Source organism: Oryzias latipes, chromosome 15 (genome assembly GCF_053564925.1).
Source record: "Oryzias latipes strain Hd-rR chromosome 15, Olatipes_Hd-rR_3.1".
NCBI lineage: Eukaryota > Metazoa > Chordata > Actinopteri > Beloniformes > Adrianichthyidae > Oryzias > Oryzias latipes.
Genome location: NC_136251.1, coordinates 25,521,095 through 25,640,179, shown reverse-complemented (window position 1 = coordinate 25,640,179; position 119,085 = coordinate 25,521,095). Strand labels below are relative to the sequence as shown.

The window sequence follows — 119,085 nt, the reverse complement described above, 5'->3', positions numbered from 1 at the left end:
CAGTGAGGTTCACAAATCATTGAAGAAAAAAAGTTCAGAGCACTGTCTAGTGGGTCTAGATGACCCAACTCCCAATGTTAAAGTGCCTAGGATAGCACAAGGGTTACAGAGGACACTTTGATGCTAATTGCTGAGACAAATTGAAAAAGCAGATTGTTCTTTTGGATAGAAGTTAATATTAGGTTATGAGGGGTCACATTAACAATTTCAGTCAGACAAACAGAGGATGAATTAATCAAGTGGACAATTAACAAAAGAAAATTATGAATTTCACGAGAAGTGCTTCCTCGGCTGAATAATGAAACCGGTCTTTTGACTCAGACGGCATACAGAAGCACTTCTGAAAGAATCCTGCTATGGTTTCAGTTTTCCATTTCCCCAAACTGTGATTACGCTATTCTTTTGAATTTCACCCCATCAAAACTGCACTCAGACCTCCAGGCACCACAGCAATCCTTTGGGTTTATGATTAGCATTTCAGGATTTATGTGAAGTGACCCAGATCAAACAAAATCTTAAAATGCAGTGAAACTGCTCTGGCTCCTCAATGGAAAAAAAATCAAATTAAATTTAGAGATATTAATGAAATTAAGAGACGGTGCGAGAGTCGAATGTTGGACTCTTCTTCTGGTGTTTGAAGCGACAGGCAGATCAAATGCAGAACACAAATAGTAGTTTTGTTTTTACATTTTTACCCTCGTCTACGCCTTTAACCCCAGCTTCCTCAGAGTCATTTTCCGTGTTTTCCTATCCAGGTTTCTACTAGCAATGTGGAGAATGAATAGAAACTCAATCGGTCCCAGATTGCTCCAGCGTGTCCCTCTTTCATTCATCAGATCAAGGCCTTTCTGCAAACAGAGCTTCAACAAGCAGTTCATGGTGTTAAGCTGTGCAGATGGATGCTGCCCAGCATAGCAACTGCCCTGAGGGGCAACACAAAGAGGTCACTTCCTTTACCTTCACTTCACCCTTATGGAGAAGAATCCCAGGCATCAAAATAGTGTCAACTTAAAATACATTTTTTACTCAGTGGAAGAATAAATGCCTTTTCTCCTTAAACGTTTGTGAAATCTCCAAATGAGGCAACGACAAAAAAGCTAAAAGGATTGCTTAAGAGTGTCGGGAATCATAGTGACTTTTTTCTTTAAAATTGTAGTTTTGAGAGGGAATTTTACAAAATTATGTTCCCTAAATGATGGAGCAAAAAATGTCATCCTTTGGGTTTTTAATGAGAGGACGAAAGACGTAGAAGTCAGAGGCAGGTAAAAATGTGAAAAGTAAAAGACGGTCATGTTCCTGGGAATCCCAGTGGCATCATGTCATGCTCTCAAAAGCATTAGAGACTCACTCCTATGAAAATCATGTTTTTTTGGTCATGGAGGATATATATGGAGAAAATTATGCTTAAAAATGCATTTCAGAGTATTTCTTTATTCAAATTGTTGTAAATTAGGAGCATGAAAAATGCTGTCCAAAGATAATACGTAATACTATCAGTGGACCACTAGAGGCACATTTTTCTAATGAACTACAGCCGCTCTGCAGAAACTATTTACAACTACTTTTTGATTTTGCCTAAAAATGATATAACCATAATTATTGGACCACTGGGAGAGCAAAAGATGTTCGGAGTGGGACATAAAGCAAAAGTTTGAATGAGTGTTTATCAGGCAGGTTAAAACTCCAAAAACCATGAAAAGGTCTTCTCTATCATCATAAAAAGCTTAACAATGGTAAACAGAACTGTGAAGGTCAACCAGTCATCTCTTCCGTTCATGGTTCCAGAACTCCAGTATGGCGTGGCTCCTGGCCAATGAGCTTTAAAGAGAGATGCAAAAATCTGGCACCGGTGGAGGTCCGGTGTGAAGAGAGTATTGTCTCTGATTAAACTATGTCTATAGTGATGATGCCCGATCCTTGATCCCTGGCCCAGCTCCAGACTGAGCATACTGCTCCTGTCTCCCCACTAACCATCTTCTTTCTACCTCCTCCCAACTGTGACAGGAGGGGTTTCCAGGAGCAGCTTTGATCAGTGTCTGCCTGTCATTCAGCATTAGTCACCCCTGCGTAGGAGAGTCCTCTTTGGGTCAGGGATGGACCGGAGAAATGCTGAATGGAAGAGCCCATGGCTGCGGAACAATCAGCTCTGTGAGGTGCAGCAGGCGCCTGAGTGTCAGCGGACATACCGCCGCATGTCTCACCCCTGCCACTGTCATGAACCAATCTGCACTCCCCTTACAGCTTCATCTCCCTAATATGGCCCCACACCTCTGCAGATGAGATCATAGCTACTGCTGACACTTACACACACAGTCATATAGGTATGATTTAAGGAATTTTTCATGAGTTTTCCAGGACAAACTCTCACAGGAATAATGACGGAGTGCAATTATACTAACTACATTCAAAGGGGAAAACATTTCCAAAAATATAGCTTATTTCCTTTTTCCCCTTATTTCCCTGCACTCAGAATGTTGTTCTTGCTCAGGACTCAGGAAGGTGATGTCATCCACCGTTCAGGCATATCATATGTCGATAACTCCTTTCAGAGGCAGGCTCTAGACAGAGGGAATGTAGACAAACTGCGCCATGACACAAACAAATGAAATCACTCTAAACTGTGTCTGCATGTTTTTGTTCTTTTGGATGATGAGATTTTACAAGACTGTACTCGTTCATGAAATTGTTGGTAAGAAAAAGACAAATGTTTGATCACTATAATGTGTTGTACTACTTTCTCTTTGAGTTTGAAATCTTTTAGGCAATGAGGGGGAAATACCAAAACTAGAACATTAATTCAGCCTGTTGCATATCTGAAAATGTAAATTTAGGAAATCCTACAGTATACTATGCATCCCGAATTTTAAGATAAAACCTGGATTTAAGTCAATGCATGTGAACTTTTCTTAAATAGAAAATGAAAAAAAAAATAGATAAGGATTTGTCATAACAAATTGGCATAAATACTGGCTTGTTAAGCCTTAATGCACCTGTGTAGGAGTTGATCTGTACGGGTGCTACAGGTTTTGGGTTGTCTGGTCCCATGGAGGGTCGTATACAGGAGGAGGTGCAACTTAAGAGGAGCTCAGGTGTGTCTTGCAGTTATCTTGAGGTTTGTGACGTCATTGAAAATGGAACACATGATTGTCATATCATACTTGTAGGCTTCACGCTACAAATGTGCCACAAATGTGCCACAAATGACAGCTAATCAGAGACATGGACATGAAGGTTGATGCTGATTGGTCAGAAATTGTTCCAATTGCGCTCAAACCTGATCCAGTCTACAAGCTGAAAGGAAGAATTTCTGACCAATCAGCAGAAGCTTAACGCTCAAAAAAGTGAGTGTTGTGCTTGGAATAATCCTTCCTTACAACAGGAGCAGATGAATGGAATTGGAATTTGATAATCCACCTCAAAGAAAGAAATAACAAGAAATCTGGACGAAAACATGAATTAATTTTGACTGAAATGTGATACCTAAATTTTGAACCCAAACATTTTGGAGGTTTTATTTCTTTTTTTCTTTTCTTTTTTTATTTTTTTTACATTCTAGTGCCAATTGCACCATTGGATTGATGTCCTTCAAGGAAAATGCAAACTTAGAGAAATGCTGGGTGGTGGATTGATCGGAAAAAAATGGTTGTCCAACTTGGCAAAACACATAAACATCAGAACCACGATATGAATGCAAAATAATTTTCTGCATCTAAGTAAAGGTCAATTTATTAGTATTGCACCATCTATGGGGAAACGCCAGACTTATAGGGAACATTTTAAAGGACTATCAATTTAATTTATTCTCCTTTGGCGAGCCAGATTTAATAGGTCGTAACTGTAGTCATGGCAAGGTGCATGCACTGGTTCCTTACTGACTGCACACAAATGCGCACGCATGGGGGTGTGTGCGGGTGATACTTAATTGCCCACAGGACAAACTACCCTTTAGTTGTCTAATTTTCTAAATTCTAAAAGTCAGGTTCTGTGCAAGGAGTGAGCACAAGGGGTACACACTTATCACCAGAACAGCACTAACAGGCCTCTTATGCTGTGTTGGGAAGGGTTGAAAAAATGAAAACTCTATATGACATGCGTGCGTCTTACCTATCTCACCTTTACTTACCCCATAAGTTGTTCAAGTGTTCGCTACAGCCTGTCGGCCGTAGCCTGCCCGTAGGAAAAGATCTGCACGAACATTTTCACTGGCTCACCTAGCGGTCTACAACCATAATATTTTGTCCTCTGCGTGCCTCGCATGTTTGCCCACAAAAAGTTCACATCCACCCATAAGAGCAGTTGTGACTAAGGCCTTAATGACGCTGATCTCCTAAAACTCTCCTTTTATTAATGACAAAAACAACAGGTGTTTAAGAGATTAATAAATAAAAGACGGTAATCTAATCAGCATTTTTTTATTGACATTTTGTTTAAGTTATTACCACAACTTTTTCAGTTCCAGGTTGATTTGGTTCCATGGCAGTTTACTAAATATCATTCTTAAGATTTTACTTAAAACGTGTTAAAAAAATACCAAAGAGTTGCTTAATGGCAGCAAAATAAGAATATTGTTTATATTTCTAATTCATTCAGGTTTAATTTAGCTACAATGATTGTCTACAACAGTTTGCTGTGGCTGAAGCTGATGCAGCTTGTAGGACTAAATGCAGTCTAACTTAGATATTGCTACTTTTAGATTACCAAAAAAAAAAAAAATTTGCAATGGTAAAAAGTACTTTTTTTAATAGGAGGTTTTCTCAAAGCTAATTTTTACCCAAATTTGACTGAAGAAAGACATTTCAATTGACAACCTTTCTGTGGATTGGAAAATGTTTCAGTTTCTCAGTTTTATGTTGCAACTTAATAATGAAGGACATGAAATGGTTAAACAAACACATTTGAACTTCAAACTGTAAAGAAGAAAACCAGATAAACAAACACAATTTTATAAAGAGCTTCACCTCAGCTTTTCACCCAGATTGTAATTGATCTTTCCATAACACACAGAAGTGTAATTTTTTTTAAACTCCTAATGTGTTCAGCAAAATAAACGATAATTGAGTGAAGCCTGAAGGTTGATTTTGTTTATAAGACAAATGCTTCGAAAAAGATTTTTCTCTTGTACTCACTCAATATGGGTTCTTGTTAGATTACAGATTACTGCTCTGGTTATAACCTTACAGCAAGACTGACACACTGTATGTTTAGTCTGCGGGCTGCCCTTCCTCTAACACCAGCAGAGACAATATTTCCCACAGAATAAAATGTTTTTTCTTCTGTCAGCGGTTGCCAGAATCATGAAATTCCAACCTGATTCAACACGACTTGGATATAGAAAAACATATTTCTTTTTTTTTTTACCTCATTCTCATCTTTCAATAACTAGTCAGTAGCACTGCTGGCTTTTTTCCCTTCCTGAAAGCTGTTAACATGACATCACCAAAGTAATAATCGCTCTCAGCGTGAGCTCAAAGCACAGGAGGAGGCTTGAACCTCCTCAACTGGGAAGTACACATCACAGCTTCTGCTTTTCAAGGAAGCTAAAACTATTAGGAAATATCATCCTCCACTTTTAGAAATGAAGAAGGGAGAAACAAATTACACGGATTGTCGAAGGACCAATCTGTCAATCCTATCGGAAAAAAAACTTAAACAAATATTAGAAATGTCTGCTTATTTTGGAGAGTTTGAATCTCTACCCTTTTTCTTTGAAGAACATTTAAGTCATCCTGAATTAAAGTCAGTTCAACAAAAAAACATGACCCTTAGCAGGATGTTTTACAAATAAAAAAGGTATATCCCACTGTCGAAATAAAGCTCTCAAAGGGTATTGCATCTACCAAAAAATTTACTTTTTAAATTTCCACATCTTCTGATCTATTGTAAAAATTTTCCCAGTAGCGCTTTAATCATGTGTATGCCGTATTTAGCCAAAATAAAACAACCTGTGGCATTTAAGACATGGTTTTCTACAGTAGTTCATTACAAATTCCCCTCTGAGTTGTGGGCAAGACCATTGCCGTGGAGTAAGCCTTTCCCCACTTCCCGACATCCATCTGTTTACACTCTCTCCCGCTAGTTTACAGCCCCTCACACCTCAAACCTAACATTAATGGTGCAACAAAATTGGCAAGCAATGTTGGAGCTATCCAGATGTACAATTTTGCTCAGATGAGGAGAATGAAGGCATACATTGATCTTTTGGTCTTCAAATGGATGCATTATATAGAGGTGGAGCAGGGGACTTGTAGCTTGCAGTAGCAGCTTCTACGTGGCTGCTTAATTTTTTCAAATGACATTTTTGTCTGCTCCTGATTTCAAACGATTTGAATAGAAACTTTTAAGCTTAATGTTCTTCAAATATGAAAAAAATACTATAGAATACAAAATACTACTTGTTAAAAACACAAAAAACATGGTTTTCATCTGAGTGGGTCTTTGAGGTGTGATCAAGCAACTATAATTCTATTTGCTTTGGCATCAGAATCCACATGGACCCTGTGATTTTTTTAAATATCATAAAACGGGCCGTATCCCGCATAAGCTTTAAACGTCACATAAATATTAGAATAAACTTTGTAGTCAGGCTGCGCATTCCTGTCTTTGTTGGTCGCCTACCAAAGGCACTGAAACCTGGGCCTCATCATGAAATCCTAATAATTAAAGGATTTAGTCAATCAATCTCCTGGAGTAATTTAGTCCATCCTGGCTGTAGCCCAATGGGGTTTCAGGGAAGCCTGTAGAGGTGAAGGTCAGGGCGCCATGAGATGCCTTCAGGAAGTGGCAGCACACAGCACTGCCTATGTAATGGGTTGTTACAACCCCCCCCCCCCAGATCACACTAAGAATGATCCACATTTCACATTTACACTAACAGATTTTCTGTTTCACTCAATCTGCAAACAAAGTCTGATTAAGGATAAGTCATAGTAAAAATGTATAACAGAAACACCCTATATGTGTCACTCCAAGGCTTAGTGTGTGTGTAAACAGTAAGGACAGCATGTTAAATGGAAATTGGAGAATCAGAAGAGCAAATATTCCAACAGTCGGGCCCCAAAACAGATTATTTGTGTCGACTCGGCTCGTAAAAAAGGGAAGCAGAGAACATCTACATCAGTCAATGAAACATGAAGCAATATTTGAACACTGAATGTCTGGAATTTAGGTTCCTCCTCAATACCAAAAGACAACAGATGCATTTTGAAAGGCTTTTCCTTAAGAGAAAAAAATAATCAAACACAAAATTATTTATGTAGACAAATTCCGAGCAGAAAGAGAAATATTTACACAGCTCTGAGTCGATCGGTCAGTATAGTTTGAAGTGTCAGAATAGTTGAAGTGGGGGGGGGGGGGGGGGGGGGGGGGGACAGCCAGCTCTTTGTTTGTGGACAGAATGGTGCTCTCCGTGGGGTCACTGCAGGGGGACCAACATCACAGATACAACGACACACACAAAAACATGTGCACACACACACACACAGCAAAACTATAACATTCCTCTTCTTCTATTAATGTTTTATTAACCATGTGAATGGGTCACAGAGTTACATCCCCTTAACATAACTGCATTCTCCATAGTCACACACACCCCAGCTCTTTCTCACGCTCAAACCTAGCAGAGGGCCACATGCAGGACTGCCTGTCATTCAGAACTCTCCAACCTGAGTCAGAACCAAACCCAGGAACCCTGTAGTTTTCCGGGACAACTTCATTTCTTATCTGCAAACTAAATTGTTCAGAGGCATCTCAGTTTTAAACCAAGCTAGACTGGTTCTGGACCACAAATCTCTCCACACTTAAGCTGTGCATTGATTTGACCGTATGTCACTTATTGCATAGAACTGAAAATATATAAACCAACTATACATTCTCTTTCAATACTTTAAAAAAGAGCTAAACTAATTATTCCCAAAGTAAGTTAATTTGATCACACAAAGAGCTTATTTTTTCAGTCAAAGAACTCAAACGTTTTAATTTGGTGGAAATCTGTACAACTCAAATGATATTCATACTCAGAAAACAATGTTTTTTCACAAAATATACAAAAGTTATTCAATAAAAGAGAAGTAAGATATAGTATAAGGGAAAAAAACGTTTTTTAAATTCACATGTGGAGCACAACTGTGGAACAAAACCATTTTACACTTAAAACAATATCCAAACATAAAGGAGTTTAAGATTAAATAGATATATGATTATAGAAATCTACATGTACTAAACAAAAATAAACTGTGATATATCTGTAAGTATTTGTTAACATTAATTTGATTTATGTGGGGTTGCATCGGGTGTGTGAAGAATTAAGATTTAAATGGAAACAAATGAGTGTTTTGTGTGTATGTGTTAATGTGTATTTTTATCTGTGTATACCTTTTAAACTATCTGAAATAACAAATAATTATCGTCATCTTTTTTCAGCAATAAATGGATTTGGTAAACCCCAAAAGAGGATATTTTCCTTTTCATTGTTTTTTTGTTTCTCAAGGTTATCTCTGCATTTGAAAAAAAACTACTTGCAAAAGACCCATAATGTGAACTTTTTCTTAACTGCTGTGACCTTATGACTTTTGCTAAACTTACTATACAATCTACAAAGAGGTTGTTTGAGGCTGAAACGCTTCATGTTTTAGTGATTGTCAAAAAACAAATTGCTAATGCTCCACCACACGCAGGGATTTATCAGAGCTGCACTGTTGTGCAGCAAGGACATCTGAAACCACATGTCTTTCCTAAGTCGTCGGTGTGTTTGCTAAAACATACACTTTAATTGCTCCAACTCTTCCACACCCTCGGTGAGATTAGAAAAGAGCTCCTGTTTGGTTTGGACAGCCGACTCGAGGACCTCCATGTTAAACAAACTCAACACAGTGGCCCTGTGGCACAGTCGGATACAGCAGCTTTACAGTTCAGTGCTGCTGGAAGGATCAGTCGGTACCCACATCTGTATTGATCTCTCCGGCCTTCAATCATCAAACAATGAGTCCATTTAAAGATATGCTCCTCAGCAGCACGCACAAGTTGAATTTTTTTTTTTTTTTTGCATCTGTAAAAGGCTGTCAGTTAGGGAGGGCACTGAACTTGTGTCTGAAGCATTTTTAGTTTAAAAACCCACCCCAATGAAAATCTCGTTGCTTAGTGTTTATAACATTTTTGTAGGATTTTTCTTAGAATGGAGGTCATATATAAAGAAAATTACGATTAGAACTGCATTTCTGAGAATTTCTTCATTCCAAATTGCTGTTAATGTGAAGCAGATGAAAAATTGAGATGCATATCCAATCATGTGACAGGGGGAAAAAAATATGCAACCCTAGTAAAAATATAACTGAACAGCTATACTCTGATCTGCCTGTTTGAAAATCAAGGTAGTAGTTTGCACACGTGTGTCCTGATGCAGTTCAGCATGGGTGTGAATCCAAATAGACCATCCAGCAGGTGAAAGAATAGAAACAAGCTAGAGTCTGAGAATGTTGTGTGTTTCAGGTAGTAACAAAAAGTTCAGGTCAGAGAAAATTATGATTGTTGTGTTGTAAAAACATAAAGAGGGTATACTCAGAGGACTAACAGAACAAAGCAGTCATCGTTAACCACAAAATATTTGGAATTCCCCAAATGTTTGAATGGAGTCCACCAGACTGTTTTGATGTGAAAATAACCTAAAACATATTGCATTGACTTAAGATAGGTAACAAACTGCAGGTGTGAGCATAGTTATCTCATTTGGGTCTGTATGTTTTCCGGTGTCCTATCTAGGGTTCACACTGACATTTACCCAAAAGGATTTGTTCCACACTCCAAAAACTCTGAAAACAACGATGCAGGTATGGAATTAAACAATGAACTCATCTTTATTCTTTATTATTAATATTAAAAATGTACTTTTCCTGCTTATTTAATCAAAAAAGTAATGAAACAAGTCAAACATAGATCCAACTCAGTCAACATCAGTTAGGAAATTTATTCCAATTGTGTTTTGGATCTTTGCAATACTCAGGATTATTATTTTAATCTTCTCAAATATTTCTTGCCGAATGATGAAAAGAGTGAGTGAAAGTGGATTTTAAGGACAGAATAATCTTCAGTGCCAAAAATCAATAATATGAGTGTCTTCAAGTCCAGAATCAACAGCCTCCATAAAGTAGTTGGGATAGGGGGAATCCACGAACATTTTTGGTCTTTCTTTTATCTGCAAGCACATCAAAAAAAGAAAGTTGAACTAAAATGACACTTATTTATGACCATGTCTGCAGTTGTTAAACCAGCTTAAATCCAATGCTCCATTCCTGAAAATAAGGATGAAGAGAAAAGCATCATTTGTGATAATGCCTAACAGTAATCTCACATTAGCCTACATTTCAAGGGTTAGAGATCAATTTCAGGCTTTAACTGGTCAGATTTGTTTTAAATCTTCTCGCTCACGTAGCAACCACAATTGTTACGTCACAATTCTTGACTTTATTTTGCAGAAAAAACATTTGAATTTCCCCTACAGACCTACGTTTGTTCAGGTATTGATCTGAGATGATGATTTTTTTCAAGAACTCCTGGTTCATGTGGAACCTGGGGTTTCAAATTTGGCAACTTTTTTCCTGGTTTTGGGGGGGGCTACTGTTTACACTACTACCCACTAAAAAAGAAGAAAAATTGTCAATTCAACTTTATGAGCTAAGAAGAAATGTGGGGATTAGATATGTGCATCGCAATATGTATCGTATCAGCAGACTCTTGCTAATACACGTTTTAACTGTTACATCTTTAAGAAAAAGCATTTTATTGATCAGTTCCAGATCATTCATGTTTTTATTTATGAAGTAGTCATTCTAAAGCTTAAACTATTAATCCTCATAATTTTTCTACAGATCATTAGTCATTAATGTCAGACAAAAGTACTTTTTTTATCCAAAAGAAATTAAATCTGTGTGATGTTATTGTAGCACCAAGGTCAAGTGCGCACAAACACACCAAAAACGTACACACACAGTTTCAAATGCAACTTTAGAGTAGCCCAGATTTAAGACCTGTCGCTGGGGTGGAACATAGTGAAAGGGAGTATCCTGTGGGGCCCTTGGGGGCCAGAAAGGTACTAAGTAGCTCTCTCTGTGTGTGCAAGCATGTGTAAGTCCATTGCACATATCAGTGTATGTGTATGTGGCGGCAGAGAGTGACCTGAGAGGCCCAACCAGTTACAGCCTCTCTGCTGGAGACCACCACTTTCACAAAACAAGCATTGTTGGTACAGAACTCTGCAGACAGCTGAGACATGCATTTGGACAAACACGCACAAACACGCAAAAATGCAGGCGCGCAGCACAGACAAAACCAACACGTTCAAAACCAACAGAGGTCATGTGCTGCTCTCAATAAATAAAAGCAGGGAAAGAGTGTGCGGCACAGCCCAAAATTTTTACTGCAAAGCACACGCACAAATCAGGAAACAGATGAACACACTGCACAAAAAGTGGAGCTTTGTCCCAACAATAGCCCTTGGGTGGTTGGTCTTTCTGTTATTGTAGGTGTTCCTCTGTTAATTATGTGTGACTGAGAGCATGTCAAAAGCAGTTACTGGAAAAAGTGTGGTCAGATGAAGATTATAAGGTAGAATTACTGTCAAAAGACACACACAGGCAGTTTTTAAAGTTTCAGCAACTTTTTTGTTTGACCATTCCGAACAAAAAAGTTCCAAAATTCTGGACCAACACTGGACCAAGTTATTGCAAATCATAATCATCTCTACATCAGTTCTTTGCTGTGCAGATATCCGTTGACTGAGAGGTGCATGTCAGTGCCTCTCACTGCTCTAGTAACCCCCCCACCCACCCACCCATCCATCCAGCCAGCCAGCCTCTGGTGACTAAAAGTGTGAGAGTAACAGCTCCAACTGTTGTCTTGACCAGCCCATTTAACATCCAGGTCCGATAGAGGAGTGGAGACTGCGCACTGAGCCAAATGCGGAAAGACCGCGCACAGAGGCGCAGCAGCTCGGATTGTTTTGGATTTGGATTTAATCTAATTTTTTGGTTGCCAGTTTGAGTCTGATTCTGGATTAATTTCAGCACACCAGTGAGAAGATGATTTCCTCACACCTGTCTCTGCTGATGCTGAGCTGTCTCCTAGGCGCAGCGTTGGCTGCTGGGGACAGCAGTTTCCTCCAACTTTCCTCGGATCCGCTGTCAAGTGACCAACAAGAGGAGGACGACGTGCTGTCCCAACACATGTACACACTGTACGAAAAATACAACAAGGAGAGCCACCTTAAAGAAAGGAACACTGTTAGAGGCTTTAGAGCCAGCCGAGGTTAGTGGAAAAAATCATAATGAGCCCTGCCTTTTTTTCTTTTGAATGATTTGTAAAAGTAAGCCAGGTTTCACGCAGACGCGCGTCTGCGTAAAGACTTACGCATGACTATGTCTGACTTTTTAAAATAGATTGTTTTGCAGCAGTCTGAGAATGCATTTAAGTGGCTTTGAGCTCTCTGGGTTTAATGCAAGCAGCTGTGCGCACAGTCCGATCAATTACCCGAGGCAGACGCGCAAGAATGCGTGCGATTCGCTGCGAGCCACGCACAATAAATACAATAGCCCTACAGTAAATTCTCCGTGGCAATTCTGCGCAGCACTGCGTCCTTGTGCACGAGTGACTCCTAGACGTGGAGTTGAGAAACTTGAAGTTATCCACCTCTGGCTGATGCTGTTACAAAAACAGAGACACTTAAACCCATACAAATAACCCCGTTTTTACAGCAAAAACATGAAATCAAAGAAATGCAACATAGTTTTCAAAACAATACATGAGCTGATGGAACTGTTGATTAGCCTGGGTGTCTGAGCAGACAGTGCATGCTGTGAGCTTTGAAAGAAACTTAGGTAAGCATTTCCATATGCAGGCTAAATCCAAGGTAATGTATATCTCTTGAGTCACTCCGTTCTTCCGCTGAACCTTTGCACAATGAACAATAACTCTGCTGTTGAAGTTAGTAATGTTCATCATGAATATGCAGCTCTCTGCTAAGCCCCCTCCCTCCCTGCCAGCCAGACTCCCAGAGTCTGGTTCCTCTTAAGGGTACCTTCTGAAATCCTACCAAACCCTTCATCAGTCATACAAAACCGAGAACACTGAACTATTTAAATGTCCAAAATTCGAGAAATGTTAAACCACAGTTGAGTGCTTTTGGCTTAAACCAATTTCTTTTGGCACATTTAGACTCCTTTTGGGACTTTTAGGTAGAAATTTCCAGTTATCGGTACATTAGTGAAGACTCGAATACCAAAGTTCATACAAGGTTCAGTCCATGGCTGATGCTACCTTTACTGTTGTGTATGCGTGTGAGTTTTTTTTTTTATAACAGCACAGGAAGGCCAAATAATGGTCAGATGATAATGGGCTAATTTGGGGAAATTATACAATCCAAGCACCTAGAAAACACAAAGCTGCACAATTGTTAACATCTGGGCTTCCAAAAAACACTTTAACAAACATTTCTCTGTGGATGACATGGATGAAAGCCAAAGTGTCGCTGTTCAGCTCAGCTCTGCTTCTTTCATTATCTCTGCAGTTTCTGGTGACCACAGGATGATGTACCAACTCAACCTCTCATCCCTTCAAGACTCAGAAGTCATCCTATCTGCCACATTCCACTTCCTACTCGATAAGAGCCTGCATCCAAACCCCTGGTTCTGTAAACGACTCAAGCGCCCATCCTGTCGCTCCACAGATGCTCCGTCTATCAACTTACTGTTTTGCCTGGACTCTTTTGACTCTAAACTTGGGTCAGCGGGGTCATTTTTAAGCAATGTGACCTTTCACCCCGACAGGAGAGGGGTGTGGCAGATGAAAGATGTGACCCAGGTCATAAAAGAGGCACGAAACAGAGGTAATCTCACGCTGTTGGTTGAACTGGATTTAAGGCAGCAGCAGCATAAGAAACCAGATCACAGTGTCTTAGCTGGAAGAATGCCTTATCTGTTACTATATGCTAATGACAAAGCATTAGCAGAGCCCAACAGTGTGGCAACAAGCCTTCAAAGGTTTGATCCATTCAGTGAAGGCGGAGACCTCCTGCACAGAGCCAACTCCTCCCCTTTCTCTGCTCAAGGACGCCTCAGACGGGAGGTCAATCTGCTGTTTGAGCCCATCCAGAACAACGAGCTGCCGGAGGTCAACGACAGACCCGATGGATACAGGAAAGATGACCTGTGGAAAACCGACTGGTACCTTGCACTCAAGCCCAAGCCTAAATCCGAAAGAAAGGAAGAGAAGAGGAAGAGCAACGTTGAGGACAAAATGGTCCAAAGAGCGAGTCAGCAACAGGTTCTCACAGAAACAGAAACAAAAAGAATCAAAACCAACAATTCTGCTGTGAAAGAAGTCAAAGACAGCAGCGCAGTTTCTAATAGTAGAAGACGAAAGAATGAAGAAAGAAATGAGAAAAAGAAGACCAAAGGAAGTGCTAAAGCACACTCGCCTATCCTGAGTTTTGATGAGAAAACCATGCGGAGGGCCAGGAGGCGGCAGTGGAGCGGCAGCCAGCACAGAGGCTGCTCCAGGAGGAATCTTAGAGTCGACTTTGCAGATATTGGCTGGAGTGAGTGGGTCATAGCCCCAAAAGCCTTTGAGGCCTACTACTGCGCTGGCACCTGTGGTTTTCCGCTGCCCCAGGTAGGAGAGCTAATATTTAAAACATTCTACATTCTCATTTTGTTTTAATTATTTTTTTCCCTCTTTGACTCCCACAGGTGACAAGGCCATCCAACCACGCCACCATCCAAAGCATAGTACGAGCTGTCGGTATCATCCCGGGGGTTCCTGAGCCCTGCTGCGTCCCAGAAAACATGAGCCCTCTGGCTGTTCTCTTCCATGATGAATCCAGCAACCTAGTGCTCAAGATTTACCCTAATATGTCTGTGCAATCCTGCTCCTGCAGGTAGGAGGTCAGCCAAAGCAAAGGGGGACAGAACAAGGTGGATGCATGGAGACTAATAGAAACTGTTCAGTGGTCACATGGTTGGCAACGTCCATTCTGGACCAGAAAGTGATCCCGTTTATCGCTTCTGTTCTCTGGAGGCAAAAGGAAAAGGACAAATCTGGTGACCTTGAGAAAAGGAGAAACAGAAATCAGCACTCTATGAATCTGAGAGTCAAGTTTTATGCAGTTTTTAAGCGACTTTTACAGTCCTTTAAGGCTCACAGTGAGCTTGTATTCCTGTCCTAGGTGACTGTAGCAAGTATAAGTGAAAAAATGTGTTGCCAGACAGGAGCATCCACACAACCTGAAGAAGGGAAGAAGTTTTTTCCAGTTCTGTTTACAGCAACATTCTCCATGTCGTTCATTCAGTCTTTTGGTTTCAAGTTGGAAAGACTAAAATGTTCTTCTGATTTATCGCAACCCTCTTTTAACCTCTCAAGGACAGTTTTGAGAATGCTTTTTTTATTATGAATGTAAAAACTATTTCAAAGTATTTTCCTAGTTACTAGATGTTGCATCACCATGTAGAGGATGTCGTTTTGTACATGATTAAATTATGTTGAAAATAAAAGGTAGGGTAATTTAATCTAACATTTAGATTTTTCAAAGCTTGTGTTTTTTCTTTGAGATTCTTGTATTTGATTTGCAGGAGATTTTTTTTAAAAACGACACTATACACTGTCCAAGATTAGTAAAAACAAAAGAAGAGGAGTGATATTTTCCGAGGTAATTTTGTATTCCATATTAGTCTGTTGTTTGGTTTCAGTTGTGAGACATAAAAGAAGACGAGTTTTGATGTTTTCTACAGTCAGTCAGAATTCTTGTCTTAAAAACTCAGGAGGAGAAAAATAAAAAAAAAATCAGGAGGAGTTTGGAAAAAGATCAAAAACATATACTGTTAATTATTTTATAATTTGGCATTATAATACTTTTGGCAAGTCAGTCTCATAAGCATAAATACCATACATTTTCCCATCATTTGTGCTGAGTTTAAAAACATTTTTAAGGTAAAATTTATTCATTGTTTTTCCTTTTACTAAACACAAAATTTAGATTTTTTTTCTACAGTCTTCCTTATTTATTGTAAAAGCAAAGACTTACAAGTGTAAAATGTTTTAGAGAATTAAAAAAAAGAGTGAGCATGGTAAACACAGTAACTTAAAATTTCTGTTCTGAATATTTGTCCATTTATTATTGGTACATAACTTTTTATTATTTAAACCAAATTTTATGCACTTAAGTTTATTTTGTGTTGTTTTAATGTGAGCATAATGGTTTCTCTTTCTTTTTACCTTTTTATGTCTCTTCTGTTGAATCACTGTGCATTAATAAAAATGTATGTTTAACAAAAATGTTTTAATAACAAAAAATCTTTATTTTTTATTTTAAATGACTGAGCAGCACAAATGTTTTTTCTCTTTCTAATCTAATAAATGCTTTCATTTTTAATAGAATTGTATCTAAGAAAATGTAAAGAAACAAAAGATGAAAAATTTAAAGAACTATTATGAAATTAGTGGATCGTTGACTCTTGTTATCAGGTTAACCAAGAAAAAAACGCTTTGGCGAAGCGTTCTCAAGTTCTCAAGTTCATTATCTTTTGCCTACAAAATCAAATCACTCTTAAATTTTCTTTTTAAAAAAACATCTTTTCTGTGTATGTTACATGAAAATACCTTATAAATTTGCTGTACAAAGGACGTCTGATTATTTCTGCTCTTACTATTTTGTAAAAACAACGATTGATGAAGACTTTCAAAAAAGGAGGAATATTACGTCTTAAATGAGTAGTGTTAATATTGACATAAAAATAAGAGCAAACACATTTTCCTTTTTGGTCATTTACAGAAAGTTTTCTCTTCTATCTGACTAACTGCAAATCTTTTACAACAGCCAAACAATTTCTCAAAACGTTTGTTGTTTGTGCTGCGAGCGGGTCAAGCTAACCCCAAAGACCCACTCCGATCATCTTTTCCTCCTTTTTAAAAGCGTTCCAAGTGGTCTTTTAATTGCGGTTATACCATTTTTAGCCTAAATCAAATAACCTGTGTCGTTTTCTGGGACATAGTTTCTGCAGAGTGACAGTAGTGTTATCAGAAATTTATGGAGTAAGCCCACCCTCAATTCCCATCATCCATTTGATTATACTCTCCCCTGCCAGCTTACAGCCCCGTACAACCGAAACCTGAGAACAAGAATGACAAGTAATATTGGAGCTATCCAGCTGTACAGTTTTGAGCAAAATCCCAGCCTCGACAACTACACCAAATACATACTTGGATCTATTTTTCTGCTTGTGATGCATCAAAATGGAGCAGAGCAGGTTGCTTTGGTCAGCCAATTGTAGCACCTACATCACTGCTATAAGCTTATTCAAATGGGCAATCTTTTATCTGCTCCTGATTCATAACCCTTTGAATAAAAAATACTCAGAAATGCAATTTTGATCTTAATTTTCTTTATATTTGTCCTCCATCATGAGACAAATGCTTCAAGAACATGATAAAAACATGATTTTGCAATCAGAAGTTGAATCACATCGACCACATTCAGCAAGACTGTTTCAGAGTGAAACCAAGGATAAAGATGTATTTTTCCTATGTAATGAAGATAGCAGAGACATTATTAGATAGCACAGATTTCCTTGAAAAGATTTAAAGTGGATATTTACCCCTTAGGTTTGAAAGTTGTGCCATAAGGATACATGTTGGTGATAGAGCAAGACTGTTTCTCTTAGTTTTGTGAGTGTTATATTCCATGATTTTAGAAAAGTCTGCCTCCACCAGTTTTCAGAGAACTTTTGAGGTTTTATTCTGTGGTGGTAGGGGCGGTGTTAACACTATAGCAAATAGCCAAACACATTTGAGCTTTTTTCTCTTTTTTCTACTTTTGCCAAGTTTATTAAAACCAAAGATTTCCTTGAAAAGGTTTTTCAAACACAGGGTTTCAGTCTGAGGGCAAAAAATGGGGTAATGAGTTGTAGAATTCAGAGGGTCCAGTTCCTTTCAGTTCAGAGGCAATGAAGGTCCATAAGCTCAACTTTCCCATAAACTTCATGTCTTGTTCCTGCCTCATTTACCTGTAACAGAGAGAGGTTATTTCTGTCCATCAGTCCAAAGCCAAGTTTGAATAGTTTCTGTACTGCTGATGATAGCAAAGAGACGCGCACGTCACAAATTCAATGGGCTGGAGCTAATAGAGGCTCCAGATCAGTGATAACGAAAAAGTTTTATCCAAAAATTTCATTTGTGAACAGCCGCTTGGAAATGAGTCTTACTGTGTCGTTATTCAAGCTCATTAGTTCAAGCAGGGCATTGAAATGTTGAATACACCAGGGATGTGTAGAAAAGCCACAATTTATGGGAAGGAGATGCAATTCGGACATTTCAGATGGTGCAGAAATTATTTTCATTTCTTTAACCCATAATATCTCACAGTGACATCGGTGTAACAGAAAGCACATCAGAAAAGTGTTCTGTAGTCCAATTGGCCTGCGGTGTATCCCACATCTTTTTTAAGGAAAAGTTGGTCTGGGTTCTCATGGGTTAAGAATGCTTTTTATTTCTCATTTTATCAATAGTTGGTGATGCTGCTAAGAAGTCATTAACAAAAATGAAGGAATTCCAAGGCTCATAAAAAAAGAATACACTTTCTCAAAAAATATTTGGACTTTTTAAGTTTAAGTAATGTAGATAAAGTAATTAAGTTTTGTTAAAAATGTTCAATTCTGTAAAAATTGAGGCTACACTAAAACTGTCACAAGAACAGGCAGACAGCTGGTTCCAAGTGCAGCAGGATAAAGTAGCTCAGCTAAAGGTCCACTAAGCTTAATCAGGGCCAGCCAGGCAGGCAGGGGTCAGTAACAGGCATGAGAGCATCAGAGAAGAGACAGGAGTTGTTAGGATCCAGGTGAGAGTTGGTGCAGTCGGCAGGCAAACAGAGTTAGATCAGATCAGAATACACCGCTCCATAAAGAAGCCAGAGTGGCACAAACAATAGTTCGCACTGAGTGAGGCTCAGTGCAGTGTTGGAGTAGACTGTGATTGATTGAGTGAATGAGAGTCAGGTGTGTGGCATCCAGGAAGTGCACGCTGAGGTTGCTGGGAGATGAAATGCGTTCAGTACTCTGGAGATGGTTCCCGCTTGTGATCAGAAGGGGAGACAGAGTTCTGACTTCTGAGACAAAAAATACAACTGTTCTTAACAGTTACCTTGAAATCTCGTGACTTTTTAGATCTATTATGAACACTTATTATAAAACAAATAACACAACTAAAAACTTTAAACTAGAAAAAGTAAATGAAGGAATTCCAAGGCTCACTCCATAATAATAATGTGTCGAAATAATGATTTAGTAAGATACAGAATGAATACACTTTCACAGAAAAGGTTTATTGGTTTATTTTGACATTTTAAGTTCTAATAAATTTGTAGATTTATATTTTTAAATATTTAAAACTTTTGAAATTAATGCTTAACATTTCATGAATGAAAAAAATATTTTCTAAAATAATTGTGTTTTCTGTTTTTAATGTTAAAGCGCTTCGAGCTGCACAAAATACATGAGAAGCGCTATTTTATAAATAAAGTTTGATTTGATAAAAAAATAATAATAATCTTAATAATTCCCTTTAAAATATCATGAGTTTGTTAGAATTGTTAAGAATACTTGCTATGTTATAGCAATTAAATAAACTAAATCCAAATACTTTAAGAATGTTTTAACAGTTCTTTTTTTGACTGATGCTAATGTACTACTGAATTTTGAAAAAGAGGTTTCGGGTCCATACACCTAAAGCTGTTTTCCTCTTTCCTCATTAGCCTAAAAATAAGAAAAAAAAGGATTAACTATATAGTCAAATGCATACATTCAGAAATATTTAAATAGATTTGAAACTTGTTTTTATTGTTTTTATTTGGTGCTTCTGATGAACAACTCTCTTTTTCCATACTCATCGCTCAATTTCAGACATTCCCTTTAGAAAGGTTAGTTTTCATAGGACTTTAATGATAAAATTGAGCTTTACGTAGTATAATGAACAATAAACAGACTTGTGTAGAAACTAGACATTGAAACAAGAGAATTTCTTTGCTTTTCTTAGACTGAAAGACAACATTTTTGATAGGAAGAAGTTGGGTCCAGATGACAAAATTAAGCCAAACTTGTTTTACCAAGTCTCTTCAAAAGTTCATGAAGGGCAAAAAGACAATAAATCATATTCCTTTTGGTGTTTGGGTACAATGGTTCCTTCCTTTTTGTATGGTAAAGGACAAACTCATACATTACTGAAGGGAAAAGCTGGTGTCAGTCGCCACCTGTTGGAATAGAAAAATACTGACACATATTCACCAACACGATACATTTTTTGATTTATGAGCAAATATGCAAAGCTGATTAAATCAATGTTTCCAACAAAGCAAGTTTGATAAACAGTAGATGAAAAGGTTTATTTGTTTTCAGACAATCAAAATCTGTCCTCCATATCTTTTTCTTCATTTTTACGTCTCATAAGGCACAAAATGACCATCAGCCTAACACAAAAATGGAGCACGACAGCAGCAAACTGCAGTGAGATCCGCTCCTGCGTCCCTCTTGCATCACCTAGTGGCTGTGGGCTGTTTAATACCTACATTCACTATTACATGTCCACAAGCTTAAATATGAGCGTTCATATCAAAAATAAATAGCGTAAAGACTTGTCTCCCTTCAGTTGTGAGAAGTCATGTGTCTGGACAGGTGGTGTCGCTCTCGGAAGTACTCGTGGCAAATCGGGCAGGTGAGTTTCTCCTCCCTCCTCCTCCTGACCTGAGACTCCACGGCGAACTCCTTTTTGTGATGGGAGCGCATGTGGAAAACGAGGTCGGAGGTCATGCGGAAGGACAGGTTACATTTGGCGCACCAGTTCTGCGCCGAAACGCCGAATGAGGTAAAAGTTGGCGGAAGGATGGTGAGGGTGGAGGCTGTGTGCAGCTGAGCCCCAATGTTTCTGCACCACTGCTCCGGTGCGTAATGGAAAGCCGTGCTTATTCCAACCGGGGAGGCTGCAGTCTGCACGTCGCTGCTCAAGATGCTGGAGGCCATCAGGCTGTTGTATCCTAAAACATTTCTGGAGGGGAAACCATCAGTCATATCCCCTATGCGGCTGGGGTGAGCTGTTGGAGCGCCGCTGAGATACGCCGGCGTCTCCAGGAGAGAAGTCCTTTTACTTGGTTTACAAAATGCACTTTTCTGTTCGCCATGGTTGTTGGAGAGGACCAGAGAGAACGCGCTGGTGCTGCTGGAGCGCACACCAAAGCCTTCCCTCTTCTCCCGCTTTTCACCCACCTCTACGTCATGCGTATAAATCCCATTGGCATCCACAACTTCAGCTAAGTCTCCACTTTTACGATCCACTTTAACCATTTCACCTTTCAGTTTGTCCTCAGAGGAAGAAACAGCCCCTGTGGTTAGGTCGCAGTCCTTTACAAGTTGTAAAATGTTGTCATAATTTGCAATGTTTGTTTTTTCCGACAGAACTGTTTTGCGCCATTTGGGATGAAGAGTCACGTCACATTTCCTCTTCTTGGGGGAAATTTCCGCCTCCACAATGCCGCCTGACTGTTTGTGCTCCAAATCTCTTGCGATGTTGTGGAAGTCTGTCACTCGGTGCTGCTTCTTTGTTTCCAACTGTTTGTGCTCATAAACGAGGCGGACGCAGCTGTCATCCTTTCTCTGATTACACTGGAATCGACAGTGAGCCAAAAAAGGATACTCGTTTTTGAAAGTCTCGTTACATCTTTCACATTTGAACTCTGTTTAAAAAAAGCACACACACAAAGAATATGATCCATTTTAAATGAGACTGTCCTTGTTGTGGATCTGAAGGAATAAACTGAGAGACGTCTCACCTTCATTTAAACCTTTTGCCATGTCTGTGAAGCCCAGCAGGTGGGTCAGCTCTTGGTCGTACCACACCAGCAACTCTTCCTCCGGCCGGATTTCCCGGGTTGTCCGAACATAGAGCTGACCCGCTTTCAGAAAGGCCTCTGTGTTCTTTTCCTCTTCGTTTCGCGCAGCTTGTACGAGCCGCAGCCACGACAGTACCAGGGCTGAGTTGCACATCGCCTCTGGGTCAATCTGATGCATGAAAACAGGTCTTTTACACAAATTTGGTCTGCAGGCGGAACCTCTGTGAAGCTTATGCTTTAACCTTCAGTTTCTTGACTGACTACCCCTTAAATGTCACTGCAAACGTCTAAAGTTGTTGGCAAATAAAGCAAAACTCTTTAAAAAGTCTGTTGACTCACCCTGAAAACATATGATTTGGCTCTTCTGTCGGAGGATTTCTGCGCTATAAAGGCGATGGTGTCGTAGAAAGTGTTTTGGAGCAGGCATGGACCAAAGCACGCGCCTGCGGGGATGCTGCGCGTCACGACTACGCTGGCGTATAGATCCGATGGATGCTGGACGAATTTGCAGTCACTGGTCCAGGCGGACCGAGCCAGAAGAGCATGATCCATGGTTAGACTGCAGAACACATCCATGATCAGATCTATGTCATCAGAAGGTAAAATAACGTTTTAAAAAGCTGAATGAGACATAAATCACATTATAGTTTGGATTGTTTTAATCTCAATGTTTAGAAAAGAATAAAGTCAAGGCTTTGGCATGCCTTCACTTTGATTTTCTCCGCTGCTGCACAGACATTTTCGTGCCAAATTTAGATATTCTGCAATCAAATTTTGAGGGAATTGAAGATCCTTTAAAGAGAAGCAGGTGCAGCAGTGTGGAGGCAAAAATGATTTCTAACGCTTCTTTGTCTGATTTTTTCACTCGGTTACTCCTTTTGTCTCAACATCTGCCGCGCAGACCAACTGCCTCCATGCGCGACAGGGAAGTTCGGTGCGTTTGTTTTATTTTTATGAAAGACACAAATGTTCATTTTCCACCCTGCGGATGATCATCTGGCAGATTACAAGAGGGAATGACCGCTGCACACTGAAACAGAATGATGTCATCTGGGAAAGAGAACTTTCCAGTTAAAATGTGGATGTAAAAATGCGCAGAAACCTGGACTTACCCGCCGGACATGAAAAGGATGTGGGTGATGCGCGGCAGCAGCTCACAGCAGGTGCAAGAGTTACCTCCCCGGCTCGAATCCCTCCTCACACTGTAGTCTCTCTCCTCTTCCTCTTCCACTTATCTCCCTCCCGGAGCGCACTGAAGCGTGTTGCATCGATTTAAACAACAGCGCGCTTGTGCCCGCGCCCGCGCGCGCCCTTAGTTGAGCCTTTATATTTTTCTTTGTCTTTTTTTATCTTTTAGATTTTGTTTACAGTCTCTAAAAATGTACATTTTTGGTCTGTTTGAATGCACCCACAGCCAGATTTATGCCAAAATAGTCGGTTTTATATCATACCATTGCCTGATTTGGCAACGTGTATCCCATATGTGCATATTTACAGCATAATTAGGGATGTGACCTTTTACCAATTAAGTAAAAAATCCAAATGAAGGGACATCTGTGTCAAATTTAATGTGAAGACCACATGCAGTGATGCTGACAAGGCATCAACACCTCACCCCCCACACTGCACCGCAGCACATGTGTGATTAAGACATTCTCTATAATTGTTATACCAGAAACTGAAACATTTGAAAATGCTCTTAGAGGGTGATCACTGTCAAATTCAACATATTAGCCTATATGACATGTAGTTGCATGGGTTGGCCACTGGGAAAATCCATAATTAATGGGTGTTTTGTGAGAAATTAAGGATTCTTCTGCATCACAGCTTCAGCTTTTGATCAATTTCAGGATGGATTCTGATCCAGACTCTTCGAGAATGCCTAAAAAGCTTTGAAGGAGGGATATCTGGAAACAGTCAAAAGTGTTTTGCTATGAGTTCATCAGCCAAACATTTTAGTTATTTGGAGTTGTTGGACTATTTGTCATTATTCTGAAGTTTATTTGTGCCTTTAATCATGCATTAAATAACTTATTGTCACCAAAACTCAGTATATGAATGCTATAAAAGAAGACAACATTAAAAAATACACTTTGACCTATATCATTGAAATATTTTGACTAATATATAGGTCTTTTTTTAATTAAGCACCATGGTGTGAAGTTCAAGGAAGAAACAAAAGTTTATAGTATTCAGCAACATCATGTGACTCTAAATGCTTTTTGTCAGAGAAAGAAACTTGTTTATTTAATAAATAAATGCATTTAATGCACTTAAAGTCAGTAAAAGACTCAATTTATGAGGCAAAACAAAAAAAATAGACACGTTTTCATCCATGACACCCCAGCTGGCAATACCTTCAGTTGAACCTGCAGACAGTCCGTGTTATTTTGTTTTTGATTGTGTACTACTGCTCGGCCTCCTTTTGAGGAAAATAATTTTTAAAGTTATTTAAAGTTTGAGTTTGATTTTGAAAGTGAAAAAAGTGGAAATACTCCGGAAATTAAGACAGTTTATTTAATTTCTTTAGATGTTTTCCTCCTCAGATGGCTTCTTTCCCAGGAACAATGAAGTCCTAACTCTTCTGGGATTTGTTTGAGGATTAAGTGATGCAGAATCCAAAACCCAACGAAAACCTTAAAAATTATCATTTTGCAAAATAATTAAAGTTTACTTATAAAATCCACTTTACAAAACAAAAACTTGTTAAAATAAACTGTTATGTCCATTGTTGTCAATTTTAAGAGGCTCCTAAAGCCTGATTATAGAAATGCACTTTGTTTTTTCTCTTTTTCTAAATGAGTGCATTTATTTGGCTGCCTCTCGCTTCAGATTTCATGATCCAAATGTTTCATAAATGAGGTCAGTTTTTTTCCTTGTGTTTAACATCTCATCGGGTGTCGCTCTTCTTCATCCTTCACCCTGCTCCCAAGCTTTTTTTCCCCCTTCGCCCCGGTGGAAAGGGAAGGAAAGGAAAGGAACGGCTTTGGAGAGCCCAGCTCAGGCGGAAGACGGCTGAGCGCACTCAGTCGGAGAGGGATCCACACCTGGAAACAAACTTTCCAAACGCAGTTTGCTGAAAAGCAGACAGCCGAAGAGAAATGCAGAGATCTTCAGCTGCGCACTCGGTCTAAGAGCAGCACGGAGAAACCGGGAAAGATGGCGTGGACGCAGGCTTGCGTTCTGCTCGCTCTGGCTTCACTTGGACTTTTATTTCTCGGCGTCTCGGTGGAAGGAGAGCCGCAGGGGGATCAACAGGAGGAGGAGGAGAGGTCCTGTCAGGGTGCATTCGACCTCTATTTTGTTCTGGACAAGTGAGTCTTCGGGATTATTTATGGCTTTGTTACTTTCTGGTCGCTGCCCATTGCCATGCAACAACAGAAGCACTTTCTTTTTTGAAACGCGGAGAGAGAGTGCATCAGCTTCTTCTTTTCCTGTGGTGTCCTTGCTGTCTTCAGGAAGAAAACTACTGCTACGCTTTTTGAGTCGAAACTCTGATTTTATAGTGTATCATTACATTTTATTTGTGAAACATTTCCCATGTAAACCCGGTTAGCTTGACTTCCCACAGAATCACAATCAACAATGTTGTGATCTGAAATCCAAACTCCGTTTCAGAGAAGGGGAATATACGAACATTAGAACTTGTTTTGCCTTAAATCCTCTTTAAAATGTGGAGCCAGGGGAGCTGAGATTTACCCACGGGATGTGGGCAGGGCGAGCTGTGTGGAGGGATTGGGTTTCAGGCTGATGACGCCGGCGGACACTGCTGCACAAGCTGCCTGGTCCACTCACTGCTCCTCCCGAGTCCTTTTACGCATGACCTGATGCTGGGCTGGACTGGCAGGAACCACAGGCCACGTACATTTGACTCTGGCTAAATTTTAATCTTAAAATATGTCCACTTACAAAATAAATGTAAATAAAATAAAACCAATGTATCAAAATAGAGATCTGTTTTAACAGTTCAAACAGCAAATATTGTGATATTTTGCTCTGACACTTGATCAAATTTAAATGAAAAGTGCAAAAAACACTTTTCGTGGACCCCCTTTTTTTTTAAACCAAAACAAAAGAATCTTTTACTCTGATCCAAGAATGGTTTTACACTGGTCCATTCTGGTTTGTTTCCTTAGACTGCAAATTCCATAAACAAACTCGGGTCTACCTGGAAGCAGTGCCTTCAAGGAACCACTGGTAAAATATTGTAATGATTACCAATTTGACATTGTTTTATAAAATTCTAAACATTTTTAATACCCATACCAACTTTCTTTGATTATAAAATACTAATTTTATATAAACAACCATTTTAACTCAACAAAGGTGGAAAAAGTCGCATAGGAGCTTATGGCTCACCGTTGTAGGTTCTACATAACACCTACAAGCTTTTCCCAGCAGCAGTTCTTCATCTGTTCCTGATTCACAACCATTAGGATAAAGAAACTCGCAGAAATTCAGTCTTAAGCATCATTTTCTTAAAATATGTCCTCATTAGAACAATGCCACAAAAATATGTTAAAAACTCCATTTTTATTGGAGTAGGTCGTAAAATATTCAGGGGACAGCTTTGGTGCACATACAGAGTGGACAACCAATATTGGAATATCCCAGGTTTGATTCCCACCTCAGAAACATAAGGAGAAGAGAACCTTTTTTTTTTTTGTAAAGGACTAACAATTTGATCCAGCTATCAAAAGGGTCCTGTAATTTGTGATCATCTCTGTGCGTATCATTCAGAGAGGCTTTTTTCACCCTCATCCCCTGCATAATGTGTAACAGTTGAATGTTCCGAACTCCAAACACATCAAGTGGCATTTAACTTTGTTCCCAACATTTGTGATGATCTTTCAGATGTTCACATCAGCATCTGTCAGCCACTCTTCAGTCTTTACCCTTTGCTTCAAAAAGTGTACTCAGAGCCTGGGGATTGTGGCACGCCATGCATAGCCTCTGCTTGTCTGACTGTCTGGACCTGCAAGCTTCAGCAGGCCTTCAGGAAGCAGCTGATCTTTCTCCCTGGACTGTCTCACTGGCTGTTTTTGTAGCTCCTAAATGCCAACCAGTGACCTAATCTAATATTTCTGTGACAGAGAGCAGAGCCAAACTGTGTTTTGGGGATGTTGTTGCACGTCTTAGTTAGACTCAACCTCTCCAGTATTAAACTAATTCACATTTTTGGCTTTAGCTACATCAGAAAAACAATTATAAAGCAAACTGAGTTAAATGCTAGTGCTCTCTAGCAGAAATACAATATTAAATGTTGAAATGTTCTGGATTGCTCACCTTTTGCACTTCACACTTCATGCAAGCGTGCATTTTTTTTTCTCCAGCTTGTTGCCTACGGATTCATTTACAAAGGGTTTTTCTCTACTTTGGGGACATTTTGTCTGCATCTGTTGGTAATAAATCCTACTGATTTAGAACCATTACAGCTATTTTTATGACATCTTTGTGTCATCACACTGCAAAAGCAGGCCTCCTAGAAAAACGTTAAAATATTACTAGGTAACTATAATTGAAAAATGTACTTTGAATAAGGCAATAAATCTGCCAGTGGGGTAAGAAAAATGGTCAATTATCATTTTAAGAGAAAAATTCAAGTTACTCAGACACATTTTCATATACTAAGATTATTTTGCTTTTTAAAAAAAAATCTTGGTAAGATTTTTCCTTCCCAGCCAGAAACTAAGACATTTTGTTTTAAATTAAAAATCTGTGTCATAGGATGTACAGTAGTTTCTGCAGAGCAGCAGTAATTCATCACTAATTTGCCTCTCTGTTGTGACCCATCCCCACTTCCCAACATCCATCACACTCTCTCCCGCTAGCTTAAAGTCCCTCACACCCCCAGCCTAACATTAAAAAAAGCGAGCAATATTGGGGCTTTCCAGCCGTACAGTTCTTAGCCAGATTCCAGCTCAGACGACTAAAAACAAAGATGTACATGGATTGATTTGTCTGCAAGTGGATGCATCGGAATGGATTAGAGCAGAGAGATTATGGTCTGCCTACTGTAGCACCTACTTCACTTCTACAAGCTTTTTCCAAACAATTTTTTTTTTGGTCTGCTCCTTTGGTCTGCTCCAACATTTTGAGTAAAGAAGTTTAATTTTAACTTTCTTTATAGATGAGAAAAATGCTAAAGGAACATGGTAAAAACACCAAAAACACAATTTTCATTGGAATTGGTCATTAAGATTTTCTTTTTTTTTTAGTACAGTAATTTACCAAACATGTAATATCTTGGGAGTTTTCAAATCCTTTCCTAAATATTTACAGGAAAAGGATGATAATTGCAAAACGGATTCTTTTCTAAACGGGTGGTCCAAACTGAAACATTATTGCTTTTTTTTTTTTTAAGGAAGCTGGGTTTGATTCATCAACACAGAGGTTCAGACTTGAGATTTAAAAAAATATTGTAGTCATCATGGAACAGGACTGTTATGTCTTCAAGAGAAGAGCATAAGTGGAACAGGAAGCACCTTTGAAGAGCCATAATGAGTCTGACCGCTCCGATTTTCCATTTAGCTGTCAGCCCTGTTCTTTCAGACTTTGGTTTTGTGAGCTGATTGCATCCTTTAGACACATTTCTCCCGACTGAGCGTTAAGTTATGGGTCTCTCTGTTGTTTGTGGGTCACTCTTATGGGCACCCGACCTGTTGTCGAGTTGGCCGTGTGCGGTGGGACCATCTGTTCCCCCTCACAGTCAGCACATCTCGCATATGCATGGTCCAGCTGCTTGCTACAGTGTCGCTGCTAGAGGCAGACTGCTACATCTGTCCGTGTATAACCTCCACCCTCTGGCCCAGCAGCAATTAGCCTCCATTAACAGCCCCATGGGACTACGTTTCATTAAGGACTGTCATGTAAGCAGCAGCACGGAGCAGCTACAGCAGCTCACATCTGACAGATTACAATGGAACGTAATGGAATGTGACTTATCTATCAGAGATGTTACATTTTTCTGTTTTCCTGAAAAATATGTCATTGTTGTGAAATTAGAAGCTTATGATTAAATTCGAATGAGAAATTCTTTAAGTCTGCAAAATAATTTCAAAATGAAACATTTTCTTTCTTTTTTCAGATCTGGAAGTGTGAAATATCACTGGAAGGAGATTTACTTGTTTGTGAAGCAGTTGGCAGAAAAGTTCATCAGGTACAGGAAGATCATCTGCCGTGTTTATGTTTTGCTCGTGCCGGTGCTCATGTGAAACAAAACTTGTGTTTGCAGCCCCATGCTGAGGATGTCTTTTATAGTCTTCTCCACCCAAGGAAAGGTCATCATGCCACTGACAGAGAACAGGTAACAGCGGTGACTCCATTCAGTTCACATGTCTCGACTATGTAGAGTTACCCACATTTCTGTTTTTTTTTCTTTATATTTTAACTATAATTTGCAAATTTCACAAAATATACCGTAAGCAGCTTTTAAGCACAAAGCTCATTCCACAAATGTTGGCTTACACAAACATTAATACTGCCAAAAATGTTTCACACTAAACTCTATTTCTTTTTCTCAAAAGGACAGTCTTTCTGCTTTTTTATGTATGAGGAATTGTCTGTTTGCCTTAAAGGGAGGCCATAACTGAGGGCTTAAGGGCTTTGGACAAAGTTGTCCCAGGAGGAGACACTTACATGAACTTAGGACTTGAGATGGTAAGATTGCCTTTAAAGCACATAAATCTCTTTCATAGACTTTAAACAGTTTTTACAGAAATATGTGTTGAGGATTAATTGAGTTTGGCAGGCAAAACCAGGGCCAATTAGTTTGCTAAGTGAAGTGCCCCCGATCATGAACGGCTTGCTGCTTTTTTTTAAGTTATAGCTTAAGTGCTTCAGTAAGTTACTTGCTTGCAGAAATAACCCCACCTAAATCACTTAAAGAGTCCAGAATATGCTTATTTACAAACTCATAAATTAAGCAACACTTACAAAAATCATATTTGAAACAGGAACACTTTCTGAATCCTAAATGACGGATTTCTGCTCTGAGCGGTCAAAATTCACAGCGGATTATTCCATTTTGAAGACTCCAAGCTTAGAATTTTGCAAAATCCAAGTGTTTTACACAGTGAAGACGAGGGATGCTACAATTAAAACCAAACTGTATGTTACACCTTTAAACCCAATTGTTGCTTCCCCATTGAAGACATCTAATAAAGGAATAAAAGTGTATGTTTAACTTTGCAGATGTTTAAACCAATAGGAGTTTAACGTTGAGGCTGGTGGAAGCTACTGCAGAGATGCTCATCTATAACTTTTAAATTAGGTTTTGAAATCAAATGTAAACTTGCTGGGTATTTTTTTGTTGTTGTTGTTGTTGTTGTTAAAACTTGACTCAGGTTTACTTTTCTCCTGCAGGCCAATGCACAGATATATCGAGAGAAGCAAGGTACGCTCTGTCTAAACTTAATATGTTCTGTTTTGTGTTTAAAGAAGTGATAAATGAATTTGCCCTGTGTAGGAACTGCCAGTGTTATAATCGCGCTGACTGATGGGGAACTGAATCTGTGGCAGTTTGACACAGCGCAGCGAGAGGTAAAATGTGATGTGGGGGTCAGAGGGACCCTCATATAGCATAAATGCGTTTTATTTCAGGGATTTGTTTAAAAAAATTCAAACAAGGCATCATAATTGGAGAATAATCATTATAGATGATTTTATCGTTCTCAAGCTAAAACCTCAAATGAGGAAGTTATGAGTTTTAAGGTTTACTGAGTACACAACAGTTGTGCTTTTCTTAGCAACAAAGCTGCAACTTTCAAAATGCAAAAATTATTATCTCAAATATTTAACCTCTTCAAGTGCTTGAATTTCTTTCCAATTATATATATATATATATATATATATATATATATATATATATATATATATATATATATATATATATATATATATATATATATATATATATATATATATATATATATATATATATATATATATATATATATATATATATATATATATATATATATATATATATATTCTTCAGTGTTTTTACCATTTACGGTGATGCTGAATTAAGTGACGCCCTGGAATAAATTAAATTTTGCAAATTAGCGACACATGGTGTTTAAAATAGACAATTTCTCCTGTTTGCAAGTTATTTGAGCCCAATAATGTATTTAGTTGTTTTTATTATTATTTCAGCAATTTCTAATATACATCATAAACCAAAGGAGCTGTTGTACTGGTTTAATTGTTGCAGTTGGATTTTTTATTTTTTTAAATGCCCTGATTTCTTGAAACATTTCACTAATTTACAAATTTTAAAAGGGACAGAGAGCCAGGTCAATGGGGGCCACCGTTTATTGTGTTGGGGTCAAAGAATTCAACCAGACTCAGGTAAAATGAGATAAAATTCTGCACAGGGTCAAAATGAAATGCATACGTTTATCTCCATTCCATGTCTTTCCAGCTTGCAACTATTGCCGACAGTATGGAGCATGTGTTTCCTGTATGGGGTGGTTTCCAAGCACTCAGGGGAATCATTGACTCGGTATGGCCCACACGTACATGTATGTCATATAGAAATGCCCACACAGGGAGATCTACACAGTCATATTTAATTGGTAAATTATGTCATTGCTGTTATTTTTATTTTTTTATTTGTGGTTTTCAGATCATCAAGAAGTCTTGCATTGAGATTCTGGCAGCTGAGCCATCCAGCGTGTGTGCGGGAGGTAAGGAAGGAGTTTTGTGATGGCGTGTGATCGTGTCAGTTATCTGAAGGCTCAGCGGTGTAACACGAGGTTGAGTAATCGCATGGACGCTTGTGACCGTGGAGTGACAGAGAGCGTATTGTCACTCACGGCCGGGGGAAATTAGTTTGGCCGCTTCGGCTCAGCGTGTGTGCAAAAGAAAGGGGAGATGGGGGGGTGTTGGTCAGAGGAATTAGCCATGAATCTTTAAGCATGGCTGCTTCCCTGGCCTAGTTTGCCACATTGGGTATGCTAAATAGCTGTTTTTGATTGTTTAAAGCTCATCCTCTTCATCCATGTCCAGTTCCTTTGCTTCTTCACTGTGGTTTTAGGAAGTGTGGAGCAGAGTAATGCTGAGAAAGCCTTTATGAGTACCCACTGGATGAATGCGCTTTGACATGACCCTATTAAGGCTCACTTAAGAGAGTGCATTTGCAGGCTGGCTACCAGGACAGCTAATGGAGATTAGCATCCCTTATTGGATATGAAGGGCAAGAAAAAGGATAGTGAAGTTGGTGAGAGGAGGAAAAGGAGGCAACTTTTTGCCCTTAAAGGAAAAAAAAAAAATCAAGTAAGATAATTTGACAAATGACCACTATCCCCCAGAGATAATTACAGTTTCTGGTTTGGTGCCAGAGTCTGGGTATGTGTCACTCGACATGTGACCAAATATCCTCCAACAGCCTCATTTATTATTCGATTGATGAATTGCCTGATGGTCAGTGAACTAAGAAACCAAGGGGTCCTGCTTGTAGCAAGTCCGTATTCTGGCCTAATTAGTGAAAATTGAACTCACTTAGTCTTTTCAATGTAAGTGTTTTATGATTTTATGTGTTTGCATAGCACTGTGGAGAAATAGGTTGCATCTGTTTATTTTAAAATAAACGAAACAAGAGCAGAAAAACGTTATAAGGTCTTCTTCTACACACATCAGTTTCTGCATTTATGCACCAAACAACACTGTCATGCTGCTAATATATGTCGACACCTTCCTTTCCTTTTGCTTCTGCATGTAGTCAAAAAGCATATCGAACATGTTTTGAACCAACAAACACATTTAGATGCTCTTTAGTCTGCTAGCGTACACACGTCTTCAAGCACTTGAATCCCTCACGCTGATGTGAAGTGACCAGACCGGGCTGCCTGCAAACAGGCCATCAGACCGGACAGTAAACGTTGGGCCACACTATTGGACATGACAGCGCCGCACCCCCTGCCCAAAACGCACACGCACACACAGAGAATGCGAAGAGTTAAGGCTCAGATTTAACATGACAGGAAAGATTGCTGCTTTCATTAAAGTCTGACCCTTTTCTCCCTGTTGTCTCTTCCTCTGTTGCCCCTCCCTGCCTTTCACTGTCCTGTCGCACTAACGTGATTGAGGGACCTCCGTTTGGACAAGCCCACCACATTCTGTGCGCACGCAAACATGCCCATGCACATGTGTAGCAACACACAGACACTGATTAATACAAGCCATCCTTGTCAGATATTCAGGTGTAGATGTGTGAGAGGGCAGCAGTGTGGCAGAGTATTGCACCACCAGTCCCTGCCCACCCGTTGTTTGACAGCATTGACCTTTCAGCTGCACTTCAGTGTATCTGAACATGACTTTTGTCCAACCGTACAATCAATAAAGACTGTATACGGTAATTGCCAAATCTCAGTTCGTCAAGTTTGAGTCATGATTGCGGTACACATTTTATAATTACAGTTGTTTATTACACAAATGAGCTAAGCCAATCAACAGAACCCATCCTTCTTAGAGATCTTTTTTAAAGGTATTAATTAGGAAAGCAAGCTGTGTAGCCTCACTGCTCTCAAGCCAGCAGCTGTAATTCACAATGATGAACGCCAGAAAATAATGATTCATCTCTCTACAAAGTGGACAAAACATTAGTGTTTTCGCACCAACAAGAGCACCATTTTTTTATCCTTCATCCTTGCTAGTGTTTTTCTTCTAACACCCTGTTCTCTTTTTTTTAAGTCCCACTCTGATCATATTTGGCTCCCAGTGTTTTTTTTTAATATGGTTTTGCCATTTTTAGGACATAGTTTTTGCAGAGCAGCTGTATTTCTTTAGGAATCTGCCTTTAAGTTGTGAGACCATTGGTGCGGAGCAACCCTCTTCCCATCTGCACTGCTGAGAGCTCTCTGTTTACATTTTCTTTTGCGAGCTCACAACCCCTCACACCCCTAACCTTAGATAATCAGTGCAACAAAAATGTTGAGCAACATTTGAACCGTCCAGTTTTGAGCCAGATTCCAGCTCGGACGAGGAAAACAAAAACGTACATGGATCTACTTGTCTGCAAGTGAATGCAGAGTGGAGAAGGTTGGTTGTGGCCCACCCTGTGTATTTTACAAGTCACAAATACACAGTTTTTTAAACAGCATCAGAAAATGGCTACAAGAACATGTTATGAGCACTTGGGAAGTGGGTCTTTTAATATCTGCTTCCAAAGCAACTTGTCTGACCCTTTAATAAAAACCTCATAATTTACACGCCGTCACCCCAAAATGCTTGTATTCACTAATCTGAGCTTTAATTTGTTAAAAAATATTGGAAAAACCTTTGCCACGATGGTGCTGGAGCTCTTACACTTAAAGACACACAATCATATTTTGTGTGGGTGCTTCCACTCACACCAGTTTAGATGAAGGCACACAATTTTTAATGCCACACATCGGTGCCACAGGTAAGGTCAGACCTACTTTGACAGTGCTGTGCCGTTGACAGCCTCGCAGCCATTTTTTTTTAACCAAGTGTGGGTTTAAAAAAAAAGGCTCTTTAGCATATGCTAGGTAGCAGCCACATAGACACCCCAGCATATGCTGGCAAGCCTCTGTCAGTGCACTTTAACAGTGCCTTGGGGAGCCTAAAGGTCAAAGACACACACATGCACAATCTCCTTCTGGCTACTGTCTGAGATATTTGTGAATAGCAGCACTTTTAGTATTAGCACCATTGAAGCATAATATGGCCTTTCCACACATACGCGCACAAACACACAGATATAAACAAGCAGTAATGAGGCATGCATGAGTTTCTACTGCTCTAGTTGAGCACATCAGAGAGTAACGGAAAGGCTCCCGGCTCTTAGCACAACTTCGGGAAATCTATCTCCAAATTTAGCTGGAATAAAAAATCAATGTTCCTAATTTAAAGTCATTGGGATAAAAATGTGCGTTTTACCTTTAGTGAACTTGTTTAAATGATTTTTGATTATGATGTGTGCTGTTTTTACAGAGAGTTTCCAGGTGGTGGTTAGAGGGAATGGTTTTCTTCATGCTAGAAACATCAACAAGGTCCTCTGCAGCTTCAAACTCAATGATACACACTCTGTGGGTAAGTTGTGTGAGTCAGTCTGCACATTTGCACCAAAAATAATTATATGTGAACATAAAACTAAATGTTAGGAAACTCATGTTTGGTTGATTGTTTTCATCCCTTACCATCACACTGCCTCCACCAAAGATTTACTATGCTGGATGGAGCAATCAGGGTATAAAATTCTCTACGTCTTCTTCACACTTTTGAAATAAAACTACCATAGGCAAAATTTGGAATCATCACAAAAAAGGGAGAAGTGGACTCCACACTATGAGTGTATAACACTATAAGTGTTGGTGACACCAGCACAAATAGGCGTGACAGAGTCATGGCTGGCCTTTTTTGCAGGTCTTCGTATTTTTTGGAATGCCCACTTTGCAGCCCAACTCTTACATTGACAATTGACCCCGGCCGTCAGTTTAATGTCACACTCCAATCTTCTTTTGATCTATTTTCAAAGCCTTCCCAGTGTTTTTATAGTATATATATATTAAAAGTCATTTTAATATTTGTTTAGCTTTTTTAATTGTGATCTTTAATATGTTTTTGCGTTAATTAATTGGTTGCTATGATTTGCACTTCAGGGCCACTGTACCTTAGGGTACCAGAACCTCAGAGCTATTGGTCATTATAAGCAGATTGACAGATTGAACAAAGAACAGCAATCTACCAATCTCTAGTTCTATCACTTTTTGTGTTCATTTTTATAGAAAATTAGTTTGTTACAGAACATTTTTGACAGTAAGAAGTTTTGTGTTTTTCTGTGCAGATGAAAGACCAGCTGGGATTGAGGATACCTACCTGCTGTGTCCGGCTCCTGTCATAGAGGAAGTTGGAAGGTCAGTTCCCTCCCCTTTTGTGTCTCTCTCCAAGTTCGAATGCCAGATTGAGTCTCAGCTGCGGCTCCAGTCTCCAAAACAGTCGGTAACACAGATATTCGGCAGCTGCACTCAAGTTTTGTGGGGACACAGAAGGCGACTGTCCTTGAACAAATTAGGGCCAAAGTCATTGTGTGTCTGTGATCAATCAGTGTTTGTCACAGCTAACGAAGCCAGACACCAATCATGAAGGGACAACAGGAACATAACTCAATGAAAGTCAGCTCAGGAGGCCTGCACAACTGCACACGTGTTTGTGTGTGGGATGTTTCTGATCTCGGAGAGCGAAAGTGTGATTTCAGACAGTGGGGCAGTGTAAGGATCCCTCCAAGGGCCTCTCGCTTTGCTCCTGGTGATTCAGCACAGAGTCTTCTTGTGGGCAAGGCAAGAGTGATGCTTTTGGCTGAGCTTAAGGAGGAGTGAGGCCAGTCGCCTTCACAGCCCTCCTGCCCGCAGTTTGGTGCATAATTATACATTCAAGCCTGTGGCTTCAGACACCTCCCAGTCCTTATCTGTCTTGTTTCTGTCACTCAGATTTCTACAGTGGTTTCAGCCTGCCTTTTATGCCGGGAAAATGCCTCTCATTGATTGGAAATTACTGCTCAGAGATGGAGAGGAAGTTCATATTTTTATTCATTGTGGCTGCAGATTGTATTTAACTTAAACTGCACTAAACAAATTGTGGCTATGAGTTACAACTTAGCAGAAAGGCGGTCTTTTTTATGATTTAAGGCCTCAGAGATGTTGCTTTGTTGAGCAAAGCATAGTTAGGATCCTCCAGAGATTTGATATTACATCAACTCATCATTAACATCCCTTTATAGAAAGTGAAACCACAGACAAAAACGGACAAATGAAAATACAACACATTTTAACATTTCAGTTTTTTGCTTGAACAGTAAAAAATTTTAGCAATCAAACTAAAAAGAATGTTTTATATCTTATTCTTATCATAAGAAATGTAGGAAAACAACATCATAAACTGAAAGAACATCCTTCTAACCAGAGTTAGCGGTCACATAAACCCTGTTAAAGTCCACACAAGCATAAAACACATCTTTAATAAAATATGAAACAGAGGTATCCTTTCCTTTTCTTGTTTTGTTGCGACAGCTACACAGGCAGCATCATTACACACTGCAGTGAAGCCTGAAGGAGGCCGTTCACAGCAGTCAGGACTGCTGACTCCCCGAGAGACGCTTCAGAGGAAGTCAGCTGTGAACGGCTGAAGGGCTCAGAAAGAAGGCCAACAGCTGGCTGATGACTTTTAGATGTGAAAATACAATTCTGGGAAGTCTCGGGTTCCCTCCCACACCTTCTGAAGTACTAGTTATTATTTGATTATTTTGAATTTTCCAGCTGCTAATTAAAAGTTTCATTGCAAAAAAAAGCAAAGGGTGTTGCAGACACTGAACTGATTTTTTTTCCTTAAAATGTGTTAAACTGTTACCCATTTGATAAATAAGACACGCAGTGTAAAAAAAATCCATTTAAAATCTGGAAACTTCTAAAGTCTCACTCAAATCATTTTTGATCCATCATAAAACAGTTTCCAGCGTTTTTTGTAATCATGATTTGGTTTTCTGAAACGTTTCGTTTTTGTATTTAGGGGTTCATCAGAAATTCCCCTCTGAGTTGTGGGCAGGACCATTGATGCGGAGTAATCCCAGCCCCACTTCCCACCATCCATCTTTTCACTCTCTCCTACTAGTTTACAGCCTCTCATACTCCAACCTAACCTTACTTGTTAGGTTGGTTACTTACAAAAATTGCGAGCAATATTGGAGCTATCCAGCCGTACAGTTTGGAGGCCTCTGCACAATTCATCACAAATACGCCCTTTTTCAAACTGCATTTTTTCATCTGCTCCTGATTTACAAGGATTTAAATAAAAAACATGCAGTTTTAATCTTAATTTTCTTTATATATGTCCTTTTATATATGTTTAAAAAAAACAAAAACACGGTTTTTAACAGTGGGTTTTTAAACTTTATACAAGAAAAACGTCACTCCTCTTTCTCAAGTTTCTTTGTCAAATACAATGAAGTCACTGATGCAGCTATCAGACAAATCTGTGTTGACTGCACCTTCTGGATGCAGCTCCTCCCTCCACAGTCACAAAGGCACACATGAGGCAAGCAAGGCAATGGTGGGCACAATAGTGATTGATAGGGGGTGAGATTTCTCCGTCAGCACGGTGCTGATAGCATCGTGTCTCCTGCCTGCCTGTAAGCTGAGCCGACCATGTGATCGACAAGAAAAGGAGGAAACGGCAGCTTCCTTATTCCAGGTGGGAGAAAACGAGCCACACTTGTGATGGAGGTGCTGAAATGATAATCAGCGCTGGAGGAAATAAGGAGAGTTGGGACGCTGCAGAGGGGATGTAAAACAGGAAAAGCCCTCCTTGTGCCCATCCCCCCCATAAACTTCATTTCCTTTTTGCCCTCCCACCACCCCTGCATTGACCTCTGTCTTGCCGCCCCTCCTCAAGTCTTAACCTACAGCTCAATAACCCCCTTGTCTCTGTAGCTCTAAACCCAGAAGAACAAGAAACCTTTTTCTCCTTTCTTTCCTGAACGAAAAGCACAGCTGAGAAATATACACGCCTTGTTTATATTTCCTAAATATAAATATAATTCCTGAATAATCTCATTTCTGCATTCAGTTTTAATTCAATCAAATAAAGTTTTTCAAGTCATTTCCCCCTCACCTTCTTTTCTCAAAGTACTTAAATCAGCAATAAAATCAAGAGCATAAGAGGTCATTTAATCCCTCTGATGTTTCCATGATTGAAGTCTGGGATTAACCCAAGCCAAGATTCCTTCTTTGGGTGGAGAGCGTCTTGACCTTTTCATGCTGCTTTCTTGTCTTTGTCAGCAAATGTGCGTGCCTGTAAGGCAGCAAGTGTGGTTAAAGCGGGCAGAGGAGTGTACTGACAGCTGGATGAACTTTTCCTTTCTCTGCCGATGTGTTCACACATGCAGACTGGCTCCGGTATCACAGCTTTGCACGCCAGGTGATGAGCTGAGATTTTGTTGTTTTTTGTTTTTTTTTCAGGGTGATTTTCCTTCAGGTGAGCATGAACGAGGGCCTCACCTACATCACCAGTTCTGTCCACATCACCACTACAGAATGCGTGAGTGCTGAATTAAGACATGTTGAAATGTTTCAACAACACGTTCACGTTTACATTTTTCTTTGGTGTGCTGCCTTTTTAGATCAAATCCCCCCCCAAACACTTTTTCTGTTTTTCTTGTCTTACTTTGTTGGTTTTTCATCAGAGGAGGCCTTGAGCTCTGTTTTTCTTTCATCTGAGTGCATTTTTGATCCTTCTACTGTCTGCTTTATTGTAGTTTGACGGCACCATTGTGCTAATATCAATGCTGGTCTTGTTCCTGCTGTTGGCTCTTCTGCTGATGTGGTGGTTCTGGCCTCTCTGCTGCACCGTGGTAAGTTTCCTTCATACGCATCCATTGTCCCATTTTTAACTTTTAAAAGGAATAACTTTTATTGGAAAACAATTGAATCTTCTTCCAAGGTTTTGACTTGTTTTTATCAATTTGGACTTCAATTTCCCTGATGTGATTAATATAATCATTGTTCTGTGCAAATATCACGTTCATACTGTACATGCAAATTGGAAATAAAACACTCACTTGTTCACTCTTTATCTGACTTATTTTTCTGATTATTTTAAGTCTCCTAAGCAAATATCCAACATGAATCCTAAAACTGACGAGATCTATCAAAATACTGCAATATTTCTTTTATTTTTGTATGTCTTTTGGATTATTTTCTTTTCTTTCCTCTCACTCCACCTTTTGGTTTCTCTGACTGAGGTTTCACCATTCCTTGGTTTGTACATGAAATAATAAAGTTAATAGCAAAAACATGATTTTTTTCTTATTATGCACAGGTGATCAAGGAACCTCCACCACCACCGCCTCCAGAGCCCGTGAGTCACAAGTTACCAAAAATATACCAAATTTTCCACAAAATGAATTCTATTTAAGAACAAGATTTTGATTCTTAAATGTCTGTCAGAGAAAACAATCTGTGTCTTGATAAATTTCCCTCTGGTAGGAGTCAGATGAAGATGATGGAATGCCGAGGAAGAGGTGGCCCACCGTGGATGCCTCGTATTACGGGGGAAGAGGAGTTGGTGGCATTAAGCGCATGGAGGTAAAACTACACGTTTGAAACTTTAACATGTACAAAAGGTAAAAAATATAGCGTGAAGTGCATTTCCAATGTGAAACTCCAAGGTGCGATGGGGGGAGAAAGGCTCAACGGAAGAAGGTGCCAAACTGGACAAACCTAAAAATGCTGTGGTAAAGATGCCAGAGCAGGAGTTCGAACCCTACGAACCCAAACCTCGAAAACCGCACCGCCGCCCCCCACAGCAGAAGACGTGGTACTCGCCAATTAAAGTGAGAATATGAACATTTTCTCGAAACAAGGAAATTTAGACTTTCTTAAGATTCCATTTTTGCTGTGTGCGCATGTTTTTTACTTTTACAGTAATTTTTTTTACCTATTTGGGGTTTTTTGTGACATTCCTAGGGCAAATTAGATGCTCTGTGGGCTCTGTTCAGAAGAGGCTACAACCAGGTATCCCTGATGAGACCTCAGCCCGGAGATCAGGTGAGGCTGCAAATGCATTTCATTTAATCTGCTGAAATCTCTCATAATCCTGAAATTCTATACAATTGAAGGGATTGCTGTGTGTACAATCAACACCCAGGAGCTTTTAATTGTAAGTTAGATGACAGACAAGGATTTTCTGTCTGTATTGTGAGTTTCTGTGTCTGCCTTGGTACATAAGGATGTGTTGGAGAGCAGCGTGTAAACCCCAGCTAAGAGTTTCTGCACACACACTTACATTCATGTTGAGTCAAAGAGCTACTGATAGAACTCTCCTTGTAAAAGGAGCCAATTGTTAGCACACAAGGAGTCTCTTTTTGCTTAGTGGACCGATCCCCTCTTCCAAAAAATTACTAGTTTTACTTCAGTTTGGGTGTCTTTAAGTCCAACTTTTTAAATTTTACATTTCTTTTTCTGTAAATGTAGCAATTGTGACTTCTTTTTTTTATTTTATCCCTCCATGTGTGAGACAAAAGTGAGCACAGTCCTCTGTCTTCTAACCTTGACCCTGTGAGTCACATCCCATAACCCCAAGAGACATGTTTTTATCATCACACCGGTTGTCATGGCGAAACATCTGCACTGTTATAAATACGGTCATTGTGGCTCCACAAAGCTGATTCCACATCATCTTTTGAATGGGACGACTCATCTACAATGTATAACAGGGCTAGTATGTATATTACTTGTACATTGAGTCTAAAAGTGCTAACCAATCCATAGTTGGATCTGTTTTCTTCCTTCCATCCTGGATTTGGTTTGCAATCAGGACAAATCGGATTCTGTCAGGGGCAGAAGTTTCTGGACTCTTTGTCAGCTGTTTTCTGTGAGACTATGGTTCTCCGGGCCATTCAGTAATGACCCCTAGAACTCCCTTCACGAGCCATTAACTGAGGAAAATGAAACGCTATTTTTCACGTGAAAGAGAAAAAACGGGGCGGGAGGAGTTCACTTTTATTTCCAAGCGAGCTGCTGAGGAGAACTGGTGCTAATGACCATGTAAAACACAAAAGATGAATGTGATTTCTGTTATCGGACAAAGTCTGGCTCGGATATACGTTCTTACAGCTTCCTGTGCTGGAGTTGCGCCATATTTTTTAGTTGTTTAGAGGAGAAAATGCACAGTCGGGTCACAGAAAGGTCAGCAAGGTAGTTGCTGTCGTCACACTCCCCACTCTGGCCTGATAGGCAGGAGATAAGATGGAGATAAACCGCTTTCTTCTCTCATTACTGCTACATCACTGCCTCTGCAAACAGCCATCAACGGGCGTGCAGGTTTGCCACCTTCCCCTTTTTGTACTTCATCCCATCCCGATGTTCGTGTGCATGCACATGTGTGTCAGCTCTCCTGAGTGAGTGTCACACGAACAAACGGGGAGTTGAAAGGCCACAAGCCATATTGTGACAGACGAGATTCCTTGTCTTTGTCTGACAGCACTGATGGCACTGTCATTCAGCTGCAGGCCGGACCGCAGGCCAGACATCAACCCTCTGTCCTCACAGACAGCAAAGGGGATGCTGCCCCTTCTTCAACTCTCTCTGTTTCTTTGCTTTTAAGGGTTTAGATAGTTACTAAAATCTAAAAATAAAGTCGTCAAAATAGCTGGACAGAAAGGTGAAACTAAAATATATATAATTTAAAAAAAATTTACACCTTTATTTGCAGATAAGAGAAGACCAAAACCTCTGGAACACTTTGATATGTTAATTTCACGTCATTAAGTTAATTTTTGTATTTAAATGTGTACATTTGTGGTTCTATGCTCTTTGCTGACAAGCAAACTTTCATCAGCTTCAGAAAATTACATCAACAATCACATTGTATATCATCTAAGACCTAAATATCCACGTCGGAAGTGTTAATGTTAATTAAATATCTTAATTCTTAAAGTTTTCACAGACGACTGCGTCTTTTGCCATTTTAGTCTCATTGAAAGTCCACTATGATTATGCTGTTTTTAGCCAAAATCAACAAAAAAAACGTCGTTTTCTAGGACATAGTTTCTACAGAGCGGCAGGAGTTTATTAGAAATTTAATTCTTAGTTGTGGGCGAACCATTGTTGCAGAGTAAGCCTGGCCTCGCGTCCCTTCATCACTTTGTTTACACTCTCTCCCCTTAGCTTACAGCTCCTCACACCCCCAACCTAACGTTACCAGTTCAACAAAAGTGAAGAGCAATATTGCAGCTATCCAGCCGTACAGTTTTGAGCCAGATGAGGAAAAAACAAAACGTACATGATTCTAGTCGTCTACAGGTGAATGCATCAGAATGGAGCGGAGCAGGTGTAGCTGCAGCTTGTGAGGCACCAATTGTAGCACTGTTGTTCCCAACAGCAGTTTTTCATCAGCTCCTGATTCACAACAATTTGAATAAAGAAATACTGAGAAATGCAATTTTAAACTTTATTTTCTTTATATTTGTCCTCCATCATTTGAAAATACAAGAACATATTTAAAAAAAAACAAGATTTACAACGGAGTAGGTCTTTTTCAGACAATCTCAGTCAAATGTCAGACGCTGGACTGTAAGGGGAAATTACAGCTATGAAACACACATGTGGACGTTTGTGTGTGTGAGTAAAGTGCTGTAATGTCATGTGAGGTGACAGGCTGTGCTGTCACGTTTGATGTTGCTCCTCTCTCCATTTCTGGACATGTGTATGTGCATGTGTGTGTGTCTGTGTGATAAAACTAAACAGACTAAGGAGTGATGTGAAAAGAGATACTGGAGGCATTTGAGGATTTTTCTTTCGTTTTTTTGATGTTTTAGATCAAACAATCGCCTTGGGGGGGGGGGGGGGGGGCAGTGAAATATTTTAGCAATACAGACATGCAAGCTAGCTGACTGACTGTCTTAAGTGACACATTTTTGAACTCTTACTCATCTTCTGCAGGAGGCTGGATTTTTTTTTTTTTTTGGACACTTGGAGTCAACCCCCTAACCCCCCCCCAGTTTAGCTGTTATTCATGAGGCTTCATTCAGGCCATATGCTGTGGTTGAGGCATGCTTACAGTCACACACACACAGACACACTCATATTCATGAGCTTGCGCTCTCATTGTGTCCATATGCTCTCCGTTGTGTTGTGCTGCTGTTATGCTGCTTGCAAACTTGCTTTTTTCCCTCCAGTCGTCACTCTCCCCACCCCACCCTGGCCGGGCTGCCTTCAATCAATTACACACCCCTCATATGTGCTCACAAAAAACACAATGGCCCCTTCAGTCACAATGCTACCACTGCTGGGGTCCTCTTAATGGCCCCTGTGTGACTTTAGGGCCTCCCTGTGTAATAAGGTGTTATAATCAGACCACCAAGGGTCTCTGCATGCTTTGACTGAGCAGGATATGGTTGAGGATCTCCATGCTGCAGGAAAATGACATATGAAAATATTCTTAGGGAAAACAGTTCCTATTTCTAAATTTGACACCAAGTGAGAACATTTGTAGGGACATTTATGGCATCAACTATCTGTTCTACATTTATCAGGACCTGTCTTTGCTTGCATTATGGCTGTGGTGGAGCAGATGTGGGGAGATAACAGAAGCAGCTCTGTGGGCTCTCTGAGGACCCAGACACTCATCCATTTGTCTGCAAAAGTGAGCAAAGGCTCACACGCATGATCTCGTCTGCTATAGCTTAATGCTTATTGATATTACACAGAGAAACTTTGTTATCCTAGAACTTTGTTGCAATGAAAAGAGGCGCTGCTAGATTTTTTGAAGTCTTGTGCAAAAGATTCACTGGAGGCTCCCTCACAAAATAAAAATTCACAAACAATGTTAATATAAATAGAAAACCTTTCAGCAACCTCTTTTGCAAACAGCTGACAGTGTTTAAAGTCCCCCAAAAAGAATTTAGAAAGATTTGATGCCTATTGATACAAAAATGCATCAAACAACTTTGGCTCCAAAGTTTAGCATCTACTTGAAAGCAAAAACACAAGTACATTTGTTTTGTTTTTTTCCTAGCTGGACATGAATTCATGTATCAAGGGGTTAAAAATACACAAAAACTTAAAAAGTACAAAAAACTAAACAATTTTCTGATTCACAATAATTTGGTCTCCACCATTTTCCTGGCTCTTCTTTGTGTACAGTTTTCATCTTGTTCATATGTCCTCCAGGGTCGTTGTATTCGCTTCCAGCGCATCAGAGATGAAGGACCCTCTCCAAAGCATGAGAGTCTTCCTCGTAGGCCTCGTTCTCCCTCAGCAACTCCTCCTTCTCCTCCTCCTCCTCCAGCTGAAGAGCAACCCTTGGTCTCTGTCTCTGTCCCCCGGACAAAGCCTCCATCCAGAGGACCTCGCACCGCCCTGCCTTCCATCGCAACACCTCCGTCTCGAGCACCCCCTCCCATGGTGCGACCTCCGCCGTGTACACCCCCAGCTCGTTTACCCCCAGGGCCCCCACCCTCCCGACCGCCACCGAGGCTGTAAAAAAAGAAGAGAAAACGCAGTGCACAATCATTACGTCAAAAATGTGTAGACTCAGACAGAAGACATTTCTTGACCACCACCACCCCTGTGCCTTGTTGCTGGACAGCAAAATGTATCCGCTGTGGTTTCTGATGGAGCACAGCACTCCAAAGACGAAATAACCATGCAGGTGCTTTATCCGGACTGTGCATTAGGTCAAGTAGGCTAGCTAGACGGTGAGAGGAAGTGCAATCATTTCTGGAAATCCAACCTCTGAGGGATTTGGTGTTGCTAAATGCTAGATTTTTGCATGATTGGGGAAAGTAAACAGGAAATAGAAGAGTTTTGTTTGTAATTTTGACCAACACAGCATGTAAGGAAAGATAAATGGCAGTAAGAGCTATGTTGTTGTTTTTTTTTCTTTTAGTCATCACCAACTGAGCATTTTCTATGTAAACGTAATTTTTTCAACCAAAGAAACATTTTCTGCAACTTTTTTCCCCTAATTTTTTAATAAATAAACAATGACCTTGTTGCAACTGCAGGCCAGTTTTTTTAATTACTTTTATTTATTGTAACACAGGCCCTTAAGTTTTTCCTAAAGCGGGGTGGGTTTTTTAGACTCTATGGGGCAGGGGCATGTAGACGGGTTTTCTGCACAGACAAATATGCAAGACTTTGTTAACAATGTGCTATCTTCATGGCTTGTTTTTAGCTTTTTTTTACTGACTGAAATGATCATTTGCATTATTTCTTTAACAACTTTTATGTTTTCAATAAAGTTTTTCTTTTTTTTTCTCAGCCTCCCCTATAAGAAATTCTTTTATGGAGATTAAAAATGATAAATTTCACTATTTCATATTGTAAATCAGCCTACAATCACACCACACTGCAGATATTTTTAGAGTGAAGTAATTAGTTAATTGGATAATGCATGATGTAATATTTGGTAATGTAATTACCTTTCCTTCTTATTAGGAAACCTGTAATCTTTCCCAGATATTTTATACCAATAACCTTTGAAAGGCTGCTATAGATCACAAGATTGTACATTTGTCTAAAAAATAGATTTTTATGGATAACATTGTTGTGCTTCCAAATCCTTCACTGATTTTACAACAGTAGGATTTGAATCAAGGTGGCCTATATACTAAAACTAGAAACAAGAAAATCTGAAAAAACACAAGTAAATTAAGAAGTTTAAAGATTATATACAACCAAAAACAAAGTTGAAACCATGTAAAAGTATGTATTTCAATATATTTTAATGTACTTCTCATTTTTGCAGTGTCTCTGGGGTCAGTGTCAACCACACCTGCAAAAATATATGAGATGAACTGAACAGCTATAGCAATGTGCAACAACACGAGCGTGTATCTATAAACACAAAATGAAATTCTAACAAAATGTAAAGCATTGTGCAAAGATTCCTTTCAAGACCTTTGAAGACGTTCAGTACGTGTGCAAAAAAAAAATCATTACTCAAGGTCTTTTTTTTTTTTATGGAGTGCTCATCAGTTTTTGCAAGTTTCCATAGTTTGACCACTTTCCTATGACACCAGTATAGTTAGTCATAGATTTACTCCAACACCTCATGGCTACATGGCTTTCTTCTGAGATGATCCTTATTGACGTGAAGATCATCCATTTTTAGGTTATTCTTGTATGAAAAGGAGACTAAATTTAGCTCAGGTTTTGTTTACGCTGAACTGAACCATTTAAGGCAGAACATTTTCAAGAAAGAAAAGTGCTCATGCTCCAGTCTGAGAAGCTTCAATGACGTGTGTTCAGTGTGGATGTATGTGTGAAGGCACAGCACCCTCAAGTGACCAAACAACACAATGACAGAAGACAAAAACCTGAGTTCCATCATCTGTTTATTTCCCTGCATAAATATATTTATTTCTTCTAAAGAGAAGACATCAGATGAGATCTAAATGAAAGGTTTCCATCATGAAGTGGGAGCATTTTTTATAGCGGATGCATGACAACATTTACTTCTTAAAGTATTTTCCTTTCAATTAAAGGCTTTTCAAATGCAATAAAGGTTTAAACTGTTGAGTTAGTAGACACTTTCTCACAAACCATTATTCAACAGAAAGGTTTAAGCTCATGTTACTCTATGCTTGAGATCATGGCAGCACTGTTTGAGTCCTCTGGATAAAAAAAAAGCAGGCTCTCTTCATGTTTTTCTCTTTTTCTTCTGCATTTTCTTCCCAGACAGCGCCCCCTTCTGGGCTCCTCGAACCATGCCTCGGAACTGGCCTTGCAGTTTGGCGCGCTTCCTGAAAAACACGTTTTTAGACACCTTTAGCAAAAGTTTTTTTTTAAGTTTACCACCTGGCAGGAAAGCGGTTAGTACCTGCGATTGAGCTGGGACTTCTTTAGAGGTATGTAAGCATATGGGTCAAGTTTTCCTTTCTTCTTCACATCTCCTTTTCCTTTCTGTGAGAGGAAATACGTTTCTGAGCAACGGCACACTTTAGTCAGCCGACATTTTTCCAGCATACTCACTTTTGATTTATAATCACTTCCCCAGTCTTGCGCCTGTCCCAAAGGTCTGTGGATGCCAGATCCTCCAGCTGACCAAAGAACACAATATTGTTGTTTAAATGTCCTGAGACAATAAAAACGTGTTTGAATTTTAAAAGGTTACCTTTATATTTCGAAATGGGTTCAGTTTCCATGTCATCAAAGTTGTCATCTTGAAACTTCCTCTTTTGTGACTTCTTCTGTGGTTTTGTGGGAGGAAAATTAACAGTCATCACAGAAGTAGATCAAAAAAGACGCTTCATTTGTTCTTTTAACCACTTACAGTTTTCACTCCTGTTTCTTCGAGGATATCTTTCATCTCATCTCCATCTGTGAGGGAAATAAAAACATGTATAAAAAAAATTCAGACAAAAAAAAAAGCAGCTCATTACCTCTTACCTTTATCCTTTGCTTCCTCCTCTTCCTCCTCTCTAATGATGAGCCGTCCATCTGAGGTGACTTTAAAGCCGTGGTCCCCCTTGACAACTTTTTTCGGCTGTGGTTTGGTGGCTGACAAACAACAAAGACTTCGTAAGCTAGCAAAGTAAGATACAAATCCTCCACCAATAATAACTATTTTACCTAAAACTCTCTGAGAAACCTTCGGATCCAAAAAGTTAAGCGGGTCATCTTCCTCGCCCTCTTTGAGCCACACCCGTCCTTTCTGCTGTTTTCCTGTCTTCTTCTGTGCGTTACGACCCTTTCCTTCATCCTCCGACAAATCGCTGTCAGACTCCGCCAGGATGTCTTCAATGCTGCAATAACGGAAAAAAAAAAAAAATGTAACATTGACATTTGAGACGAACAGTCAAACTTGAGTTGGCTCAAGCGCAGTACCTTTCACTTTTCATTTTTGGTCCCTCCTCTTCGTCAGCTGAGTCGTCCTGCTCCTCGGAGGCCTGTTTTCGTCTCTTACTGCGAGCTTCGGCTTTCCGGATGTTTACCAGCACTTTGTGGTGTTCTTCAGGCAGCATGCTCTTCACCAGCTCAAATCTAGACACGAAGCAGAACTAAGAGTCTTTGATTTAAAAAACACCAAATACAGCATTTCCAGTACTTTTAAAACAGTTCCAGTGCCTAAACCTGCTCGCACTGCTTCTTTAAAATGCGAAAAACAGCAGATTTTGCATAAACTTTCGCTCGCTCTGCACTTTGACTGAAGCTCCGCCCACCCTCACAGCCTCACCTCTCCATAAATGAGCCCGCCCACAAATGCTGGAAAGATAAAATGATTGGCTAGAATCATTTTACCGGAAAAACTGAGTAGAATATCGGTGATTGAAATTGATAAGAAGCACTACAACCGGTGTGTTTATTCGGTAACGGTAGTTCTGTTTACATCGGTACTGTACCAACTTGAGCTTCGGTACCCATCCCTAACAGAACATCATACAAGAGGAAGAGCACACAAGTGTCAAAAACTCACCCAAATTTTCTAATAAACTTGGTGAAAATATTCTTTAGCTTGGTTCTGAAGTGTCTCCTCATATCATCTTTGATGTTTCCGATGGCCTCCATCTGAGGAAAGATAAAAAAAAATCTTTATTTAAGACACTATGGTTGAAAATTAACATATATTTTAAACATTCCTAAAACATCCCTTCTAAGGCATAAATAACCCTAAGTCTTAAACAGCTCTTCTGATCTTTTATTGGAATATATTTCCAAAGACATACTGACAAAAGAACCAGGAAGATTTTAGTCAAATCTGCTCCCAAAGGCAAATAAAAAACAAGTACAATTCTGGATCTGACTCATCGGCTGATAAAATTAAGATTTTTTTCTATTTTGATATTAGATAAACTTTGACTTCCAGTAGACACAATGTAAGCATTTGTACCATCACTGTGACATGTGAGGCCAGCGTCTTAGGATCCATGATGAAGAGGATGACCTTGATGAAGCCTAAGGCAGCTTTGACCACCTCTCTGGTGCGGGACGACAGCAGCAGACAGACGTTGTTGAGCAGCTGCTCTAGGGTGGATTCCTCAATGAAGTCTGAGTTAACAACAAAGAAAAAAAAAAAGCACAAGCTTAAAGTCTCACTCTCATAAGAAATGCTGTATTTGGTGTTTTTAATAATGTTCTTCTGATGATGGAGGACGTATATAAAGAAACTTTAGATTAGAATAGAATTTCTGAGTATTTTCTGAACATTTTTTTATTCAAATCGTATATGATGACAACATTTCACTAGACACTGTAGTGCAGCAGAAGATTAGAACACGTGCTTTAAGTTGATTCTAATAATAATCCCCTTTGCCAGTAGATTCCACCTTTTAACATCATGTGGCTCAGTTATCTAAAGATCTAAACAGAAATGGCAAAACTTTATTAACTAAAGCAAATTACCCAAAACAACAAACCCAACACTGTATTTCAAGAAGTCAAGTCACTTTTTTTACCCTTAGATTGGCCAGAGGTGCGACTTATATATTGTATATTCGTTATTTTCCTGCTAACAACCAGTTTCCCTACAACAGCTGTTTCTCAATTACAGGCGCTAGAGGGCACTGTAGGTGCATGCGTCAGTATTTGCTGCCAACGGCATCACAGATGAAGAAGCGTCGTCCGAAACAAACACGGATAAACAATCGTTTGCATTGAGACAATACTTTTGTTCTTTTAATTTTTTCTCTCCTTGGAGTAATGCAGGACAGCAAGTCATCAAACTGAGACATCTGAAAGTGCCATCATTCAGATGCAGCACCTGTGGTATAGAAGGTAACAATTGCGTAAGAAAAGAAAAAAAAAAGACTGAATGATCTCATGAACCCATAAACGTGATTATCAACGCTTTAGTAGAGCTCTTTAAAATTAATCTTCCGTGATTTATAAACGAGATATACAGTCAAAGCCTTCATGTAGTGATGAGGCTACAAACTTCAGACAGTAGTTTCTCCACATGCAATGGGAGCGTCTAGTTTATGAACACAGTTTTGGACAAGCATTGAGGATTAAATTTGACGCGTGTCAAAAGAAGCAGCATGCGCAAATTTAACGAATGACTCAGGTTTGGTGTGAACACAGAATTATGCAGGGCTTGGCAAATTTGTTTATAAATGTAGGACTTTTCTCTTAAAAGTGCGACTTATACTACGGAGTGACTTGTATATGTTTTTTTTCGTTCTATAGTATGCATTTTTTTTGCTCCTGCGACTTATACTCCATAAAATACAGTATTTATTTAAATTGTTAGCTTTTTTCTACGAAGCCAAAGAGTCACAATGGCTTCGGAGCCTCAGGTTGCAGACCCCTGGTGTAAACCAATAGCTCAGTTGACGGGAAGAGGCGGGCGGGGTTGCTCCGTGCCACAGTCCCGTCTAAAACTCAGAGGCAAATTTCTAATTAACTGCAGCTCAGCAGACACTTTGTTCTAGAAAACGACATTATCATAATTAAAAGGACCACTGGAAGCGCTTTTAAAATAGATCCAAAGATGATCGGAGTGGGACTTTAACCCCGCCCACAAATACTAGCCTCACTAGACTCACCTTTGTATTCAAACACCAGCCGTGTCAGCGCCAACACCGCGCAAGTCATCATGGTGACAGAGCCTGTGAGGCCAGCGTACACCAAAACCAAAAACTGCTCAAGGGCATCTGGAACACAAACAGAGGTGGCAACCAGGATTGTTGGTGGATTAAATCTGAATCAATGCACAAAAAAACAAAGCTTTACCTTTAGTGTTACCACAAAATCGAACAAAGGCATTTCCTATTTCTACCAGGAGACTGTAGGCGCTCTTTCGGGCTCCAGCAGACACCTCCTTGGTACATATGATCACCTGCAAGAGACGACATTGCCGTAGAAACCACAAACATCGGCGAGTAACTAGTCTGCTCTCCGATTAGTGCTGGTACCTCTGGCAGCAGCGCAGTGATGAAGTCCCTGTTGCTCTCATCTAGCCTTTTCACTATGTGGAGCAAACACCTCAACCTCGGCTGGAAAAAGAACAAAACAGTCAGACGACACCAAGAAATACCTCCTCTACAGATTTAGGAGGAAGACATCTTACCCTTTTTGCAGGAGAGGAAGCTTTCTTCAGGGTGTCCAGCAGCACCGCTTTGAGTGTTTCCAGGTTGGACACCACGAACGACTTGCACTGTTCTCTCTCTGCTCCACACAGCTCCTCCAGCACGCGGTAAGCCTTTTTCTGCATGCCTGGTTCCTTGACCTGAGAACAGATGCATCAACAAACAAGCAATTAACAACGCAGGTTAACTATCCATCGAAGTGAAGCTTAGAAACCTTTACCTCCAAATATGGTCTAATCAGCTCAAAGGTTTTAGTCATTGTTGCCTCGTCTACAAAAGGAACCATTGCTACCACGAGATCCATCACAGACAACCTGAGAAGCAGATGAGGTCAGAGCAATAGAAGCAAAAAGAGTGACTACAGTAAATAATGCTGTTTTGCAACATTTAACTAATTATTTCAGATTTAATATCAGTAAATCCATCTCAGCGTGTCTTACCGGATGAACTCTGAGCTGTCGGCGCTGGCCAACCTGTCCGTGGCTTTTTGCATAAAGGTGCAGATCAACTGAAGAAAGATTGAGAAACGGTTAGTCGTTGACATTCAAAATTTAAGGTCAGGCATTTCTCCAGACTTTTTTGCCCCCAATCTGATTAAAAATCATTTGATTTTGAGTATCTGCGGATCCGCTGATCCGATACTTTTGTAAGAGAAAAAAAATAAACAAATTTAATACACATGGTACCCCTATTTTTATTTATCCCTTAGCACTTAAACAGTGCACTTCTGTGAAGTACCTTGAACAATGAAGTAACTAGTGCAAATATCAACTAGTAAAAAAAGTCAACCATTTACTAGAAAAAAATGTTAACTAGTAAAAGTAGGTGCTAATTAGTCATTTGAGTTTCGTGACCGTAGCTTTAGAATCTTCAGAGGTATTAGTATTTATTGATTATGATCCATGTTCATTCGTAAAAAGTAAACAAAGTAATTTTCTTCTAAAATCTTTAGTTGCAGAATATCTATCTTTCTATAGAATAGAATAGATTATCTTTATTTCTATAGCACTTTTCCCAGAACGAATCACAAAGTGCTTTACAAAGAGCATAAAATCATATCAAAACACAAAAATTAATAAAATACAATAATAATAATAATAAAACAAAACACAGTAAAACAAGGACTAAAATCAACTAAAAGCTCTCCTGAATAAAAACCTCTTGACCTGAGATTCAAAACACTGAGTCGATCTGACGCAATGACAGCTGAAGACGGTTTAGGGAGCGTTGCAGTACAACAATAAGGTGAGAATGTTTGTTAACTGTAGCTTCAGGGTCTTCAAAGACAATGAACATTTATATATGTCAGGACCATAAATATATGGACAGAGATAAATTTTTCGGCCACGGTCCGAGGTTGTGAGGCTACAGCATTTGGCGTCTGCCACCGTTTGCCACTCAAGTGCCTTTTTGGCATTAGTAATCCCCACACTGTGCCCTCAAAACAACATTTTTCTCCTCTTTTCCACCTCGCCAACGATAACTTCTACTTCACATTGAGTGAAGTTACGTTTTTTTGATTTCCTCTCTGTGTTTGCCATGATCTCGCAAGACATGAATATTAATTTGTGGGCGTTTCACGGACTATTTATGGGCAACTATAGGCGTGTCATGAAGCCGCAAAAGCTGCGCAGCATTTAGAATTGGTTGTGATTTATTAAGGGAAAGATGCGTAGGATGTGCGTGCGCACGGTTTTATAAATCCGAATATTTCTGAGCGTACGCACATCCTATGTTTCATCCGTACGCCACTTCTGACGCAAATCCTACGCAAAGTTTTATAAATGAGGCCCCAGATGCTGGGTTTTTCCTTCTGAATGCTCTGCCAGGCCTTAACTGCAGCGGCTTTCAGTTGCTGTTTGTTTGTGTGCCTTTCTGTCTGAAGTTTAGTCTTCAACCAGTGAAATGCATGCTCAATTGGGTTAAGATCAGGTGACTGACTTGGCCATTCATTTAAGAATATTCCACTTCTTTGCTTTAATAAACTCCTGAGTTGCTTTGGCTGTATGTTTTAGGTCGTTGTCCGTCTGTATTATGAAACGCCGCCCATTCAGTTTGGCTGCATTCACCTGGATCTGCACAGACAGTATGTCTCTGAACACCTCAGAATTCATTGGGCTGCTTCTGTTCTGTGTCACGTCATCAATAAACACTAGTGTCCCAGTGCCACTAGCAGCCATGCAGCCCAGACCATCACACTGCCTCCACAGTGTTTTACTGATGATCTAGTGTGCTTTGGATCATGAGCTTCTCCACGCCTTCTCCATACTTTTCTCTTGCCATCATTCTGGTAGAGGTTGATTTTGGTGTCATCTGTCCAAAGAATGTTTTTCCAGAACTCTGCTGGCTGTTTTAGATGCTTTTTAGCAAAGTCCAATCTAGCCTTCCTATCCTTAAATAAAACCAAATCCATTAAGAACTTTTAGTGAAGAAGGAAGAAGGTACCTGCATGTCGGTGACCGTTAAATAAACCTTGATGGTATCCAGGATGGCCATCCGGTAGCTCCCAGACTCTCCGGCTGCAGGCTGCTGACTGTACACGTTAAAGAGGATGGGGAGGAAATTTTTGGAGAAGCGTCCCAACTCCACCTTTTCTTCCTCTTTAAAAAAAAATCCGAAAACATCTGAGATTATTGGACGTTTTCATTGATCTTTTGTTTGTCGGCTTCCTGTGACAACATGCATGGTCTCACCGGAGGAGCAGCTCTTGTTGATGAGAGTGCGCAGTCCCTGACACACCGGGAGTCTCAGGTCTGGCCGTTCATTAATGGCCATACCCAGAGTGCGAGCAATGCCTTTGAAGGACGCCATCAGGTCCACAGGACATGTGCAGAAGCCAGGAAGCATGGTCCAAATCTGACACACACCAAAAAAAGAAAGAAATAAACCTTCGTCTTCTTTGATCAATACTAAACAGCAGCCATTGATCATTTTTGACAAATTCCTGCAACACCTGTAACCCCTGTGCTGTCTTAGATGACCCCACCCTTACATTGCCGTGTTCTCCCTACCATGACTAAGGTGGATAAAGGTGGAAAGATTTCATGTAATCCATGGACACCAGTGAAGATCACAAATCATTGAAGAAAAAAGGTTCAGCGCACTGTCTAGTGGGTCTAGATGACCCAACTCCCAACGTTAAAGTGCCTAGGATACCATAAGGGTTAAATAAGATTTAGCTCAGAAGTCAGCAGCTTAAAGGTTTTAGTAAATCTTTTACACAAGTTTCCAAAGATAACTAAAGACATGAAATGACATTAAGTTGAAAAATAAAAAGGATAAAAGTGCAAATCAATAAATAAAGGGGCATAGAAAAATATAACTAGCGAGTTTCAGAGGACTGAATGGTTATGCTGCAGGCAGAAACCGGCCCAGACGAGCAGCTGCTGTCCAGATGCCTTTGATCCGACTCTCAAAAGTACAGTGTGAAAGAATACTGAACCACAGAAGGTGGAGCGTTTTTCAACATTTTTGGTTTAATCAGAGTCCAGTATAAATGTGGTTTGAGCGTATAGATGCATGCAACAAGATCAGCTGCAATTGATTAGTGTTATTATTCAAAAGTTCACATCCGCACCGTTACTCTAAGCTTACTTTAAATTCAGTTTTTTTTAACTTTCGTTAAAACTTTATTTCAATGATCACTCCTTTAATATTTCTTTTGATGTTTTTTGTAAGGCAATGTGCTATACAAATAAACCTGCCCTAAAACCCAAGGCATTGGACAATCCCGTCTTTTAGTGATTAAGGAGAAGTGAGTGAACTTCAACATAGCGTGAAATATTCTTTTTTGTAGATGTTGCTAATTAACTGAAGCTCCTTCTTCCCGTTTGTCAGTGTAACCATGTGTGAAGTACATTTTGGAACACGCCGACCATGCTTCACACCCACCACTGAATCTGTACTGTGTGGGACTTTAATATCAAGCTCAGGACAAAACTAATTCTTCATGTACCTGAAGCTGCAGTGTCTGGTAGACTTTGGCCTCTAGTTTGTTTCCTGCCTGCTCCAACTCTTCAGCTGCAACACAAAGCAGTGACATCTGTTATCATGTAAAAACTTTACAATCCTGAGTTCTCACTCGGTTTTACCTCTTTGCTTGAGAGTAGAAGCCAGTGGGAGGAAATAAGAAGTAAAAAAGCCAAGGTTGGTGTTCTTCACATGATCTCGAATGACGGGAATGAGCCAGCTGCGTGGGAACTCCATGTCATCACTGAAACAAAACCGGCGGGTTAAACAAAGACTTAAAGACAAAAGCTCCTCCACTGAATGTCCTCACTTTTGCCCGGTGATGTTGAGCGGCACAGCAGCCAGCACAAGCTGAGGACCCATGCTCTCCACAGCTCCTCCCACGGCCAGGTCCAACTCCCCGCTGAAGGGGAACTGAGGAGTGGATCGCAGGTCTGCAAGAGACTGGAGGGACTACCCGCCACACAATACACGTCCTTAGGAAAAACATATCTTCATTTATTCTAAAGAAGAAGAAAAAACTCAGTCTTGCTTAATACCTTGGTCATGATGGCATGAGCTTGCTTCCCTGCCACTCTGTAAAAGCATCCAAGGATCTGCAGCACAAAGGGCCAGGAGGCATGGAAGCGATAGGACAGTCCGTCCTCTACGGTGCTGGAATACATTTGATGATTATTAATGCAGAAAAGAGGGAAAAGGGCTCTGATGGCTTTTGCTATTAGTTTTCAGTCATACCGGAACATTTTGTAGACATATGAGGCGTTTCCTGCAGAAGCAGTGGCTTTGACGACGCCTATTTTCTCCATGTGAGGGGCAACACATTCCGTTAGTAAAGTCTGAAAAAGATAAACAATAGTTTTGAGAATGATTTGACAAAGTGAAGCGTTTTTGAGTGTCATAACTTTGTATGTTTTACCTTGAGCGTGTTGGTTGCAGCGGAAACCACTGAAGTGTGTGGAGAAAGCAGGCAGGACATGGCAGCTGAGAAGAGGCGTGGGAGGTGACCCAGACTCAGAGAGCTCTGCAAACTAACAGAACCAACAACGGTTTCTTCTGATGGGAAATCTACCACGGAAGATTAGGACCACCATAAGAAAAAAAATACATCGATGTACAAGAATAAAGTCGTAAAATTATGAGAAAACATTATGAGAGACTGAAGTTGTGTATCCCGGCCACTCGTAGGCAAAACATCCTGGACAGGTCTTCAGTCTGTCGCAGGGCGACAATCGCACACCCTTTACATCTAGGGATAATTTAGAGTCAGCAATTAACCCATGAAGCATGTTTTTGGACGGTGGAAGGAAACCAGCGTCCCTGGCGAAAACCCAGGCATGCACAGGGAGAGCATGCAAACTCCACACAGAAAGGTCCCTCATTGGTGTTCTGTTTCAGGTCCCCCAGCCGGGGGCCTTCTAGCTGTGAGGCAAGAGCGCTAACCACTACGCCACCAAGGAGCACAAGCACAGGGGGCTTGTGGGGCGCCAGGATAGGCTCCGGCAGCCCATGACCCCAAAAGGGAAAAGACGATTAAGAAGATGAATGAATGAGAAAAAAGGGTCAAAATTCAACAAGAATAAAAACAGGTGTTGTAGATCTATGCAGTCTAAATGCATACTGCTTTTCACTCATTTATTTTATTCTAAAAAAAAAATAAAGTTTATTTGGGATTACTTTAGCCACTGTCATTTTATCTGGAAAGACAACCTGACTGTATTGATAAAGTGCATATAAAAGTCAATGGTTTTATAAACCAGTCAACAGTTCTTTTAATGATCAACATGTCCTGTCCATCACTATCCATAGATGTTTTATTCTACCTTTGTTTCCTTCATAATCAATCACAACATTGGTTCTTTTTTTGTTGTTGTTGCTCATTTTTTTTTCTTAGTAACTGTCTTTTGCCTTAATTCTCGTAAATTATCAATGTATAATTTATGAAGTTATAACTTTATTATTGTAACTTTATGTATTTTTTATGGTGGCTCTAATCATAAATCTGACCAGATTTGTGTTAAAATGTGCGTTTGTACCAGGCAAGATGAACATGTGCTTTCTCCATGACCGTGAGCCAGGCGAGCAGCGGCTGCAGGTCACTCTCACTGGGGAGATAATCATAGAGAGCCTGTGGATCATTAGAAGAGAGTTAAAATCCCCCAACAGGTTCGCTGACATGATGACATGCTGCCCTCTGTGTTCTTACTGTGATGATTTGTGCGTTGAGTTCTGGTGAAAGGGTCGAAGCGTTCGGCTTCCCACTGAACAGCCTGTGAAAGGCCTGCATGGCGCTGGCTGTCACCAGCTTCAGCCAGACAAACAGAAAAACGCGTTACAATAAAAAATACGTGCAAAACCGCAGGTGTGAAGCATTTGCAGGCTTCACATCCTCACCACATGGCTGAGAGTCATCACTCGCAGCAGAGTCTCACAGCAGGACTTGACAGCTCCCACAGGAAACGTTCCCAACAGTTCTTTCAACAGACAGAGCACGTGGAGCGTAGTGGTGTCCTCTTTGCCGCCTGAGCAAAAATAAAGAACAGGATTGACTGGAGAACCATAAAAAATACATTTTAATTCTGTGACTGTGTTTTGTACTTCTTAAAGTTTTTAAAAGCTAAAATTACTGTAAAGTTTCTAACAGTTGAATGCTTTTAATGTTTTGTGGATTGATTTTGTTTATTTATTTTTTAAACCCTAGTTTTTGCAAAATAACTGGCAAAAAATTAATCAAATGATCTTTAGATTCACCACCTTGAATTCATGTTGTAGTAAACAATCTTATGGTAGTGAATTATTTAACAAATCTCTGTATGCATTTGACCAATCGGATGGACCCCGTTTATAGTACCGTATATAGATGTTCGCCTTCTATGTAGACAAGGGTCATTTGGAGTCTAATTTAAGTTATGTTGACTCTTATTTAAATTAAACTGTTGCAGTGAAATGGAAAATGTTTTGGTTGTTTTGCTATTTGTTCATGAATCACAAGTTATATTGTCATTGCATTGCATTGTTAAATTGCACTCAATATCTTGGTCTAGGACAAAGGTATTGATGAATTCAATTATAACTAGGGCTGCACGATATGAGGAAAACTTGCGATATGCGATATTGGTGATTAATATTGCGATAACGATATAATTTGCGGTATATAAACAAATATCAAACCAACCAAAAACATAATTTCCATTTCAATGCAACAGTATAAAAATTATACTCCAAATGACCCTCGTCGACGTAGGAGGCAAACATCAAACATAAAAGGCCTCATTTGATTGATCAACAGCGTAAACGGGTCCTTCCGATTGGTTAAATGCATAAAGGGATTTATTTCATTTATTCAATATTTCAAGCTGCCATGAGATTGTTTTAGCACATGTAACCCTTGTGCTATCTTAGATGACCCCCCCCCTTTTATTGACATGTTCTCCCTACCATGACAAAGGCGGATAAAGGTGGAAAGATTTCATGTAATCCACGGACACCAGTGAAGATCACAAATCATTGAAGAAAAAAGGTTCAAAGCACTGTCTAGTGGGTCTAGATGACCCAACCCCCAATGTTAAAGTGCCTAGGATAGCACAAGGGTCAAGGTAACCATTTATTGCGATTTTTGCCGATTTTTGCGGTATGCATATTGCACAGCTTGATGTCGCGATAACGATAAATTTGCGGTATATTGTGCAGGCCTAATTATAACCATTAATTCATTCGACTGCTCATTATACTCAAAACCCACGAGTTGTTTCTGGTGTCCATTAACACTTTAAAACAGTGATTTGGTTCATATAAATAGAATAAAATCTGTTTTGGAGGAATGTATTTGGAGGATGTACTTGGTGTTTTGTCTCAGGAGCAACATTTGTTCTCGAGTCAGTTGGGATCGAACGTGATGCCTAACCTCCCGCCTGCTCCATTTCCTTGATGCAGAACTTGGCGGTGGTCGCGGCAGCAGGGTGATGGGCCGGGGCATCATCTCCAAACAGGAAGTCACTGCCTCGAAGTACGGAGCAAACGCCCTGCTGTGCTGCTTTACGGATCTGAGAGGAAAAGACTGTTATTTTAAACTCTTTACTGCATTTATTTGTCAGAGATTAGGTGAATTAAAGCAGACTAGTAAGATAAACCTTTGGCTTGCTGTGCACCGTGAAGCTCAGCAGGCCGTGGTAAGCCTGCAGAGTCGATGGATAAGTCCAGACGGACAAGTCCTGCTTCCGCAGTAAAGTGGCGAGGCATGACAGAATCTAAAATGCACAGAAGAATATTAAATAATTCTAAAACCCATTTTAAACACAACAAACGGTCTTGGATTGACTAAAATGCTTAAATGTTCTCACCCATCTAAGGGCAGATGATGAATCAGACGAGGCCTGCTTTGACATGATGTCCATCAGAGCCTTGGTTGTGTCTGAGAACTTAGACATGAGAACTGGAGCAGGAACTCTGCAAAAACAACAACAGTGAAAGATGAGGTTGGGCACCATTTTTTATTTTTTACTATAAAAAAACAAACTAAGAAGTGCCAAAGAGGTACCGCTTCATGACGAGGTTAAGGAGGTATGCCACCGCCGTCTGAGACTCTGGTGAATCCACAACTTCCAAGGTGGTCATCTACAAAAATAAGCACAAAAGTCTAAGAACCATGAAAATAGTTTTTAAAAATAAATGGAGTTATTTACACAATGCCCACAAGTTATTTGAATTCTTATCGACAAAAAAAACCTCACCAAAGCAGCAAAATACTCTGTTTCAGTCTCCTTTCCTCCTTGACCTCGAATGACCTCAGTCACAGCTGCCAGAACTGCACAGATCTGGGGAGGAAACAATGAAAAACTGAAATTTGCTTGTATTTATAATATTTACCAACAAGTGGGGGTAGCATTTTTGCTCACATTATTAGCAAACAATCTGTGTGTGACATCATAGGAAAACCATCTGTCAGGAGGCTACTTTCTGTAGTATTTTTGTGGTTTTTCTTATCAGAAACGAAGCAAAAATTACTTGCAAAGACAACTAACTATAAATTTAAGAAAAGAACGATTTTCAAGTATTTCATCAGGTGCTGTTTGAGGAAAACATTTATCATAACACTTGGCAGCCCTGCCTCACAGATGATTCAGTAGACCTAGTATCAAAAAAATACTGTGTATATGGTGTATTAGAGTATGTAAGACATTAACAGAGATGATCTAGCAAACCAAAATCCTGAACCCCCCCTTGCCTTCCCAGTTTCTTCGAGCTCAAAGCACGTAGTTTGAGTATTTTCTACATCAATAATAAGTTGTTTTTCAGACCGCATTTTTTTGTCTGCTCCTGATTCACAACTATTTAAATAAAGAAGTACTCAAAGAAATGGGAGTACCAGTACTTGCAAATTTGAGCTTAATCATCAAAAAAAATGCCACAAAAAGACATTCTAAACATATTATCATAAGAGCAACAACTTGTAACTTGATTGTAAATACAGTACACACCTCTTTATGTGCTGCTGAGTTGGACTCCCAGAAGCGCTGCACCTTCCTGAATGTGAGGTTGGAACAGTCTGAAAGGCCACTGAGAAAGGTGCCAGAGGTTCTTTGTGACATCTCATCAGGTTCCTCCTCCATGCGAGCCTCTTTGCAGCTGCCTGTGCCGACCTCCAGAGTCCCTGCCTGCAGCTCATTGTGGAGCTTGAGCGCATCGACCGTGAGATCACTCTTTCCTGCAGGAACAAAGCACATTTTTTCACATTCTGATAATTAAAAGTATAAAGTTTAAACCTAACTGTACAGTTTAAGGTAAAAAAAAAGATCAATCTTGACAGAGAAATATTGATTTATAACACACTTTTGTTCTTGTTCACAAAAGCAATGCTTACATTGTTTCCTAATGTAGGGACGGAAGTGGAATTCCTCAATTTGGCCAATTTTAAATTAAGAATGGCCCTAAAGAGAGGAGGTGAAATGTCTTTAACCCCCCCCCCCCCCCCCTCTGTTTTTTTAACTTACTATCAGGATGAGAATGTAGGGCGGAATAATATTATCAATCACAGTTTCACTATTTATTAAAATAAATGACTAGTTGAGTGAAAAGTGTTTTTTAATAACTTAAAAAACAAAACAAAAACCTCAGGTTTAGTGATATCCAAGCCCAGACAATTCTGTCTTAATCAATGTAATCTGTACACTCACTGCAGGTCAAAATGTTAAATAAAATAAATTTAAAAAAACTTAAGACAATAGCATAACTTTAGCACAATTTCTTTTCATGGTGATCTGAGTCAATCTGAAATCAATGATGGTCCCATGAGTGTTAGTTAAAAATTCACCACAGATCATTACACTGGATGCTTAGTTAAAGCTAACGAACAGACGCACGGACCCACGTGCAAACTCACCACTGGGTCGGCTGAAGAAGCGGCTCTTCGCGGCCTGTCGGAACCGGTTCGTCTGCGGGTTTGAGTCGCTACTGTGTCCTTTCTTCCATCGTTTCAACTTCGAACCGGTCCCCGAACGAAGTTTTCCCGATTTGACCATTTTGGGGTTGAAATTGTTGCTAGCCCCAAAATGTATGCAGGTAAGCAGATGACTGCCCGTCGCTCGCAGATGACGTCACATGCGTGCCCGAATGTTTGTGATTTTCTATCTCTAGATGGCGCTGCTCACGATGCAATCGAAACAGACTTTTTTTATCTAGTTATTTTGTGTTACGTTATTAGAATATTTTGAAAAAGCAGGGTCTAAGGGCAGGGATGCAATTTTAGATTAATTTGTTTAGTTAAAGTTAAGTATTATTCTATTGAATTCTACACATTTATGATCCTTTTTGATTGTATGTTTAATAATAATAATAATAATCCATTTTATTTAAAGCGCCTTTCAAGAAACCCAAGGACTTTACAAAACAAAGGCTAAAATATACATTAAAAGCACAATAAATATAATCGTACCTTACAATACAGTACGAAGCCCATTAAGACGACTGTTGTTGTGAATTTGGGCCTTACAAATGAAATTGAATTAAAAAAAATCATAACGATCATAATATTAATGAAAAAGATCAATAAAACAAATTTTCTAAACATAAAACTAAAACTTCAGTTTCGGGGTTTACAAATAAAATACAAGGAATCTAAAACCACAAAGATTTTGACATTAAAATGCATGAAAAATAAATTAGGGGGAAAAGGTGTGTATACAAAAACAACAACTGGGAGTTAAAAGCCATTGAAAATAGATCTGATTTAAGGAACAAATCTCTGCTTTTTGATATAGAGCTACACAATTGAACAAGTTTAAAGCCTAATACCTAAATGATGTATTTGCTACTTATGTTTGTGGGCCTTGTAAAAACACAAGTTTTTTGCCAAATGCCAAACATAGTGCAGGCCAGGGGCATTGGCTTGGTTTGCAGCCTGAGGCTCTGGAGCAACATGTGGCTCTTTTACCCTTTCATTGTGGCTCTCTGGATAAAAGATAACTAAAAGTGTTCATAACGTGAAACAGTTACGTATTTTTGGACAACTGGTTGCATCAAACCAAACAAAATATTCAAAAAGTCAAACTTTATTCTACTCATTCAAAAACAGCTGAGGCATAGGACTGATCATGCCAAACTGATGACAACAGTACCCATAATGCTCCAAAAACCCATCTAGAGGTGTGGTTTTGTACTTTATCAAAGTAAAACTAAAACAATTAGACTGATTTTTGATAACGTGCTCAGGGATAAAAGGGTCATTTTCTTTTTTTGAAAAAAATGCAATGATTTTTAGTGAGCCCTATAGTCCTTAAAAGAGTAAAGGTCACTTAATTTGCTCTGATTTAATTTTAGTCAGTTAGGTTTATGAAATTGCTCCATTGAGATAATGCTGTGTAACACAGCATCCTTTATTTTGAAAGGAAGTAGTGTCTGTCAAAAGCTATAAACTGTTTCATGTTTTAGAAAAAAAACCTCGACATTGTCTTTATATTTATGTTTTATTAATGCCAGAAATTGAATAGTTCGTTCAAATGTATCATAATAGTAACAAAAATGTAATCAGTGTCTTGTTCTTCTGCAGGGTGAAGTCAGACTTTGTGGCTCCTACTGGGTTGTTGTCAGTAAGAAAACAACCTGAATGGCTCTTTAAGTGTTGAAGGTTGAAGTTCCCTGGTATAGGCATAGGTCTACTCATAAAACTGCCATTGGGTCGTACAGAATTTAGAGCCTAATGAGCAATTATTGCTTTTAATGGAAAGATTCAAAGAATCAGTCAATTACATAATACAAATATATAGATTTAAAAAGAAATCTTTATTCTTGGACAAAGGGATTTTTATAAACATTGTTATACATTTCTAAAAAAATCTAATCTAATCTAATCTAAAAAAAAAAGCAAAATAATGCAAGGTTGGTTAAATTGATCAAATGTAAAGAAACCAATGATGGGACAATAGTTAACACTACTCGTATGACTATTTGGCATCACAAACGAGCATGAACATACTGGTAACGGTGCATTTGCTTTAAGAATCATCTTTCTAAATTGTTGTGTGGATATTTAAGCTCACCAAGACATCGATAAAGAAAATCACAACAGCAATTAACAGTTTTGAAGATTTATTTGAATCCAGAAAACAGCTTATTTTACATGAAACTACTAATTGTTTTTCACATTTTGATTCCCTTTAGAATCAATCAATCAAACGTTATTTTTATAAAGCACTTTCAGAAAGGTGCTTTCATCATGTTCCATGTCTTCATTGTTATTAGGTGTTGTACACAGTACTTTAAATAAACAAAAAAAATATTTTATAGTAAAAAGTTGATTACTTTCTACTTTTCAAAAAAGGAAAAAAAGTGTCCTTAATTGGAGCCCTAGGCAAAGTGTTTCATTCACCGCAAAGCAACAGTAATGAGGAAGAGAAGAACCCATGTCAAAAACAGAGCTTCACAAAGAAACAGATGCTGGGATGAACATTTTTAGGGCTACCCTTGTGTTTCAGCGCTTTTCAATAATTTTACTTCATTTGGGAAAAAAGAAAAGGATAAATACAAAAAGGACCGATATAAAAGCAATAACTTATATATTTATATACAATTGTACACAAAATTCCAGTGCATTAGAAGCTGGATACTCATGTCAGGCCCTACTCCTATCCCTGCAGCCCCATCTGGCTCATTGTTCCGTGATTTAAATAATTACTTTCCTTAAAAATTTCTTTTCCCCTCAATTAGTTATGACAGATGGGTTAATGTTCACGATTACTTGGACGACAAAATCTTTCTGAATCTTTGCATCTTGGAGTCGAGTCTTGTCAGTGAGCAGCTTCCCGGAGAAGAACCACCTTTGACGGGTCACTTCTATGTCCTCCCGTTCTTCCAGCTGCTTCTTCAGTTCGGCAATAGAATCTGCCATGCTTGCTGTGAGACGCACGTCTTTTCCTAAAAAAAACAGACCCATTGTAGATGATATATATTGCTAAAATACTGCAACAAGGAGACAAGGTTTTTTGTTTTTTTTTGGCAGCTTACCTGTCGATAATCGCACCCGCAACTGGAAGTCCTCTCTGCATGGTGAGGCCTGAGCTTGTTTTTGTGTGCAATCAGACACTTTGCAGTCGCTGGACGTCTCAGTGATGAGATTAATTGGTGGAGCTAAGGTGTAGGCCGGGAGCTGATAACGATTGCCAAGTTCATCGTAGCTTTCTGTGAGAGAACCTGCAGACAAAAATTGGATTCCAAATCATATGGAATCAAAACAAACTTTATGTACATAGAACTTTTTCATATGTCGAAACACAAAGAGCAGTACACCCAAAAAATAATGAAAAATAAGTAAATTGGTTAAAATATTTTTTTAATATTTTATATTTACATAGTGAGGTAACAAACCAGTGACTTTTTAATCCACGTTTGAAACATTAAAGTAGTTTAAAACAAAAGCACTGTTCCATGTTGGGACGGTGCTTTTTACTGTCCTGGCTCTGCATGCATCAATCCATCTGCAGTGGTCAAAGCAGCTCTGTGTGTTATGCAACCCTCACAGCAGTAATCTCTGGACAATTCTTGCTTGTGATTCTGCAAATGTTTTCTTTGCTAAACTGATTACTGTGGACTGTGCATGTAGGCAACTTGGCTTTCAGGGGACACAATTTAGATGATGTCAAAATGTCAAACTGTGGTTTCTTACCGTGTGGCAGCGTAATGCAGGCTCCATCCACTATTGCCTGTGCCAGCTCCAGGTCATTGCACTCCACAGCCAGAGCAGCAGCTCTGAGGGCATCCCAAATCTCTTTCCGTCCATCGAAGGCTGGAGCTGTATCCCAAAACTCGTCCCTCTTGCTCCTGAGCTGTCCTTCTGTCATCGGGTACTCACTCTTCCATTTAGGACACTCCTTCTTGAGAGGCTCATTGCGAGCTATGGAAAACAAACAAGGGCAGAGCAAATGAAGCTCATTCCAAGCTATGTATTTGAAAAAAAAAACAACAGTAATATTAAGCAATTATTAAAGATGAAAACCTCAAAAAATCAATAACTTTCTGTCGTGTAATGTAAAAACAAAGAGATCTAAGTTCATCTTTATATTTTTCAACTCGAACTGTTTTGGGATTTCTTTTCCTTCAGGAGTTTGCAAGAATTAAAAATGGTAGCAGTTCTCCAAAAGAAGGATAATAGAGAACACAAAAATGATTTTTTTTATAGCTGTGTGCTGCTGCGGTGGCTGGAAACTCAGTCTGCATGTGCATGGACACACACAAACACACAAACACACACACCCATCAGCGGATTATGAGGTCAGTAATCTGGTTCCACATAACAGGATTTATGCAGTCTGGCACTATCACATTGGTTGGAGAGATGAGCGGTTTTTAACCAATAAGAAGAAACAACACTACAAAAAAGAAAAAAGGACAAGAGCATCAATTGGAATCAAAAATCCAAGTTTCCAATGGAAAAAACTGGCAGAAAAGTTTATTTTTTTCACCTTTTTTTGCAAAAGCTTTTATCTGCAACATCCTTTGCATACTTAAATGTTGAAGATCCCTTGTTTTAAAACCATTCAATTCTGAAGTTAAGGAATTTTTATCAAAAATATTTAGCACATTTTTTACACGAGATGACAGAAGTCTTGCGTTTTTGATCAAGCTTAAGCTTCATAATCAGCAACTTTCAATAATCACTCCAGAACATCAGGACTTTTAATTTTTTTTTGTTCACAATTAATTTATTATTTGTTAAATAAGATTGTGAGCTCCAAAAATTCACTTTCATTTAGACTTCTGGGTTGAATGGCCTTGATCTTCTAAATAAAAAATTCCACTTGAACTGGACTTACATGTCCTAGCTACTCCTAGTTACTAGTTTACCTGTTAGTTCAAGTCTTTATTTAAATTTTTTTTTAAAGAAATTCACTAGTACCACATTTTACAAACTGCTTTAAGCAAAATGGCAAAAAAAATCAAAAAAATAATTTTTTCTACAGTTTCTAGAAAGTTCTTGAGCTAACCAATTCTAACAAGTTGTCTTCCACTTTTCCACATTTGTCTGAAATATCGTTTTTCATTCATTATCATTCATTCATTATCGTTCATTAATGAATAAATTAATGAATGAATGATTGAATGATTGATGAATGAATGAATGAATGAATGAATGAATGAATGAATGAATGAATGAATGAATGAATGAATGAATGAATGAAGGAATTATCATTGGTTGACTGTTCTTCTTTTACAAACAGAAACATGCTTAATCTTTCCGCAAATGCACCCCATGGTATGGCATACATTCTTTTAATAACTGTTGTTTGAAAATAAAAATAAAAAGGTTAAAACAGAGTTTAAAAACTGAATACATATGTTGGAAGTCATGGTTTTATTGTTCTTTACTACTCTCATTTGTTAGTTTACCTTTTACTAATAAGACTTGCTCTTTTTTACATACAGGGACTTACACCAAAAAAACTTTTTTTCACATGTTTTTGACATCTATTAGGTAATTATAAATTAATTGGTGCTGATGTATTTTTTATTAGAAAGATTTGAGCTGGTCTAGATTATACAATTCTTAAATGATTTGAATATTTTTGTCTTGTTTTGGTGTTTTTCTAGCATTCTTTATAACAATCTGTGATTTGTTGTAATTTCAACTGTAAAAAACAATAACATTTTTGGAATTTTTAAACATTAGTTTATTAAGCAAACAATCTAAGTAAAGGTTTTTAATCAACTAATTGATCACACTCCACCAGTCAACTGATGTAGCTTATAGAAAATAAATAATTGCACTTTTTAGGTTGTTAAATTATATCCTTACCTGTAAACTCCACCATTTGGAATCTAAGATTAAACTGCCAAAGACTTTCAAAACAAAAATAACTTTTTTATGAAATATAAATGAAAACATTTTAAAATGAATAAAAATATGCAACTAAATGAAACCTGTAGGTGTGTTGTCTTGTGCGTCTTTATAATACAATAAACTTAACGTATCAAATATTAATAAAGACTAAACTTAAACTATTTCATTTTTAGCTATCAGAATTGAGGCTGTTACTCAAAATTATTAAATTGACTATTAATAAACCTGTTAACTGTCTAATGACCCACTAAATGCAGCCTTGATTAGAATAATTTTTTTACTGAATTTCTTCTTGTACTTTCAGGGCACTACTTTTATTTTTTAATGCCATGGACAATTGGAGAGGTAAAAAAAAATCAGCTTGTCTCGACAAAGTTATGTATTTAAGTCTGTCAATATAAAATATAAATGTTAAAAATAGTTTGTTTGTAAAGCAGTCAGAGGAATCGGTTTTAGTCGTCTAATTGAGTCATTTTCTTGGTTTATAGTGATTTATTTTAAACAAGAGGTACACACATTTTAGTAACCCCATAATCCCATACTTGAAACCAGCAAGAACAAGTCAGACGTGCATGAGATAAACTGTTAAAAATTCTATGAAATCCATACATAAACGACACATATAAGTGCCACAAATCTCTCCACACCAGAAAGGTTGTACTTACTTTTTACTATGATCTTAAAAGGTGCGCTTGGAGCATGGTAGTAATGGTATTCCCTGGAGTTAGGCACTCCCATAGCTCAAAGATTTGTGGAAAATCAAACTTCCAAACATCAAAAGTCCTTCAAAAAAGGTTTGCAAAAAGCAATCGCAAAGAACAGCTGGGTCTGCGCGCCACAAGAAAAGCACAATGAAAAAGTTCAAGCTCAGAACCCAAAGGTGTTTTGATACTTCCCTAGTTGCTTAAAAATGACAACACCTTCTCCAGATTTATCCTTTCTAATAACAAACCCACCACCTTAAAATACCATGAGAGCACTTCAGAGGAACAAGTTCAATGTATAGACAAGAGTGTCCTTGCCAGACTGCAGCCTCCTTACACAAGAGGTCTAATCCTATCAGCTCTATTAAAAGACTGGACGGAAATACACAAAGACAACGTACTCAAGCTGTTACCAGACTCTAAACTCTTGTTAGGTCATGCACAGGGGGAAGCCACTGTAATTCTGGGAACATAAAAATCTTGTTATTTTGATAACTCGATCATTACAGAGGTTTATTATAAGAACTCATATAATATTATTCCTACAGCTGATCATTTATGTCAACCAAGTGTATCACTTTCACTGTAAATCCCTGTCTCTTTTTCAAAGCATTGATGCTGTGTAGTGGATCCACAAAGATAGAGCCAGCGAGCAGTCTCACAAATGAAAGCTTGCCGTAACCGATGCCTAATTCCAAGTCCCGACCAGCACTTATTCAGGAGGAGGGAGCCGAACAGTATTTATATAAGCCCTCCTGTCAGATCAGGTCAGCTTAGATACATAACTTGGCTGTAATCCTTGAGACATTCAACACCTGCACAATGAAGACCAAGATTGACTTCTGTGCAGGAGGTTACTAATGGAACTCATCTTCAAAAGGAACTTTCTTTTATCGCTATTTGTCCATCACTTTGAACTCATTGAACACAGCAGATGCATGTTCTTGACATTTTATGCAAAACCCCAAAAACCCTTTGAATGGTAGAATTATCAATACAGACTCACAGATTTGCAATTACATTCAAGTCAAAAGACTCCAGAAGTTACACAAAAGCCATAAACCTTCAACCACTGACACATCTATCCTGCATTTTTAAAGTATGGATCAAAATCATGTAGTAGCATATTTTTATTTTCCATTTTTAATGATTGTGTCACATTGGTAGATTGGAATGACACATTTTTGTAATAAATTGATTCATCTTGATCCCTAAAAGCAACATATTTGCAGCTATTTGGAACTTAAACCCAAACTATTATCCCTCTACCTCTGTGCTTTAGAAGCTGGAGATGACAAAGAGGCTTATGAAGTTTTTCCTTTTTTTTTTAGACAGACTACTGACAGTGAATAGTTTTGTAAAATAATTTTTCTAAAAAGGTTTATCCTCTGACAATAGTAATGTTCCACCGTTCAGCATATCTCTTCAAGGATCGCCCCTTGAAGGGAATAGGCTTTCACTGATTCACACAGAGAGATTTCTTCCTCACAAAATCCTGTATTTGATCCCCACTGGGGACTGGCACAGGGGGACCCAGACTTGGGCCCCCTTGTGGCTACATAGTTGAGCAGTAGTGCTTTGGGTCTTGCCCAAGGACTCACACAGAAGTCAACTTTGGTACTATCCAGTTTTTTTTTTTTCAAGTTTACCAGAATGCTGGAAAGTTGCTTAGTAAATTGACAATTTCTGTCCAAATCTATAATTTCTGTTACTGTTATGATTATAATTACTGTATTGATTGTATATTATTGAGATATATAAATCTTTAATAAAATAATATATTCATTTACCAGCATGAAAGAGGCCAGATGGGGTTTTAAAGAGTGTTTTTAAACTCAGAACACATTGTCCCATTGCGATTTTGACTTATCTCCATCCCATAAAATTACATGCCAGGAAACAGAGGATTACGGTGCTCCTCGGGACACTCTATATTGAGGTTTCAGCTTCTTACCTCCACGTTTTTTCCCTCTCATAGATCCTGGGGCCCTCCCCTGCCCATCCACACTGCTCCTCCCCACGCAGCCTCCCATCACGGTGTCTACATGCCAAGAGAGGCAGAAAAACAGCATCCAGACTGAATCAAATTCGACATATAAATCATTTTATATGCAAATGCAATTTAGAGTTAAAAGGCTAAAGAAAGGGTATCCTGCAGGGGAAAAAAAGCATCATCGGAGAGCAATGACAGCTCAGCACTTCTCATCCCGGAGAGGTCAGCCCAGAGCTGCTCTAATGTTTGTGTCACGTGTAGCGCCAGCTGATGGCAGCATGCTTCTCACGCACTCTATTCTCTGATATTACTTAACAATATATAGGTACCAACACAAGAATTGCGTGTCATTTGGATATGTTTGAAGTATTTGGAGTTTTACGCACGGTTGTGCGTAAAAATCCAAATACTTTAAGTCTCAACACCATTTGGAATTATTAAAATGAAATATGTTAACCAACCGTCACCTACCAGAAATCCAGTCTGCTAGATTGTGCATCCTTCTACAGTTTGCTTGCCACATCCGAAAAGAGTGCAAAATCAGTTTTTAGGAGCTTCCAAATCCAGACTAGAGGCACAGCCTACAGGAAGACAGACACACAATGAGAAAACTGTCTGAACGTCTGATAATCTGCATGATCATGATCCAACAGAAACTCTCACCTATTCCCGCAGCTCCTTTTGGGGGAAAAAAAAACTACTCTCTTCTCACTCAAATGACACAGAACAGAGGACCATATGGAGATGAAACGACTAACGACCGTTTTCTTGGTAAAAAGCGACCCGCCTTTCTAAAAAAGCACCGTCAAACCGGCCGCCCCTCGTCAGGCGTCACAGATAAACCTTACGCGCGTTTTATCTAAACTTTACGGTTAAATCCTCACGCGGACGCGCAAAGACAATTACGGTTTTTGCTTAATATATACAATGAGAACTGACATGCTTTAACAAACACACACATTTTAATGTGAAGTTTTTGGAAGCAAATATTACAATTGACCAAAAAGTTTGTGATGCTTTGAGTAAAATGCAATTATTCATTTTGCTCATGAAACACCAATAGCAAAATATGACTTTGGATTATGATTTTTACGAAACTGCATTGTTTTAATTTGATATCTCTGAGGAAAAATGTCAGTATGCACTTATGTTACCCATAAGAAAACCAGGCAAAGCGAAGAACAGAGAATTTTAGATCATTTCTCCCAAACTCTACTGACATTTTTGAGAGTTGAGACTTTCTATAGAATGTAGCTGGCATAAAAAATGACCGCCAAAACAAGAAATAAATGAAAATTCATGTCATGATGTGGTTTCGGAGCAAGTATAAATCAAAAATGGAAATTTGATCAGTTTGCTGTACTTGCAAGCACTTGATTTTGGAAATGTTTTGGCCCAAAACTGCAGCTTATTTAGTGTAAAGAATAAGAAATAGTACATTTGATTATTTTATGTTATATTTAATGTTCAAGAGCTGCAGCTTTGAAAAGTCTGAAGAAGAGGTTTGCACACAGAACAAAAGAAGGCTTTGTGTAAGTAAGAGACACAATCTGGATGACAGAAGAAGAGCATCATGGGTTTGCACCTGTCTGGATGTATGCAAGAAAAAAATATATATATAAAAAATACAAAACAATACAAATAAATCTGAAAATTAATTAATTAAATGTAAAAATTAAAGTAAATTACTAAACAGACACACACTTGATTTATGGCTTTTCTTTAGTAAACTGGGCTGAGAGTCTCTGAAAAACAGAAACACAATCATTAAGTCTCACACTGTACATTTCTAAATTGACCTCTCAAAGTCTAGAATTACCATAGCTTTAATGTAAATTGGTTATATATGAGAGTGATATCAAATTTGATGAAATCCAGCTTTTTTTATCTAGTCTATTAAAAGTGAAGTAGATTAGACAGTCAGGACTGAATAAAAAAATCTAACTAAACCGACTATTTTGATTAAAATCTAAACCAAAAATGTTAAGACATTGCATCAATAAAAATGTATCACCACAGAACCATGCATCAGTACCATTTAGAAAAATAATAAAAAAAGCAAAAAATATTTAAAAAAAAGCTTTTGGTTCTACTCATGACTTTAGAAGGTCAAACACTGACACCTGCTGGAGAATAATGTGAGAAACTTGTTAAAATATATAGATGTATAAATATAAATTAAGACTGACTGAAGACAATAGTTTTTAATTTATGACTTACCTTAACCCTCAAAGTAGCAAGGATTTTATCCAGATGCGGATCACTACTTGTACCCATGAAGAATTCTTTTGTACATAAAAATATTCCACCATAAATTCTAAATTCCTGACTGATGATCTTAATTTGTTTTTCATTTTTAATATTGTTTTGACTAAAAATGCATGACTCAATCCACCTGGTTACCTGTTTACTGTGTGGCAGCAGCCCTGCGGCTAAAGAAATTCTGTTTGACATGTGGCGTCTTAAAAAAATCAAACCATTTTTATTTAAGGGTTTATCATTTAAAGCCATATTTTTAAAGAAATTAATGTGTAAAAATAAAAAAATGCTGTGATACAACAATTTAAATACCGCACTTTATTGACTAAGAAGTGCAAAAAAAGAACACAAACACATATTTTCAAGACAAAGTTTATTTTTTTTCCCAAAGGTTTGAAAGTTTGAGGACTGGAGTGTGCAAATGTGCAGGCAGGGCGGATGGACTTTGACATGAACAGTGTACAATATTTCACTCAGTTTGGACTTAAAACAAATTTGCTTGAGAAACATTAAGATATTACAAAATCTGCATTTAACAAATAACTTAATCTGTGTCTTTTTTGTATAAAAATATTAAATCCATAGCTATGGCATTGCAATGCTTAAAGTCAAGTACAACCAGTTGGTTTTGATAAGTCAAACTTACAATAAAGCATTTATGGCCTTCTACCTCTCTGATATTATTTACCCCCACTGCTTAATAAAACAGTCCTAGAGGTAAAGGAGGTATACGGGATAACAAGTATGATGTCTGACAATTTAGACAATCATACAGGTATCACATCCTTATGAACTGGGAAGGTGTCCCATGTTAACCCATCTCCATGTGGGGAATGTCCAGAAGGAAGGAGGACGCGAGTCACCCAGTGGCTGAAAGGAAAACAAAGTCCAGGTTAGTGGAGATGCAGGGCAGCGCTGATCACAGCGATGCGGAAGTGTCCCAATGGATATCAGGAAAAGGTGCAAAAACAAACCTTCTTTTCTCCACCCCCAAAAAGATTTTCCAGTTGTTCAGCCCACTATAGTTAAATGGGTTTTTGTATACCTGGCAGAAAAGAGAAAGAAAGAAGAAAAAAATGACTGTTTTGTGATGAGAAACCTCAATGAATCAAGGATTCCACTTCATATTGTGTTGTTATTGGATTTAGCTTTTTCCAACTCATCTGAAACATGCTTGCCAATGTTTCTAATTCATTTTCAATTTGAAATGAATTTTGCTTTGTATTTTGAACGTTTTTGTCCTGTGAGCTGTCATTTGAGGGAGAGTTTGGGTAAATATCAATAGTCGGCATGTTTGTGTGTGAATGTACGCATATGTCAATCTGTTAAGTCATACTTTGAATCAGAATGTATCGTTTTTCTTTCCTTTTGATTCTTTTTTACTTTGCCATCTGTGCTTTTAAAATCCCACTCTGATCATCTTATGAGCCATTTTATAAAATGTTCTCAGTGGTCTTGTAATTAGGATTATGCCGTTTTAGCCAAAAATTCCAAAAGCTTTCTAGGATATAGTGGCCTAAGTTCATTGGAAATTCTCCTCAGAGTTATGGGGGAGACAACCCTTCCGCTTAAAATTACTGAGAGTTCTCTGTTTACACTCCCACTTGCTTACAGTCCCTCACACCCCCAACCTAACATTACTGGTGCAACAAAAATGGTGAGCAATATTGGAGTTATCCAGCCATACAGTTTAGAGCCAGATGTCAGCTCAGACGGGAAAAACAAAGACGTACATGGATCTATTTGTCTACAAGTGGATACATCAGAATGGAGCAGAGCAGGGAGCCCAATGTATTTTTTACAAAACAAATATGCTGTTTTCTGACTCACAACGATTTGAATTAAAATAAAAAAACTCAAATGCGATTTTGAGTTTAATTTTCTTCATATATGTTCTCCATATCGTTATCTTTATAGTATCTTTAAGTGATACTAAAAATCAAAGTATATATTGTACATACTTTGTTTTTTGGCTTTTGCTTTGCTGTCAATGCTTGTAAGTAACTGGAATATAGGAACCCCTTGAAAATTAGATTTTTCACCTCCATCCTCCTTTAAATTTAAAACTTTAAATACTAAAAAACGTCCAAATTAAAAAGAAAAAAAAATTCAAATAAAAAAGTGGTACCATTTTTTTTTTAGTTCAATATATGCCTTATATGACTTTTTTTGAAAACAATTCCTGAAATTATCTTTTACTTGCATGTATCCGTTTCTCACCTTTCCCAGTTTTGCCAATCGATTCGTTTCCTTTTTGTTGATGTGTCTCTCAATGCACGTCTCGCCTCTGGATATGAGAACCGCATGCCAAACAGTTAAAGCTCCCAGGGCCACTCCCACTGTGCTGATAGAACAAAGCACATTACATGTCACTAACACGAAACCGACAGGTTAGTGGAAACTAAAGTCAAAGTTTCTGATGACGAAAGTAGATGATAAACTTTCTATTTTTTCCCCAACATTTCATATATCAGGAGACGTCAAAATCCGCAGGCATGGAGCTTTGAGTCGATTCATCGCCAAACATTTTTTGACACTATGGACTCCAAAAGAATGTCGTGCTTTGTTTTGGTAAAAACAAATGTTATGCACGACAAGCTTCCACTTTCGGCTTCTCCCATCAGGGGTCGCCACAGCGAACAAGTCGCATGGTAAATTTTGGCAATGTTTTACGCCGGATGCCCTTCCTGACGCAACCTTCTCAAACCGGGCTTGGAACCGGCAGAGGTAGAGAAGGGAACAGGGAGCAGCCTGGAGTCGAACCCGGGTTTCACGGACGGAAGGCGCTGCAAACCAGCACGAGCTAAACTGGCTCTCAAATGTTATGCACGACAAGCAATAACATGAAATGCAGGCTTTACCTGGTGAGCACCCACATGTAGACGATACTTTTATGAATCATCTTATCTCTAAAGGTGTAGGGAGGTGCCGGCGTCTGGTAGATAGTCTTGACAAAAAAAAAAAACAAAAAAAAATGTTGATGTATTAACACACACACATGTAAGTATTGTTACCGTAATAGGATAATCCAGTACCTGACCAGAAGGGAGAAGCCCTATGAGCGGTCCCATCCCTGTTACGGGAATCCCTGGTTTTTCCAAATCCGTATGCTTGAAGCGCTGAAGTGACAAGACAAAGAAAGGGGTGGAGAGAATAAATGAAATATCTAATCCACCAACAGAAACAGAGAGTTCAACCGTCTCACCTCGAGAGCATGGTACGCATCAAGAAACAGGTTTCTGCCGCTGATGCTACAGTAGACACAACCCAGGGTCATGAAGAGGCAGAAGGAGAAGAAGTAGCGGTGGTTAAAATGGCCGATGCAATTATTCAGCCAGGCTGAGAACATGACTTAAGGAACACTCCCTCATTTTAGTTTTTAATGTATTTTTCCTGCAGGAGTCAGACGTTTTCCCACCATCAAGTTCTTACTACAACCACCTGTTCCAGGTCATTCAACAAAAAAAAGGATACGGCAGTGATGGTCCATTTTTAGGATGCACCTGAAAAAAAAAAAAAACAGCATTAGTTTTGCCGTCATGGTTAAAGACCCAATGAGCATCTTTTCATCTCTTTTCAAAGCGTTCCAAATGCTCTTTTCAGTACGCCCTTTTTAGCCCAAAATAAAAATCGTTTTCTGGAATAAAGTATCTGCAGAGCAACAGTAGTTCATTAGAAATTTCCCTCTGACTTGTTGGCGGGACTAAGGCGCAGAGCAACCCCGCCCCCATTCCCCTCCTCTTTGTTAAGAGCTCAAACATAGAAGTTTGTGACTCGCCCAGTGTATTTCCTACGTCAAGAATAACCTTTTTTATTTTTTTAACTGCCTTTTTTTTCCTCTGCTGCTGACTCACAACAACGTGACTAAAAAAATACTCAGCAATGAAATTTTAGGCTTTTTTCTTTTTACATTTGTCCTCCCATCACACAATTTTCATCATAAAGGGTCTTTAACATATTTCTTAATAGGCGAGTTTAAAATTATCAATCAGAAGTTCATATTTCAACATTTTGTGGAAAAATTATCTTAAAGAAAAATTTGGTGGCTTCGACCAAAGCCCAACTGAATCAGAATTTCAGGAAAGTGAGTGTTGCTAAGCAGCACCTCCCTTAACTTTTGAAAGTGATGTGTCCATCTGGTTTGACTGGATGTAAAAACCAAATGGATCCTGGAGGAGTTCTTTCACTCATTCCATCTTTTGTGCTGAAAGGCAGGAGAGATTTAGCTGACAATCGCCACAAATGAGGGAGTTGCAGTTTGAATCTGAGCAAACCCTAAAGCAAACGTTCAAGATGACAAAGCTTCCTTTCAAGAGCCAAATTGCATTGCGACATTTGAGATGACAGACCTGTTGCAGATGCCACAGTGGTGAGTTCGCGCAGGTTTAGGTATAATGCACTTCTTGCAAACCGCCACAAAGGGTCTGTCGTTTTTTTCCTGAAAGACACCACAGATGAATAAAAGCAGTTCTATCTGCGGCTCAGCAAACAAGGAGAGCTGATGTTTCACCGTGGGTGGATATCCAGGGGAGGTCTTTGCAGCTTTGTAGTAATGAAACGCGATCATGATGAGGTTCCAGTGTCCGTAACAAAGATGCCAAACAATCCACGCAGGGGAGTAGGTGTTGAGGACGAGAGGCAGGAGGATTGCGTAAGCGATGACCACGACGGAGCTGGTCAGGATCACCACCAGACAAACAAACACCTTGGAGACAAAAGGGAGAATTGTCAAACATAGAAGAGCAGCATCTGTACGTTGAAATAGTTTCTCTGGGAATTTAAGAGAAATTAGCTACAGTTAATTAGGATGAAAATGTGTCAACAACAAAAAAAGGAAGCCACGATGACTTTATGGTATATTTACACACTTACAGTGCCAAACCAGCGGGTGATATAATCCACAGTCAGAAACACTGGCTCAAAAACGCAGTCAAAAACTACATCGGAGTCCGTGAGCGAGTTGAAGTAAAGCGACTGGAGCAGCAGCCTCATGTAAGCCCACGTTTCCCTAATCCACAAAGGCAGTCTGCTCCTTCCTCGCCTGCTGCATAACCTCAGACGGATGCTTCGCCGCAGGTAAACCAAAGAGCTGGTACAGCACCACATGCTGCATTGCTAGTGAGCAGCCACCTGTAAAAAAGCTACACACATGCACAAAGAGGCAGACAGGCTATAAACACGAAATTCATTCACTCAAACTCATTTCAACGCTTCCATTTTTAATCTGGTTTGGTGGGAAATATCTGAGCCTAAAGGGACATTAGAAATATGAAAGGTGCGTGATGAACAACAGTATAAAGTTTTTTAAAAAGCGATCGGAGTCACACACACATGTTTAAAAGAAGCGATAGTAACAAGTTACACCGGGGCAAAATTATATTTAACAGTCACAGTTTCTGCAAAATTTCCCAAGAGAAAGATGAGAGAAGTCTGATCATCATTACTCAATAGCATGGGTGTAAAGATTCATTTTAACAGTTTGATTTGTAACATAATTTGTGGTTCCTGATTCAGTTGATATTGGTTCATATCGAATGATCCAATTCACTGATCTAAAATCAATCCAGGAAATCTTTAACCAAAAAAAACAAAAAAAAAACAAAATCAACCATATAGACTCAGAGATAGATACCTGGGTACTGAACAGTGCAGGTGAAGTTTTCCAGATTCCTCGTATTTCTTGCAAAATAATCAAGTGTACAACAATTAGTGGCAAATCACATTTTAGCTTCCCAGAGTTCAGCCCACTGTTGCTTTTCCACATAAAAATAATACAAATGGAACATTCTTAGAACCAAACTGTACGGTTAATTCAAAGTGTTTCCACAAATTGGACTATAATGATGGCTTGATCACATGCATGTTGTCCGTGTGACGCCGCTTGGTCATTTTTACGTTATAGTAAAATAAACCAAACGTTCCTCAATCCAAATGGTATTTTCCAAAACTGATGTATTTCATATTGAAATCAATTTAATAATTATTTAAGTCAATTAGATTAATAACTTGGACTGCAAATACATGTCATGTGGTAGAGACTTTGTTTGGACTTAATTTTATATCTTCAGTGCAAGAAATGTGTTTTTAATAATGCTTCTGTAAAAAATATATAAGTAAAAGTCCAGAATAGAGCTTTCACATTTGCGTATAGAAGTGAAAGACTTGTTTATGCAAAATCCTTATTTTTCTTATTTTCATCTTTTATTTTTCAGCAACTAAATATTTAAGTAAATATTAGAGAACCATTTCTTGAGGAAAGGCTGATTTTATTTTAACTGCAGATTACTCCACTTGTCTCCGTCTAAGTGAATCAAAAGGTCTTGTTCTGCTGCATTCCCTGCAGGGTGGAGTCCGGGTGGAGTTCGCTCTTCTGTCTAAGGTGCAGGGCAGTGGTGTCCACAGGAGCTGGCTATCACAGCAACATAATTCCCTTGGAACTTAAAAAAAGGAAACTGCAAAGCAGCTGTAACTAACATAACTAAAACCCGTTCAAAACAGTCATTAGTCCACACATGACATACATAGCTGTAAGCTTAGTTAATGCCCCATTGTCTGCATGCCACAGACGGTTATCACTCCGCGCTAAGCTCATGATAGGTGCATCTAAAAACAACGTTTTCCCGTTTTTCCTTCTTTTCTACTCACCGATTTATAGAGACAACAACACCGCCGTCGCCACTTTTTCTCGTCGACATGCTAGGAAACAAAGTCTAAATCGTCATCACTGCTATTATTTACAAGGACCAGCCGCAGACAACAGACCTGCGACAGTTAGATCAAAATCCCGAGCTCGACTTTATACGCATGCGCCACATTTCCAGAGAGAGGCATTGTGGTAAACTGAGTACGAATAAAGCATTACTATGTCAATACTGATTTTTTTTTATTGTTTAAGAGAAACGCTCGTGTCTATTTTTCTCCTCAATATTTTTTCTAATAAAATATATGCCGGATAAAATATATGCCGGATAAAATATAAAACCACTGAAAAGAATACAAGAATAAAAGTTTTTTGAATTGTGAGATCTGAAGTTCCTCCACGAGGGGGCTCTATGACGCTGCTCTTTCCTCTGGCGGGGTTATGCAAGTGCTACCAACCTTAGCTAGCCGCATTTGATTGAATTCAGTCGAAATGTCGTTTTGTTTTAATTTCAACGTTCCAGGAGACCCAGCAGCTTCTGTTGACTTTGATGAGAAGGAACTCCAGGAAGAAAAAACAAGTGGAAAAGCTGAGCACGTGAGTAACAACAGCTTAAAGTTATGTTGCATGTGCGCCGTATACTCTGGTGCTCTGCAGCCGTAAAACCAAACCTGCTGACACTTGCCAAGTCATATTTTAAGAAAATGTGAATATTGATATTTGTTTTTAGACTTTGAAGCTTTTAATTTTCATTGGGGAAAATTACATAGAAAAACAAATAGTTTTTTTTTTACATCGCTGGAGTTTAAAATAGTGTTTATCGAATCGACCTTAGCGGAAATTGTTAATGTATCTGTATTTAATTATTTAAAAAAAAAAATTATTAAGTAACTATAGAAATTTCGGTGTGTAAATTTGCTTTTTCCCACACCCTTTCCTCGAATCCCAGCAATAAGTCAACTTCTATTTGACTTTATTTGATAATCATCATATTTAATGTGACTGTGTGTTCTGTATGCACAACTGCAAATATGTCTGTTTCTGTTTATAAGTAATTATATTAACGTCTACATTTGATTATTTCGAATCAATATATTGCTCAATTTCTGAATATGCTTTATATACCTGTTTTTTGTATTATTCCATTATATTAATGCTTGAAATGAACCAATAAATTACTTAATCAAAAATGGAAAATGAAGATAATATAACATCTAGAATATAGGAAGCATATCTTTGAGTAATCAAGGCAAGGCAAGGCAAGGCAAGGCAAGGCAAGTTTATTTGTATAGCACAATTCGTACACAAAGTAATTCAAGGTGCTTCACAAAACAGAAAAATGCATTAAAATCACAATACATCATTGAAATCAACGTAAAATTTACTTTAAAGGAAAAGAAAAAATTTGAAAAATGATTTAAAAATAAAGGAAGGAAAGGAAAGAAAAGTGCAGATAGGACCTTTCAGTCATATACACGGCTAAACAGAAATGTTTTAAGTCTAGATTTGAACATGAACACAGAAGAGGCCTGTCTTACGACTTCAGGGAGGCTGTTCCAGATTTTAGCTGCAGAATATTGAAACGCTGATTCCCCTTGTTTAGTTCTGACTCTGGGAATCAACAGGAGGCCGGCCCCTGAGGTCCTCAGAGTACGAGATGGTTCATATGGCACTAACATGTCAGAGATGTACTTTGGTGCTCGGCCATGGAGAGACTTGTACACAAGCAGAGCTGCTTTGAAGTCTATTCTTTGAGGTACAGGGAGCCAGTGCAGAGACCTGAGCACAGGACTAATGTGATCATACTTCCTGGTTCTGGTCAGGACTCGAGCAGCAGCATTCTGGATGTACTGAAGCTGTTTTACAGCTCGTTTGGAGAGGCCGGTGAGCAGGCCGTTACAGTAGTCTAACCTACTGGAGACAAATGCATGGATAAGTATCTCCAGGTCTGGTTTTGACACTATGTTTTTGATTTTGGCAATGTTTTTCAGATGGTAAAATGCCGCTGATGTTACTGACTTGATATGGCTGTTAAAGTTCAGGTCAGAGTCCATGATTACCCCTAGGTTTCTGACTTGATTTGAGGGTTTAAGAGACAGAGAATGAAGGTAGCTACTGACTCTTTCTCTTTGTTTCTGTGGGCCAAAAATAATAACTTCGGTCTTGTTTGAGTTTAGCTGGAGAAAGTTGTTCTGCATCCACGCACTGATCTGTTGGAGGCATTAATCAAAAAAAAAATCTAAGTTAGCTTAAGTAAACACATGTTTAAACTAACAACTACAACAATTAAAACTGATAGATTTTATGAATCGCCATTGTATTTTTTAACTATATTAACAATTTGTAGTTTTGTCCAATTAAGACATTACAATTAAGATGTAACAGACTATCGTTAATCGTTTTTCTGAAGGGAACAATGAAACGAACAAACTGAAACCGTTTTAGCCTGCAATTAGTTTTATTCCCTCTGTCGTCTCGTTCCTTTGTTATTCACTCAAATCTGCTTGACACTTTCTAAACCATAATTGTGCAAAGCTAGGAGACAATCTGGGCAGGTTGCCAGTGCATTACATGCTCGCTAACCTTACAAAATAGTTGAAGTGTGACACAACTACCGGTAGTTCAGCGGCCTTGTGGTAGAGTGTCCGCCCTGTGACTGGAGTCCTCTCTAAAGAGACTCTATAAATGGGACCCAATGTCTCCCTGCTTGGTACGCAACATTAAGGGGTTGAATTGGGGGGTTAATCCACCAAATGGTTCCTGAGCGCGGCTGTGTCTGCTGCTCACCACTCCCCCAAATACGTCACATGCAGAGAACAAATTTCACACACTTAGGGGTGTGACAGCTAATGGTACTTAAACTTTAAGTTAGACCAAGTTTCCAGTATGCTGGTGTTTGCTTTTATTTCCTAAATTAACTAAACGACTTCTCTCTTCTGCCAAAAGAAAGTATTGATTAATCTAATCTTTGATTTATACATTCGTTGTGTGGTAAAAGTAGTGAGAATTGCCTAAGGATGGATAGTCATAGTGAAACTAGAGTTCATCAGTATCAACGGTGGATCAGATGAGTTTCTTTTGAGTGACAGTAATGCAACAGACAAAGAACTTTAGTTTCGTCTTCCTGTGGGAGTGACACACATGACGTGCAGATGGTCTTTTAAGTTGCACAGTAAATCCCATGACTGACATGGTCATATGTTGGAAGTTGAGAACGCAGTCAGAAACTTCATTAGTCACAAAGCTCCAAATAGAAAACCACTGCAGAGATTAAAATAATAATAATACCAGTAAATTGTGACTAGATTTCTATGAAAGGATGATGTTACAACGCGATTTTTAATTTAAATGATGCCACATTTGTGAACAATAAGTTCTAACAGCACATATCTTTTCTCTGGATGGCTCAGACCGCTAAAAATCGAATCATGTAGGTCAGAGTTTTAAGGAAGAATCCTAAAAGGAGTGGTTCATCAAACGCTGCTTTTTCCATTCCTGATTTTGATGGTAATTTAGCCCTCAGGTGATGGTGGCTTTGCCAGAAAGCGGGAAGTTCGGTGAATGTTTTAGCTTGTTCACTTCCAAGTAATATATCAACTGTAGCCATCAGATACCTTCTTAACTAAAGGAATGTGTTCCCTGACAATGCCTGCTGCTCTGTGTTTGCAGATTGAAGACAATACAAGTCTGGAGGATTCAGTAAAAGAGGCCAAAGAGCACTTTCCACCGTCCAACCCGCAGCTCCTTCTCACCGATTCTGTCTTCGAAACGGTTACCGTCGGAACGCTTCCCTCTCTGCTCTTCCTCAACGAGACGGTTTTTGAGAAAACCGTCTCAGAACGAGAGGACACAGAGAAAATCCTGTCCTGCAGCAAAGAGCAGAATTCCGATCTCATCTCAGGAGTGTACGAAGGAGGCCTGAAGGTGTGGGAGTGCACATATGACCTCCTGGAGCAGATCGAGAAGAATGGAGAAACCTTCAGGGACAAGACCGTTTTGGATTTGGGCTGTGGTGCTGGGCTTTTAGGAATACTGGCTCTGAAGAGAGGAGCAAGCCAGGTCCACTTCCAAGATTACAACAGTACAGTCATAGAACAGCTGACGGTGCCAAACGTCATCCTAAACTGCCAAGAAGATGAGGAAGGGGACTGGGAGGGCGACAACAACAGGAAGAGAACAGTAGAAATTCAAGATAAACATGGTTGTGAAAAAGAAGACGAAATTTTCAAACCACCTCCTAAGAAAAGAGCTACAGACATGTCTCAACACACATTAATGAGGAGGTGTCACTTCTTCTCTGGGAACTGGAAGACATTTCTTCCGTTGATTCTGAAGAAAGAACCACAGCCAAAGTTTGACATCATTTTCACCTCAGAAACCATCTACAACACTGCCTACTACCCCGCTCTGCACGAAGCCCTGCAGAAGCTGCTGGCATCAAATGGCCAGGTCTACCTCGCCACTAAATCCCACTACTTTGGTGTTGGCGGTGGACTTCATCTGTTTGAGACCTTCGTGAAAGAGAAGGAGGTCTTCTCCCTGGATCGCTTATGGGACGGAGAAGAAGGACTCCAGAGACACGTAGTAGTGCTGCGCTTAAAAAAAACAGATTAACAGGGATTTACTCATTTCTGTTTACATAAAAATAGTTTGTTCTAAAATGAAATTTTGGAATAAAAAAAAAGGAACTTCCCGATTAAATTTTGCAGTGTCATCTACTTTTGTGTTATCTCATTGCGTACACCATCTTTCACTTCCTGTACCGACATTTGAACATCTCTGTTTGGAACCAAAGTGCTGTTGAAAGGGACTGTTACAGGTCTTTCAGCGCATGGGGAGGTAAGAAAGGAAATGGGCTCAGTGACCTTTTCGTGTGTTTTCCCCAGTCTTCAAACGGCAGCATGAAAGCCGGGCTTGTTTCTGAAGTCCAGCGCAAAATGTCAATTGCAACTTATCCTGCTTACCTAAGGAAGTAGTATGAAAGTAGATTCTGGGGTCCGTGAACATACGTGGTGAGAATCTGAGGAGTCTCTGTCCCTCTTATTCTATGATGACAACATTATAAAGGCTCCATTCCAAAATAAATATTCCCCACATATATTCAGGAGGATGTAAATACTAGAATTGGGGCACAGACAGGAACTAAACGGTTATTTTTTTAACTCGATGTGGATTCCCCTTTCACTTCTGGATCAAGGAAATGCACTGAATTTTTCTAACAGGGATTTTTCTGAGGAAGAATCAAGTCCGGACTAGTTTGTTGTACTTGAATTGTGGAGGGAAAAGAGGATGAGGAAATCTTTAATCAGGTCACTTAACAATGCAGCTATTTGGGGAAGCTTTCTTGTGTGTACAGAAACTGCTCTTTTACCCCTTTGGTCCTACGTTCTCATGTAGTTATGAGCACAGTCATGCCTCAGTGGTACTTAACTCTTGATGGGAGGTCAAATAAAGTTGTTTTAAGAGTTGTTGTTTTTTTCTTCTTTCTTTTTTAGTATGGCGCAATGAATCCCCAAAGGATGATCAAGAAAAGTCAACCTCAACATTAACAGAGCAGACCATTGTTCCTCTGATAATATTCAACAATCGTCAGAAGCACCATTAGGAAACATTATCAGCGGTTCAAACATGACTGTGCATTTCCTCACAGAATTTCCAATAGCTTAGGATGTAATCGTACTGTATTACTAAACTTTGTTTCAGTCTTACATCTAGAAAATCAACCCAAAATTGGTTTCGGTTTGAGAAAACATTTGGCAAACTTCCAGCGTGCCCAATTCGTCATCATCTCTCATCTCGACAGCTGTTTGTGGCCTCAGGGGGAATTCCTGGTGCCTCGAGTAAAAAAAACAGCCTTTCCCCTGCTTACTTTATGGGAACAAGGGGCAGGGCAAAGTCAGATGGTTTTCCTCAGAAACTATTATGTGTTGAATCACAGTGAGGGGGCGTGCTGTTCACTCCCACTGCTTCCTTCTTACTGGGAAGTGACTGTCAAGCTTACCGTATGGAGGGAGTGTATGAAAAACAGAGGAGGGGAGGATGATGGGTGATGTGGAAAGGTGGCTGTATTTAAACTTCTCTGCTCTGAGGGTCAGACACTCTGCTTCATCCTTCCTTGGAATTTGGAGGGAAAAAGAGAATGAGAAAACTTTGGGGAGGATCGGAGCTAAACTGGACAAGAGGAAAACGCTTGGAGCATTTTATATGGAGGGTTTTGTCGGGTAAATCTAGGATTTTTGAAAACAAAAGGTAGGTTTTGGTAAAAATGTCAATGGACATTTTGTTTATTTTTCAATATAGCTCTGCTGAGAGAAAAGTGACTTCCACATTATATGAATATGAACTTTATGGAGCAGCTTGGCCCCTGAAGAAGAGGATTTTTATTCTGTGTAAACTTAAAGATGTCTTGTAAAGTAATAGGTAGGAGAACCGGTTGTTTCCCACTCCAACTGCCAGAAAGATATGAGTTTCCTGAATGTGTTTAGGTGTGGCCTCGCTCAGAAAATTCTCTGCACATTTTGTACACAATTAGAATCTAAAAAGCCACATAAAGAAAAGAAGGCAGTCAGTGAAATAACACTGACAATGTATCTCACTGTACTGCCAGAGGTAACATTGACTCCAGACCTTGAACAAGGTGCTTTTCTTTCCAGCGATGAGAGTGAGCTGCACAGGTCAGTTAATGTCAAACTTTGGTTCAAAAATGCCCTAACCGATCTTTTTCCTGCAATAGTGTTTCTCTGTATCATTTCCTGGAAGTGTGCGGTCATAACAGATGAGTAATTTCATCCCTTGGTCAGAACACAATCGCCCTGATCTGATTCGGCGCTCATATATGAGCTTGTTAGACTATCGTGTTAGTGGTTGTAAAGCATTTCCAAGAATACTGCTGCTTCTAACATGATCAGCTCTTTCAGCAAACCCTAGAACCTTGTGTGAGTTTTACCCATGCACGCTCCTGTCTGCTTCCTACTTTTCTTTTTATTTGAAACTTTAAGAAATATACCTTTTTCACATTTCCAAGCAAAAACGTACTAATGTTTTATTTTTTTAAAGTACACCACAAGAAGAGATTGAGATGAATATCAGCCTCTGTTAAACTTAGTCAGCACATACTTAGCCGTTGCTCAATCTTTAAGTGAAAGAAGCAGAGTTGACGTTATCACATCATCATCTTCTGAGGAAGTGCAGATGAATGACTTAGCTACATCATGAAATCACATCACTTACTTTAAATTATCCTGACTTAAGAATCTTGGTGGTTTTTGTGTTGTCTTGTATCTATTCTTTAATGCAAAAATGTGTAAAAACGTTGATGCTCGAGTCAAACAACTTTGCTGTTCGAGGATCAACTCCTGAAGGCGGTTTACGAGAAGTGCTCTACTATGAGAACTGAATTCCATAGATGGTAGCTTTTCTAGGTGTCATCTATGGGCTCAGTTCTTTTGGCATGGTACTGGTTTGTCGAGCATGCCGCAAAGCAACAGACCACGTGCATGTAAAGCCAAGAGTTCTTGTGCAATGAACATTTGTGGATGGTTTTATTATGATTGTATGTTATACATCTGTTTGAAATGCAAATGAATTTCTTTCAGATTATACACTTCAACTAATGTAATTAAAAAGAATAAATAAAAGATGGATGTTGTTTATTTTATATTCTAATAAAATATTTGAAACTATCTTTGTCAATAAGTTATTTTAAATTTTTTTGCTGTTTGTTGAAAGTACCAGCTTATCTCATCCGCATCTCTGTGTTTCCTCAAAAGCTGGATCCATTGTAATGGTGGCCAGCAACAATTTTAAAACAAACCTTTAAACCATTTTGTGTTTGATTTTTCTCAATGAAAAGAACATAAATTAATTGGGCGTTATCAAAATGTCATCAAAAATCAAAATTGTATAGTATTGATGCTTACAAAACCCAGAAATAACCCCTAATCGGCAAATAGAATTGTTCTATCTGGAAAAGTTGTGACGCTTCCACCCAGATCTCTTTAAAATTTGATCTGGAAAGCAAAATATTGATTGAGACATAATGAAAGCAGAAGCTTTTAATTAAGAGATTATTGTGCATGAAAGCAGTTGTGTCATTGTTTTGCAATGAACCATGTTCGATCTTGAAACTACAGTTGACACATCAGTTTATTTAAGGAATTTCTTCCTGAATCACATAACACTGTCCCACTGTAAGATCAAAACAGATACCACTGACAGGTTGCACAGCGAGGTTTGGAATTCTTATCTTTACTCATGTCCCACGCAGAAACCAATTTCTCTCTTGTTGAAAGACGTTTCCCCTCAGTTTCACCCACACCTGATCTCACACAAAATGATCAAAAAACAGATTTGACTACAATTTACACAGCTGTTCATCTGCAACGTTCTGTGTGATTAAAGAACAAATCTTAATACCAAAGGAATTTATGACAGGCAGGTGGGGATGTTTTGTGTTTTTATAATAATTTTGATAATCCGTACATCTTTTAAACCCCCCTTTTGGGGTTAGACGGTTGCTGAAGCCTTGATGGACAAAGGTTAAGTATGCGCTGGGCAGGTTGCCATTCTGTCACACACACTTAAGGGGCAATTTAGACATTTCAATTAACCTATGAAGCACATTTTTAGACAGTACGGTAAGAAGAAGTTGGAGTTCCCAGAGAAGACCTGGAAAAGCCCCATAGCTGGGATTTGAAGCAGAGCCTTCATGATGTGAGACAAGAGTGCTGACCACTACACCAGCGTGCAGCCCAATTTTGACATATCCTTCTATGGTGGGGTTATATTTTATTATTTCACTTTCATGCTCATTCGGAGCAGAAGGAAAGGTTATCCCTCATCCTCAGTGTCTCCAATTTGAGCACATTCAGAAACAGTGTGTGTATTACTCCCCACAGCAAAAAAAAAAAAAAAACATTTTTATTGATTTTGTCTAGTTGTTTTAGGGTTAATTCATTCACACAAAAAAAAATCCAAAGCTCCCTACTTGGATTCTTGGCGCCTTTTGTGTTGATTTACATTAAATGTCATCACTCTTTTGAAATTTGTTCTGTTTTATAATAAAAGAATAATATAATAGCTGCCATGAGGTCATAATTATTTAAGACCAATTTTAGATACAAAAAAAAATAATATGGAGGCCATCAGGTATATATTTTGTATATCTGTTTTGCTGTTGGAGTACATTTCCCTATGAGTAAAAACCTAATGAAACATCAATCCGTCCGCATAAGCACTGGCCTCTACTATAGTTGCATCATATAGGTTAATTGAAAACTATAATAATAAAAATGACAACAATAATTTTTTGACCACAGTTTTTTTAAGTCCGACACAGCGGCTCAAAAAGCTCCACTCCTATTGGTGGATAGAAGCGTCGATCTGTGACGTCATCCTCCCTGGCCAACCAGCTGTTTGGTGTTTTTTTTTTTTTTACCCCTTGTGGACAATGAGCAACAGGCCCCTGAGTTTAGCACAACGAGGAGAGTTCACTGTTACACAACGCCTTGCTTTTGAGAGATTTCTTTATTTTAGTGTCCTGAAAAGTAACTGAATTTGTTTATCTTTATTTTTTCGTCTTACAAAGATAATTCTGGATTGTTTGAGGCCGTGGTATGGACGAGATACGGCCTGTTAGCGGTGCGCCAGCCCACGGGCTGGTACCACTGTTTCCTCCGGGGCTGCAGGCTATCTATGGGGAATGTCGGCGACTTTATCCCGACCAAGCCAACCCGCTGCAAGTTACTGCCATTGTAAAATATTGGTATGTAACAAACCATTATTTTTAATCTGACAAAAATCTTTATAAGAGACTTTTTTGTGTGTGTTCTTCATGAAGCGATAGCTAGCATTAGCAGAGAAAAAGTTTAGCCTAGCTAAACAACTTAGCTAACATTTGGGAGATTTCTTCAAACAAAGGATGTTATTTTGATGGAATTCGGAATTTTAGCACCAAGTTTTATTGTTAAATAAAGCACAAAAAAGTGTAAATAATAACACTAAAATCTTTTCATCTCTCAGTCAGTTTAGGTACACATGACAGGTTTTGGAATAAACGTAGTTTTTTGACGCATCATGTATTGATCTTAATGGAAAACTTGCTTTTAATAAATGAAATGTTGTCTATACATTAGGCTTGGTGGGCCAGACCCGCTAGACTACATCAGCATGTACAGAAACATGGGCCGTCCTGCTCAGGACGTTCAGGAGCATTGGCACTATGTGAGCTTTGGCCTGAGTGACTTATATGGCGATAATCGTGTTCACGAGTAAGTTTTTGCAAATTTATTGACATGCTATTAAAATCATGATTAATCCAAATGTTGATATGGTACTGCACCCCCCCCCCCCCCCCCCCATAGTTAGCCATATGTTTTGATCTGTATATATCAATGCAGAGATTACCAAGGCAAGCCCTGCTGTTTATAAAAACATACACAAATTTACGTTTTTCAGATTTACAGGGGCAGATGGACCTAGTGGGTTTGGCTTTGAGCTCACCTTTAGGCTCAAAAGAGAGGTCGGAGAGACTGCACCTCCCACATGGCCAGCTGAACTCATGCAAGGATTGGCACGATATGTCTTCCAGTCAGGTAAAAATCGCAATCTGGTGCTCCTTCAATGTCCACATGCATTCAGATGATGCTGAAACATACATTCTCATGGATGGATAACAATTTTGAAAGTTTGATGGACTCCTGTTCTTGATGTACATTAAAATCCATAAAACCGTTTGTGAAACTGGTTGCTGCTAGTACGGCGTTTAAGTATTTAGCTCTGTTATTCGTTTTAACTATACATCCATTTAATTTAGGAACGTTGATTACTTTTTAAGGCAATTCTTTTCTTGGCATATGGTCTTCCAGTTGAAATCAATTTTTTTATTTATTGAGAACTGTTTTTTTTTATTATTCTATTTCAAAGATAAAAAAGATAGAGTTTTGTGGCTCCTGTAAACATCAAGAGTTGAAATGCTATGTTATCAGGTTTCTAGTTTTCTTCTGAGCCTGGATCAGAAAAATGTGGCTGAGTTGGGGTAGACACAAAGGAGGGGAAGCCGTTTACTCTAGGCTCTCATTTCCAGCTGGGGTCAGTTTGGATGTGGGTGGGCTCCTAAACAGAATGATTGCTGATTTTTCTGACCATCCTCCCCTTTGCTTCTCTTCTGAGTCCAGATAGGGAGCTTGTTGCCACCCAAGCAGATGCATTCACTCAGATGGATGAAGGCCATTTATTTAGTTTTTCTTGTTGTTTTCTTCTGATTTTCTACTCATCCTTTTTGTTATGTCATTTTTTGGGGTTCTTATTGCCTTGATTTTGTTATTCTTATATTTCTGTGCAGTGATACAGTAAAGTAAAGGAATGAGGAATGAGTTTGAAAACACAGACCCAGATGTACTAGACTTGATCTCATGACAGTCTTAACTTCCAACCGCATTGGTTGAACTAAAAAATAAAAAACTGCCTCTCTACAGAAAACACCTTTTGTAGTGGTGACCATGTTTCATGGCACAGTCCACTTGATAACAGTGAATCTCGGATCCAGCATATGCTGCTCACAGAAGACCCGCAGATGCAGCCAATCCAGACTCCGTTCGGCACAGTGAGCTTCCTTCAGGTGAATCCAAATTCCCTTCAGCTACAGAGTTCATAAGAATATATAGATATTTCTTTAGTTTTTGTTTGTTAACCACACTTTAATATGTTAGGTCGACCGGGTTTGTATATAATAAATATAGATTGGCATATTATTTTTCTGTGATTATCACAAAAAAAGGGATTTAAAAATGTATTTGTCAGTATCACAGTTTTGGTTTTTGCATTTAATTCTGTTAATTAAACATTCACTTTGAAGGTTCTTGTGTAACAAAGAAGGAAAAAACTGTTACAAAAACACTCCAATGACTGTTTCTACTGTCACGCTTCGTATTGTTTCTTTGCCTCGCTCACTTGTGTTTTTCTGGCTCATCTTTTTGGTTCATCATATGTGGATTGTTTGAATCTGAAATTCTGAGGTTTTCATTCTAGCGCCGCTGCTAAACTGTTAACCTTTTGTTTCTTTTACTTAAGTCAAAATGTCATATGAACATCAGAGAAATAAAACTTTCTTTTCAAACTGCATTTAAGGAACAGGAACAAAAAAATAGCTTTTTTTTTTACATGTTTCCAACTCTATTCAAATGTCTTATCTACACTCATCTGTTTTTAAAGGTCATACTCAGCATTATTCGTGTAAATAGCTAAAAGATTATCCTATATATATGCATTAACTATAAACAGTGCAAAATACCAATAACTGGTTCTGGTGGGTTTCCTTTTCATCAGATTGTGGGTGTTTGCACAGAGGAGCTGCAGGCGGCCCAACAGTGGAACGGCCAGGGCATCCTGGAGCTGATGCGTGGAATCTGCATGTTAGTAGAACAGAGTTTCGTTTGCTTTTTTGGTGTCCTCATTCTGTTCCTACAGAAAGAAAGAGGCTCTGTGATCTTTTCACTCCCTCAACAGTGTGATGCTTTTCAATACTCATTTCAAAATGGATTCTTTTAGCATCAGCCCACCTGATGGTTTCTCTGTTTCTGTTTGAAAGGTTATTACAGCGAATTTGTGCTTTGGTTTTCCTTTAGGTCATTTAGATTTGATTCATTATTTTTCCAAAGTTGCAAGCATAATTAAAAAAAAATCAAATATTATATACAATAAATATTGATAGATGTGATGCAGAAGTCTCCTTATTTATAGGAAAACATATATTTGAAATGTTTTTTGGTGTGTGCTGCAAAATCTCTCATAGGTTAAAATGTATATGTTTTTGTAAAGTCCCTTGTTTTCTGAATGACGAAAAGAATTTAGTGAACAGAATATTTTAAAATAATTTTTTAGACAGTCAGACCATGACAGGCTAAATGTTAAGGTGTTTAAAAAGAAAACTGAAATCTGTGTTTTAGCTAATGTGCATCCACTTTGACTAAGTAGCAATCATCTTTGATTTCCGCTAAGATTTGACTTAAATGTAAAAAATAACTTTTTTGGTCAGTTCTTTTATGTCAGAAACAAGTCTGCTGGGATTTATTAAGCTTTTGTATTAGTTTAGGTATAATCTGTGTGCCTAAATTTGTTAATTAAAGTTTTAAGGGGATTCCCTGGGTGTAGTAATTGAGAAATGCAGTTCTAATTCATCTATACATGCCTTTTTCAACCTGAGGTTAATGTTGATGCTCCCTCTGTGTGCAGAGCTGGTGGCCCTTGGCTTATCACAGACATGAGGAGGGGAGAAACCATTTTTGAGATCGATCCACACCTACAAGTAAGGTTTTATTTAGCATCACGTGGAATGTGAAGCTCTTATTTGACATATTAGTATGAATCTAGTTTAGATGAACTGAAATACATGACAATAGCTTTAAAAATCTTAAAATGATTAGGGATTCCTGCTCATCTTTTTATTTGATCCTTGCACATTTGATTGTTGACTGGTTTTTATTCTATTTATTTTTCTGTATACCATGTATATTGACAATAAAGGCTTTCTATCTTATTCGTAGAAATTTACAGTAAATATATTAGACAGAAGTTTAGCATTGGAGGCTTTTAAATCCAACCAGTTGGAAATTGTATTATTTTTAAGTTGACATTCTTTTTCCTTGTATTCCTAAAAATGTTAACTTTTGTATATTTGTCTATATAAATGTAAATGATTGTGGGTTTTCTATGGCTTTTCTAAGCAGGAGAGAGTGGACCAGGGCATCGAGACCGAGGGCTCGAACCTGAGCGGTGTCAGTGCCAAATGTGTGTGGGACGATCTGAGTCAGCCGCCAGAGGATGAGGAGGACAGCAGATCCATCTGCTTAGGATCCCAACCGCGGAGGCTGTCAAACAAAGGTAAAGCCCCGCCCCACATAGAGGTAAAACTGTTTCTGCCTCAGAAGAAGACGTTTTCAGCGTTTTTTGATATGTTTAAAAACAGACACGGAGCAAATCAGAGAGACATTAAGAAAAGGACTGGAGTTTAACAGCAAGGCAGCACTACCGCCCATCAGCAGCCAGAAGCAGAGTCACGAGAGGGCGCAGTGAGTGATCCTCCCACACTAACACCAGCTCAGCACAGGCTCTGCAGGACGTTCACTGCAGTAACCCCAGCCGACCCTGACATCTGAACTGTTATCAACATTGTTTTGAAGAAAAGGGCGTATTTTATGTTGGTTTGCTGAGGATTTGTTTTCTTCTCCTTGGAAGTTGGATTCACTTAAAGAGGTGTAACGTATCTAGAAGTTTGTTATTGCACGTTAGAAGAAATGCCGTTTAACTGGATGATGGGTGTTTTTGTTGTTTTTGCAGGATGAGCTCATCAAAGAGGGTCTTTACCTTTCTGTTCTGTGTTGCAGGAGTCGGAAGGACAGTTTGGAGAGTGAGAGCTCATCCGCCATTGTTCCCCATGAACTGGTGCGGACGCGGCAACTGGAGAGCGTCCACCTGAAATTCAACCAAGAGTCGGGCACTCTGCTGCCCCTCTGCTTGAGGTACGGCTCCACGTTTGATCTCCAACAGAGGTGCACTTTAGGAGCTGCTCCGAGCACATATCAAACCTCCACTTGCAGGAACCCGTATGCTGCAAAAGTGCAAAAATACAAGTTTTGACTTGTGTCCTTTAAGTCGGTTAAAAGCATTTGTCGTGGAAAAAGCTAGATGTTGAAGGCAGAGCTGTGGCAGTGATGCATGTTCTTTTACTACGTTAGATGAAACTTGACCCTTTAAAGTGTTTTGATCAGTTTTTAATATTAATTTTTGGCTCATAAACAATGAAAGGAGGTTTTCTCATTTTATGTTATGTATAAAGCTATTTGGTTAAAAAGGGGCCTTTTTCAGTGCTATTTTAGTCATTTATGGCTCCGGTGATCAGCCAGCTGAGCAGAATAAACCCGGTTTGTGGTTTTATCGGCAAATAGACCGTGTTATGAGACTTGATCTTGCGAAACTTTTGGAGAAAACACGTTTGGTTTGTGTTCACATTGGAATTTATGTTGTTGATCCAATAAATAATGGCCACACTGTTTCTTGTGGTGTGTTCCTAATCAGGGACATACTGTGACTTAATTCGTGAGCTGACATTCACAGGCATCAGCTATCACAAACCTGTAATGTCAAGTAGACGGGCCTATGGTCTTCTCGCTCTCACAGAACGTCTCTAACAAACGTTTCTGGTGACTCTGTCTGTACATGCATTTAACAACAATTCCTTTTTATTTTTTGGAACTCTGTTGTCCTTCATTTAATGAGGTCAACAGGGTTTTATAACAGAGAACAATGTCAAAATACTTTTTAAAGACGTGTCACACATAACTCAGTCGAAGGAGAGAAATCCCTCCCTTTTTTCCACATGTAGATTTATTGACAGACCTATGTGTCATAGTATTTATGGGGTAAAGTAACTGACTGTATAGAAGAAGTGGACTGAGTGAGCCCATCCCCCTTGTACTCCACGCACGAAGTGCCCTTTGGCTCCAAGAAGCCAAAATTCCATAGACTTCTATTGGGAAATAAACAGCTATTCTTCAGTCATTCTGATGCTCTGATACCATTTGCTCTGATACACCTGTGGACCCTAAATCACCATTTGATCCACGGACAAATTTAAGCAGAGAAAAGCTTGTTTACAGCAGGAGTTCTTGTTATTTATGATATGACTGAAAAAGCAGGAGAAGCAGAACCAGTTTAGAGGATTCTATAAACTGTGTTCTGCTTCTTTGATCACCTGCCAGGCAGGTAAAGGTTACGTCTTTGTTTATTTCAAAGGAAAAAACATTATTTTTAATTGTTCCACATTTTAGAACAAGAAGGGCTGTTGTAAACGAGGAAAATGTGTTTTATCACAGATTAATATTTATAATTATTCACTAATATGCAGATTTTTTTATATCGTACAAGAAAAATTAAAGCGTCGACTCATGCAGGTCTTTATTGATTTTTATTTTACTCTCACCGTTGAGTGTTTTTGCTATTGTAGCTCTTGATGTGTTGTATTTCTTTCATCCAGGGGCCGCTTGCTTCACGGGAGACATTTCACTTACAAAAGCATCAACGGAGACACGGCGATCACGTTTGTATCGACGGGAGTCGAAGGGGCTTTCGCGACGGAAGAGCATCCCTATGCGGCTCAGGGCCCCTGGCTTCAGGTAAACGCAGATAACATTCTTGCGTGGCGCCGCCGTTTGCGTTCGTTTGTTTGACTTCCTGTTTGTCGTCACTAGATTTTATTGACTGAAGAGTTTGTCGATCAGATGCTAGGGGATTTACAGGAGCTCAACAGCCGGGAGGAGGTATGCAAGTTTCTAAGCTCTCACTTTTCATTTGTGTTTCCTTGAACGCAGCTTCTTTTCATTCGTGTTCTTTCTTCTTCTTTTAGACAAAGTTACCTAGGGAGTACAGTTGGCCAGAGAAGAAGCTGAAGATCTCTGTCCTACCAGACTCTGTGTTTGATAATCCGCTACAATGAGAAACTGACTGTAGGAATGGAAAAACCTCCAGTAAATGTTCACGTCAATGCAAACGATCACCTCCAGAGGAGCTGCTGCTCCCACAGAGGACAGCCACAGACTGCATTTCTCCCAAAGATGATCCCGGGGATCAGCTAAACACTTCTGTTACAGCCTCGCCATTTAGGTTAAATGCCTTTTAAGATTATCAACCCAGTTTCAAACCAGCCTATCCAGATGGTCGACCTGTGAGAAACTACCTTTAGGGGCAAACGACAAGCCTTCCTTCTAACAGTGAACTCAGAATATGCATTGCATCTACAGTTCAGTGTGTCTACAGCATTAAAGTCTGAAAATCACCTCTATTTATTCCAGTGGCCTTAAAACAGTAAATATCACAAAGTGAATCCTATCATTAGTGTTTTTATTTTTGTTTTTTTCTTAGTAAATGCAAATGCTGGACATTTCTCTGTTTTGATACCAAAGTTTGAACAATGGCCTTGTTTTCTATCCATCACTGTCTGTCTCACTTGTTGAAAAATTCAGAAGCAATAAACTGAGACCTTTATTATTATTATCATCAAATGGTTTCCATTAGATTTTTGGAAGATGCTGCTGGTGAAACTCATCGCTTACCACAGGTCCTCTAATTGCTTTTTTTCTTCTTTTTTTTATTATACAGTTTTTAATAAACCTACGTTGACATTTAGGTGGTTAGGCGACATAGCGTTGAATCAAGGCCTCTCTAGTCACTATTTGTTGCATTCCACTTAAACTCCTAACATGAAATGCCTTTAATTGCAGTGTTTTTCTGCAAAAATGTACTCCTATGATGCAGTGGCATAGCTTTTTGTTCATGCCTTTTTTTTTTTTTATTTGGAATGAAAAATGTAAAGGTTAGACTTTGTGATTAAAAAAAATATTAAATTTATGGCAGAACTGACATTTAAATGTTTAAGTGCATTAAAGAGTGTAGTTATTACACAAATAAAAGATGAGTTTGGAACTTCTTTCTTTTTCAAAAGAGAACTGAACCTAATAAATACTAATACATGGTTCTTGCATCTTTTGAAGTTGTCATGCTGTTCACATGGACTTTTTGACAACACATGGGAAAATTAACAGTAAATCAGTCGAAAGTGCCTAACAGTCATTGACGATGAAATCAATAATTAAACATACAGGGGGATAATGTATGTCTCTGCCTACATACATTATTGCACTAAAAGGTCACTTGTGTGCTAAAGTTTTATACAGCCTCTACAACAAATAATGTAAATATTAAAAATCTAAAATATTTTTAAAATTCACAATAAAATATGAGGGAAATCTGTTTTTTGATCTGATTTCTCAGAATCAAATTAACTATGTCCTACATCAGATAGCACTGTTTATAAAACCCTCTGAATAATCTGATAACACCAGAAATCCGATAATGATCAGAGTTTTGGTGCGCATGTCAGACTCAACCGACTTGTTTTCTCAGCTGTCTTGTATTTATGGTAGCCCAAAAACACACAGTTTTTATTTCAAAAGTGACAACAGCAGAACGAAAGTTTTAACAAACATGTATTACTTGTGAGCTGTTTTAATCAGAAGTCGTAAGATATATTTTTCACCGAGCCAGGCGTGGGCCCCTGAAGGCCTCATCTGCACTGCGAAGGCGTCGGTAAAGCGGCGCTGCGACGTTTGGGTCCACTGGTCTTGCTCGTTCCATCCGATAGAGCTTGCTGTGGTCGCTGCCTCCCTCGCCTGGCTCCTCTCGACTCCTCCCCGTCTGTGTATCAACTCTGACGGGTCACGTTACTGGAGGAAGGGGGGTGTTTTAGTCGTTGTGGAGACACTGCGCTCCCTTCCGACGACTCACTATCTGCCTTTACTTACTGTCAAATATTACTCGGAGACTTTACGGGAAAGTGGAACGAACTCGTCAACCGAACGGGAATCGGAGAAAATCCCGGTGTCGGGAGGTACGTCACGCGGACGGCTGTAATCCAAGCGGAGGAGCTGGATCTCATCGCGGGCTGAATGACAAGCTGCGCGGCGTTAAAGGTGCACCGGAGTCTGCCGACGGACGACATGGGAGATAAATAGTTGGTACGGTTGCGTTTTGACATATTATTTTCATATTTATTTCACCTAAAACATAAAATCTGTCTTTTTCTTATTTAGGATTCACATTTTCAAAGTTGTGTGCCCCCCTCCCTTATTTTTTCTTAAATATTCAAATCAGAAAGTAAATTTTTATGACATAAAAGTTCATTTAATTTAAATGGCATACCAGTTTGTTTGTCCTGTTGTGTACTTTTTATGTACTTTAGTTCTTTTCTTTAGTTTTGTCCCCCCCCCCCTTATTTTTTTTTAATTTTTTGATTTGATTTGAAATGGTTTATTTCAAGCAATCAAATAGGAGTAATACACAAAAACAATGCAATCATCAGTTATACATTCATACAATAACTAATCAAACTTAGAATAATTAGTTTTGTCCTCCCCCCTCATTTTTTTAAAATAAAGCTTTTCATTTTTTGAATTGAATCTCTTATGTAGACTGTTGCTGCTTTTCAGCTGCACACCCTCAGCTCGGATTTCTCTGAAGTCATGGATGAGAGCTGGAAAAACTGCTTCGAAGAGGAGCTTCTTTGTCCCATCTGCCTGAATGTTTTCGATGAGCCAATCCAGCTGCCATGCAAGCACAACTTCTGCAAGGGTTGCATATCTGAGGCATGGGCCAAAGACAGCGCAGCCGTCCGCTGTCCAGAATGCAACCACGACTACGACCAGAAGCCCACCCTGGAGAAGAACTTCAAGCTTGCCAACATTGTGAAGCGATTCAATGCTCTTAACAGCGACAAGGTCCCCCCGGTGCTGCACTGCGTCCTCTGCAGACGAGGCCCCCCGCTGCCTGTCAGGAAAGTGTGTCTGCGCTGCAAGGAGCCCTGCTGCCAGACTCACATCCAAACCCACCTGCAGCAGCCGTGCACGGCACCAGGACACCTGCTGGTGGACGCGGAGGAGCTGAGCGCCTGGACCTGTCCCAGTCATGAGGAGTACAGGCTGCTGCACTGTGAGGAGGAGCAGGTGGCTCTGTGTCCGTTCTGCTGCCTCTCCCACTGCACGAACCAAAGACACACAGTGCGTGATGTGGATACACAGCGCGTGCAAATGCAGGTAAAGAAAGCCACGGTCCGACACGCCAGTCGCAACAGCATCTGATGGATGGTCCATTCAGGTTTGCGTCCTTAGCTTTTACTCTGATGGTAAAGAGGTGGACAGGTGAAAGTCCTCGCTCTGGTTGTATGACGCATCGCACACAGCTCTTAACCTTGATCCTGTCGCCCAACACACACATGGCCACGCCTTTCCATTAGTTGTGGCGTGCCCTCGGGAAAGTGCTGTGATTCAGCCTGCACCCACTGGAAGTGATCTATCTTGGTATACCCAAATAAAAAGGAAGTGCGCCTTAGAAGCTGGTAAGATCAACATTTAGAGAAATGTCAGGATCACAGGGAGACATGCCAGAACCAAAAATAAGAAGTTCATGGCTCCATTACCAGATTTTCAGGAGTGAAAATCGCACCGGAGTATAAGTCGCAGGACCCAAAAAATGCACAGTAAAGAAGAAAAAAAAACGATATATAGGTCGCTCCTGATTATAAGTCACACTTTAGGGAGATAAGCGCAACTCTTCTTAACAAATCTGCCAAGCCCGGCGTAACGCTGCCTTCACATAGAAGACGGTTCATGCGTCAATTTTGCATCCGCTGCCATCCATCCAAAAATGTGTTCATTAACCAGAGGTGTATGGAAGACGCTACTGTCGAGTTTTTACCCCCATTGTTACATGAAAGCGTTGACTGCACATCTTAGTTACAATGCACGCAAGACACGGTGACTCAGTGACATTGAGAGATCAGTTTAATTTATTTTTGAACAGCTCCAACAAGGACATTATTAAAGACGTCTCCATGTCTTGAGTTCAGAAGATCCCTCAGTCTTCCTTTTTTTTTTTTCCGGCAATCTTTTGCTTCTGCTGCAGGAGCTGCATCTGAATGCCGGTGCTTTCAGCGGTACTTCCATGACTGTAACCCAGTTTGATCACTTACTGTCGCGCATCGAAATAAAAACTGGAGCAATGCCTTGATTACTGCTCTTAAATATATAAGAATACATAAGACCAATATTTATTTTTTAAAGCCCGTATATCATGCAAAATCCACTTTTTGAGCTTGAAAGCGTGTTATATATTCAATCCTCACAAAAGTGATTATTCCTCTCACTGTTGAGGATTCCTTTTGAGTATTCCTCTGAAGATGAGTATTCATCTTTGCAAAAGTTTGGATGTTGTTTGTTTTTCGTGGGGCAAAACACAGACTCGCTGCCGAGGCTGGATCTATGTTGACGTCATGAAATGGGCGGTACCCACAAGGAGAGAAAGGCGGAGCCTCAGAGATAGTCATCTTCCAAGTAGTAACTACAAAAATAACTAATATTTCATTAAAAAATGGTTCTTTAGTGTGCCTATTATGAGCTCATATATATATGGATATAGTTGACTCTGAAAGGCTTAAGAAAAGTGTGATAAAGGACCTTTAAAAATCACATATAAGTCGTTCCTAAGTATAAGTCGCACCACTGACCAAACTACACAAATAAAACACGATCTATACACTGAAAATTACAGCATATATATTCCTGACTTTCTGTCTTCTCTGTCTAGAGGAAAGCTTTGCTTTGATCATCTGCTTTGTTACTGTCTGCTTGATATTTTTTGCCATGGCTGCAAAGGTTTCAGGCATGCTGCAGACCAAATCTGAAAACTTCTGAAGAAGTTTAAAGTCTTCAGTTGCAAACTGTTGCCCTGGTTTTAGAGCTATTACTGGGACAAAAAGATGCCTGTTCAGCCCTTTCCAAAGCTGCTCACGCTACACACTCGCCCGTCTTTGTGCTCTTTCACAACTCCTCAGGAAGAAGAAGTCCTGGTTCTTCCCTGATCAGAACTGTCCCTGCCTGTTTCCTCACACCCCGCTTAGACTGTAATTTGCCAGTGCTTGGTCATCTATTGAAGGAGTTTTTCATCCTGACGGTGCTGAGGCCTATTTTGGTGAAAGCGTTTGAAATTCCCCTGGCATCATCTGTGCTGCGTTCAGGATAAACAGAGATGGGAAAACTGTCATAGCTACAGCGGGTTCGTGTCTCTGGTTGGCTTTTTTTTTTTTAACTGAAGTCCTCATAGCTGCGCTGGTAATTTAAAGATGCGAAAAGACGAGTCGTTTATTAATAATGTTGTCCCTGGGACAAGTGGAGGAGGTGGCCTCCCACGCAGCCTCACCTAGGTTCCTTTTAGGCATCTCAGCAGGAAAGCGTTGCCACCGGAGGCTCTGCTGTTTGCATTTTTCTCCTATCTGGGCTGGAGTGAGTCAGTTCCCCAGAATGCTGAGGGCAGTCCATTGACATCAGAAATGGGGAATAGTTGTCAAGTGATTGTGAAAGAGGCTCTCTGTTCATTGAGCCCCGGGCTCCTCATTTAAACATGAGCTTCCTGGCAACCTGCGGGTGCATGAGTGTCTAAATGGGACAGCGCTGATGCTGATCATTGGTGGATTTAAGCTGGATAAAGGTAGGCTTTCATGCTGCTCCTGCCCCTTGATGCTGTTTCGAACACACAATGAGACAGAAGAGGAATCAGAGGGGAGGAGAGCTGAACAAAACGAGGAAGACGTGGTTCACAATGTAGAGCCACTGGAATATATGAACCTTCAGCTCATATATGGACAACATAACGGGAACACAGTTGATCTGTTTTTAAAACGCTGGATGAGTCAGATATGAGCTTTCAGAGTTGAGTCAGCTCCTGCAGGTGTAGTCAGGTAGCACAAAGGGGCGTGTTCAGCTGAAGCGTAAACAGGCTTGGGGTGTGGGACAGGTGTGGGGATGTTTTTCTGACAGTTTGGACCTGGTCGTGAAAGTGTGACATGCAACCGTCCAAAGCCTCTTACATGTAAACTAATTTGTAGTGTGGGTTCATTGACCGTTTAAGAGAACTGCACTGAGTGGCCCCTCCCCTCTCGCGTTCCAAACAGGAAGTACCTACCGGCTCCAAGATTCCAAAATCCCGTAGACTTCTACTGAGAAAAAAACATCTATTACTCAGTTTTTTTTTTTGTAGTGAAAATTAGTCATGTAATAAACCGGCCAATCAGATGCCTCAATAAAAGTATGTGGTCTCACGTCGAACGGTCGAAATGTTTGATTGATAGATTCTATGTAGCCCGTCTTAAATGTAAGGGTTCCAACAAGCTCCTTCCTGATTGGCAAGAGTGGTTGCCATGGTAATGTTGACTCAGACCGATTAGGACCAACAACGGCTGAGTGGCTCCAAGATTGTGGCATCCGTATCACAAATAAATAAGTAAATAAATGCCAACTTAATCAACTTAAGTCGTTGGAGCCAGAAGTAAACCAATTTTCTATGAATGATGTCATACTCACTTGTTCGAGTTCCCATTTACAGTCAATGGTGTGAACAGACTGTATGTTTCTCTCACATTTTCTACCAGAATGTGAAAGTGTAACTCAGCCAACTCTGGAAAAGCTTCTCAAATTTGAACTAGTTTTGGTGTGTCACACCCATTGACTGTAAATAAGTACTGGAGCGAGTGAGTGTGACATCATCACCCAAAGAAAATGACTTGGAGGGAGGCGGAGTCTGTCAATCCACTTTGTACACAGTCAATGGTTATAACAGAAATATAAGTGAATGCCCTAAATCAAAACTTTACATATAAAGTACTCTTCATACATAGGTTACACAAAGTGCTATGCATAAAAAAGCTTTTTTTTTTTACTTAAAAACCAAACGCAAAACAAAGACGTAATCAAAAAACAAACAAACAGTAAAACACACACATTTCCCACAGCTATATACTTTTATGTCAACTTGAATTCTCCTTTAGGATTCAAGTATAAAATGCCTTTGATTAAAGGTTTTGAGATTGCTTTTAGTTATCTGTCCTTGTCCATGTCAACCCTCCTAGAGAGAAGTTTATAATTATGTGGAAATAACTGTTAGCATTTATATTTTTATGGAAAAACTAGATCTCTTGGCTTTATGAAACACAAGAAGGGTCCAAACTTCACCGTTCCTTAAAGCCTTTACGCACTTCCTTTTTAAATCTAGGATACTTCAAGTTATGAGCAAATGTGAAAAATCCGGACTGATTCCCGGACGTCAACATTTCTGCCCCTACTTTTAGTCAAAATAAACATTGTAAATAGAGCAGATTGAGCCCCTCCCAGAAGTTGTGGCACTCGTGGAGGTTTTAGCCCTCAGAGGTTTCATCCAGGTCTGTGACCATAATTGACTTTTAAGGGCTGTGGCCTCTTCACAGTCATGCTTATGTGACGTAAATTACAACGCTCCATACTGCTCACATCCCGGCAGAAAAGTCTGTAGCCCCTCTTTCATTTTTTGCACATTTATCAGACTTCAATGTTAAAAATAATACAAAAAACAATAAATAAAGAATAATAACACTTGTTTTATTAATGATCCAGTGTGAAGTTATATTCCCCTCCTTCAAACTGCAAAATCTTAAATGAGCTGTGCTTAGTCAGATTTATTAGTCTGCTGCCACGCCCGCGCCTGCTGACTGCCAGGCCTGTCAAATCGCCAAATCACTTCGATAATAAAACTGCCTGACAAAGTAATGTAACACATTCAGATTAAATCTAAAGCAGCTCAAAAACCGAGAATAAAGCCACATCCTTGAGATGCATCAGTTTGAGGTTTTGTGAATCCAGAAAACCACAAACTAAGATGTTTTGCACAAATGGAGACTTGGAACAGTGATGGACTATTTTCCAGGAGCAACCAAAAGGACGCCAAAGCTAGAAGGTCCTATAAACAAGTCAGGAACTCTGTGCTTAACTCGGATCAGTTCCGTGTTGAATCATCTGACAAAAATGTCACATGTGGGAGAATTTCATAAGAAAGACTGCAAATCCAGAAAAATAAAACATGTTTTCTATGTTGTAACTTCTTGATTTTCGTCGCATTATGTCACTAGGACACAATCTCAGAAAAATTAGTGAAGCACGGTGGAGGTACTATAATGATTTGGAGCCAGTTTCTGTTTTATTGGATAAGCCACCCTAACTGATGGAGCCATGAAGTCTGTGTTTCACCTGAAAATTCATAAGGAATATTTGTGATCCATCATTTTCACACTCAAAAGCATTTGGGTTCTCCAGAAAGTGACGATGCAAAACCAACAAGCATTACCACCCCTGAATGTGCAAAACATGGAATAATGAAGATTTTTGGAGCGGCCCATCTTAAAAGTTTGAAGACGCTGTGGCCAGTCAGAAAGAGGCTGAACTGGAAACCAGTCCAGTGTCACAATTAGAACCATTTTTTTAAAGAAAAACTGGAGAATCTTCACCTCTTTTCCAGGAACCTCTTAGTTGCATTTGCTGCTGTCAAGTGTGGCACAACCACTCACTAAAGGGAGCAATCGGCTATTTCCACAGCCCAAGCAGGTTTGAACTGCTTTTTTACTTTGTAAATAAAATAGACTTCGAAATTAACAGTATTCTTTTCCTAATATTGATTATGTTTGTGTGATAATATATATTGTTAAATGATTTAAATAATTTCCGTGTGACAATTTTTTTTTAAACGTCCAGTCGACACAAAATCACAATAATTATCAGTCTTTGGCTTCCTTTTAGAAATTCAATAAAAAAAACATTAAAATATTTACAAAATAAGCATTTCTGTTGTTAAAAGACACTGAAAAGAAACCAAAATAATCAAAATATTTACTTCATGGGAGTTCAATGGATTAGGAATCATAAAAAAACAGAATCAGAAAAATGTTAAAGAAAAGATCATGTTGAAACTTCTCTACACAGCAAAAACCATTAAGAACGTTTTTCTCATATGTCTAATGTTTAGACAAAAAAGAAGCAACTACTGGAAGGAAATCTTAGTTTTGTAGAACAAGATGGTTATGACAGTACCCCGTCTTCCATGGTGAAGCATGGGGGTGGATCCATTATAGTATGGGCTTGACGTTTCAATCAGATTTAATTACCACAATTTCAAATCCACAGTGAATTAGCTGGAGGTGGGAAGATTTGTCGTTCTCCTTAAGTCCCTCTCTGGATGTCAAAATTCTTTCGAATCTCAACAAAAATTACACTTCAAGAAAGAAACAGCTTTTTTGTCTGAAAAACATATTTTAGCACATTGATTTATTATTTAGTCAAGACTTCAGATGTTTTAAAAATATCTTCCATCCCTCAATGATTAGAAGTTAACTACAGGAAGGATGGAGTGCAAAGCATTCTAGTCTGTCTGTGTTCTTTGGCTGAAAAACCCTCTTTCTTTTTCTTATTACCTACAAGTTTCATCTCTTTTCTCCTTTTTTGTCTTCTCGCCTTCCCTCTGTCTCTTCTCGGTGTGAACAAGCAGCGTCTTTGCTCTGTTTTTTTTTTGTTTTTTTCCAGACGCCAGGCGAGTAAAGAGCCTGACGCTGTGCACACAGACATGACAATCAGTCACTGACACCGAGGCCTGTGCAAACAATGGAGAGCAACGTATGTGGCAAAATGAGAGGGCCTGTGAAACACCCCCACTTTGTGCTCCCTCGCAGCACATTTAATATATAAATGCATACATGCAAGGCTTTGTTGCCATGGTAGCGGAGTTTCTGTTATTGGGGCACAGGCAGAATCAGTTCATTAAAGAGCTTACCTGCCCTCTGCTTGTTAGAGTTGCCTCTTTGCCTGCAGCTGCACACTAATGTCCGTGTTTTAGTGTAAATGTTGAAAAATGATGTTTACTTCATTCAAAGGACTTTTGGCTCTTCTATTTTATTTATCTTTTTAAAAAAGGGCCTAGAGGCTGGTGTTGACATCCCACTTTATGCTGTTTCTGACAAACAGGGTTTGCAGAGAGGAATTGGAGCGTTTGCCCTTATTCGTGCCCTCCAAACGGATGATAGCATTCACCTGCTGCCGTTCCCTCTAATCAGAGTTGAGGGGGAAGTTGAGGGCAGAAAATCAACGTTTAAGGTTGTGCTAATATTGCATTCCTGTGTTTTAGCGTCTTGTCTTCTTTGCACAGGCCATGCTAATGAGGCAACAAGACCGGCTGGAGGGTCGTGTGCAGAACATCGATGAGCAGCTCAACAAGCTGGAGTCAGACAAGACACTGATGAAGGTAAAGTGCAACTTGTGCGTCGACCGTCAATGCCTTGACCTCCTGCGTGCTTTCATTATAACCGCTGCAATGAAATAACCCTTTTGTGCTTTGGGTAGTGGCAAACAACGTCTCTGGCTCTGACTGGCTCCAGCATCAGTACAGAAAACATATTCAGAAATGATTTGTCAGGGGCAGTTTTGAGTAACACACAAAATACATTGGTTTAGAAAGCAGTAACTGAACATTTCATTCCAAAACCCTGTTCTGAGGCACAGCTTCCTATTTTTTGTCATGATATACAGTCAACATTTCTGTGTGGTGAAATCGTGGGTTTCAGGAAGACGCTGTTTCTCCGCAGGACGCTGTGTCTGAGCTGAAGGATCGTGTCAGAGCTCAGTATCGGAGGATGCAGGCACTGCTGGAGGCAAACCAGGAGGAGACCATGCAGATGCTGGAGAGCACTTACATGATGTATGTGAGGAAAAACTCCCAGCAGTCTTTGCAGCTCAACGAGAAGAGGCAAGAAGCAGAAAAACTCCTGAGCTCCGTGCAAACTGTGTTCCAGAGAGTAGAGAGTGTGAACTTCATGAAGGTACAACTCTCCTCTTCTGTCTCCAGCCCTCTAACACTCACCTACATTTGAACAAATGCTGTAAAGGGTTGTTTCCAAGATATGCAAACAGATTTACCGTCTTTTTCAGAACACAAAACCGTACCAGCTGCTGATGGACAGGTCAGTTTGTCTTCATACTTGCCTCTTTTTGAAGTAAATAACTTTAAAAAGAAAATTATTTTTATCTTTTGAATTATCTAGTAAAAAATAAACATTATTTTAGCTCATAACCAAGTACCTATAGATTTAATAAACAATTGGTATCCAAGGACAAGTAGGTTACAATCAAAAATGTGATGCCTTTTTGAGTAAGCCCATCTTACCAGTACAGAACTTTAAAGTCCCACTCTGATTATTTTTGGATCTATCTTAAAAGCATTCCCAGTGGTCTTTTAATCATGATTATGCCTATTACCTGTGTCGTTTTCATGGACATTGTTTCTGCAGAGCAGCAGGAGTTTATCCAAAATTTCCCTCTTAGTTGTGGGTGGGACCATTGACATGAATCATCCCTGCCGCCCTTCCCCTCACTGCTGCAGATCAGAGCAGGGAGCTTCTGCCCCCAGTGAATTTTCAATGTCAACAACATGTTTTTTTTTTTTCTTTTCGTTTTTTTTCAAACTGCATTTATTGGGTCTGCTCCTGATTCACAGCGATTTGAATTAAGAAATACTTAAAAAATGCAATTTGGAGAGAATTTCCTCCATCATGAGAACAATGCCACATAGCATGTTAAAAACACAGAAAACACCATTTTCATCAGAGTGGGTCTTTGCTAATTGAACTTCATATTTTCTGTACATTTTGGATGTTGGTCTTCCTGGCAGCATTGGTGTATGGAGGGTTTCAGTTTAATCTGAATATAAGTATTGCTGTTTTTCAGGTCAAACACACACCTCAGTGCTGCGGTCCCTTCAGTCCGAGTGGGCCAGCTCAACTCCCATCATTTTCTGTCGGACCTGTCTACACGAGAGAAGAACTTGCGAAAAATGCTAGAAGGTAAAAGAGAAATATGGAGTGTAAGCAAAATGCAATGTAAACTTTCAGATATTGAATTATTCATGGGACAGAATGTGGTCAGCATTAACTGTCATCTCTTGATGCCACTCCCCCACCCTCCCCCAGAACCGTTCAATGAAGCGTCCATTCTCGAGCTCGTCCAGTCTCTCGGCACCTCCGCTGGCTCTCAGCTGGGGATGAGTTCTGGACTACAGAAAAGGAAATACAGCATGGCCTTTCTGGAGAGCAGCACCCAAAACTCCACCTCCCAAGATCCTCCACCTTTGCTCTACAATGGCAAGAAGTCCTTTCTGTCCGACCAGAGCCATCAAATTTCCTCCATGTATTCTTCAGAGGTCCTCCCCCAGAATCCTCACGGTGGCCCGGGCCACAGTCACCTCCTTGAGACCTCTGCCCATCATATGATGGGATTGGGGTCCAGTTCCAGCCACCACTCAGGGAACTTATTTCCAGCCTCCCACTTCGCCAGTGGAGCTTCGTCGCAACAAGCCATGTACGAGGGGAGGAAAGTGCTCATGTGCACGCTGAACAACTGCTGCTGCTCCCGAGCGCCCGCCGCCCGCGCCCATCCTCCATACCCGGCCTCAGACTCGTTCCCCTCCGTGACCTCTCAGGAGTTCCCCCCACTTCCTTCAAGCCAAACACTGCAGCATTTTCCCATGAGGGGGCTGGTGGAAGCCCCACAGGGTGCCAGGCACCCCGACTTCTACGGGCTGTACGGCCAGTCTTCAACCAAGCATTACGGAACCAAGTGACAGTTTCCACACAGCCTTTCTGTCCCTTTCATTTTGACTCAGAAATGATCACTTTCCTAGAGGCTTTTATGACAGAACTATTTTTGACATTTGTTTTGACACCCACCTCTGCAAACCACAGTAGCACGTCAATCACAGTCACACTCGTAAAGCCTTGTATTTATTTTCTGTTGCAACTGGAAGTGCTCCTATAAGTACTTTAGTCTGTAAAAGGAGAGAAGAGTGTTTTTTTATCATGAGTCCCGGCATGTGCCTAAAAAAGACTGTTAACACACTGAGTGTATTTGCAATTTCCGAGCTCGTGATTATTTCCTGTTTGTGGCTCAAGGCATGCAGGGAGTCTCTCTGTGCACTCAGAGCCCATGTGGCTTTAGAAAAAAAAAACAGAAAAACACTGGACTCCAAATGCCTGTCTGGTTTTTCATGCTTTTTTGATAGAAGATTGTGAATAAACCAAAATCTGTAAAGGGTTGACTAAATAAAACAAGCAACACAAATAAAGTTGACTGTATTTTCTTTTGTTTAACACAAGTTGGTTTTTGTACTTTATAAACTTTCCTTGTAGCCCTAAAAAGACCAAGAGCAACCTAACTCTGCAAAAACGCGCCTCCAAAAATTCTTAACATTTCAAAATTTTCTTGAAAATGTGAGAAAAATATTATTACCAAGAGTTCTTATTTTAAAATCCCACTCCATTTATCCTTTGATCTATTTTCAAAGAGTTCCTAGTGGCCTTTTATTAACAATTATGACGTTTTTAGTCAAAATCAAAAAATCTTTTTCGTTTTTTTAAGACACAGTTTCTGCAGAGCGGCAGGGATTTATCAGAAATTTCCCTCCTAGTTGTGCCTGGGACTGTTTCTCCCCTTCCCATTATCCATCTGTGCACACACACTAGCCTACATCCATTCACAACCCAACCTAACATCACTGATACAACAATAGTGGCGAGCAATATCGCAGATATCCAGCCATACAGTTTTGAGCTGGATGCCATCTCAGATGAGGGGGAAAAAAGCGATATGTAGCGCTTTCTTAGCTTGCTCTGACCTACAGAAGATTTGTTCGACTCATGGAGCCCAGAGTGTGTGGATAGAAGACGCAACACAGGGATAAAGCAATCAATTGACTGTATTTAAAAAAAGAAAACAACAAAACAATAATTTGAGACAGTGGAGAAAGGAGTGTCCAGGGATCCACAAGGATATTTTTCAGTCTTTGGTGTTCAAAGTTCCTTTTTCCTTTGGGTATGGCGTCTTTTGCGAAGTTCCTTTTTCCTAGGTTTGTAAATCAAGTTTTTCATTGAGAGTTCGTGGGTAGCTCGCCATGCACCATTCCTATATGGTGCAGATCAAAAAGTTCTTCCCATAAGGATAGAAGTGGGGGTGGAAAAAAAAAACCTGACCGAAGAGTAGTTAGTTCAAGGTGTGGTTGTTCGAAGAACTAGTCCAGTAAGATGTTACAGAGTTTTGTTTCAAGTTTAGATAGCCGACAGCTATAGGAGATGCAGCCAGCCACAGCAGATCAGCAACAGCCAGAGCATGGATGACAGGAAGTGGCTATGTGACCCGGATGTTAATATAGGGAACTGGCCCCACCAAAATAAGAGCGCTCAGGTGTTTCTAATCTGGTAATGCAAGTGGGGCACTGATCCGGGTTACACGCTCCCCCCCTTGTTCACATGTACGTCCCTGTACATGGTTTGTCTTGTGAAATTTCCCCGTCGTCCTGAAGGGCGAATAAAAATGCAGAGCTCAAACCTTGCAGAAGTGTTTGGATGCTTTTCAGAAGTGGTTTCCCAGGATGTGCATATTGAAGTCGATCTGGTTGGGTTCTGGTCCGTAGTGTCCGCCTGAGAGTTGGCTGTTCAGGACTGAGAGGTTCGGACACAGATGGTGAGGGGGGTTCGGCATGGGGTTCGAGTTGAGGTATGGGATCCACAGTCTGTGTAATGGCATCTGGTATCCCAACAGGGTCAATTGGTTCTGATTGAGGCTCTGGTTTCATAATTTCCACAGCCAGTGGTTCTTCTTTGGGTTCTGTCACTTCCTCTTCTGTGTTGGTCGGTACAATTGATTCAGGTGACAGTGCGGCAACAGCAGGTATTGAGACAGCGGGTGACTCGACAGCTTTTAAGTTTTCAGCAGGTAAGGTTGTTTCTGGTGGCTCAACCCCGACATCTGGTTGCTGGATGGCAGGTGTGTCTAGAGTTGTGGAGCTTACTGGTTCAGATGAGACTTGAATGTACACATCATCGTCCGGAAGGTCTTCCTCGATGGTAGGTGTAGGTGCAGATACAGAGGGTGTTCTGGTACGCTGCTTGGGGAGTTTCTCTTGAGGTGAGGGTAGGAATCCACAAGGCAGTAATAGATCCCTGTGTAAAGTACGAAGGGGTTTGGGCTGGTTTTCCGGTCGGACTGTGTAAACAGGGAGGTTTTCTGCTCTCCTTACAACGATGTATACCGTTGACTCCCACTTGTCAGCCAATTTGTGTTTACCCCTCTGGCGCACATTTCTGACGAGGACCCTCTCTCCGATGTCCAGATCTGCAGTCACAACATGTTGGTCAAAGCGGGTTTTGTTGCGTTGCATGATTTTAGCTGCGTTCTCAATTGCTAATCGTTGATTTTCATCCAGGTGTGATCTCAGCTCCTGGACATACTCCCTGTAGGAGGGTGATCGGGCCTCCTTCAGGGGCAAGCCAAAAGCCAAGTCCACAGGCAACCGAGGTTGACGGCCAAACATCAGTTCGTAGGGAGAGAATCCTGTAACGTCATTTTTGGTACAATTGTATGCATGGACAAGGGGCTTAACAAATTCTTTCCAGTGTTGTTTCTCTTGTGTGGACAAGGTTCCGAGCATGTCTAACAGTGTCCGGTTGAACCTTTCCACTGGGTTGCCTCTTGGGTGATAGGGCGTTGTTCTTACTTTATGAATTCCTGCCACTGCGCAGAGTTCACGGATGGTTCGGCTTTCAAAATCCGTGCCTTGGTCACTGTGAAGCTTCTCCGGGATGCCGTAGTGAACAAAGAAGTTGTCCCACAGACACTTGGCAACAGTACGGGCCTTCTGGTTAGGAGTGGGCACGGCGACAGCATACTTTGTAAAATGGTCTGTAATGACAAGGATGTCCTTCGTCTTTCCATCCGGTTCAAGAGAGAGGAAATCCATGCAGACCAGTTCCAGTGGATGAGTTGTTTTGATGTTCACTAGGGGTGCAGCTCGTTCCATAAGCGACTTGCGCTTGACACATCTTTCACAGGTTTTTATCTTATTTACAACAGCTGCTGTCATCCGGGGCCAGTAAAAACGGGAACGGACTAGGTCTAGCGTCCTTTCAATCCCGAGATGGCCCATCTTGTCATGAAGATGGTATAACACCACAGCTCTGAACTCCTCTGGTAGCACCAGCTGGTAGGTGATGTCCCCTCTGATCTGTCGTCTTCTTACGAGAAGGGTGTTAAGGAGCTCCATTTTGTTTACTTCCCTTAGAAGGAAGGGCAGGTCAGGGAGTTGGTCTTTCACAGCTGGTGGTGGCGTGAGTCCGTGTTCAAGCTGGGCAATGACATGCTGGATTGTAGGGTCAGCACGCTGTTTAGCTGCAAGATCAGATGTGGAAATCTGGGGTAGTGCAATGGTCGTGAACTGAACATCATTTGTAAACCCATCGGGCAAACTGTTCGCATTATGGGAAATGGACAACACAAGAGCTTGGTCTGGAGCTGGTAGAGTACTCAAAATTATATGACGGTCACATATGGCTCTGGTGATGGCTTGATCAATGCTAGACTGGTCACTGTTGACATGTTGGGTGAACCTCTGAATACGCTCTAGCTCTTTGTTGGAGACAGGATCTTCAGAGGGTTCACCATGTGGTCGACGGGACAGTCCATCAGCATCTGTGTTCTGTTTTCCAGCTCTGTACTCAATTTTAAAATCAAAAGTGGACAAAGCAGACAACCATCTATAACTGGTGGCATCAAGCTTTGCACTTGTGAGCAAGTAAGTGAGGGGATTACTATCTGTAACTACCTTGAACGATGCTCCGTACAGGTAGTCATTGAATTTTTCTGATACTGCCCACTTGAGGGCAAGGAATTCCAACTTGTGAGCTGGGTATCTGGATTCACTTTTGGTGAGGCCTCTACTGGCATAGGCCACCACTCTGTTCTTCCCCTCATGCTCCTGATAAAGGACTGCACCCAGGCCGGTGGAACATGCATCTGTGTGGAGCAGATAGGGCTTTTGGGGGTCCGCAAATGCCAGGACAGGAGCAGAGGTGAGCTTCTGGATGATGGTGTCGAAGGCTTGTTGACACTCTACCGTCCAACGACCCCCAAATGGTTCTTTTGGATTGTGGTATTCTTGTTTCTTGATCAGTGGTTTCTGTTTCTTTTGAGAAGGTGGGTATCCTGCAGTGAGGTCATGCAACGGCTTAACAATAAAGGAATAACCTTTCACGAATCTCCTGTAGTAACCAGCGAAACCAAGGAAAGAACGTAGCTCCTTTAGGGTTTTGGGTACTGGCCAGCTGGTAAGTGCTGAAATTTTTTCTGGGTCTGTTCTTACGCCGTCTTGGGAAACTATATGGCCTAAATATTTGACAGAGGTCTGGAAGAAGATGCATTTATCAATTGAGAGTTTAAGACCATACTCCTTTAGTTTGTTTAAAACTCTCATCAATCTCTCTTCATGTTCTTCGAGGGTTGGAGCAAAAACAATAATATCGTCAATGAAAACAAGTACCTCCCTCAGGTTCAGTTCCCCCATGCACTTTTCCATCAGGCGTTGAAATGTGCTTGGGGCGTTGGTAATACCTTGGGGCATGCGATTGAATTCCCAGAACCCGAGGGGGCACACGAAAGCTGTTTTTTCCTTGTCTTCTTCTTCCATCTCTATCTGGTAATACCCAGACTTTAGATCCAAGACAGTGAACCATTTGGACCCAGAGAGGGCAGTGAATGTGTCCTCCAACTTTGGCAGAGCATATGCATCCTTTATGGTTTGTGAATTTAGTTTTCTGTAGTCGATACAGAGGCGAACACCTCCATCCTTCTTACGCACAACAACAATTGGAGATGCAAATGGTGAGGTGGATTCTCTGATAATTCCGGATCCTAGCAGATCTTGTAAATGGTTTCTGACGCTATCCACATCTTGGGGGTGAATTGGTCTGGGTCTCTGCTTAAACGGCGTTGGATCAGAAAGTTTGATCTTGTGTTTTACCTTTTCAGTTTTTCCAAAGTCGAAATCATGTCTTGAGAAGACTTCAGGGATGCTGTTGAGTTTGTTAATTATTCGTTGTCGCCATTCCGGGCTTATAGGCGAGTCTTTGAAGTTGTATTGTGAAGTTGGTTCTGTTATTGGTCCAGTGCTCTGCTCTTTTGAAATGACATGCTGATAGTTGCTGGCTTCAGCTATTGTGACATCTGCAGGAAGTTGGATGGTATGGCTGGACTCATTGCTTACCACAACAGGCAGGTGACATGGCCGGTGTTGTGGCAAGTTAACGAGACAGCTTTTAACTATGAGCCCACCGGGTAAAGAGCCAGACTGGGGATGCTCAAGGAGAACAGTTTTTTCGCCTTGCAACCCTTTGACCAGATGTCCATCCAGAACTGTGGTTTGACCTGCCTGGATGATGTGTGGCTGCCCTGACATTAGTGTGACAGAGGCAGTCTGGGCTTCTTTACTGTGGTTGAAACGGTGTTGGAGGATCTTGTAGACAGCAATATAACCAGGTGCAGTTGACTGAGATTTGTCTTCTTTCTTTACATGCTTTGAGTAAGCAACATCAAGGGTGTTGGTACCAACAAGGATCTGTTGTGGGGACTGGTTGTGATCTGGTACAACCAATGCCAGTGAGTATACATTAATGGCAGAACCAAAAAGGTCAGGTGGGAAAGTCAAATTTAATTCGATGTACCCCAAGTATGGTACAGCTTGTCCATTTGCTCCTTCAATCTCCAATAGGTCAGTGATAGGATAAATTTCAAGGTCTGAAAGGTAAGTGTTGTAGAATGAGTGAGGGACAGTGGTCACTTGTGATCCAGAATCAAGAAGACAGTTAAACAGTTGTCCATTTATTTCAATCTGACCAGTACTTTTGGCTCCAATAAGACCTCTTGGCAGGTGTGGCATCCTCTTCTTGGGACTTTTGTTGTGAGCAGCTCCTGAGTGTCCCACCACAGGAGCAGAGTTTAGTTTAAATGCTTGTATTTGACATCCCATGCCTCTTGTTTTTGACGTAGGCACTTTTTCTTCTGCTGGACCAGAATTGGATTGGATCGGTTAATGCAGGTGGAGGAGACATGACCATCTTCACCACAGTTGAAGCAGTACCATGGCTTTGGCCTGTTGGCGGGTGGTGTTACAGGATTGCTGGGTTTGTGTTGACGCGTTGTGAGTTGGGAGTCAGATGTGGATTTTCTGGATAGGAGCTGTGACATCTGTTGCTGAAGTTTTTTTACTTGTAGCTTCATCTCCTTCAGCTCTTCATTTGCATGAGTGCTGTGGTCACAGGAACAAGTGCTCTGCGACTGTATGGTGACTCTCTGTTTGGATGTGCCAATATGTTGCTTCATGAGAGACTCTTTGGCAGTCTGTCGGTCTTCTTCCGTTCGAAGTTGGAGCAGCAACTCAGGGAATGGTGGAGGGTTGTCCTTGCGTTGCTCCAGTTGTAGCTTGGTTATTAAAGCATTGTCCCAACAGCCACGACAGAACTGCTTCAGGAGATGTTTGTCCACTTCATTTGCTGAAATTCCACCCTGTCTGACAACAGAGCAGATGGTGTGTTGCAGTCTTTGAAGGTATGAGGAAGACCTTTCACCAGAGTTTTGAAGGGTGTTCAGGAACTGGGCAAATAACTCTTCCCCGTCTTGGACCGTTCCAAAGGCTGAGTCAAGCACACTCAAGAAAACAGAGGGCAATGCGTCTGGGTTCAGACCTTTTACCACATCAGCAGCAGGTGACATCAAGCTCTCTATGATTCTCCGAGTGACACTGAGTGCTGAAAGAGTAGGATCTGCAAGGAGAAGATTTATTTGAGATCGCCAGGATTCATAGTCCACTTCATTACCTGGTTTTGGACTTCTTCCAGAGAAGGAGCGAAGACGCAGCGAAGTGGCTGTGAGGTCTGCGTTTTTGACGACATGCTCAACAATAACCTTCTGGACTGCTGGTGGGTTTAATTGATTTGTTGACAAGGAGATGTGTTGTGATGTTCTACTTTGATGAGGGCGTGGCCCCTGCAGACCAGCATTTAAAGTGGGTAAAGGTGGGGAGGATGCTGGCATTGACCAGGCTGATGCACCATCACCTTCTTCCTCTTCCTCTTCCTCTTCCTCTTCCTCTTCCTCTTCCTCTTCGTTCTCAGTATTGAGTGTGGTTCTGGAGTAGTTTTTGAGAGTTTTACCTGCTGTATCCAGGTGCTGGCCGATCTGGGTCATCACTGTTCTTAGAACATCTTCAAAACTGCAGCCGCTCCGGTCTGCGAGTCTTTTTAATTCGACTAGGTAATCAGGGGGTTGACTGCTGCTGTCCACTGTGGCGGCGCACTCTGAGGCTAACGCGGTCACATGGCACACAAGGTTAGTAGTGGCTGAAGTGTAAGAGTATGGTAGCAATGGTTTTAAGGCAGAAAACGCAGCTGTGTCTGTAAACTCTGCGACCAGGTTTTTATCAAAAGAACTGTTGGGATCGTTAACATAAAATGTGCGATTTAATTTTCCATAACTACGCAACCAATCAAGCACCTCATCATGTGATGCGTTTGTGGTGCCCGAGATTACGACAGAAACAGAAACGTCAACACCAGATTGAGTTATAAAATCCATGGTGTTGGAAAAAAAAAGAGAAAACAGAAAAATTGATATCCACACACTCAGGCTCCTAGCTAGCTCGCCACTTGTAGCGCTTTCTTAGCTTGCTCTGACCTACAGAAGATTTGTTCGACTCATGGAGCCCAGAGTGTGTGGATAGAAGACGCAACACAGGGATAAAGCAATCAATTGACTGTATTTAAAAAAAGAAAACAACAAAACAATAATTTGAGACAGTGGAGAAAGGAGTGTCCAGGGATCCACAAGGATATTTTTCAGTCTTTGGTGTTCAAAGTTCCTTTTTCCTTTGGGTATGGCGTCTTTTGCGAAGTTCCTTTTTCCTAGGTTCGTAAATCAAGTTTTTCATTGAGAGTTCGTGGGTAGCTCGCCATGCACCATTCCTATATGGTGCAGATCAAAAAGTTCTTCCCATAAGGATAGAAGTGGGGGTGGAAAAAAAAAACCTGACCGAAGAGTAGTTAGTTCAAGGTGTGGTTGTTCGAAGAACTAGTCCAGTAAGATGTTACAGAGTTTTGTTTCAAGTTTAGATAGCCGACAGCTATAGGAGATGCAGCCAGCCACAGCAGATCAGCAACAGCCAGAGCATGGATGACAGGAAGTGGCTATGTGACCCGGATGTTAATATAGGGAACTGGCCCCACCAAAATAAGAGCGCTCAGGTGTTTCTAATCTGGTAATGCAAGTGGGGCACTGATCCGGGTTACAGATACCAGGATCTATTTGTCTACGAATGGATGCATTGGAGCAGAGCGGGTAGCTTGTGGTCCACTGGTTGTAGCACCTCCATTACTGCGACAACCTTTTTCCAAATGCATTTTTTATCGGCTCCTGATTCACAACAATTTGAATAAAGAAATACTCAGAAATGGAATTATAAGCATTATTTTCTTTAAACATGTCTTTCATTGATACAAAAATGCCACAAAAACATGTTTTATATTTTTAATGACAGTTTATTGTATATATCTATCTAGATAGATAGATGTATTCTATTAATATATTTAATTGATGTTTTGAGGTTTTTAGGTTGACAATCTTAAACACCGGGGACTAGATGAAAAATAGCCTTTGGGCTAATTCTGGCGCGTTGCAGTCATGCTTTTAATGTGCACTGTCCCTGTTAAAAAAAAAAGAATAAATAAATTAATTAAATTAAATAATAATTAGATCCTTGCTCTTAATGAGACCGAAAATGTGCTGATTTACAGAAAAGCCAGGAAGGGTGTAAAGCAAAGAGAAGTGAAAACAGCTGTAACCCTTGGGCTATCCTAAGCACTTCAACATTGGGAGTTGGGTCATCTAGACCCACTAGACAGTGCGCTGAACCTTTTTTCTTCAATGATTTGTGATCTTTGTCATGGTAGGGAGAGCACGTCAATGTAAGGGTGGGGTCATCTAAGATAGCACTAGGGTTAAACCTGCATGGTCAAATGTGCTGAATGCCTCAAAACAATGTTTTAAATCTTTAGAAGTAAATAGTTTGTAGTGCAGACCCATCATCTACTAATATAGGGCGGTTCACTTCCTTGTCTACATCCTGGGTTCTGGCAAAGTCTCTGGCTCATCCCTCTTTGTCTGATTATTGAAGCTGCTTGTCAGGTTGGGTCAGAGAACAGGAGTAACTGATGAGCTGCACCTCCTTCTCCTCCTTCCTCTTGCTGAGCATTATTTGCCAGAGCTGGGAGCGGATGAGAAGAGAGGAGGGTCGGATGATTAAAGTGCAGAGTTTTAATGAGGACTGGAATGGTCCTCTACTTATCTGTCACTCATCCTCCTTTCATTGGTCCCCCCTCCCCCACCAACATGAGATGATGCAATAGAATGGAGGTCAAAGATGAGGAAGGGATATCGAGCGAGGAGCATCACTTATTTATTGGCCGTAAAATGTGTCCTTCCTTTTTGCTTCGTTTACGTTGCGTTCTGATTTCTCCTCTTTCTTTTTTTTATTTTTTATTTTTTTTGCATTTTGATCCGGTTCATAATTAACAGAAGTTCTGTTTAGCAGTCAGGGATGGAGACGGAGGTTTTACCAGACTTGTGTGTGAACTAATTAGCATTCACCTTGTCCCCCGCTCCTGTGTTTTCAATAAAACATCCAGCAGACGCGCCAAAAAAGAAAAATAAACTGTTATACAATCCCAATAATTAATTGTAGCAATTCTGTGCTTAACAGTTTGATAATGAATTCCTGTTCTATGAGTTTGATCATTTGAGTATAGTAGGACCCTGATAAGAAAGCTGAATTGTACACAGGATTGTGTGCTCAGGTGTCTTTGTGTGTTTGTGTACAGGACTGGGGCACCATGTGTGTGTGTTTGTGTGTGCTCACTGTGGGGACGTGCAGGGGAAAGGTGATGCGCTGACAGCTGGGCTCTCTGGTGGCAGGTGTGCCGAAACTGTGTATGCCCGCCTGCCTGCCTGCCTGTCTGCCTGCCTGCCTGTCTGCCTGCCTGTCTGCCTGCCTGCCTGTCTGCCTGCCTGCCTGTCTGCCTGCCTGTCTGCCTGCCTGCCTGCCTGCCTGTCTGCCTGCCTGCCTGCCTGTCTGCCTGCCTGCCTGCCTGCCTGCCTGTCTGCCTGTCTGCCTGCCTGCCTGTCTGCCTGCCTGCATGCCTGTCTGCCTGCCCGCCTGCCTGCCTGCCTGTCTGCCTGCCTTCGTCATGATTCTTTCCTAAGATGAAGCATTTGAAACCTCAAACTGTCAGTAAAGCTGCCCTTTTCTCATTTTCCAATATATCTCAAGTACTCTTCGTTTCATTTTTGAACTAATGTATGGAGCGAATGACGGCATTTATTTATGTCAAGCAGCTAGATGTTTCTCTGAATCCATCT

The 119,085-nt window shown here is 39.8% G+C and overlaps 9 protein-coding genes and 1 non-coding gene across 16 annotated transcripts; 6 read left to right on the top strand and 4 right to left on the bottom strand.

The window, feature by feature from the left end:
• Positions 1 to 11,849: 11,849 nt before the first annotated feature.
• On the top strand, positions 11,850 to 16,314 carry gdf10a (growth differentiation factor 10a). The gene is made up of 3 exons (XM_011484489.4): positions 11,850 to 12,294; positions 13,553 to 14,655; positions 14,733 to 16,314. Exons 1-3 carry the CDS (start codon positions 12,069 to 12,071, stop codon positions 14,922 to 14,924), a joined length of 1,521 nt encoding a protein of 506 aa, XP_011482791.1. The 5' UTR covers positions 11,850 to 12,068; the 3' UTR covers positions 14,925 to 16,314.
• Positions 16,315 to 19,849: 3,535 nt separating this feature from the next.
• On the bottom strand, positions 19,850 to 23,163 carry znf488 (zinc finger protein 488). Of its 2 annotated transcripts, none has more exons than XM_004077399.5 (4): positions 23,023 to 23,163; positions 22,250 to 22,469; positions 21,851 to 22,079; positions 19,850 to 21,754 (listed from the first exon to the last, which is right to left on the bottom strand). In XM_004077399.5, exons 1-4 carry the CDS (start codon positions 23,031 to 23,033, stop codon positions 20,670 to 20,672), a joined length of 1,545 nt encoding a protein of 514 aa, XP_004077447.1. In that variant the 5' UTR covers positions 23,034 to 23,163; the 3' UTR covers positions 19,850 to 20,669. The 2 variants fall into 2 exon arrangements, with proteins under 2 accessions (XP_004077447.1, XP_011482790.1); XM_011484488.4 differs by having other exon boundaries at positions 22,250 to 22,494; positions 23,023 to 23,154.
• Positions 23,164 to 24,747: 1,584 nt separating this feature from the next.
• antxr1d (ANTXR cell adhesion molecule 1d) lies at positions 24,748 to 45,690 on the top strand. Its single transcript, XM_004077164.4, has 18 exons — positions 24,748 to 25,224; positions 28,998 to 29,069; positions 29,145 to 29,216; positions 29,488 to 29,569; positions 30,275 to 30,305; positions 30,378 to 30,451; positions 31,193 to 31,261; positions 31,335 to 31,415; positions 31,539 to 31,599; positions 34,868 to 34,966; positions 35,721 to 35,790; positions 38,887 to 38,965; positions 39,183 to 39,278; positions 39,746 to 39,784; positions 39,913 to 40,011; positions 40,095 to 40,259; positions 40,393 to 40,473; positions 44,599 to 45,690. Exons 1-18 carry the CDS (start codon positions 25,070 to 25,072, stop codon positions 44,908 to 44,910), a joined length of 1,737 nt encoding a protein of 578 aa, XP_004077212.1. The 5' UTR covers positions 24,748 to 25,069; the 3' UTR covers positions 44,911 to 45,690.
• Positions 45,691 to 46,749: 1,059 nt separating this feature from the next.
• On the bottom strand, positions 46,750 to 62,050 carry rrp12 (ribosomal RNA processing 12 homolog). 2 transcript variants are annotated; one of them, XM_004077163.5, is made up of 34 exons: positions 61,804 to 62,050; positions 60,902 to 61,128; positions 60,155 to 60,238; positions 59,962 to 60,038; positions 59,765 to 59,870; positions 59,555 to 59,671; positions 59,329 to 59,467; positions 57,819 to 57,946; positions 57,631 to 57,729; positions 57,461 to 57,552; positions 56,344 to 56,455; positions 56,163 to 56,263; positions 55,967 to 56,081; positions 55,738 to 55,880; positions 55,550 to 55,671; positions 55,414 to 55,478; positions 54,152 to 54,314; positions 53,904 to 54,058; positions 51,899 to 51,966; positions 51,679 to 51,772; positions 51,440 to 51,598; positions 51,285 to 51,365; positions 51,103 to 51,208; positions 50,916 to 51,023; positions 49,262 to 49,419; positions 48,848 to 48,939; positions 48,259 to 48,414; positions 48,004 to 48,176; positions 47,821 to 47,931; positions 47,705 to 47,751; positions 47,546 to 47,621; positions 47,404 to 47,471; positions 47,252 to 47,334; positions 46,750 to 47,174 (listed from the first exon to the last, which is right to left on the bottom strand). In XM_004077163.5, the coding sequence occupies exons 1-34, from the start codon at positions 61,940 to 61,942 to the stop codon at positions 47,072 to 47,074; spliced, it is 3,867 nt and encodes a 1,288-aa protein (XP_004077211.1). In that variant the 5' UTR covers positions 61,943 to 62,050; the 3' UTR covers positions 46,750 to 47,071. The 2 variants fall into 2 exon arrangements, with proteins under 2 accessions (XP_004077211.1, XP_020565270.1); XM_020709611.2 differs by having other exon boundaries at positions 47,546 to 47,618; positions 61,804 to 62,040.
• Positions 62,051 to 63,990: 1,940 nt separating this feature from the next.
• On the bottom strand, positions 63,991 to 71,269 carry ubtd1a (ubiquitin domain containing 1a). 2 transcript variants are annotated; one of them, XM_004077162.5, is made up of 6 exons: positions 71,113 to 71,269; positions 70,921 to 71,030; positions 70,411 to 70,497; positions 65,581 to 65,808; positions 64,923 to 65,108; positions 63,991 to 64,832 (listed from the first exon to the last, which is right to left on the bottom strand). In XM_004077162.5, exons 2-6 carry the CDS (start codon positions 70,970 to 70,972, stop codon positions 64,618 to 64,620), a joined length of 768 nt encoding a protein of 255 aa, XP_004077210.2. In that variant the 5' UTR covers positions 70,973 to 71,030; positions 71,113 to 71,269; the 3' UTR covers positions 63,991 to 64,617. The 2 variants fall into 2 exon arrangements, with proteins under 2 accessions (XP_004077210.2, XP_011482789.1); XM_011484487.4 differs by lacking the exons at positions 70,411 to 70,497; positions 70,921 to 71,030; positions 71,113 to 71,269 and adding an exon at positions 68,418 to 68,829.
• Positions 71,270 to 73,066: 1,797 nt separating this feature from the next.
• Positions 73,067 to 79,542, bottom strand: zdhhc16a (zDHHC palmitoyltransferase 16a). 2 transcript variants are annotated; one of them, XM_023963239.2, is made up of 12 exons: positions 79,354 to 79,542; positions 78,341 to 78,387; positions 77,581 to 77,849; positions 77,219 to 77,413; positions 77,058 to 77,146; positions 76,183 to 76,211; positions 75,914 to 76,047; positions 75,744 to 75,827; positions 75,570 to 75,655; positions 74,929 to 75,052; positions 73,683 to 73,753; positions 73,067 to 73,578 (listed from the first exon to the last, which is right to left on the bottom strand). In XM_023963239.2, exons 3-12 carry the CDS (start codon positions 77,812 to 77,814, stop codon positions 73,476 to 73,478), a joined length of 1,149 nt encoding a protein of 382 aa, XP_023819007.1. In that variant the 5' UTR covers positions 77,815 to 77,849; positions 78,341 to 78,387; positions 79,354 to 79,542; the 3' UTR covers positions 73,067 to 73,475. The 2 variants fall into 2 exon arrangements, with proteins under 2 accessions (XP_023819007.1, XP_023819008.1); XM_023963240.2 differs by lacking the exon at positions 78,341 to 78,387 and having other exon boundaries at positions 79,354 to 79,494.
• A 194-nt stretch (positions 79,543 to 79,736) lies between these two features.
• On the top strand, positions 79,737 to 84,049 carry mettl18 (methyltransferase 18, RPL3 N3-histidine). The gene is made up of 2 exons (XM_011484485.4): positions 79,737 to 79,945; positions 83,018 to 84,049. The coding sequence occupies exons 1-2, from the start codon at positions 79,841 to 79,843 to the stop codon at positions 83,960 to 83,962; spliced, it is 1,050 nt and encodes a 349-aa protein (XP_011482787.1). The 5' UTR covers positions 79,737 to 79,840; the 3' UTR covers positions 83,963 to 84,049.
• A 2,663-nt stretch (positions 84,050 to 86,712) lies between these two features.
• On the top strand, positions 86,713 to 86,818 carry mir146a (microRNA mir-146a). Its single transcript, NR_107178.1, has one exon. It is a non-coding gene; the product is annotated as a microRNA mir-146a (primary transcript).
• Positions 86,819 to 88,762: 1,944 nt separating this feature from the next.
• Positions 88,763 to 96,810, top strand: sufu (suppressor of fused homolog (Drosophila)). 2 transcript variants are annotated; one of them, XM_011484484.4, is made up of 12 exons: positions 88,763 to 89,111; positions 89,482 to 89,616; positions 89,804 to 89,940; positions 90,823 to 90,965; positions 91,673 to 91,758; positions 92,579 to 92,651; positions 93,070 to 93,226; positions 93,312 to 93,414; positions 93,730 to 93,864; positions 95,379 to 95,517; positions 95,593 to 95,661; positions 95,748 to 96,810. In XM_011484484.4, exons 1-12 carry the CDS (start codon positions 88,963 to 88,965, stop codon positions 95,835 to 95,837), a joined length of 1,416 nt encoding a protein of 471 aa, XP_011482786.1. In that variant the 5' UTR covers positions 88,763 to 88,962; the 3' UTR covers positions 95,838 to 96,810. The 2 variants fall into 2 exon arrangements, with proteins under 2 accessions (XP_011482786.1, XP_004077444.1); XM_004077396.5 differs by having other exon boundaries at positions 88,769 to 89,111; positions 93,073 to 93,226.
• Positions 96,811 to 97,616: 806 nt separating this feature from the next.
• Positions 97,617 to 108,916, top strand: LOC101163515 (E3 ubiquitin-protein ligase TRIM8). 2 transcript variants are annotated; one of them, XM_004077395.5, is made up of 7 exons: positions 97,617 to 97,914; positions 98,386 to 98,988; positions 105,950 to 106,045; positions 106,386 to 106,619; positions 106,729 to 106,760; positions 107,524 to 107,639; positions 107,766 to 108,916. In XM_004077395.5, the coding sequence occupies exons 2-7, from the start codon at positions 98,419 to 98,421 to the stop codon at positions 108,413 to 108,415; spliced, it is 1,698 nt and encodes a 565-aa protein (XP_004077443.1). In that variant the 5' UTR covers positions 97,617 to 97,914; positions 98,386 to 98,418; the 3' UTR covers positions 108,416 to 108,916. The 2 variants fall into 2 exon arrangements, with proteins under 2 accessions (XP_004077443.1, XP_078787942.1); XM_078931816.1 differs by having other exon boundaries at positions 105,929 to 106,045.
• Positions 108,917 to 119,085: the final 10,169 nt, after the last annotated feature.

Bases quoted from the DNA above. Each gene is read 5' to 3' on its own strand.
- ubtd1a (XM_004077162.5), bottom strand. From the start codon at position 70,972: ATGTGGCAAGCAAACTGTAGAAGGATGCACAATCTAGCAGACTGGATT. The intron at 70,498-70,920 runs GTAGGTGACGGT...CTTGGCATGTAG, and splicing joins TCTAGCAGACTGGATTTCTG to ACACCGTGATGGGAGGCTGC. The intron at 65,809-70,410 runs GTAAGAAGCTGA...TGTTTTCCATAG, and splicing joins GAGAGGGAAAAAACGTGGAG to CTCGCAATGAGCCTCTCAAG.
- rrp12 (XM_004077163.5), bottom strand. From the start codon at position 61,942: ATGGTCAAATCGGGAAAACTTCGTTCGGGGACCGGTTCGAAGTTGAAA. The intron at 54,315-55,413 runs GTACATGAAGAA...GGTGTGTGTCAG, and splicing joins ACCAGACACTGCAGCTTCAG to ATTTGGACCATGCTTCCTGG. The intron at 54,059-54,151 runs GTGAGACCATGC...TTTTTTTTAAAG, and splicing joins CAACAAGAGCTGCTCCTCCG to AGGAAGAAAAGGTGGAGTTG.
- zdhhc16a (XM_023963239.2), bottom strand. From the start codon at position 77,814: ATGTGGTGCTGTACCAGCTCTTTGGTTTACCTGCGGCGAAGCATCCGT. The intron at 76,212-77,057 runs GTCTGTCATCTC...TTTTTTTTTCAG, and splicing joins CACTGTGGCATCTGCAACAG to GTGCATCCTAAAAATGGACC. The intron at 73,754-74,928 runs GTGAGAAACGGA...CTTTTCTGCCAG, and splicing joins GATTGGCAAAACTGGGAAAG to GTATACAAAAACCCATTTAA.
- antxr1d (XM_004077164.4), top strand. From the start codon at position 25,070: ATGGCGTGGACGCAGGCTTGCGTTCTGCTCGCTCTGGCTTCACTTGGA. The intron at 31,600-34,867 runs GTAAGGAAGGAG...CTGTTTTTACAG, and splicing joins ATCCAGCGTGTGTGCGGGAG to AGAGTTTCCAGGTGGTGGTT. The intron at 38,966-39,182 runs GTGAGTGCTGAA...GCTTTATTGTAG, and splicing joins ACATCACCACTACAGAATGC to TTTGACGGCACCATTGTGCT.
- znf488 (XM_011484488.4), bottom strand. From the start codon at position 22,486: ATGGATGTGTTCTGCAGTCTAACCATGGATCATGCTCTTCTGGCTCGG. The intron at 22,080-22,249 runs GTGAGTCAACAG...TTCATGCATCAG, and splicing joins CCAAATCATATGTTTTCAGG to ATTGACCCAGAGGCGATGTG. The intron at 21,755-21,850 runs GTGAGACGTCTC...TTTTTTAAACAG, and splicing joins GGCAAAAGGTTTAAATGAAG to AGTTCAAATGTGAAAGATGT.
- mettl18 (XM_011484485.4), top strand. From the start codon at position 79,841: ATGTCGTTTTGTTTTAATTTCAACGTTCCAGGAGACCCAGCAGCTTCT. The intron at 79,946-83,017 runs GTGAGTAACAAC...CTGTGTTTGCAG, and splicing joins CAAGTGGAAAAGCTGAGCAC to ATTGAAGACAATACAAGTCT.
- LOC101163515 (XM_078931816.1), top strand. From the start codon at position 98,419: ATGGATGAGAGCTGGAAAAACTGCTTCGAAGAGGAGCTTCTTTGTCCC. The intron at 106,620-106,728 runs GTACAACTCTCC...CGTCTTTTTCAG, and splicing joins AGAGTGTGAACTTCATGAAG to AACACAAAACCGTACCAGCT. The intron at 106,761-107,523 runs GTCAGTTTGTCT...GCTGTTTTTCAG, and splicing joins TACCAGCTGCTGATGGACAG to GTCAAACACACACCTCAGTG.
- sufu (XM_011484484.4), top strand. From the start codon at position 88,963: ATGGACGAGATACGGCCTGTTAGCGGTGCGCCAGCCCACGGGCTGGTA. The intron at 93,415-93,729 runs GTGAGTGATCCT...TCTGTGTTGCAG, and splicing joins CAGAGTCACGAGAGGGCGCA to GAGTCGGAAGGACAGTTTGG. The intron at 95,518-95,592 runs GTAAACGCAGAT...TGTCGTCACTAG, and splicing joins CTCAGGGCCCCTGGCTTCAG to ATTTTATTGACTGAAGAGTT.
- gdf10a (XM_011484489.4), top strand. From the start codon at position 12,069: ATGATTTCCTCACACCTGTCTCTGCTGATGCTGAGCTGTCTCCTAGGC. The intron at 12,295-13,552 runs GTTAGTGGAAAA...TTATCTCTGCAG, and splicing joins AGGCTTTAGAGCCAGCCGAG to TTTCTGGTGACCACAGGATG. The intron at 14,656-14,732 runs GTAGGAGAGCTA...TGACTCCCACAG, and splicing joins GTGGTTTTCCGCTGCCCCAG to GTGACAAGGCCATCCAACCA.